The 144,179-nt window shown below is 35.6% G+C and overlaps 1 protein-coding gene across 4 annotated transcripts; it reads right to left on the minus strand.

The window, feature by feature from the left end:
• Positions 1–42,063: 42,063 nt before the first annotated feature.
• Positions 42,064–107,171, minus strand: LOC131154070 (protein CHLOROPLAST J-LIKE DOMAIN 1, chloroplastic). 4 transcript variants are annotated; one of them, XM_058106572.1, is made up of 10 exons: positions 106,974–107,171; positions 106,503–106,540; positions 106,286–106,390; positions 106,069–106,146; positions 91,562–91,617; positions 91,041–91,098; positions 71,573–71,698; positions 71,357–71,452; positions 44,526–44,597; positions 42,064–42,533 (listed from the first exon to the last, which is right to left on the minus strand). In XM_058106572.1, the coding sequence occupies exons 1-10, from the start codon at positions 107,035–107,037 to the stop codon at positions 42,471–42,473; spliced, it is 756 nt and encodes a 251-aa protein (XP_057962555.1). In that variant the 5' UTR covers positions 107,038–107,171; the 3' UTR covers positions 42,064–42,470. The 4 variants fall into 4 exon arrangements, with proteins under 4 accessions (XP_057962555.1, XP_057962553.1, XP_057962552.1 ...); XM_058106570.1 differs by having other exon boundaries at positions 106,503–106,599; XM_058106569.1 differs by having other exon boundaries at positions 42,064–44,597; positions 106,503–106,599; positions 106,974–107,168.
• Between the last annotated feature and the right edge of the window lie 37,008 nt (positions 107,172–144,179).

The following is a 144,179-nucleotide window of genomic DNA, read 5'->3' on the forward strand; positions in this document are numbered from 1 at the left end:
TGTACAATGTGTGCATTTCGGTCCTATTATGATTCACTCAAACCCTAATCAAGTGCCTAACATTCATAAGTGCAATGTGAGTGTCTTAGGGTCATTTCTGGGTCCTTTTGAAGACATCGAAAAAATCCAGTGTCGGTCGACCTAAACCCTAAGGTCATTTTCATTTTAAGCATTGTGAGCTTACGTATTAAAACATGCATGTGGGGTGTGTGATTATTACATACAGAAAAGCCCTAATTACTATTACAGACCAATTTTGCAAATGAGATATATATTACAGCACTGAATATAAATTGGTCTTCAATCTTCATTTGCTCCATGTGCATGTGCATTATGATCTCGACAATTTAGGTTCCTGCACATAACCTCAAATACCCATTAGATACAATGATTATTTGTCATAATCAAAATCGGGCGTGACCTATAAGGTCAACAAAGATCATTTTGAATCCATGCCTTAATATTCTTTAAGCTTCATTTGATCATCTTTCTTTGGAGTATAATCTTTTAGTGATCCTTGTGAGCTTTTGACCTTATATTCACGTACTTGAGTCCTAAAATATCATCACTTAACCAAATATGTTAAGTTCCTTTTGTTTGTTATCATTGAAACAAGATTTTAAGTCTTGTAAAGCCAACAATCTCTCCCGTTTTTATGATGACAAACAAGGAGTAAAAATTGAGTAAGTCTTAAAAAACTCCCCCTTACAATAAGCATCAACTTAACAATATAGGCAATATCAAGATCAAGTTCAGTATTAATTTCAACATCATGCTTATATATTAAGATCACGTAATTCAGGATCAAGATCACATATCAACTTAGGTATGTAGTATCATACTCAATTTTTGCCCAAAATTTCTCCCCCTTTTGACATCAATCAAAAGGAGTAAGATATCAAGAAAAAGCGCATAAATACTAAGCGAATAAATTGTATATCATAATTTTCAATGATTTCCATAATTCATGATATCATTATTTATCAAGTCTAACTCCCCCTAAATGAAATGTATTTTATATTCAATAGGTTAAGACTATGAAGATACCAATAGTGCTTTTAAATTTATCATGCCATGCATCAAATATTAATTTATTTCATGTAAGTGCTCATGGACACTAATATCAAGAATAATACCAATATCATATCAATATCATCAATATCATAACAAGCTCATGGATATAAATATGTTGTTATGCTCAAGTATCAATTAACATACTCATGGATACCAATAATAATATCATATCATGAGCAGCTTATGGATATCAATTTATGTTCATAGATACCAATTTTTTTAATTCAACTCTCCCCACCCCACCCCCTTTTGACATTAATAAAGAAGGTTATCAATAAGCATATGTATTCTAATGCAAGGTACAGCCCAAGACAAATAAGCTTTATGGACAATTCATCCATTGATTGTGGCCAACAATATTATTTTGTTTCAATATGATAAGTATCAATAAGCTCGGAAACTCATCCTTATCCCCTATTTCAACATGTCTAATATCCTTGTATTATGAAATGATTTTCCATAGATTTGATCAAGCAGAATTTTATTTTTGAGGCAGCCATATGCTATGAGCATAAAACAAGTTCATTGCACCTACAATACTTTAATCAGTTGTATTTCATATTTTTCACTTATGAGCTTCGTTAGTGATTGATCTTTTAAATCTCAAGTATGTGCAAATAATATCATATGTTGTGCTCTTAAAAAGTTTTAACCTTAAGTAATTATAACAATTCATTTAAGGTTATGCTTTTTCATCCCTTTAGCTATAGCTGAAATATTTACCATGATATGCATAGTTAATATATACTTTCATATCATGCATCAAATCTTTAACGTAGACATATCTATTTATATTTTATGAGTTAAGCATGTCTATTATCATAGCACATTTATAATTATTGTTTTATTTCTTTTACGATTGGCCAACTTAAATTCTATAGGTTGTTGAGTCATTACTAATCTATTTCACTTCAGCATAATTTTAGCTTTCGTGACTCCTAACAAGAGAATACTTGTAACTAAAATTTATGGTTTATGAACTACTCTTTCATCTTGGTACCCATACTTTCTTGGGTCTGGATGATTTAACAAGAGATGTTTCTTTTACTTTCCAAACTTGTTTAATTTTTACATATTTCCTCTTTAATGGACATTCGAACTTAATATGCCCCTTCTTCTTACATAGAAAACATATAGTGTGAGCTTAAACATTAGAGGAGGTGCTAGCATAGTCTTTGGAGGCTTTCGTAAAGTACCCCATATAGAGGTTTTCTTGTATTTCAACTCCATTATACCCTATGCCTTCTTTATTTAAAGACATTATTTGTGCACCAATCATTTTGTCAAAGTTCTCTTTTCCTCTAGTGAAATTGTAAATTATTTTAGCTTGATCCTCATTTTTCCTCTTAAGATCACTAATTTATAAGTCTTGATTATCTTTACCCTTTTCTTGAAGCTTTTCTTGGTTTTGAGACATTTTGGTAATTTTATTTTCTAGTTCAACAATATATAAGTCTTTCTTATGATTTTGAGATCTTAGGTCTTCTAGTTTTTTTTATCACCTTCTCATTCTTGCTTTCTAGTCTATTGATTTTTAAATTTTTTTCTCTTTCAGAAAGTCTTAAAAATTCTACCTCTTTCATTACACCTTCACTCTTGTTTTTCAATGATGTGTATCATTTTGTCACATTAACTAGAATTTTATGCACCTTGAATAGATCATTTTGAAGTTATTCATAAGAGGGCATACTCTCATCATTGGATTTCTGTTGAATCATCACAAGAACTATTAAAAGATTTGAATGAGGAACTTTGTTCTTTATCATCATCCCATGCCATAAAGCAAGCAACCTCTTGGTCACTTGATTCATTATCTGAACTACTTGTACTCATATTATTCCAAGTAGTGGCTTTCATTGCTTTTTTCCTTTCCTTTTTGAAATCTTTCTTAAGTTGTGGACAATCAGTTTTTATATGTCCAACTTTCTTACAATTATAGCATGTTGGAGGTTCAACTTTTGTTTTCTTTTTACTGATTTCCTTTTCTTCTTCTTCATCTGATTTTGAGTTCCATATTTTTCTTATAAATTTGTTCTTCCTTCTAAGGATTTTTGCAAGTTTCTTGGATATGAAGGCTATTTCATTTTCATCCATCTCTTCTTTATCATCATCATCATCACTAGAGTTTTCTTTTGATGCTTTAAAAGCAAATTATTCTTGGGCTTTAGATTTTCCACTTCTTTCATTCATAGACATCTCATACGTGAGAAGGGATCCTATAAGTTCATCTAGGGATGTATTTTTGAGATTTCTTCCTTCCGTAATTGTTGTAGCTTTAGGTTCCCATATTGGAGAAAGTCCTCTAAGGATTTTCCGGATCATTTCATAAGTTGAATAATTTTTCCCTACGGAATTAAGGGAGTTTATTATGTGAGTGAACCTAGTGTACATATTAGTGATGGTTTCATCCAGCTTCATCTTGAAAGCCTCATACTCGCTAGTGACCATGTCGATTCTACTATCTCTAAAATCAATGTTGCCTTCATAAGTTACTTCTAGTTTGTCCCATATTTGTTTGGCTAACTTACATGCCATGACCCTATTAAACTCATTAACCTCTAAGGCACAATATAGTGCATTCATGGTACTAGAGTTTACTTGCATCACTTTGTAATCAATGTCGGTCAAGTATTTTTCTTCTTTAGGAACTTCTTTGCCATCTATGGTTTTAGTAGGAATGTAGTCACCATGTGTGACAACCTTCCATACTTTCTAATCCATGGTTTGAATATATATCCTCATTCTATTTTCCCAAAATGTATAATTTAAACCACAAAAGATGGGAAGCCTAGTTGAGGATTGATCCTCTCCAAAGGGAGCTACTCCTAGATGTGCCATATAGATCTTTATATAGCTACTAGTTAGGATTTGCTACAACCCCGCTCTGATACCAATTGAAAGTTGAGGTGTAATCCCAAGAGGGGGGATGAAATGGGTTATAAAATTTTTCTTTCAATTCTTTTCAAGAATTCTTAACCCTTTTGTTAATTTAACAATCACACAGCATACTTATTCAATCCACAAACCAAAACATAACACAAGTAATCAAAACTTAAACAATCAACCAACAACCAATCAATAACTTTAAAGTAAACGACCAAAGATACCAAATTAAGATAAAGTATGCAAGTTTTCAACACTTTCAGCTTTTGCAACCCTGTGAAAGTATGAGTTTGTTTGAAGCCCTGTATTAAATGAAATTGTTTGCACTTCTCTTAATAAAGATTTCCACAAATGATTAAACAACGTACTTGTTGACCCTATGGGTCATTTCCGATTTTGATAATGACAAATACTCTAGCATTTGATGACTTTCAAGTTTGTGTGCAGGATCATACTAAGCTCACATTGATAGCATGTGGTAACTTAAAGAAAAGGAAGACCCTAGCATATTTATTTGTTGTAATTTCTATTTGGGTCTGTAATTTTTAATTAAGAAAAGGTTTGTAATAATGTATATCATGCATGTGGGAACTACAAGCTCAAAGGCCTTAGAATGACTCTAGATCCATACACATCACTTGAAAATCAAATAACCTTAGACAAGACTTCTCGATTGATGCCGGATTTTTTCGGTGTCCTTAAAAGACATAGACTGACCTTAGGACTCCCCATACTTCATAAAAATATGCTCTATAATCTTAACATTAATCATCATATGAATAGGGAAAACATTTAAAACAAGTGACCAAAAATGTCAAAATTGTCATGTTCGGTTGACCAAACTCAGTTACACTGAGTTCCTCGGTCGACCGAACCCCCACCGGGTCAATAAGTTGACTTCTCAGTCGACCGACCAGAAGTATATAGGCTAGCCCTGATCGACCGAACCTCCCCAAGTCAACAAGTTGATCACTCGGTTGATTGACCAGAAATATATAGGCAACGCCCTAGTCGACCAAACCTCCACGTGGGAATTTCCAACCACCCAGTCAACCAAACCTCGTAGTTCAAATTGACTCGATCAATCGAACCAAGTAGATTTAGAAAATCACCTTTGAACCCCTTAAGTACGATCGACCATCTTCCTAGTTCAAAATTCTCCCAGTCAACTGAACCCAGCCACTCGGTCAACCAAACCTTAAGTTCGGTCGACCGGTGCTCTCGGGTTAGGGAGAATTACCGAGGTTAAAAACACCATTATTTTTATTAACCTCACTTAAACTTTTGCAAAAATGACATATATGTCCCCAACGGTTATAATTCTCACATCTTGTATAAATAGGGGCTCATTTGTGAAAATTAAGTGGGGATTAGAAAAATAATTAGTGAGAAATCCTTTGAAAATTTCCAAATCCTATATTTCTCAAATACTCTTAAATACTTTCCTACTTCATTTTCTTTGATCATCCAAGCTTAGAGAGAGTGTTTAGATTATTAGTGCTTCATTCTAAATAGCCATATACCCTCATTGAAATTTGTATTGTTTGATTTTTGTTGAGAGTTTGGCTAGGGTTCTTCCCTCATATTTAACTTGATAAATCTTGTTCTAGGAAAACTCATTAGCTTGAGGATCTTTGCATTGTCATTGCAAGATTTCTTAAGCAATAATTGTTGTGTACAAAATATTTTACAAAGCTTGATTTCAAACAACTCTTGTGCTTGATACAATTTTAGAAAATATTTTTGAATTCATTTGAATATTATTTATTGACTCTATGAGTCTGATCCCAGTTTGATTATGACAAAACCAATGTTTCTCACCTGTGCACTGAGCTTCTTGAATAGGTTTATCCTTAGCATGTACAGTTGGTAGGAACTCAAGCAAATCATACGGACTATGAAGATCAAGCTTCATTTATGGCGTCTGAAAAATCGAAAGATGAAGACCTATTCTCTATTGTATTTGCATTCTTTTTTAATTGGTATGTAATAATTTATATGGTTTATAATAATGCATCTACATGCATGATAGGATTTAATGGTTAACATGACCATGGATTGACCACAGGGATCGAATGGCCTTAGGGTCGACCGACACTAGGTTTTTAGGCATAATTGAAAAGCCTAGACCGTAGACTGACTCTAGGTCCCTACACAAATGCACTAAATAGTCCCCATAATAACTTGCTCAATCGGGGGATCAAATTGAAATAGATTGAACATAATAGGCATAAAATGAGAGAGGTTAGTTCAAAACACCTCAGGCACCTAAACAGCTGAAAAGTTAGCGGGTTGACTTAGTTTTAGGCGACCGAACCAAAAATGAATGTATCGCCAGAACGTCAATCCTAACTTTTCCCAACAACTCGGCAACACGAACTCTTACGTTCATTTTACCCTCGGGCGACCAAAAGTTCATGTTCGATTTACCGAACTTTACACCGGGCAACCAAATCACGGACCTTTTGGAAATCACTTCGGTTCAGCAAACTGAACCTTGATTCGGGCACCCGAAGTTCAAAATGAACTTTTTCCACTGTGTCTATTCGAGTGACCAAATCGTGGCTCGGGCACCTAAAACTCTCGGGTTGGTTTTATTTTTTAACCGAGATAAAAGGGGTTAAACAGGGTTAAAATATTAAACTTATTTAAAATCTTTTTAATAATGCCCATTGACTCCCCAACGGTCATAATTTTGCCCTTACCTATATATATCTTCTCATTTGCAAAATTAAGCATTGATTAGCAAGATCATTAAGGAAAAACTCTCTCAAATTTTCAAATCTCATTTATCTTATACTACTTCCATACACTCTCTATTTTGCTCTTCGCTTTGATGGATCAAGTTCCCAAGAGTGTTATTGAGTATTTTACATTTCTAAAACTCTCCTTGTTTGTTGATTGATTATTTTCACTAAGAGTTCTTAGTTAGGATTTTTCCCTGATTTAAACAATAAATCTTTGAGCGGGAATACCCTTATAGCTAGTGAGTCTTTGCATCTTGATTGCAAGACTCATCAAGCTTGTGGATTTTGATTTGCAAAAATATTATTTTACACAAACTTGCATATTAGCTTTGATATTGTTTTTTCCAGCTTCAATCCAAAATATCTATGGTGCTTTACATTTAGAATATCCTTGAGATATTTGACTTGGATTGTGTTAAACTTCCTTTGATCATTTGTATGTTGAATATCTTATCTTGAATCAAAGGTTGAACTCTCATATATACATACACTCACACATCTTAGAGAGTTTACATATTGGATCTCACCTGAGCATTAAAATCATATCATTTGTGAGTGCATATTGGTTTGTGCTGTATTTTGGTACATATCTTCTTGATTGAGAAGCATCATCACTGTACCCAATTATTATTCTGAAAAATACTGTTGTATTCCATGCGTGACCTGAGGGGTCGGTAATCCAGCCCAGAAGGATTGTTTGTTAAGGTTGAGGTCAGCCTTGTGCTAATTAACCTAGTTGTTTAGGTGCCGCTCCACCCATTAAGTGAGCTTATAATGTAATCCTTGTGCGGGTGTGCCAAGGCGGGGACGTAGGCAAGATTGGCCAAATCCTGATATCATATTCGGTGTCACTTTTACATTTCCTACATTATATTTTGTTGTGTGCTTGATTTAATTTCCTTACTAAATATACTGCATATCTAATAGACACAAAATTGCATTGAGTTGAGAAATACTGAAATTGCGTTGTTTGCTTTGAATATTGGTAAATATTTCATATCTACAATTTCATATATACTTAGACTGCCCCTAGGTTGTGTAATACTGCTACTAGACTGATTGACCTAAGAAGGAATTTTTAAATACCAATTCACTCCCCCCCTCTTGGAATTGCACCAAAGCTAACATTATTGTTAATATATTTGAAACACTAATATGATATTGAGATTTGATATACTTTACTTTCAAATATTAGCTTCTTTGAACACTCTTGTACATACTTGAGATTATTATTGTATTGAGTGTAGATTGCACATATACACCACTGAACTTATCGTTCTTACATGTTTGGTGTGCATTGATTTGTGATATTGAGTTTATTGGTACATATCTGCTTAGTGTTAGAAGCAATTTACGTGTACACAAATTATCAGTTAAATTTGTTGTATTCCAGGCACAGGCCTGAAGAGGGAGACTAGCCCTGGTAAATAGTCCCGGATTGGCTTAGACTCGCTTAGGAAAGCTAGGTGCACCATCCTAGTAAGGTGTAGGTTGAGATCAGCCCCTCTAAATGACTTGGTTGTAAGGGTTGAGGTCAGCCCTATGCTAATTAATCTAATTGTAACCAATGTCGCGCCACCGGTTAAGTGAGCTTTAGTGGAATCCTCGGGCTTGTGAGTTAAAGGCGGGAATGTAGGCACAGTTGGCCGAACCCCAATAATATATCGTGTTTCTGTTTATATTTCATCAATTTATATTCCTCTGCACGTGTATGTTATTATGTGAATGATGCGCATGATTTAAATTTTAGGATATTATACTTATCTGCGCATTTGGGATTACATAGACAGACTCTAGGTTGTGTAATACTGCAAATGTCTGGTCAAACCTAGGAAGAAATTTTAAATATCCAATTCACCCCCCTCTTGGGAATACACCAAAGCTAATAGTATTCCCTTTTTGGGTTTCTACAAACATTTAATCAAAGCGTACTTTCTTTTATTAAGAGTCTTCTTGTTATTCTCAGTTCTTAACTTCAGCAACCTACACTTTGCATACACCACACAACTTATATATGCTGAAAAGTAAAGAGAATAAGGAAGGAGAGTGATACCACATTTTTGCGAGGTTCGGCTTATCCCTAGCCTACGTCCTCGCCTTTGGTCAATACCACCAAAGGATTCCACTATACCATTCCTTTCCGAGCGGAACAAACTGTTACAAGCGATACCCCATGCTTCGACACTCCTTCAATAGGCTAAAGCAACACATCTACAAGCGATACCCCATGCTCGATCACTCCTTCAATAGGCTAGAGCAATACCTCTCACAGCAATACCTCACGCTCGGTCCAACAATCCAACAACCTGGAATCATCAAAGAAACAAAAGATTATCTCTGCGTATAATAACACTCTCATATAGAGCAGATTAGTACAATTTCAAACACTAGATACTTCAATATTTAAATATCAAATTGAAATAAGATTGAAGTTCAAGAGAATTTATCACCAAGTTCCTTCTAGATGAGAATTAGCAACTTTGAATTCAGTATTATAAAGATCAGCACTCCAAAAATTCAGCAATTCAGATTTTCCAATAAGTGAGTAAGAGAGAGCTTTGATAGCGAGATAGCTTTCAGTAGATTTTTCAATTCTTGGTTTTATTTGATTTGCAAAATCATGTATTTATAGGCTTAGAAAAGTAATTTCATGTTGCCCAAGATTACTTGGAGTATCTTCCAAGTTTTTAGAAAATCTGGGGCCCAAGAAACCATTATTTGAAATTTAAAACATTTAAAATTTCTAACCGTTAACAGTGTTCAGATGACTCAAGTATTGGGTTCAGTCTTCTGATGTTCCTTAACACACTGAAAAATTTGAACTGCACACAAGGTCAGATGACTAAACTAAGGGTCCAGACTTCTGAAGTCCCAGATCAAACGACTGAACTAAAGGTTCAGTCTTTTGAGGGTGTACTTCCTCTTCTATATTCCTTCAGAAAAATCTTCAGTCTTCTGAGGTACATCTTCTATAACGACCTGCTTATCTTATCATATAATAAAACATATTTAATAATAAAGTCAACCCGAATCTATAGGTAATGGGGACACATCTGACATTTACAGCGGAAAACTAAGCAGCAGTAAATATAAATCACATTCTCATAACCATAAAATGCGTAATACCAGAGTCAACTACATTTCCAAAATATTGTGTTTATATACAATCTCCAAAATTACAAAAAATAGTTACATATCTAGAAACCCACAACATAAATTCTTGTCCCTAGATCAAAACTTACCCTCCTAGCGGGGTAGTATTAACCTATCTCAACGGCGGCCTCGATCCGACGGTCTTTATGGGTTTCCTAAAAATTATTTAAGTTAGGGGCAGGGGGGTGAGACACTTCTCAGTAGGGAAAAATAAACTAAATACAGTTGTGTGACAATATGAATATTTAGTGCTATAATACATATACAATACATTTCATATGCTAGAAAACATTCATCATAACTTACTGAATAATCATATACTTTCATAATTTCTAATAAGCCATACTAATCATGAAACGTCTAATATAACTTTAATACTGTAATTTACCCAGAATGTATAGCTAGCTGATGTCATGTATTACCCCCCCATGATGAGTTGTGCAGCCCGAAAGCGAGACCCGACAATGGCTGGCCGGCCACTGTCGAGTTAAAAATGTATGTAAGTATGATGGGCCCGCCCGCCACACCCTGGTCTGGACTGTCAGGTGAATGTCTACAACTCTACACTGAAAGCCACATCAACTATCCATCTCCCACCCCCTCTACTAGCAGGGACGGTCAACATAAGTCTGAACATAATAATCTTATCTGTATAGCTACGGTACCGTGCTCATGTAATTGAACTGAACTATCATCCGGATTTTGATAACATATAATACATGATAATATACTTGTCTAACATAAGTAGATTGATAGCATTTTCTGAAATAACATACATACAAACATACATACGGCCTTGCGCCGATCATTCATAAATACGGCCTTGCGTCAAAATCATACATAATACACAGCCTTGCACTGGCTATCAATTACAGCCTTGCACCGAACATTTCATACTTATCATTTTGAATAAATAATTCATTTATCATGTATTTTGAAATCATAATGTACTGCATTATTTCATAATCTCTGAAAACATACCTTATTCGTAGAATTGCCATAACATAATACTTTCTATGTAAAATAATATTCATGCCACACAATGCTAAATAAAACCATACATTCTATTCTAAAATCATATTTTATAGCATTTCATAATATATATATATATATATATATATATATATATATATATATATATACATTTCAACATAATAGCAGTATTTTTCCAAATATGCATTTTTACCAATCTACACATATACCTATAATACATGCTTCCTGAAAATTAATTTTCTGATAAATAATAATAATTTGCATGGAGAATGACTGCTTTAATTTATTCCCTTACCTTATTACTGAAAAGAAACCCCCCTTAAAATTCACTGGTCTTGTCCCCGCAGGGTTCCCCCGATCAATACCTTGAAAACGACAACTCCCAGAACTAAACTTCAGTATTTCTTCGTGTACAACATTTTCTATAACTATGGAAAGACCAAATTTCGAATAAAAAACCTTACCTTAAACCAGGGATGAATTCCAAAGTAGCTCCACCGACGATCCACTCCGGTAGGTTTGTAGAGAACTTTCCCAGGAGCGTCGTGGTGGTTTCAGATCGTCGAACTGGCAAAAATCCGGCCCGAGATCTTAAAGAGAATGAGGGAGGGACCAAAACCTAGAGAGAAAAAGAGTTTCTTGTGTAATTTCGGTTGAAAAATCTAGGTTCAACATACTTATACACTAGCCTTCGTCGATGAGGTCAAGAAGGCAATTCGTCGATGAACACTCACCCCTCGTCGACAAAATGCAGAATCTCCAAAACACCCTTTTTGTATCTTCTCGTCGACGAAGCGCACCCTCGTCGACGAGTCCAAAATGCCACGTCATCGACAAATGCGAAGTGTTGGTCGACAAAGTCTGTTGCTGCCCTCTTTTACTATTTCCATTTTTCTCTCTCTTTATTATTTAATTACCATTATTTTTCGGGTCATTATATCTTTAGTCTTCTAAGTATGCACCTCAGTCATCTGGGCAGACCAAATTCAGATTTTTCATTTTAGATTTCAAAAATCCTTTTTGCTCTCTCTCTTTGATTTCTTATAAAACATTTTTCAGGGTTTTAAATAAGGTCTCTAAGTCCATAAATACCCCTAAAAGATCTTTCAACATATTTCCATAAGATATTCAAATACGAAGTACTTACATAAAGACTTCTTAGGACTTTTGACATTCTAAGCACTTAAGTCTTCATGCTTGTTCTTTCTTTGGCTCCATCATGTCTTCAAGCTTTTAGCAAGTTCTCTTTCATGCTCTCATAATCTTCAAGCTTTATAAGATCATCTTGAATCCATGCCTTAATACTCTTTAAGCTTCATTTGATCATCTTTCTTTGGAGTATAAGCTTTCAATGATCCTTGTGAGCTTTTGACCTTGTATTCACATAATTGAGTCCTAAAATATCATCACTTAACCAAATATGTTAAGTTCCTCTTGTTTTTTATCATCAAAACAAGATTTTAAGTCTTGTAAGGCCAACACATTCCATAAAATTTTCAAGCGGCCAAAGTAAAGACTAACAAAATCCTAATCTTTAAGAGAGGCTAGCAAGATCCCGTTTAAGTTGAAAAATACGAGGACCACTTCGTTGGGTAAAACAATCCTGAAGTTCTAGCCATAAGACCCTAGAATCATCAACCAAGGTGAGGCTGGTTTTGACAGAAGGACTTACTAAATTTTGAATTCAAGAAACAACTAGATCATTGCAACGTTCCCAGGCTTCAAAAAGTGGATTAGTAGCTTCACATGGTTTAGGAATAGTCCCGTTGATGAAGCTAATCTTATTCTTGGCTCGAAGGGCATGACTAACAGTGCGAGACCAACTGACATAGTTATTAGCAGTCAAGAAATCCAAAGCCAATGCAGCAACAAGATTGTCAACATTGTCAATGCGAAAAGGATTAAAAGGGTCGGAAAAATTGAGAAACCTTTCATTCGGGTTTTTATCATGAGGTGTTTTAGGAGAATCTGCCTCTTCAATAATGGTTGTCATGGCTTGGATTTAGGATCGAGGGGACCTCTGATACCAAGTAAGAAAATGAAGAAGAAAACAAATGTGCAGAGAAGAGAAACTCAGAAGAGGGAGAAAAGTTCTCTGTATATTAAATTGAAATCTCAGTATACAGGGGACCCATATATATACAATTTCTGAAAAAGAGTCTGCTAACAACCTAATGTAGTATAACTACATTTATACCATTTTGTACAACACAACAAAGAATAAAAGTACAAAAAAATATGCTAACAAAATACTCTAACAAATGGATGAAAATCATCCTTCTTTAGAGTTGTGGTTGTGTGTGGATTGCTGTAGTCCAGGCTCCAATACATTATACCTAATAAATTTTATTAATGCTTTTTTTATAAAAGAATTTTACTTTAAATTCGGGTAGATTTGAACAAATTATAGTATAAAATTATAAAAAAAATACTCAAATAATTCCAAACTAAAAATTTATGCTCCCAAATGCAACATAAGTATATACTATTACAAGTTATCTTCAAAATTTTAAGTACTTAAGAAAATAACATGCCTTTTTTAGTTTTTCAAAATTCATATATAAATAATAAAAATACTTTTCTAACATTTCAATAAAAGTTTAAAAAATTTAAAAAATAAAGTGATATTTTTATAATCGTTTTAAAAATTAAAAGCACAAAATAAAATTACCGAATTAGCCAAGTGCATAAAATGCCTTGTAACTTGTAAACAGTAGTTAAATAATTTGATAGTTGGTAGTATTGATTCTTTTCCACATCATAAGTGTGTATAAGTTATTTTCTTCTTTAAAGGTCAATATACCTTCAATTAATTATCATAATTCAATGTGAAATATTTTTTAATGATACATTTATTAATGAGATATATGATTTTGACTATTGTATCTCTACTTTTTCAAGTTCTAATATACTTTGATCCAACAATAGAGAGAGGTCTTGGATTTGAATGCATGTAATTTCAAATAAAATATAATCTGTAATTGTATATTATTTTTATTTTCAATTTGTGAAAAAATTTATTTTTACTTTTTATTTAATTATAAAAAGATCAAATTATTTTCTAATTTTCCAAATTTATATGGAAAAGTTGAAAAATATTTTTTATTATTTTTTTTAAAATTCTTAACTATTTATATTGTGAATGAGAGAATGAAATTCTTATCGTGGGCTTTAATTTGTTGAATTATATACAGAGTTTCTTCTATGTTTTTCTACAAATCCAAATTCAAACCTCAAAATTTAACTTTTATTTAAAAATTAAAAAAAACTCTCTCTCTCTCTCTCTGCCATATGGCATGGATATGCTTGAAAGGGTCGGAGGATTCTAGAACGTTCATGTGATCATGTGGATCCCACACTATCTTGATGATGCCATCACACCTCTAAAAAATTATTAATTCTATGTTTATAAAAGGTTTTGAATTTAAATTCTAGTACATTTAGAGAAAGTGTAGTACAAAATTATATTAAATTTTGTTTAAATTTATTCAAATCTAAATTCAAGACTAAAAAATTATGCTCCTAAATATAACATAAGTATATACTGTTACAAGTTATCTTCAAATTTTTTTAAATACTTAAAAAATAACATGTTATTTTTTACTTTTTTAAAATTTATATAGTAAATAACAAAAAGACACACACACACACACACACACACACACATATATATATATATATATATATATATATATATTTGTAATTTTTTAATATTAAAACTCTTTGATGGAAGGTAAGTGATGAAACAATCACTTAATCTAAGTTAAATGTAACACGATGTTAGGACCCTGTGAGCAACCAGAAAATTATTAACACCAGAAATTTACATGGTTCGGTCAATATCGACCTACGTGCATGGAGCACACCACAAATTCACTAAAATACCGGAAAAATACAACTCTCTTCTTCCTCTCACTCTCTTCCTCCTCTCTTTCTTCTCTCTGCTCTCTTTGCCTCTCTTGTACATTTCACTACTCTCCGTAGCTCTCTATTTCTAGGGCTTTGGAATCAAATACACTCAAATACAATTAATCAAAAAAATAAGTTTCATCCATTTAAATTAAATGGTGGATAAATGGTTCCAACTTGCAACGCGTCATTTATCTCCTCATGTGTGTCTCCAGCTCAGCGTCTCTTGGTTCCAGCACAACAATCTCTCACTTGGAGACAGAGACGCCTCCTCAACTAATATCATGAATAAATGATGTGCTCAAAATATGTCTTCAGGCATGAAGACCAACTGAAGTTGAATACAACTTCAGCTTCTTTATAGTCACCACCTTAGTTAACATATCTGCCGGATTTCTGCTACCTTGGATTTTTTCAAGTATTAACACGCCGTCCTCTATCAAAGATCTAACGAAGTGGTAACGTAATCCAATATGCTTAGTTCTAGAATGAAATGCTAATTTCTTTGCCAGATGTATTGCACTCAAACTATCACTGTACAAAACATTCCTCTCCCGCTTTAATTCAAGCTCCATTAACAAACCCTGAAGTCAAATCATCTCTTTACTGGCTTCTATCACTGCTACATATTCAGCTTCTGTAGTGGATATAACAACAATCTTATGTATCTGTGACATCCAACTAACAGATGTTGTGCCAATAATGAATATATACCCGGTGGTGCTTCTGTGATGATTAATTTCATCTGCAAAATCAACATCTACAAATCCTTGGATTTTCAAATCGCTTTTGCCAAAACATAGGCACCTATCAATAGGGCCACGTAGATATCTCAAAATCCACTTCACTGCTTCCCAGTGTGTCTTTCCTAGATTTGACATATACCTGCTGACAGCTCCCACTGCTTGGCCAATATCCAGTCTGGTACCAACCATAGCATACATTAGACTTCCAACGGCTGAGGCGTATGGAACCTTAGCCATGAAGTCTTTCTCTTCATCTGTCTGGGGAGACTGATCCTTTGAGAGATGGAAATGACTTGCCAATGGTGTATTTACAGCCTTGGCACTACTCATGTTGAACCTTTATAAAACACGGCTAATGTACTCTGATTGAGATAACTGCAACGTGCCTTGTTGTTTATCTCTAGAGATCCGCATCCCAAGAATCTGTTTTACAGGACTCAAGTCTTTCATATCAAATTTCTCTGACAATTGTTGCATCAATTTTCTGATCTCTTCTATATATGATCCTACGACTAGCATATCATCAACATATAACAATAGAATAATATAGCTAGCACGATACCTTTTGAAGTAGCAACAGTGGTCGGCATTGCACTTCTGAAAATTGTTCATCTGCATACAGCTATCGAATTTCTTGAACCACTGTCTAGGAGCTTGTTTGAGACCATACAAACTCATTTTCAATTTGCATACAAGATTCTCTTTACCTTTTACTGAAAACCTTTTGGCTATTGCATATAAATTTCCTCATCAAGATCACCATGAAGAAATGTCGTCTTCACATCCAATTGCTCAAGATGTAAACCCTTTGAGGCAACAATACTCAGAACAGATCTGATGGTTGTCAGTTTGACAACTGGTGCAAAATTATCAGTGTAGTCAATTCCTTCCTTCTGTTCGAAACCTTTGACTACCAACTGAGCTTTATACCTCTTGGATTCATCATGCTCTTCTTTGATCCCGTATGCCCATTTGTTGTTCTTAACATTGGGCAACTTAGCTAGTTCCCATGTTTTGTTGGTGTTAAAATACTTCATCTCGTCTTTCATTGCAAGCTCCCACTTGCTCACATCTCCTACCTAATATGCTTCAACATAGCATTCAAGTTATCCTCCATCTATAAGAAGTAAATGGTTCACATACCTCCTGTTTGGTACGTGCTACCGAAAAGATCTCCTAAGTTCTGGTGCTGGAGTAGGAGGTGGTGGTGCAACAATCTGCTCCACATGTTCCTTTGCCTGAGGAATCTCGGTATTCTGCTGACGTGTTCTTATACCTTCTAAAACATCATCCACATCTACAAAAGTCGTTTCAAAATATGTAGATTCTGTTGTGTGTCTATCTTTGTACATCACCTTTTCATCAAAAATCACATCTCTGCTTATGAAAGTGCATTTTCGGGATTTTGGATCCAGCTTATTCCTGACATGATCATTAATATGTACATATGCAACACAACCAAAAACTTTCAAATATGAAAGTCTTACCTCTTTGTTACTCCAAACTTCTTATGGTAGACTATAGTCTAATGGTACTGATGGACTCCTGTTAATCAAATAAGTTGCTGTGTTGATTGCTTCTGCACAAAACATCTTTGGCAAGCCTGACTGCATACGCATGCTTTTGGCTTTTTCTGTCAACGTTCTGTTCATTTGCTCGGCTACGCCATTGTGTTGAGGCATACCTGGCACAGTTCTTTCCATCCTGATACCATGCTCATAGCAGAATTTCTTAAACTCGGTGTCAACATAATCACCACCATTATCTGTTCTTAGCTTCTTGATTTTCAAACCAGTTTCATTTTCTACCATTGCTTTCCAAATTTTAAAAGCATAAAAAACATTAAATTTATACTTCAGGAAGTAAACCCATACCTTTAATGAATGATCATCGATAAATATGACGAAGTAATGCTTTCTACTTGTGGACGAAACGGTTGTTGGTCCCCATACATCTAAATGGACTAGCTCAAGTCTCTCCTTCTTAGGGGTACTGATGTTTGTCTAGAAACTGACTCTCTTTTGTTTCCCAAATATGCAATCCTCACATGTGTCAATTTTACCGACTGTAAATCACTAAACTTACCCTTTGAGTGCATCACCCTGAGTTCTTTCTCACTCAGGTGTTCGAGTCGTTGATGCTATATGGTGTCATCATCATTTCCTGTAGCAACTGTAATAGACATGCATATATCAGGAGTTGCATAAAGAGTACCACTTTTCTTACCTCAAGAAATTGTCAATGCACCCTTTGAAATCTTCCATTCAGCACCAATGAAAGATGTGTTATATCCTTCATCTGCCAATTAACCGACTGAGATCAAATTCTTCCTCAGGTATGGAATATACCTGACATCTCTCAGTTTCCATACTGACCCATTTATTTTGATCTTCACTGTCCCCTTACCGGCAATGTCGCAAGGTTGATCATTGCCCAGATATACTTTACCGAAATTACCTGATGTATACTCCTCTAGGCAATCTTTACTACAAGTGGCATTGGAATGAAGCTCCGGAGTCTAACAAGACTCATTTTTGCTCTCTAAAGAGTATATCAACAAATCATCATTTTTTGAAGCAACATTGACTTCTATCTTTGCCTTCGTCTCATATTCTTTCTTCCGACTTCTGCACTGGTTCTTGTAATGACCAGCTTTTCCATAGTTCCCGCACTCAATAATTTTTTTGCTCTGGGAACCTGTGTCTTGAGAACCTATGAGATTTCTGGATTTAGATCGTCTGGCCCTAGATCTTCCATGGTTGTTTGATCATCCATGCCTATTTCCTCTACCTTGACTTTCCATGTTCAAGGCTGAACTCGAAGTGGAGTCATGGTTTGACAGCATTCTAATTTCCTCCGTCAAAATCATGCTGACGACCTCATCGTATACAAGTTTTGATTTCCCTAGGGAGCTACTGATTGCAGTAACAACACCATTCCAACTTTAGGCCAACTAATTGAGAATCAGTAGGGCACAAATCTCATTATCAAATGTTATCCCGACTGAGGCAAGTTGATCTGACAACTCATTAAAATTGTTTAAATGCCTGCTAAAACTTTCACCTGCTGACATGCTCATAGTAAATAATCTTTTCATAAGGTGTACCTTGTTAGCGACTGACGACTGCTCGTACATATTAGAGAGCGCGTCCATCAGAGACTTGGTGGATGATATATGCTCGATATTGAATGCCATAGACTCTGACAACGTCATTCTGATGGCTCCGAGAGCTTTTCGATTAAGCAACTCCCACTCGTCCTCGTTCATCGATGTTGGCTTACCCATCAATGGTAAGTGCAATTCTTCCTAAACAAATAATCTTTTATCTGCATCTTCTAGAAACCGAAATTGTTGTCGTTGAACATTTTGATTTTTGAGCTCTTTTCGTTTGACATCTCGATTCATTGATCTAAAGATGGAATTAGTTCAAATAGATAGCATGGTTGGATCCAGAATGGTCGAAAACTTTAGAAATGGTTCAATTCGTTCGAAAAACGAATCCAAAATGACTCCAAAAAGTTCAGTCAAAGATCAGGTCAAACTAGTCAAACCTTGTCAACGCCGACGTGGCACACTGACGTGGCAGGTTCTGGCATGGCGAGTGCTGATGTGGCAGGATGCTGATGTGGCCTACTGATGTGGCACCATGGGGCCCACTACTTACGTGGCACTTTGGGCCCACCAACTGATATGGCAGTGCGAGGCCCACTTGCTGACGTGGCCGGATGACGTGGCACTGACGCAGCAGAGCTGGCATGGCACGTGGGTATGGATTGGTTTGGGTCAGATACAGATCCGCAGATTGGGTCTCGGGTTGATCCAATCTGAGTGAGTCTCCGGGTCGGGTTGAGAGTAGTCCAGGTCGGGTTGAGGCTGTCCGGGCGAGGAAGATGCGTGGGCGCGCATATGACACGTAAGTGGCAGGTCACCGGCGCATGATCGGCGCGTGGCGAGGCGTGCACGGTTAGCTTTGTTTCAGCGAGGTGATGGTGATGGTGGCCTCAAAAAATAATTTCGAGCCACTAAATAGAGCTCTGATTACGGGGAACACTTCGATCTGGCCTTTTTGCTCCAACTGGGCTCTGATACCACTTGTTAGGACCCTGTGAGTAACCAGAAAATTATTAACACCAGAAATTTACATGGTTCGGTCAATATTGATCTATGTCCACGGAGCACACCACAAATTCACTAAAACCGCTAAAAAAATACAACTCTCTTCTTCCGCTCACTCTCTTCCTCCTCTCTTTCTTCTCTCTGCTCTCTGTGCCTCTCTTGTACATTTCACAACTCTCCGTAGCTCTCTATTTATAGGGCTTTGGAATCAAATACACTTAAATACGATTAATAAAAAAAAAAGAAGTTTCATCCATTTAAATTAAATGATGGATAAATGGTTCCAGCTTGCAACGCGTCATTTATGTCCTCAGACTTGTCTCCAGCTCAGCGTCTCTCGGCTCTAGCACAACACACAATATATATATTCTCCACTATAATTTTAGTGGAGAAAAATTGCATTATATTGTATATATTATATTGAAAGTTTTAAAAATATTTCAACTCATTTATGCTAATTTTAATGTATATAATGTATGTAATCAGAAATGTAACACTATATATATATTAACGAAGACCTCAATTTTATTAATAGCCCTCACTTAGGGCGGAGGAATACCGTGATTATAATCAGGACATATGGGATTTACAAATTAATAAACTATCAAAACCATCCCAGACACCAAAACCAATACTAAAAAAACCAATACCATTATACAACTAAAAACAATCTAAACATGCATATATGTAATCAAAATCAAACAAAAACAAACAAAAGCAAATTACCTGCAAAATGATGTCAATTACCTGCAAACATAATCAGAGGAAAACAGAGAAAAACCAAATGATGACAATTAAAGACGAATGCTTGGAATACTCATCTTATCTATACGAATGAGGCCTCTCATTTTACTCGGCAGCATATCATTTACAAAATATCTCCTCGTGTTGCCACCCTTGCCTTGACGAGCCAAGAATGTATACTTTTTAAATATATACTTTGAAATTTTTTAACAATATAAATTAAAAATAATTCTATACTTTTAGTACATGTAAATATAAACATATAAATAAGAATGTAGAAACTAATAATTTGAATTAATTTCACAATATAAAATTATTAGAAAAAAAAAGTGACAGAAAGTTTTTGAGTCGGAATTATTTTTTTTTTAAAAATTATTTGGTGAAATTCATTAGTGTTGGAATGTTGAAATTTTGCCTAATAAATAGAGAAAATGTTTCCAAAAATATTTTTTAAAAAAATTAATTAAATTAATATATATATATATATATATATATAAAGAGAGAGAGAGAGAGAGAGAGAGAGAGAGAGAGAGAGAGAGAGAAAGGAATTTTGTGCCGTAAGGGTGAGTCTTTGATCGGTTTGGTGAATTCGATTAATTAACCAAATTAATCAAAAATTTTTGGTTAAAAAATCTCATTAACTAAACTGACCGAAATTTCATATTTAACTGAACTCAAAATGGACTGAATCGAATTTTCATTAACCGATTTAATGTTTTAACATATACATATACGCAACAACAACAACAACAAAATCAAGCTTTAAGTCCCATTAGGTGGGGTCGGCTATATGAATATTTTTCAGCCAATTTATGCGATCATGGACTATTTCTTTTGACAAATTCATGGATATTAAATCCTTACTCACTATCTCTATCCAAGTTATTTTAGATATACCCCTACTGTTGACTTTTTGAGTCTGATCCCTGTTTTAATTATGACAAACAACAAGTATCTCATTTGTACATTGAGTTTGAATAGGTTTACATCTCGGGAAGCACAAGTAACAGATGCCTAATGGAAGTCGTAAGAGCGCCTAAACGAGTAGACCCCAGTGTATTCCATGGTGTATTCGAGGAGCAAAAGCGTGAAGACTTGTTTAATTTTTGTGTTGTAATAGTAATTAAGGATTAATTGTGCATGCATTACATATGATTTAATTGAAGCTCAAATATGACCTTAGATTGACCACAGGACCTCCAAGTAACATGAAAAACCTTTTTCATAAAATGCTTAACTTATACAAATGTTTTAAAATGGTTTTGAAGTTAAAAGAAGGTAAAAAGTAATTTTTACAAAGGGGTCAATTGAACGGTCAGCCGACCGGATAGTATAAATGAGTATTTTTTTCAATCCATAACTTCTTATCTTAACAAGTGTTCAACATGAAAGTTGTGAGATTTTCTTTTAACTTTCTGTTGATACTAAGAACGTCTAATTTGGAAATATAGAAAAAGATATGGCCAAAACACTGAAAGGTGTACGTAGCATAAAAATTCCCTTCATGTTTCTTCCATCTCATTTATGGGTCTTTTTCTAAATCCATAACCTCTTATCTTAAAATGTGTTCAACACAAAAATTGTGTAATTTTCTCTTAGCTTTCTGTTGATACCAATAACCTCTAATTTGGAGTTCTATAGTAAAAGTTATGTCCAAAAAACTGAAAGGTGTTCGCGCAGAAAGTGCCCCAACAGGCAAAAATGGCTAGTTTTGGTTTTAGCCTATAAATATCAACTTAAACACTTGTAAAAGGTGAGAAAAACCCCTTGAGAGTATACTTGCTTATTATTTGTTTTTTTCTTATTTTTTATACCTCATTGTGCTTTAAATTTCACATAAACATATATTATCTTTCATATATATATATATATATATATATATATATATATATATATTGATTGTGCTTAATAGCCCTTTTATTTTCATGTTTTCCAAAGACCAAAGTTTCTCCTCTACTCTTCATTTGAAAATCTTTTTGGAAAAAAATATTTTGGGGGGTTTTGCTTTAAAAAGGGTTGAGCATATGTATTCATATATATATATATATATATATATATTGCTTGATAGCTTTTGTATAATTTTCAAAGTTTAAATTTTTCCTATACACCTTTTATTTGAAAATTTATTTTTGGGGGAAAACCTTTTAAGGGTTTATTGGAGGGCTTAACCTTATATTCACTTTCATAATATTTAGCTTGAAAGCCTCCTTGTTATTTTGAAAATCAATGTTTATATTTCTCCTACTCTTCTTGAATATCTTTTCGAAGAAAAAAATATTATTGGGGCTTTATTTGAAAAGGTTCAAGCTTATATCATCATTCATATATATATATATAGCTTGAAAGCCTTATTTTTGAAAGTCGAACTTTTGGGAAAGAAATCCCTTTGTTTCTCCTATTTTTTTTATTTGGAAAATATTTTTTTGGAGAAATTCTTTGGGGTATTCAAGTAAGCTTTGAACATGTATTAATTGATATACATTTCACTTGATATGTTTCTTGAGAAAAGGTTAAAGAACATATTCAATTCAATATATTTTGCTTGGAAGTCTTTTAGTTTTTGAAAGTGTTTAAAAAGGTCATTTTAAAAAAAATCATTTTCCATACTCTCACGTTTTATTGATAAATATTTTTGAGAGAAAAATCATAACTCTATTGAGCTTCATTTTTAAATCATTTGAGATTGTATATTAGAGCTTTCATTGTGTACATCTCTGCTTATCTGAGAAGCATTCTCTTTGTACACAAATATTTATTATTGTTGTATTCCCGGTATGTGGTTGAAAGAGGATTGCACTGGCCTGTAACGTGCACCGGATTAGTTCAGACCTAGTTAGGAGAACTAGGAGCACCGTCTTGTAAGATGTAGTTGTAGGTCAACCCCGAAAATTTGAGTTAGGGTTTACCTTGCCCTGTAAGGAGAGGTTGTAACGGTGTCGATTCACCCGGTAAGTGAGCAAAGGTAATGGAATCCTCCAAGCTGGTTTGGCTTGAGGCAGGGACGTAGGCAAGATTGGTTGAACCTCGATAAAAAATCTTGTCTCTCTCTCTCTCTCTCTCTCTCTCTCTCTCATTTAAATTCCGCACTTTAATTTTTGCATGTGTATGAATGTTTATTTATTGTCATTCTTATTTTTCATACATGTTTTAATTCTTAAATGAGATTTAATGTGGTGAATCGGTGAAATTTAAATTAGCAAAAAAAATTTAAATCCCAATTCACCCCCCTCTTAGAATCACACCAAATCTTTCAATTGGTATCAGAGCCTAGTTGCAATAAACTTAACCGTTTTTGCATAAAGATTGCAAGGGCTCGTTTTTTGTATATCCCTGTTTTGAGAGTTATTCCTTTGCATATCCTCCACTATTTTTATTATGTAGATTTTACTATTTGGATATTGAAAATGAGTTTTTTTTATAAATTAATTGATTGGGGGATTCGGAAAGTGATTGATAAAGAATTTTATATCTCAAGGAAAATGTTTTTGAAATGTAAAGTTTCCTATACTTGAAAATGATTTGAATGAGCGTGACATGAATTCAATGCATATCATTTTGAGTGTCATGCATTTCATATTATGCCTTAGTTAATGCTTTTGAAAAGAATTATATCTTGTAGTAGTACTAAGGAATTTTTGGGAATAATAAGAGGACCGAGAGAGAGGAGATTGTCATTTTCAAGGATTTCAAGCTTAAACGACTAAGAATGAGTAAAATGTAAAGGTATATCTATCCTCCTTCTACTTTATTGGATGTTTCATGAAATGATTCATATGATGTATATTATGTTAAATCTTTTTATAAGAATCATATTATGATTGCGTGTTATCTTATGAGAAGTCTTCAAGAGAAACTTTATTAATGCTCATAAGATGTTTGAATTTATTTTAAAAATGGATTATAATGTTTTAAATGCTTAAATAGTGTTTTGTGCTCAAAATTTTAAATTTTAGTATACACTATTGTTATACTAAGATTATTAGAAAAGCAAGCCAATATGAAAATTAAAGTAATATTTTCAATCCTATGTCTTAATACATATATGTTATTATAATTGGTTATAAAAATATTGGCTATAACATGCTTAGGTAAAATCTACTTCCAATGGACATATGCGTTTTTATGTCTTAAAGCTATATATATATATATATATATATATATATATATATATATATATATATATATATATATATATATATATGCTTAAAGTTTAAATATTTTAAATATAACATTTTTGTCCATCACATAATAATTGAGCTTTACGGAATTTATCATGGTACAACACACCATTTGACCCTAAACTCATTATGAAGCTTAAATATTTAAACATTTTCAAATGCAATTTGAAGCTCATCCCCTTAGTTGAAAATATTAGATTAAATCTAAGAATAAAATGCCAAATAATATTTATTGAAAAAATAAATTCTTTGGAAAATGAGTTGAATTTAAAAGGGGCTAAATTTGTCAAGCCCAAGAACTCAAAGCTAATGTTATGTTATTGAAAATCTAGAAACTTGGCTAAATTTTTCAAGTGAAAAATGAAAATTGAGAGCACAAAAATTTAATGCTTGGGCTGCATAATTGAGGGGGAGCAGCAAATTTAAAAATTCATCCAATATGCAATTAATTGTCATGTGCTTATTTTAAATACTTTATCATTTCATTTATATTGGATGCTTTGTATAAACTAAATGTCAATATCTATCTTCGCTAAATGTTTATATTATCTAATAGATGGATGATTTTTGACATGAATTCTTATTTGAGCTGCACTAAACTCTAAATATCCATTCTTTGCTTAAAAAAAAAAAAAAGTTTAATTATATTTGATGGATGATTTATTTGTGCATGATTTGTTATTTGAGTTTAATGCTACTATCCATCACTTGCTAGATGTTATATCTTTTTATGGATAGTTTATGTTGATTGGCTATACTGAAATGCATGCTTGTCTTGAATGCCATTTGCATGATACAGATTTTATGAAATGCATGCCGCTAGTTGACTAGGCATCTGCATGTTGAAATCAAATAATTATCTTCAGTCATACATGATGGCTAGTTAACCAAAATCATGACTCCATAAGACTTATGTAAAAAAAAAAAAATCTAAATTCTTATATAAGTCTTATGTAGTATTAGTATAGTGACCATGCATGTCTAACCTAGTATTTTAAATCTTAAGGGGTCACTTAGAATGTTGCATGCTGATTGAACTTCATGAATAATTTTAAAATGCATGCAAATTATTTGAATAAGTTTATACATGTTGAATCCTGTATGCTATGTGCTAAATTGAAAGACGTGTACACTTTTCATGAAATTCTCCTAGGATGCTCTAAATTATGCATATTTTATGTTCCTAGGATAGTCTAAGTTTATGGACACCATTTGGTCAAATCTTTGGATTATGTACTTCACTCAAGACCGAAATGGTTAAACATCATCCTTTTAATTAAACGTATCATGTTTTGATGATGGTCCATAAACTTGGAGAAAATGCATGACATTGGGGTAGCTTTCATTTCACACACTCATTGAGTTTTTGATTTGTGTTATTTTCATAATGAACTCCAATTGCATAGTTGTTGCATTATTTTTTAGTATAGTCATGATGGGCTATCGTGTGATATCCCATGGAAGAAAGGTTTAAAAAGATTAGATGTTATTACCCATATCAATAAGGTGCACCTTTCTTTTTGAGAGTCTTCTCATAAGAATTTCACAATTAAGCGTGCTTGTCTTGGAGTAATCTTAGGATGGGTGACCTTTTGAGAAGTTTTCTCAGGAAGTGTGTGAGTGAGGACAAAACACACTGAAAAAGGGCATGTGTTGGTTTGTGGGGCCAGTCATTAGTCCAATAAGGCCCGCCCCCTATTGTCTGATCTAGGTGGAGGAGAAGAGACGCAGTGCTCCCTGGCAGACTCAGGTTAGAGCGTTACAAAATGGTATCAGAGAAATTACTCAGCCAGAAGTGTGATGAGATTCACATCGCCTGAGTTTGGAAATATGGGTTCGCAACGAGGACGTTGCATTCTGTAAGTGGGAGAAAATGTGATATCCCGTGGAAAAAAAGGCTTAAAAGGATTAGATGTTACTACCAATATCAACAAGGTGCACCTTTCTTTTTGGGAGCCTTCCCATAAGAACTTCACGCTTAAGCGTGCTTGGCTTAGAGTAATCTTGGGATGGGTGACCTTCTAGGAAGTTTTCTCAAGAAGTGTGTGAGTGAGAACAAAATACACTGAAAAGGACATGTGTTGGTTTGTGGGGCCAGTCATTAGTCCGATAAGGCTCGTCCCTCTATTGTCTAGTCCATGTGGAGGAGGAGAGACACAGCGCTCTCTGACAGACCTAGGTTGGGGCGTTACATATCATGTATAAAATTGAAATGTAATATGTCATGCTTGTGTGCTGAATACCTATATTTGCTGCATGCTAAAAAATTTTGTAGGATGAATATATGAAAAATGAGCTTAAATGAACAACATCCTTAAACTGAACTTGCATTCATGTGTGCATGCAAATATATAAGGGAGCTGAGCCCCATCATTAGAGAAAATAAAATAGAGCTTTATTGTAGCATATGCATCATTATTTTTATTTTTGAGTCCTAAGTTTTTATGAAATCCATGAACATCATATCCTATTTGCTATTGAATTATACTATTATATGGATTGTTCTGGGATGTATGAACATTAATATTGTAGGACTTAATTTCAATTATCCAGTGCATGTGAATTCTATAGGGATTTTACGAATTGATTAAAATTGCTTGATTTATAATAAGTAAATTTTCTTTAATAACTAAAATTTGTTGCCTATACTGTTATAATGAATTTTTCCCAATTAAAATTAGCATAAGCACTCCAAAGTATCTAAGCATGTATTCAAATCGAAAGGAGGAGCATTCGAACTTAAAATTATATCCTTGCGCTCACCATATTTTTGCTTAGATCCATATTGTATGCTCTATGGCTTATGTGCATTAAAGTTTAATAATTTTTTTGAAAATCTTAAGTGATAGTATGTTGTTTTGCCACAATTTCTTTATTTATTTATTTTTTACTTTGTGAAATATTCTATGCTGAAATGTATACGAGAAAAACATTGCTTGCAAGATCATTAATTTTTTTAGCAAGCTTGGTCTCCAGTACTTATTAGTAATATCAAAAAAACGGGGGGAGGGGATTTTTGGCAAGATATAGGATAAATCTTTATGTCTTGTCTATGTGCTTAAATGTAAATTCATGACATGTACTACATAGTTTCTGAAATTCACTTTTGTCATGAAATTTTTTTTTCTAAGGACTTTGGCTTTCATATAATCTTCTTATTTAAGAAAAAATTCTATTAGCCCTTTTGCTAATAACAAAAGGGGGAGATGTTTTATGAGAAAAATTTCTTTTCCCCCTGTCCTTTGGTTATTTACAAAATGGAAAATGATACATGTGTTTAATTGAATATCTTTTTAAAGAAAGCTTCAAACATTAACTGCACATTGACCTGCATTAAAATGCTCAACTTGAAAATTCGTAAGTCTTTATGCTTGAATATGAATTGTATTGAATATTTTGTGAATTATGCATATTGTGAGGGGGAGTCTTGTCAGGCAAACTCAATTTTGCTCATGTGTTTGTCATCATCAAAAAGGGGGAGATTGTTGACTTTTTGAGTATGATCCATGTTTTAATTATAACAAACAACAAGCATCTCATTTGTGCATTGAGTGTGAATAGGTTTACATCTCAGGAAGCACAAGTAACAGATGCCTAATGGAAGTCGTAAGAGCGCCTAAACGAGCAGACCCCAGTGTATTCCATGGTGTATTCAATGAGCAAAACCGTGAAGACTTGTTTAATTTTTGTATTGTAATAGTAATTAGGGATTAATTGTGCATGCATTACATATGATTTAATTGAAGCTCAAATATGACCTTAGATTGACCACAGGACTTCCAAGTAAGATGAAAAACTTTTTTCATAAAGTTTCTAACTTACACAAATGTTTTAAAATGGTTTGGAAGTTAAAAGAAGGCAAAAACTAATTTTTACAAAGGGGTAAGTTGACCTGCTAGTCGACAGAACAGTATGAATGAGCATTTTTTTTCAATTCATAACTTCTTATCTTAATAAGTGTTCAACATGAAAGTTATGGATTTTTCTCTTAGATTTATGTTGATACTAAGAACGTCCAATTTGGAGTTGTATATAAAATGTTATGGCCAAAACACTGAAAGGTGTACGTAGTAGAAAAATTCCCTTCATGTTTCTTCCGTATCATTGATAGGCATTTTTCTCAATGAATAACTTCTTATCTTAAAAAGTGTTCAACATAAAGGTTGTGGAATTTTCTCTTAAATTTCTATTGATACTAAGAACGTCCAATTTGGAGTTCTATAGTAAAAGTTATATCTAAAAAACTAAAAAGTGTTTGCACAGAAAGCGTCCCAACAGGCAAAAATGGATAGTTTTTCAAAGTATAATACTATATCTTCTCCCAACGGCCATAAAACGGCTAGTTTGGTTTTAGCCTATAAATATCAACTCCAAACACTTGTAAAAGGTGAGAAACCCTTACGAGCATACTTGTTTATTATTTGTTTCTCTCTCAATTTTTATACCCCATTGTGCTTAAAATTTTATATTTCTCCTACTATTTCATTTTGAAAATTCTTCTTGGTAGAAAATATTGTGGGTTGTTGAAGAAAACTTGGAGCACATATCAACTCATATATTCTTGCTTCAAAAACTTCTTTTTTCTTGAGGTAATTTTGTTTTAAAAAGCTTAAGCATATATTATCTTTCATATATATATTGTGCTTAATAGCCCTTTTATTTTTATGTTTTCCAAAGACCAAAGTTTCTCCTCCACTCTTCATTTGAAAATATTTTTGGAAAAAAATATTTTGGGGGGTTTTGCTTTAAAAAAGGTTGAGCATATATATTCAAGTTTATATATATATATATATTGCTTGATAGCCTTTGTATAATTTTCAAAGTTTAAATTTCTCCCATACTCCTTTTATTTGAAAATTTATTTTTGGGGGAAAACCTTTTAAGGGTTTACTGGAAGGCTTAAACTTATATTCACTTTCATAATATTTAGCTTGAAAGCCTCCATATTATTTTGAAAATCAATGTTCATATTTCTCCTACTCTTCTTGAATATCTTTTCGAAGAAAAATATTATAAGAGCTTTATTTGAAAAGGCTAAAGCTTATATCATCATTCATATATATAGCTTGAAAGCCTTATTTTTGAAGGTCAATCATTTGGGAAAGAAATCTCTTGTTTCTCCTATTCTTTTATTTGAAAAATATTTTTTTGGAGAAATTCTTTGGGGTATTCAAGTCAGCTTTGAGCATGTATTAATTGATATACATTTCTCTTGATAAGCTTCTTAAGAAAAGGTTAGAGCACATATTCAATTCAATATATTTTGCTTGGAAGTCTTTTAGTTTTTGAAAATGTTTAAAAATGTCATTTTAAAAAGAAATCATTTTCCATCCTCTCACATTTTATTAAAAAAATTTTTCAGAGAAAAATCATGACTCTATTGTGCTTCATTTTTAAATCATTTGAGAATGCATCTTAGAACTTTCATTATGTACATCTCTGCTTATCTGAGAAGCATTCTCTTTGTATGCAAACTTTTATTATTGTTGTATTCCCGGCGTGTGGTTAGAAGAGGATTGCATGAGCCTGTAACATGCACCAAACTTCAGACCTGGTTAGGAGAACTAGGAGCACCGTCTTGTAAGGTTTAGTTGCAGGTTGTAGCTCAGCCCCAAAATTTGAGTTGGGGTTTACCTCGTCCTGTAAGGAGAGGTTGTAACAGTGTCGCTCCACCCAGTAAGTGAGCAAAAGTAGTGGAATCCTCTAATTTGGTTTGGCTTGAGGCGGCGACGCTAATAGGATTGGTCGAACCTTGATAACAAATCTTCTCTCTCTCTCTCTCTCTCATTTAAATTTTGCACTTTAATTTTCGCATATGTATGAATGTTTATTTATTTTCATTCTTATTTTACATACACGCTTTAATTTTTAAATGAGATTTAATGTCGTGAATCGACGAAGTTTAATTAGCAAAATATTTTTAAATCTCTATTCACCCTCTCTTGGGATCACACCATATCTCTCACCTATGCCTTCTATTGCCTCCCACAGTAACTAACTCTTCCTAACTGGCACACTATGTGACTTACGTTGCAAGTGTCCATATCATCTGAGTTGTCCCTCTCTTATCTTATCTTATATATGAGCTACACCCAACTTACCACGAATGTGTTCATTCCCTAATTTATCTTTCGGTGTTATACTACTCATTCATCTAAGCATTCTCATCTCGGCAAATTTTACTTTTCGGATATTCTATTTCTTTGTCGCCCAACATTCTGATCCATATAGCATAAATGATCTTATAGATGTCCTATAAAACTTCCCTTTTAATTCTATAGGTATTCTATGATCACAAAACACACTTAAAGTACTTTTCCATTTTACCCAATCTTCTTTAACTCTATGCATTACACCATCTTCAATTTCTCCTTTAACTTGCATAATAGATCCAAGGTATCCAAATCTAACACTACTATCTTTTTCTTTATTATCAAGTTTAACTTTGTCTCCAATATTCCCCCTACTATTACTGAAATTACATTTCATATATTCTGTCTTATTTCTACTTATCCTAAAGTCTCTAGATTCCAAAGCTTCTTTCCATAATTCTAACTCAACTTCTACTTCATCCCTAGTTTCATCAATTAATACAATATCATTTGCAAGCACACACCATGGAACCTCCTTTTGAATACTCTTAGTCAATTGGTCCATCACTAAAGCAAAAAGATAAGGGTTCAAAGTAGATCTCTAATGTACACTTATGTTGATTAGAAATTCTCTAGTTTCCCCATCTATAGTCCTTACACTAGTCATTACTCCATTGTACATATACTTAATGACATTAGTATACCTACCATATAAACCTTTTTTTTTCTAAAACCCACCATTGAACTTTCCTAGATATCCTATCATATGCTTTCTCTAAGTCAATAAATACCATATGTCAATAAATACCATATGCAAGTCCCTCTTCTTTTCCCTAAACTTTTCCATTAAACTTCTTAAAAGACATATAGCTTCTGTGGTAGATCTCTCAGGCATAAAACCAAATTAATTTTTGAGACCTTCGTTTCTAACATTAATTTTGTTCAACTACCTTTTCCCATAGTTTAATCACATGACTCATAAGTTTAATTCCATAATAGTTACTACAATTTTGAGTATCTCCTTTATTTTTATATATATACTAAATAATATAAATAATATATATAATTTATTAATAGATAAATAAAATTTTAGTATATATATATTATAAATATTTAATATGTAATATATAAATATTTATTATTAATTTATACTATTTGCCGAATTAATCGAACCCAAAAATCAAAAATCGAAATTCAATGAAAATGAAAACCAAACCGAACCAAATAAATTTTTAGCTGAGTCGAACCGAATCGACTGAATTTACTCGATTAATTCGTTTTTAATTGAACTATGCTCACTCCCATTTTGTGGGGCATGTGTGTGACCAAAGAAAAAATAAATAGTTTAAAAAATAAATTAAAAGCTATTGAAAATTAGTGAGGCCTGCGTGGGGCCATGTTGAGACAGAAATGAGGGAAAAAGACATAAGAAAGAAAGAAAAATAAATTTGAGGCTCGGATGGGCCTTGTATATGCCCTTTCTTTGAAAAGTAGTGGGACCCGCATGGGCCCTCTCTGATGTAAAATACTGTTGAAAAAAGAAAGAATAAAAATCTCAGCACCATGTATTAGTGTTAAGTTGAAACTTTGGATTTTTTTAAAAAAAAATAAAGGGTCCCCCATGGGCTCCTTCTTGTTGGAAATGTGTGATCCCAAGTGGGGGGTGAATTGGGTTTTAAAACTTTTTGGCTAATTTAAATATTTGCTGATTCGCCACAGTTCATATCTCATTTAATATTAAATGCGTGTATGTAAAATGATTAAGTTATTGGTTCATGCATACACGTTTATTTTATTCAAAGTAAATGTATACATGCAATTAAATATAACAGTGAATAAATAGGCAGACACATATTAAATTTAAAGTGCAGTAATTTAAATAAGATGGGGAGAGAGAGACACATAATATTTGTTATTGAGGTTCGGTCAAACCAGCCAACGTCCCCGTGTTGGGCATACCCCCCAAGGATTTCACTATCCCTGCTCACTTAAATGGGCGGAGCAGAAGCCCTTTACAACGTTTCCTTACAGGGCAAGGTAAACCCCAGCTCAATTACAAGGTTGAGCCCAACTTGTCTCCCTTATAGGGTGGAGGCTCCCCAGTTTAATTTACAGGCTGAACCGAACCGGTCTCACTTATGGAGCTGAGACTCTCCAGTTCATTTTTTGGGTCAGTTTCACTTACAATGCTGAGATTCCACAATTTAATAACCGATACATGAAAAAACATTTTTGTATATATAAAAATGCTTCTACAACTAAACTGAGATGTACATCATGAAAGTTCTATAATGCACTCTCTTATGATATAAAGTTTAAGCTCAGCAAAGTAAGGGTGTTTTTCTTAAAATGATATTTTCAATCTTTAAAGAGAAATGTATATAATAAATACTTCAAAGAATTGGACCCTAATAAAAATATTCTCCCTAAAATAGTTTTCAAAGAATAACCGGAGAGCCTAAAGTTTTTGCTTTCAAATAATTTTTTTTTTTTTACAAAATGAAGATTTAACAATGAAAGCACCAGTGCAACAAGTTCCAAGCACAAGCAAATATGAATGAAAAGAATGTGCTCAAGCCTTTCAAAGATAACCCATAAAAATTTTCTCCCAATAATATTTATCAACAAAAATATATGGGAAAATCAAAAAGCTTATTCTCAAAGAAAATGATTTTAAACCAATAAAGAATAAATGAGAGTAAGTACTTTGAATGTTAAATACCCAAAATGAAAATACTTTCTTTCAATAAAATATTTTTCAATAAACAATGAGTGAAAGAGATTTTGGAGAGAATATAAAATTTGCCCCAAAGAAAGAAATTTTTCAATAAAATATTATTTGGGGAAACTTTGATTAAGAAAAAATTTGAAAGAAAAAGAATGGTTAATCAAAGTTGCTAATCTAAGTTATGAAATGAGTATTTATAATTTTTCTGAAAATTATGACCGTTGGGGACACACTCACTATTTTAAAAAATATTTAATTAAAATTAAGACATAATTAGCGCTGAAAAAATAACTCAACCTGAGAGGTTCGGTCGCCCAACGCCTAGGGTCAATCTCCCGAACACTCAAAATGGCCCAAAGGCAACTTTCCAGTTTGGTAGACCATGGCTAATGGTCGGGCGGCTGAGCCAGATGATTTCCCAGGGCTTCATGGTTTTGGTTGCCCGGTCAGTGGCTCGGTTTGCCGAGATGATATTTCCGGTCGATCGAGAGTATTTTAAACTAATAGTTTGGTTGTCCAGGTCAGGTAGAAAAAGTCAGCTTTAAGGTTCGGTCGACCGTGAAAAATTAGTTCAAATATGGGTCGATCACCTGAGTCAAGTCAAAGATTTGACTTCTTTCTTAGTCGGTCGACCAAGGCATTTATAACGCCAAAGGTCGATCAACCAAGGCTTAGTCAAACATTTGACTTTCGGCCTACGATGTGTTCGGTCGACTGAGTTGATTATAACTAGAGGGGTTCGGCCGACCGGGCTTTTAAATTAAGCCTAAAAATCTAACGTCGGTCAATCGAAGTCTTTGTAAGCCCTAATTTGACCCTAAAATTATATTAAATCTTTGTAAGATTTTATCTTTTTATGAAAAGGTTTTGTATGAAGTGTAGGTGCCCTAAGGTCAGTCTATGGTCATCTGAGCATTCAATTCATATCATGCAAATGCATGCATTATTACAAACCAAAGATAAAAATTAAATGCAATATAATTCAAAACATGTCTTCTTCTTTTTACTCTTCTTTTCATGGAATACGCCAGTATGATGTGAGCTTTAAGTCCTTTATGGCTTCCATCTTCGTCTTTTGTGTGTGTATTCTGAATTGTAAACATGTTCAAAACACTAGGCACATACATAAGACACTTGTATTTGTCAACATCAAAAACAGAGATCGAACTTAAAAAATCAATACTTCTGATGTAAAAGATAGATGAAAAATAAAAAATCTTTAACTCTACGTGTCAATGTCGAGTTAAAACTATGGATTTAGACATTATATATATATTTAGAAGCAAAAATTTTGTCTCGCTAAAAATTTTTTAGCAATGCTCATACAATAGCCAATTGCCCATTTAAGTGTTGGGAGTAAAGATCCAACCCTACAACCCTATTCATACTTCTGGCCGAGTTATATTATTTCTTTTTTAGATGTTTAAAACATTCAATATATTGATATGTCGACCACACATATGGTTACAATAAATGAGAAGACTGTATCTCCATAATTAAGGATTTACAGTTTGCAAATGTTTGATTATGGAAATACAATCTTCTCATTTATTACAACCGCCTAATACTAAAAAATTGTGATATTAATGTATGGAAATTGCAATTTATGGGTAGCTTAAAAATAAACATGATACATTCTAGGATAGGATTGGTTTGTAAGAGTAGGATGACTATCTTTTATAAACTAATTTATTAAATATTTTAAAATGCTATGAAAAGTGTAATATCATTTACTAATACGTATACACCTAAACATATACACACACACACATGAAATATATATAATATTTCAAAAGCACTCTCTTACCATGAAAATTTTTTTTAAAAAAAAATTCTAAAATCTAGAATAATTAGACAATTATACTAAAAAATAGAAAAAAAAATGTGATATTTTAAATTTTTGAAAGTAAAAACCCTATCCCTATCTTATTAAAAGGGTAAAAGATTTTATAAAAATTATAAATTAAAAAAAAAGTAGTCCTATCCCTGATTTATTGAGATATTAATAAAGAAAAGAATATTTTTTATTTGAAAATTGTATAGAATCAATTTTGCAATCAAATGGGAAATGTTTGGACGAATGACCGATCGGTTATATATATTAAGAGAGAAATATTTGATAGTATTGAAAATGAGTTGATTATAATATGGTTTCAAAACATGAAAATTCATCGAGTACAATTGACGAGATGTTTTTAATTAGTTTGAACTTTTTTATTTTAAGAGTATTAATATATTATTTATTTGTTTTCATTACTTAAATATTATATTTAAATGGATATTATGGCAATGTGAAATTATAAGTATAAAATATTGCCGCCCACTAAAGAAAGGGTCCTAGTTTCGCCACTAAAAACAGGTACTAGAAGCTAGTACCCTTTTTCGTAAAAAAATTTTACAAAAAGCTTTTGTCATAGACCACCCGTGTATGTATGGGCTTTGATGAGGGAGACAGGAGAGCGGCACTGGAAAGTACTTAGTAATTGATTCTCCACGGGATGGAATCCAACAATTGAAACGAAGAAGTGACGCCTGTATCCCAGGGTGTGGTTCAGGTGATAGTGCGGGTTACGGGAGTATCTTTCACGAGATCAGGTGTTCAAATCCTCCTGGGTTCGTTTTCGTCCCTGAACTCCTGAATTTACTTTCCCTTTGGAGTTGTGGGGTCAACTTCAAGGGGCGCGGGATTAGTCACGTGGACCGTAAAACGGACATGTGGATACCCGGTGCGTAATCCAAAAAAAAAAAAAATGAAGTGACACCTGTGAATGACACCAAGATGACGAGGATCATCCAAAATTTTCTTTCAATTTATCCCCTTTTTTTTAAAATATATATATATATATATATATTAAGTAAAATAATTTTTAAAATAACTCTGATGTAATTTCGCTAGTTGAATTGCTTATCCCGGGAATTATTGTGGTTGTAGGTGATGATGTTTTTCTGGAGATATACGATCTTTCTTCGGAACTGTTCGATTGCTTATTGATGCGCTCGCCTCCTCTAGCCTTACAGACGTTACAAGAACAATTTAGACAAATTATTAGATAAAGAAATTATAACTCATATTAAACTTCATTAAGCAACGAATTTATGATTATTTGAATCAGATAATTTATTACAAATTATGGATAATCTTTCATTCTCATTTAAGTTCAAGCTTTTTTTTAACCATCATAATTCATTTCGTAATATAATAAATAAGTTATTTTTAAAATTATAATTTGATAAAATGTTAATTATTTAAAAAGCTATGGCAAAAGTTTTATATTATATATATATTCTAAGTCATTTAATGTATAAATTAATTATAATTTGATTCTGATTAACAAATTTGTATTTGTATAATTTGATCTAACTTTAAATAAAAGTTTGCTCTACATTACATATTCTAATGAGTAACTTTTTAATGTTGAAAACAAAAGCAAACGAATAAATTAAAAAAATTATGCAAAAAAATTTATTTCTTAATTTATCATTTTTTTAAAAAATATATTAAAAGAATTTATTTCCCGATTTATTACGCAGAAGAATTTATTACGTAGAAGAATTTACTACGCAAAAAAAGTTATTTCCTAATTTATTTATTTTTTTTAAATATATTAAATAATATATTTTTTGAAAAAATAATTCCCGAAATGATATGTGGCATATCTCGCTACTATAAAAGAACTTATTTCCCAATTTATTACGTATAAGAATTTATTTCTCAATTTATTATTTTTTTTAAAATGTATTTTCCGATTTATTACGCAAAATGATTTATTACGCAGAAAAAATTATTTCCTGATTTATCATTTTTAAAAAATATATATTAAATAATATCTTTTTTGGGAAAATAATTCCCGGAATGACACATGGCAAATCTCACTATTTCAAATAGCGAGATTACATCAGAGTCATTTTAGGAATTATTTTCCCAAAAAATGTATTATTTAATTTTTTTTTAAAAAAGATAAATTGGGAAAAAACTTCATCCATATCATCAGTTTCCATGCGACGTGTACTTACTATCTCCAATTATATTTAGGAAAATGATACTCATCCATATGAGATTTGATAATAATAATAATAATAATAATAATAATTTTTTCTAAGATTTTAAAATTTTTAAGAATTTCTCATAAATTTTTAAAAATTTCAAAAACTTTTGTCAAAAAAATACACAAACTTCTCCTTGTATTTTATAAAAATAAAATGAAATTTTTAAAGGAAAGTTTGTTTCTTTTTGACAAATCTGAGACAAGATTTGTGATATTTTTGAAATTTTAATAAAGATCTCTATCTTTTTACCAAAACTTAGAAAAAGTAAATGTGTTTTGCCCTTTATATGTATATATATAAATTTTTTTTTGTATAGTTTTTATGGTATTATAGGTGGTTGATAAGGTGTGTAAATATAACATATTATATTTAACGAAAAAGATTTAAAACAATAATTCAAATATGATAAAAATTATTTCTTAAATTATTAATATATAAGATTAAGCATTTAAATAACAAAAATGTCATTTAATTTGTAATCATTTAACGAAATCATTTTTTTTTTTTTAAAATAATCTCTTTACATAAAAAAAATAAGAATATATATATATATATCGTTATGACTCTTTTCCTATTCATATAAAATAAGAAGTTTTGTATTCCAAAAACGTTTTTGTTTTTTTATTTTTTTTTAGATTTAAGTATTGAACTTAAAACTATTATATATGAACGTTGTAGGTGGAAAGGGTGCTTCTTTTGAAATGCTGCAAAACACAGGCTAAAGATAAGCTTATCCAGCTTGGAAATTTGAACGGAGTCTCAGCTCCATCCAACGCCGGCACCACGTCAGACGGTGACTCACCCCACCAATATTCCTCCGCATGACATGTCACAAATCATTTTGCTTTTGCCCCTCCATAAATTAAGAAAAATACTTGATGACATGGCTCAGCATGGGTTCACATGTCAGTCCTTGAATAGGCCAAATAGAATAGCTTTGCCACTCATGATTTAAGTGGGGCCCACTCTTTCTCACCTACTCTTCTACTATTGTGCGAGTCTCTCATTTATAAGATAGCATCACTTCTTGCCAAATTAAAAATCATACTGATCTATAAAATGCTCAATTCATGAAAAGATAGCCCAGTCCACAAAGTTTTTACATATACATGGAATGAGAAAGAGATGAATCATAATGGGTCATACTACGTAAATTGTTTACCACACTTGGAATCCGTGACCTTGAAATCACACGGTTACAACTTTATCATTGGGTCTGAACTCCTCTTCAATCCAGATTTGGACATATTTGGGTCTTATGAGGGGTGCTCATCATATGGGTTAATTACTTTGCCAAGTAGTGTTCGTTTCATTTTGCCTAATGAGTGGGTATTCATAAGATAAACTAATTCTTTGCCAAACAATATTTGTCTATTATTATTTTATGAGAGGTACTAATCAAATAGGCATTTTTAGACCTCATGAGCGGTGCTCATTAGATGGACTAATTTTTTACCGAGCAGTGCCCATCTATGGTTGTCTCGTAAGAGGTGCTCATCAAATGGGCATTTTCGGGTCTCATAAGTGGTACTCATCATATATGCCAATTTTTTGCTAAGTATAGATCATTTATTGTTGTCTCATGAGTGTTACTCATCAAATGGGCCAATTTTTTGTCAATCAGTGTATGCCTTTTGTTGTCTCATGAGTAATGCTCATCATATGGACATTTTTTAACCTTATAAGTGGTGCTCGTTAAATGACCAATTTTTTCCAAGAAGCGCCCGTCCATTGTTACCTCATGGGCAGTGCTCATCAAATAGACATTTTTGGGTCTCATGAGTAATGCTCATCAGATGGGCCTATTTTTTTGTCGAGTAGTATCCATCTATTGTTGCCTCATAAGAGGTATTCAACAAATAGACATCTTAAGGCCTCATGAATGGTGCTCATCAAATGGATCAATTTTTTGTCGAATAGTGCTCATTTATTGTTGTCTCATGAGCGACGCTCATTAGATGGGCTAATTTTTTTGTCGAGCAATGCTCGTCTATTGTTGTCTCATCAGTAGTGTTCATCAAATGAACATTTTTGGATCTCATAAGCGATATTCATCAGATAGGCTACATTTTTTTTTCCCAAACAATTCCCATTTTCTGGCTAGATTTCCCCAACATAATTTGCATCTCATGAAACCTTGTGGTTCATGTCACCTCTTTTTCTCCTATAAATAGTCCCTCTTCCCTTCTCTTATTCTCCATACTTGGAAGGGAAGTCACTACTAGAGGCTTGTTTCTTTACTCCTCCCTCTATGATTTCATAAACATCTCTACTATGTTTTCTCTTCAAATATGATCTACTTCTTTTTGCTGTAATAACCTCATCCAAGTTGATATATTTTTGGACTCGTGCCATTAGATCTCCTATAACAAATGAGGGTTCCTTCCCTATGGAATTCCGGAAGTCACAAGGTACAAAGTCGTTGTCAAGGTGATTACTGCCACTCCATGGTCTAAGTTTCTAATCTCCAAATTTACATTGATAAAACAACTCAAAACTCTTTTCAATGACATCACTCTGATACAAAAGTTAGGAAATTTAGAAGGATTATGTGATCACAACAATATTGGAGTTAGTGGGAATAAGATAAGGTATCTTATCTTCCCTAAAGAGTCCCTTTTATAAGCATTCAAAATACCTACTTATTGATTTCCCTACTAATGGATTGCAAGGATTATATTTCGAATATGTTACTAAGGAATAAAAATTGGTGTGCTACCCCCTTACTCTAATTAACTGATGTTACCTTCTTCTTTTTTTCTATTAATCCTCGATGTCTTTTCATTTTTAAGTCTTACATAAGTTGATGTTGAATTTAATGTCAAGATCTTTTTTAGGTTATATCAATATTTTTAAAATTAAAGTAAGTTGAAAACTTTTGAATAAATGCTCACTTTTGTCCTTGAATCAAATGACAATTAAAATATGATTTAAAAAAATTATTATAGTTATTTTACTCTATTATTATATTTTAAAATTCATTTTACATGAATAATATAATTGTACATGATTAAAAAATGATAAAAACACTTTTTTAAATGGATTTTATTATTTTATTTATATATATATATATATATATTTCTATTTGAAGTACATTTTAATTCACATGGTAATTTTATTTTTATTTTAATTAAAATCAATAAAATTAAATTATTTAATTCACAAAAACTAGTTTTAAATATTAAAATAATTTGACAACAAGTTGTCAAAACAATTGAAAACCATAAATCTAATTTATAACCACAAAAATGTAAACAAAAAAATCTTCATTATTTGTTTCTTCACTCTACTAAAACTAAAATTAAAAAAAAAAAAAACAGAAAAGATACCAAACCCTAAAAAAGTACATTATTGAAATTTGTCCTTAAAATATAAAAGAAAAAATTCTTATATTTTCCTAATTTTTTTGAATTTCAACAAAGAAAAAAATTACTCACATAGTAAACCATTTCTACTTACCTTCATCCATCATGATGCATTTATGCAACAGATAATGCAAATCAATTTCCATAAATTCTTGCTCCCTCCAGTTTAGTTTGCCATTTGAAATTGAAGTAGGAAAGAAATCAAAGAGGGAATGGAATCAGAATTGAATTATTTTTACAATGCAATTATTGCATTTGATTAATAATGTGGGATGACCGTAGGAATGTTAGTTTCCATTTCTTTTCAATATTTGGTAATTTTGAACAATTTATATAATGGAAAGAAAAATAATCTATTTTTTAATTAAAAAAATCATAATACATAATTATTTAATATCGCAATTACTATTTTTTATTTTATAATTGTCATTTTTTTAGTGTTAATATTATTCTTATTTATTTATAATAAATATTATCTTAAAATAATAATTATTATTATTATTCCTTTTATTATTATTATTATTATTGTTGTTGTTGTTTTTATATTAATAAATATTGTTGTTATTGTAATTATCATTAGTTTTTCTTGTTTTTATAATAACAATAACAATTAGTATTATTATTATTACTTGGTATTTTTGTTGATTATTATTTAAATTATTATTTTTTATCATTGTTAATTTTTTTTGTATAATAATTATCATCCTTAAAATAATAACTATTATTTTTGGGTTTTTATTTTTATTTTTCTTCTTATTATTATTTTTATAGTAATAAATATTATTGCTGTTGTAATTATTATTAGTAGTTATTGTTTTTATAATAATAACAATTTGCTTTTGTTAGACTCATAACTATTTATTATTGTTAATGTAATTATTATTTTTTATTGCTATTATTATTTTTATAATAATAATTATCCTTAAAATTATTATTTTGAAACTTTTAATTGTTAGTCTTGCTCTTACTGCTATTATTATAATAATAAATATTATTATTATAATTATTGCTAGTTACTATTTTTTTTTTTACAATAGTAGAATAATTAGCATTGTTACTATTTGTTGTTATTTTTATAATTTTATTATGAAAAAGATTGAAATCGCGATTCGTCCATGTACAAAAATTGTTTTCTCGCATTCCACCCTTAATTCCGCAAACAAAAGTGCAGGAATGTGATTTCATGCTTAAATTTAACTTCATTCTAACCTAATTCCACAGATCACACAGTGGGTTAGCCAACATCCAAGAGCAACTTTTATGTCATCAGAACTTCAAATCCAAACCTAAGAATGAAGGAACGATCTCATTCAACGGTGGAATGTAAAATATCCTGTAAGCAAATTTGTATATAAATGTTACACTAGTAAAATGTATAGATAATGTTGCCAAAAATTGACAATAGCCAACAATGTTCCCTCCCTAAATTTATACAAAATGGTTCGCTGTTAAACTGACTCCTGAAATGAAGTGGCCATTCAGAAACAAAATCAACTGAATAACAGGCATAGGTCTTCAAAACAAGCTGTGCCGAGAACAATTAAATTTTTAGAACAGTTCTTCATTTTTTCCCCTTTCAAATAACTAAGATTTAGAGCATCGTTAGACAAAATTTTTGCCAGCCAAGTTAACAGGGTATGCAATCGTACACCAATGACAACTTGCTGCTTCTCTCAGCCTGTGAATAGGATTTGTCATCTGTAATATGATGTCATAATGTAAAGCATTACAGCCGATGAAGCAGTGATAAGCAGTTCCTGCATATGCATGAACTAGTCAGTAAGGTATCTAATATAGCAAGCAGAGAGAGCAGAGAGAGACGAACACATTCACAAGGCCAATTGTTTTGTACAAGGATGAAATGCCTTCTTTGCTGAATGATTTGCCCTCAAAGGGCAAAGCAATAGGAAATTCATCATACTGCATTTATTTAAATTATGATGCATCATGCATGGTGAGCATATTCTTAAAAATGGGTATTTGAGATCAAATTTGAAATTCACACGTATCAGAATTTATCTGACTCATTGTATGGCATATAAAAAAAATTACAAAGAAATTCATCAAACAGGCTGATAGTTTCCACGGATTTAAGGCATACAAGGAAAATTTTAACAATAAGCACAATCCAACTTCTGTTTTGTTGAGCATATCAAGTTAAAATAGTCTCAAACTCTTAGTATTCTCATTCTAAAGTTGCCCAATCCTAAATGAATTGCAGTGCTCCAACATATTAGGTTTAGTACAGTTCCGTATCAGATTATAATTACTAAATAATGGTTTAGGGGTAGAGAAAAGCCACTAGTTATCTAATAGGGTACCATTCAACGATATCCTGTTTCAGTTATCTTCAATATTTCCTTACCAGCTCATGAACTTCTTCAATATACACATAGGTCGACAAGGAAAAGAGTTTAGCAGGCGCATTGAAAATTGACAAGAGCAAGGAGTACAATGGAGTCGGGATCTCCTTGAATCTCTTTAATTTTAATTTGTCGATTTAAACAAGGCAATCCACAGTTCCCTTTGTGTGCTAGTCTCCTCTGCATGCGTGATCTTCACAAAAACACTTGTTCGTATAAAAATTTAAAATGATTTCTGATCCATCTCTTCATGATCATAAAGGCACTGTGAGAACATAAAGTAGTGGAGATTCAATCAGGTTGAGGGGAAGGAGGAGATTGAACTATTGAAGCAGCTATAAAATCTTTATGAACCTCGCCTCTCTTTACTGCCAAAGCCTCTTCTTGTTTTCAGGAATTAAGTGGTCATTGTCAAAGAATACCCTTAGTATCATCAAGACTACTGTTTGTGCAAATTGTTTTTGCAGATCAAAGGTGAAAAAGAGTTCCAAAGATTAATCCTTTGATGCCATTCAACATTGTATATGACCTCTTTTTTCCAGATTCAAGCTTGACTCCTGACGCTTCCAAAGAGTGGACATGGAGATAAAAGTCAGGGATGGATGGCCTTGAATTGCTGGCCTTCTTCTTTTCTTGTTTGCTTTGTATTAAAGTTAAGATATTAAACAAATGCATCCCAAACAAAAAAACCAAGAGAACATTCGCACAGAACCTCAACGGTCAATCACAACCAAACACATTACAATCCTCTGCATAATACTTGTGGATCTAGACACTAGTAAGAGAACACTTCATTTCAATCGTTTGAAGCAAAAAAAAAATTCTTTTAAGCAATATCAGAAGCAGTTATCATGAACCAGTGTATCAGCATATGTACACACCTGCCTGGGCTAGGTATGACATCCTGAGTAATTAAAATACCTTAGCACTAAGGGAGTGTAGAAAATGGGTGACATCCCCTAAAGATTTGGTGAAGAAGTCATGTAGACCTTCCTAAAGTTTCAAAAATTCCACGGACCTCCCTAAATGTTTGGCAAAAAGATGCGGACCTCCTTGAGGTTGACATCCCACAGACCTTGCCTGAGGTTTTGCAAAAAGATGCCGACTTCCCTTGATATTTGGCAAAAATACAAGCTCAGGGAAGGGTTATAAGTGTCCCAATTATCAAATGCCAAGCAGGCATGCTGAATTTTTGAAACAGATCTGTAGAAAATTTGAAACTTTAGAAAGGCCTCTATCTTTTCGCCAAAACCTCAAGTGAGGTCAGTGTCTTTTGTCCTTTTTCATAGCCTAAAAACACAAATGAGCACATACTGCTATCATAAGAGAAAGTCCATCTACCATGGAACAATGCCTTTGTCCATGAGAACATGTCAATGTCCATACCTGGTTATTGTAAAGAAAAGCGGGAATGTAACCACCCACGAACTCGATGAAATTCAAGATACCTGTATATGCCTGCAAGGAACAACAAAAGAAATTAAAAGAACAGCACAAAGAAAAACCAAGTGATATATATGGGAATTTGAGAGGCAAATGATAACTATCAAAAGGATAGAAAAACTCCCTTCAGCCAGCATGATAATTATCTGATTTGGGTTAAATATTCTTCCAACATCATAAACATACATTTAAACTGCTTAAAAAGCAGGCATGGAAATATAATCTATAAACAACAAAGCTCAATGAATTTTGCAAAGATCAATTTGACTGAGTAGGCTGAAGTATTCACGTGAATATGAGAACTCTCCATTCTAACCAAGAGCTGTGGAACAAGAACACATAAAAACAAGATATCCATGTGCTGTTGACGAAAAATGATGAATACTGTAAATCACATAAATAAATCTGATAATAATTAAAATGTAAATTTACCATCAGCTGCAGAAATAAACATGAAAATAATGCCATTGAGGTTACACTCCAAAAGTCAAAATTCTCCCACTCAATGTCAAGAAAAATTCACAGCATGCGCTCATGCTTATTGTTACCTTGAGTATTCTAACAATGACAAGAAGCCAAGCAAATCTTAATATGGGGCTATATCAATATGGGATTGATGGGAACAAAACTTATTTATATAAATGGAAAAGCAAGAAGAATGCGTACATCAACTATCAAATAAAAATTAAGGCAGGATGTCAAGGGAATGAATAATGTTTTTCAAACAATGGGCCGTAAATAAAGGGTCCCACATGAGAAAAGAAGTTTTGTTAGATTTGGGTGCAACAGGCATTTCAAAAGCTCTTCTATATAGCTTTGACTAAATGTGTGCAGCATATTTTAGCAGGATATCTTTTAACATTCTGTTCTTTTAACATAGATGAAGCAACAGAATTTCAACACAAAGTCAAATGAGAACACACAGAACATGAGAAATTTGCAACTTGCACCAGCATTAGCTTTTACTGTGCCCAATTCCTAATATATGGATATCTCTCGGCTGCTCTGCTCCCTCAAAGCATTTTTACTGAGAGTTATTCAGATGAGAACAATTTACTAGACAGCATTAATGTGCTTTCATGTCCTCATACTAATGGATAAATGGTTATGGCGGTTTCCCATAGAGGTAATTCTCAATGGCAGTAATTTAAAACTAAATTTGGCTTGCAGGTGAGAGGTTGGCATGCAAATTTTGGGTACTATACTAGGAAACGCCGACACTCCTAAGAGGAAAAAAAGTGTTGATATTGGAAACTGACACATACCAAAGACAACTTGTTACATTGCCCACACTCTCGAGTTCAAGGAGTCTTTGACACTTCAGAGCACTAGCCTGCTTGGCCCAAGACATCAACACTAGAGGAGTCTAGTACTCTGTAATTCATCTCAAAGCCTCAAATTCTAGCAGCTTCACTCGGTTGTTCATGTTCTTCGTTGAATCATTTGAGGCTTTAACTCTTCAAGCTGCTATGAGTCCATTGCCTCTTCTCCTTCTCTCCCCCCCCCCCCAAAAAAAAAAAAAAGGAGATCTACGTGCTGGTCTTCCAATTGCCACAGCCTTTTTTTGTCTATTTTTTAAAATCTATTTGATGGGTGAACTTAAAGAGGGATGACAACAATGGCTTGATGCCCGATGGTCACTATCTCACTGCTGCTCTCTTACTTTCCTTTTTTTTGTGATAAATTGTTAATATTCATATTAAAATATTATATTGTAATGTATACGAGTACAAAAATGAATTTGATGATTATGCAATTGATAATTGTGCATGATTGATGCCTATATCTTATTTTAAATTAAAATTACCTCAACATTTGTCATCTACAAAGAAAACATACCTAAATATACATGTTTTATATTAATTAATTCATGTATCCTGGCCATGTCGTATCCTCATCCTCATTTTTCAAAATCTCCATATCTCCATGTTAGTATCATCTTGTATCCATGTCTTGTGTCGGTATCGGTGCTTCTTAGGTACTAGATGCTCCTTGAGAGCCTTTGGAAGTTTATTTCATAAATATACCCTTTATTCATCCCTTTTACCAAATATAGATTAGGTGGTAAATCTCATGTTGGGTTTTGGGAGGATATCTAGTTGAGGGATCCTACATTATTTATAATTTTTCCTCGTCTTGTTCGCCTTCTAAGATCCATAATGCCACCATTTCTTCTTTTATAATCTCCAATGGTAATACTTTCACTTGGGTTTTCATGTTCATATTAATTTAAATGATAGGGAGGTAGAGGGACTTTATTCACTAGAATCACTACTTTCCCTACTAGAGGATTGTCACTCTTCTGATGGGAAAAAATGTTCGGGTTTGAGTTTTGTATTCCTCAGTTTATGCAAATCTTTCTTTGACCATTTGTTTGGAGCCAATATGTCTTTTCCACTTCATAGTATTTGGAAGGCCAAAGATCTCTAAGATTAAGGCAGCCAATATGTCTTTTCCACTTCATAGTATTCGGAAGGCCAAAGATCTCTCTAAGAATAAGGCATTCATTTGGTTGGTGATTCTTAATAGAGTAAACAACAACAATCTATTGCAGGGTAAGAGAACTTCTAAGTCATTGTTCAATGTTAGTGTTAGAAGAGAATATGTTATTCTAGCAATTAAGTTGTGTGAGTGGGGGTATTTTTGTCCTTAAATAGTTACTATCACTATTAGTACATAAGGCAGACCTGGTGTTGTACTCGGGCTATAGGAAACTATCGCCCAATGTTTCCTCTTCTTCTCCTCTTTTCTTCTTCTCTCCACCATCTCTAGCTTTGCAACATGATATCAAAGCATTGATCTCCTGTAAATATGATTTATCTGAATTGGTTTTGATACTCTATTTTTCGTTTTTTCCCTTAAAAAAGGGAAGTTCTATGGGGACATTTGTAGGGCCAACTATGCTATATGGATCAAAACGTTGGGCAACAAAAAAACAACATATCCAAACAGTAAAAGTTGTCAAGAAGAGAATGATAAGGTGGATGAGTGGTATAATATTAAAAGATAAATTAAGGAACGAACATATTCGCAATAAGTTATGCGTAACTCTTATAGAAGATAAGATAAGGGAGAGACGTTTCAGCTAGCTTGGGCATCTACAACATAGGCCAAATAGTGCAACAATCAGGAGGAGTGAGCTAACTATTGTGAGGGGAAGTAGAAGGGGTAGCGAGTAGAGGTAAACCTAAAATAACTTAGAATGGGATAATGAGTATTGATTTAAAAACCCTGAATTTGTCAGAGGTAATTGTCCATGATCGTGTAAAGTGGCAGAAAAAGATTCATATAGCCAATCCCACTGAGTGGGATTTAAGGCTTGGTTTGTTGTTGCTGTTGTAGTTCTCAAATCTGGTTTTCTGATTTGTTTGGAGTCATTTAGGAATACTCTTCCTTTTGGTTAGGCTGTGCAGCTTCCATTGGTGGGAATCAGTGTGTTTTAGTGGTATTTTGCTGATGTAAAGTCAGTTATACTATGTTTCTAGTATGCTGTTGCTTCTGTTCCTCTGTTCCACAGGCTGGTATTAGTTGTACTCTGTGGTTTGCTGATGATGCTGTTTTGATGCTGCATTTTTGTGATTTGGTTTCTATTGGTGCTCAATGAGTTATTTCCTCTTCTTGACTGCACTCACTTCCTGTTGCTGCCAGCTATAATGCTTGTAGCTGACGTCAAGATGTTTTTAAAGTGCCTGCAGTACTATGTTGTGGCCTGCCCTGTTCTCTATGGTTTACAATTCCTCATAGGATATTGCAGTCACAGTTCTGTGGTCATAGCTGCCCCTTGAGTTCTGGATCTTGGAAGCTTTGACATGCTGTACATCCTGGATCTTTGAAGTTCTGAAGTGTTGTTTTGTGTTAGCATGTGCTGTCTGACTTCTGAAGCTTCTTCCTGTGATAATTCAGCCATGGTTACTGCCTCAAGCCGTGGCAGGGGAAGTTTTGGAGGACAAGGACGAGGCATGGATCGCAGTTGTGGCAGCGGTAGTGTATTAGGATGAAGAGTTCATAATGGGAATTCTTGCATTTGGAGACATTGTGGCATGACAATCATACTGTTGATTGGAGTTGAGATCTCCTTGCAAATTTACTTGGGCCAATAAGCCTCTTGTTGAGGGCAAGCCTACTGTTGATACTTCAAATGCACCTAGCCACTCAACTAGCAAGTTGAGTATATCATCTACAATGGCCTGAGAAGAGTATAACAATCTTCTTTGCATGGTTTAACAACTCCAAACTCAAAATTCTACATCTAGTGCTATTCAGGTACAACCAGGCTTCTTGCCTCTCCATCCTCCTCACTATGGGTTATAGTTTATGGTGCCTACTCCCACATATGATAGGTAGTCATAATTTGTTTTAGTTCTTGAACCCCACCATTTTACAGTTTAAGATTACTCTTGTTAGTGGTTTGATTACACCGTCTCATTGTGGCAATATTCTTTCAATTTATATTCCTCTTTCCCCTCTGTTCTATGAACTTAAATTTCCCTTGTTATTAGTTAGCCAATTAATTAAACCTCATGAGTCTTCTGTGACCTTTCCTTCTCATTGTGTTATTCAGTAATTGTGGAGGGCTTGAAAATGATGGCCTGTACTATTTTGATAACAATCATAGTGGACCCAATTCTTGTTTCACGGCTTCCTCAATTTCTGCTCATGGTGTTTCTCTTAATTAATGGCACCCTTGTCTAGGTCATCCATCCTTCAAAAAACTACAAGAAGTTTTTCTTATGTTCAAGTTTGTTTCTCGCTTTAGTGTTCTGCATGTCTAAGACACCATATTAAGACATCATTTCCACCTAGACTCAAGTAGACTCAAGTCACACAGTAAATTACTATCATTTTTTTTACAACAAAAGAAGAACTCATTAATAGAATAAGAATATACATCTAGGATAATAAGACGTCTCCTTAACAAAGTATGGAAAATCCAAAAAAAAAAAAAAAGGAACAACCTACAGACTAAAGACCAAAAGGGGAAAAAAAAACATCGCGAACTAACCCTCCAACACATAACGCCAATCACGCTGAATATTAGAAAAGCTCACCCCCTTAAAATTCCCTTGTCTCACACACCATAGAGAAACCAAATAATGTACCTTTTTCCCAAACCAGCACCTGAGCCAACTTCTTCCCTAGAAAAATGCGCACATTACGCTCCATCCACAACCCCCAAAAAACTGCATAAAAAACACATTTCCAAAGCCCGACCCTTTCCTTTTTCCTACCAAATCCAGCAAAAGTCACTATCAAAAAAATCCTCCACTACCTTAGAACTCACCCAACATTCACCTAAAATACCAAAAACTTGCCCCGGGCATTGGAGCAGTGGTAAAGCAAGTGAGCAATAAGTAGGAGCATCGGAGGTTCAAATCCTGGCAGAAGCAAAGTCATGGTGCACTTTGCTGCCCCTCCGGGGGTCCCGTCCGCACCTATGAGGGGGGTCCACTAGGAGGAGAGCCGCATCCCGAAAGTCTAACCTGAGTGTGTATAAGCCGTATCCGCATCCGATTAACCCAAGTGAGGAACCAGGGGGGAAGGCCATTGCCCCGTGGGTTTGGTGCCGCAGCGGAGGGTCCATAGGGCTTGTCGGTGGCTAGAGTTCCCACGTGAATCAAAAAAAAAAATACCAATAACTTATTCCAAACACTCCTAGCATAGTCAAAATGAATGAACAAATGCAATGATGATTCTGAACAATTAAGGCAGAGAACACATATGTCTAGAGATATAGCCTTCAAAGGTCTCCTAACATGCAACAAGTTATTGGTATTAATTCTATCAGGCACAACTAACCAGATAAAAGCCTTAATTTTAAAGGGGAATTTGCCCTTACAAATGAAACTATAGAGCGGAAAAGAAAATTTTGACCTATTCAAAAAATCACAAAATGATTTGCACAAATAAACCCCCGAAGGTTCCAAAGACCAGGCCGCCTATCCTCCTATAAAGAAAAAAAACAGTTATTCAACAAGACTAGCAAAGAGGATAGCTCTCCTATCTCCCTATCATTTAACGATCTACGGTAGTGGGAATCCCAAGAAGGCAAAGGACCATTTGGATCAACATAAAAAGAAGAAACAAACTCATCCGACCCTGAGCTTAGGCGAAAAAAGTGTGGAAAAAAGGTGGAAAAACTACATTCCCTAACTAGGAATCTTTCCAAAACCAGATATTACTACCTATACCCACCAGGCATTTAGTATGGGGAACGAAAAGGGGATAACTCTAAGAGATAGCTTCCCACAGACTCTTCGAAGAATATCTAAATCTCAAATTAGTATCCGACCCATTCTCATCTAATCCATACTTTCTTTTAAAAACCAAATGCTACAAAGAGGAATTCTCTTGCAAAAACTGACAAAGCCATTTAGCCAAAAGGGTTGTGTTTTTAAACACCAGATTTTCAATACCCAAACCATCCTCCTGTTTAGACCTACCCACCACTCCCCCCAACTAACCAAATGATCCCTACTACCCCCTAGCCCAACCACAAAAAAATCCCTTATAATTTTCTCAATCTTATTAGCAATCCCCGCCTAAATCTTAAAAATTGAAAGAAAATATAAAGAGGTACTAGAAAGACAGGCTTGGACAATAGTAACCTTTCCACCCATCTCGTCTCTTAGAAACCCTTTCCACAATAGGAACCAAAAGCTAGCAGATCTAGGTTACACCCCAAAGGAACCCCAAGATAGGACAACGGCCAATCCAAAACACTAAACCTCACCTCCACAGAAAGCTCCCTAACATTCTCAATAGCCATATTGATAGTTGCAATACCGTTCTTACCCATATTAATCTTAAGCCCATAAACCTTCTAAAAAAGGGGAAGGAGACCCAAAAAATTCTAAAAGGACGGTTTATGATCCTCTAGAAAAAAGAAAGTATCGTCAACAAACTGAAGGTGCGAAACCCACTTCCAAACCTTTCACTATCCACCACCCTACTCAAAGAATCAGCCACTAGAACAAACAAAAATAGGGAAAGAGGGTCTCCTTGCCTAATCCCTCTCACAGCCTTAAACCAAGACTTAGACTCACTATTTACTAATACCGAGTAGCTCACATTAAGCAATCAACCTCTAATCCAATACCGCCATCCCTCACCAAACCCCTTCCTCACAAAGATCATATCCAAGAAGTCTTAGTTCCCTCTATCATAAGCTTTCTCAAAATCCAATTAAAAGATGATAACCTTCTTCTTCCTTCACCGAATATCCTCCACAACCTCATTAGCAACCAAAATGACATCCACAATTTGCCTACCCCTACAAAAGTACTATGAGCCTTAGAAATAATCCTATCAAGCAACATGCTCAGCCTATTAGCTAACACTTAAAAAGATTTTATAAACACTGGAAACTAAGCTAATAGGTCTATAGTCTGAAATCTTTATAGATTTATTCTTCTTCAACACAATAGTTATGAAAGAGGAATTGATACTCTTGCTTAAAATACCATTCCCGTAAAATTCATTAAAGACCTTAAGCAAATCATCCTTAACCACCTTCCTCTTCCCCAAAAGGTCTTTCAAACCAACCCACCACCTCGTTAGATAAAGGGTCCCACTCTAATCCTTCAATCATAAGTCTGCTAACATCCTCCTCACAATACAAATTAGAATAGAAATCAATGATTTCAACAACAATTTGACTTTGATCGGTTATAATGACCCCCCCTAATCCATTTCCAACTCCCTAACCAAGTTCTTCCTCATTTTCCCGGCCGCTATCCTATGAAAAAACCTAGAATTACAATCACCATCTCTTATCCAATTAAACTTCGTCTTTTGCCTCCAACTTCTCATTTCCTTGAAAATCACCTCTTCCAACTCATTCTTCAAATATACTCTTCTCATCTCTTCCTCCCCTAATAGATTATTATCTTCTTCATTCCTATCTAACTCAACCAACTCTCCTAAGATACTCGCCTTTCTAAACATCAAGTCTCCAAACACCTCCCTATTTCAATTTTCAACTTCTCTTTTGACCTTTTAATTTTTTTCATGGACCTAAAGACTTCCCAACCCCTCTCCACATCCTTATTCCAAGAATTCCTTATTAAGGGCTGAAAAGAATTGTGATCCAACCACATATTTTCAAACATAAAAGGCATAGGTTCCCAAGCAACCTTTCTCGATTCCAACAAGATGGGAAAGTGGTTAGAAGTGGGCCTAGGTAAAATAGATTGAGAGAGATTAGGGAACTCATCCTCCCACTTACATACATAAAAGGAATCCATTAAGCTTACTAGCCACCACTCTAGACCCACCCACTGACCACATAAAATTAGCATTATAAAGAGGAAGATCTCTCAAACCACTCTCCCTAACAAAGGAGTCAAAACTCATCATAGTAACAGTAACTCTATCACCTCCTTTCTTCTCTTGGGGAAACCTCACCGCATTAAGATCACCTCACACAATCCAATTAGGAGCACAAAAGCCATAAACATAACCAAGCTCATCCCAAAACTAGCTCCTAAGGGTTGGTCAAGAAGTACCATTCACCGATGAAACCTGCTAACGGCAGTAGCCTCTCACATCTACTAAAACAGGAAGAGAGAATAAACCTACTAGACTTTCCACTTTAACAATAGAGCAAGTATCCCACATTACCAAAATACCACCCACTAACCCTCAAGAAGGAACAAAGGCCTAGTCCTTATATCAACCTTCCCAAATCCCTCTAACAAACCCACCATCAACATGCTCAAGTTTGGTCTCCTGAATCAAAACCATATCAGGGGAGTATCTAAGTGGAACCTATTTTAGTAACCGCCTCTTTCTTTAATCTCCTAGCTCTCTAACATTCTAGCTAACAATTTTCATAATTTCACTCGTTTACCTCCCTTCTCAACTCCCTTCCCTCCCCCATAGTTAGAAGAAATCAAATTCTTAAGTTATTTATGCACCTTTTTTTTCCTTCTTATAAGTTCTAGGATTATTTGGCAATTTCACCCCGATCCCTACTAGACTAACTAATTTCAAAGCCAAGTCCTCAAGGAGTTTATTTGGATCTAGAATCTCTCTCACTCCCTCGAGGCCAATACAAGAAGCACTAACCCCATAAGAACCCTCCTTGTGCCACAAAGTGCCAGAAGCAATAACATATTGAACAAGAAAAGGAAGAATACCTTTTCCAGATTTGGATGAGTTCAGACCAGCCATTGAAAAAGCTGCCTCTTCGTCATTACCTCTCCCCCTTTTTTTTAACTTAAGGAATATGGACAAATTTCACCAAATCAAAATTAGGCTCAGGGATAGGGGACAAAGACCCCTTATATATCAATTCTTTCGTCTAGTTTAAATTGTGCTTAATATCATTAGTCCCCCTCTGTGTAGTTTCGAAGAACAATTGAATACATTCTTCCTCATACAGCTATGTGCTTAGTGTAAGTTCATCACCTTGTCCTAAAGTTCCCACTCCTTCTCCTTCGCAACTTTCCTCTGTTAATTGATCCAAAACTTCCTTCTCATACAAGGCTAAATCAACTCTCAATTGATCCACCAACAATCCCTTCTTAGATTCCCAAAAGCTACTCAAGTCATCTTTTGTACTAGATACCCACTCTTCCCCCCCCCCCCCCCCCCCCCCGCCCCCCGCGGATGCCAAAAACTCTCAAGGATCTCCAGCCCCCTTTCGAATGTCTCACTAGCTAAATTGAAATATAGTTGTGGCTTGATATCAAGCAATGCAATCCTCATATTCTCTTCCATCCCCTTCTAGTCTTCCAAGCACTATGTTTTTAGTACCTCTCCATTTAATTTTCCTTAAGAACTATGCCCACCTTCCCTTTCTAACTTTTCCCCTAAATCCAATCCACCTAACTTTCTCATTTGGCCACTAGGTTCTTATACCACTTTAATTTTACCCTTCTCAACCCATATGCAACCAACCCTTCTCAACTTATTATTGAAAAGCCCACATTTGTAGTCATCTCTACCATCATTAGGGGAGAAATTACTCCCGAATTGCCTAATTCTTCTCCCCTTTACCAAATCCCAATTCTTCTCCCCTTTACCAAATCCTAATTCTTCTTCCCCTTACCAAATCCCAATTCTTCTCCCCTTTATCAAATGCTCTTTGACAATTTTAGAGAAATATCTATTATCCAAGAGCCTTTGAAACACATTATGTTTCTTCGAGGTCTGCTCCCAAGGAACTATGTTCTTGGAGCCATAATCTGCACATCTCATAATGCGGTATCCCTCAATGTCAATAAACAGCTTCATCAAGGCTTCTAAAAATTTGTACCATCACTCGCCCTAATTTCCTTCTAGGACATGAAGTGTCTGTCTTCAACCTCCAGGATGCCACTTCTCAATACAAAAAAACTACCCCTCTCATTGCTTCCCATTTCTGTACAAATCCGGTCTCCCTCTCTCCAGAAAAAAAGCATCCCTGACTCACCCACTTGCTGCTTCTAACGGACCCAAACACATCACCCCCAGGGATCTAAAGATCCATAAGAACTCTTTTTTCAGTAAGATATAAGAGAAGAATCTCCATGCAAATTCAAAAAGCCTGAAATTTGAATTGTCCAAATGGTTAGCATTGAAAATTTTTCTCTCAATCTTCACAGTAGCACATATGACTATCTCCTTCCCTTCCCCCATAGCCACATGCGATTAGTCGGCCAGAAATATAGACACTGTTCCACTAGGCAAGAGAACACAAACAACTAGAAAATTACCAAAGCAGCGCGTAGGGCAAATAACCAAAAACACCCAATCAGCCCTAGGCAAGAAATCTGAAAGCCTCCCAAAGTGAATGTTGGAAGCTCATGAAGCCATGCTAATGTTTAGCTAGAAATTTGGTGGGGTTGCAATACCAACTCTAATGCTGAAGAAATCGAAGCATACACTGTCGAAGGCAGCACCATGTCTAACATTGAATGTCGAAGAGAAGGACCCTACTTGGAAACAACCAAAATCAGTCACTAAAGGGAACACCAACTAAAAGTTGTGACAAGAAATTCTAGTTCACAATAGTCTCAATCAGGCAAGAGTTGCTGAGAAAAAATCACCGAATCGCTTAGAATTCACTGCTTTTGTATGATTCTAACAATCAAAGAGGACTTGCTGCAGTGATACACTATGGTTCAAATGAGAAATATATCTGAAGAGGGTTAAGGAAAGAAGACGAAGCAAGGTTGCAAAGAGCGTCCCTTTCAATTGATGAGAATGAAGCTTCGGGTCATTGGCTTTTGAACAATCATGTTAAATGAGAGTCACAACCTTAAAGAAATTTAGGGATAAGGTTACGACGTAATCACCACGATGTCCTCTTCAATCAGTTCTAGGTGCATCGATCTACTCTTGGCAACAAAGGAAGACGATTGCAAAGGGCTAACAATGACAGAGGAGAAAGAATGCAGAGGGTTGGATGCCAGATGTGACTATGGTTTCAGCAATAGAAACGAAGAGGATGGAAGAACGATCATAGTGAATGAATATCGTCTTTGCTATGTAGAGGAGGGCTAGGAGTTGATTAAAGGAACGAGGAGCCATCCATGAGAACTCAAAGGCTAGACATGGGGGCACCAAGAGGAGAACATTGAATCGGTTGCTTTGTTCTTCATCAAGTCACATAGTAAATTATTGTTTCCTCTTATTCATTTAGATATTTGGAATCTCTATAGAGTCAAGAATTCCCTGATCATCATTCAACTTGTTCAATCCGATAATGCACTTGAATTTGCTCAAAAATGAGCTTCAATCTTTTTTCTTGGCCAACGAGATCATTCATCAAACATCATGCAATACATACCCCTTATAATGGAGCAACTGAACAGAAAAATAGACATTTACTTGACATAACAAGATCTCAACTCTTTCATATGCATGTTTCTAGAACCTTTTAGATGCTCTTCTTACAACCTATTTATTGCTCAACATGATGCCCTCTAGTGTTCTTGGGGGACAAATTCCCTTCTCCATTGTGTACCCAGAAACATCCATGTCCTTTGATGTGCCTCATGTCTTTGGGGGCAAACATTTTGTTTATGTTCCACGTTGGAAAAAATTCTCTCCTCACATTGTTAAATGCATCTTTGTCAGGCACTCAAGAACTAAAAAAAAAGGTGCAGATGTCATGATCCTCACACAAACACAAATTATATTGGTGACAATATCATTATTTTTAAATGGCACCTTAATTCTCTAGTGTCGGGCCACCTTGGATGAATCTATTGAGTGCATCAATAATTTATTGTTTTTTGATCCTTCTATTACTACCCTTATCCCTCTCAAGAAATCTTCTGCTCCTTTTCAAAATACATTAGTTACTAAGTACTAACCCAAAAAACATACATAAGGACAAAGATGTCTTGCTTTCTCTCTCTTCCCCTCTTGCGAAACAATTTGCGTACACTACTAAGAAGCCTACTACTGTAGGGTATGTTGAATCAACTATTACAAATTGAAGGAAAATACTCGATCTACATTTGGACCAGGGCACAAGGGTTTCATCTTTGCTTGTGGTCAAGAATAATGTTGCTCAAAACAAGTGGACTAGGTTTTCGTGAGAGGTTGCATCCTAGTTCATTGATGGATCGTCAGTTTTCGGTCAGATGGAAAGGGAATTTTGATGCATGCGCAAGGGTATCATGCAGTATTGGCTGTCGATTAGGTGGACAAAAGTGGGAAAATTTTTGGAGTTATGAGTTGTGGTGGAAAGGTAAGAAATTTTTTCAATATTTATTCTTGGCAGCAAAAGGCCAATGGGTGGCAACACTTTGCGAATGATTTTTACGAGTTGCTAAGGAATTACGTAAGGATTTTGAAGGTGTAGCAATAGCTGGTTCTTCCCGTCCCAGATCGTGTAGTTAGGCGGTGCTAGAAGGTAAAAAAGGTGAAGCGGATGTCCCAGTAGTCAAGATATATCCGGAAATCAGAATATGGAGTTTGGAAGAGAAGAGAAGTGTTGCAGGTGCGGAGGTAGGTACAAAAGAAGGATTACGAGATTTCGAAGACAGTTTCTAGTGCTAACCAACAAGACTCAACCGACCAGAATGTGAAGGGAGCTTGGATTCCAACGGGAGTTGTGCTTCTCTCTAAGATAACTAGGGTTGCTTCCAGGGAGGAGATCATGAAGAGGAGTGGGCCAAGTGGTTTTTTTCTTGTGTTGGCCCAAATAATTGAAAAAGGAGGTATGTCTCTTTTGTCTAAACTAAGCCAATTATTTGAGCAAGCCCAATGTTTTGATAAGCCTAATGTCGGCAATAATATGGATTTTAAGGGAGGACCACATGTTTTAGGCTCCATGCTTAAGGAACAAGGTGATTCAAGTACTTCCTTACTGAAACCCAATAATGAGCAAGCCCAAAATACTATTCCCAATACTCAAGAGATGACTAGTGGAAGGAGTACTCTCAACTGTTTGATAATCGACTTCTTTCACAGGATCCAGGTCTCCAAGATACAAATCGAACTGATCAAGCTTCAGAACAAGTCTAGAATATTAGAAGATTAGTTTCGAAACAAGAGTGTGATGTTAAAGATGAGACAAGTGTCGAAGAGGGATTAAGAGATGGGTGGAAAGGAGTAAAAAAATTAGAAGCTGCCTTAGGGGGGTTGTGAAGTTTTTTGTTCAAATTCTAATAAATTTGAGGGCAACCAGGTTTATGCTCATCGAAAGGCAATTCGAATGGGTGCATAGATGAGGAAGGTATTTGATGATAGAGAGAAAAACTTAGTGAGTCAATGCCAAAGATATTAAGGGGAGATTCTAAAGGAGAATTTGGCATAGTGGAAGACTCTCATGCAAAGAAGGAGATTGGGGGTAGCAATGGGGCAAGTCAAGGAAAGAAGATCAAAAATAAAAGGGGGAGGGGTCAGATTCAAAGAGTGGTGATATTAGTGAGTTTGACTGTGGTGAGGGATTGTTGGATAAGATTCAAGAACAATATCGTCATGCTTCCAATTCTTGTGACAAACTAGGGAATTTATTCCTTCCCTTCTGGAAGGTTTGTAGGAAGTGTCTATTTTATAAAATGATATGCTGGTTAATAATTTATAGTGCAAGGAAGGAATTTTTCCAACACTCGTGGAGGAGATTTCTAAGGAGGTAGGAGGTCAAGATTTTTTGGATAAATAGATTTGAGGTTGACTGATTTTAGAGGAAATGAAGTGCGATTGGATGGTGGAAAGTCAAAAGATGAAGGGTCAAAGAGAATTAGCGAATTTGAAGAGCTAGGTAAATTATGATGGAGACGGTATCCTTGGTTAATTTTTCTAGTTTTATTTTGTGATCTTGATTTTTTTTTTTTTTTCTTTTTCCTTTTTCCTTTATTCTTTGATGGTCCTTTGCTATTACTTAGTGGACTCCTTGCCCACACACGTTGTACCTTCTCTTCTATCTATCTAATGTAGCTTCTTTAACCATCCAAAAGAAAAAAATTGAGGGTTTATATAACAATAAGAAAGCAAAGCAAAGACATCACTACCACCATACAGCCACCTCTTCTGCCTATCACAGTTTTGACTTATAGTTTTGAAGATCCATCCAAGTGTGAGTCGAAATGCCCATTGCTCATCAAAAAGGTAGTCGAACATGTACTTAACAATCCTTAGCTTTTTATCCTATTGCTCGTTATGTTTCAGCTCTTCACCTTCCTAGTCCTATGTGTTATTTTGCCTTGTCTATTTCCTTTATTTCTATCCCTTCCTCACATGTTGAAGCACTTGCTAACCCTAGGTGGAAGAATGCAATGGATGTAGAAATGGATGCCTTGATCACTCAAGGGACATAGGACTCAATTGATCTTCCTCCTGTTAAGGAGTTGGTTAGCCATCGATGGGTCTACACCATCAAATATTTTCTTGGTGCGCTATCAAACGACTTAAGGCTCGATGGGTTGCCAAATGGTACACCCAAACATATGGTATTAATTATCTTTAGACCTTCTCTCCTGTTGCTCAACTAAATTAAGTTCATGTAAGGATCTCTTGGATAGTTACATTTGATTGCCCTTTATACCAATTGGATGTGACGAATGCTTGTTGTATGGATATTTGCAACATATGAAGCAACATTGCGGTATGTTGTTTAGGAGGAGGATGGTAAAGAATTAGGTTGCATAAGGCCATTTATGGTCTTAAGCAGTCTCCTTGGGCTTGGTTTAACAAATCTAGGGTGGTGGAGACAAGTGTGCTACTTCTAGTAGTTTACATTGATGATATCATCATCACTAGCAGTTGCTAGAGAGAGATTGCAAATGTTAAGCAATGGCTTCAAGAAAATTTTCAAATCAAGGACTTGGATACTCTGTATTACTTTCTTGGTATTGAGATTGTACACTGTTGGAAACTATAGTTAGTACTCCTAAAGATCCCACATGAAGTTGTCTGAGGATGTTGAACCAAACTCTAAAGACAAATGTCGATATAGGTAATGGGCAAGTTGATCTAGTTGGCTGTCACTAGACCTAACATATCTTTTGCACTTAGGGGTGGTTCAGTTGATGAAAAATCTAAAACAATCATATTGTGATGTTATTTGCAGGATTTTCCAGTATCTCAAAGGGTCTCCCAACAGAGCTTTGGTATATAAATGTAGTAGAAAATATGAATAGTGGGATACTCTGATGCAGATTGGGCTAGCTCTGTTAATGATAAAAGACCTACAATACTATACATTAGTGGAAGGTAATCTTGTTATCTAGTGTTTATGACAAAATGGGTGTCCAAACACCTTCAAATGATGAGGTGGATGATTGGTGATTGTTTTTGAATTGGTTGGATTCATTATGCCAGCCCTCACATCAAAGGTTTTGGGAATGTACCCTAATTCACAAGGCATACTTGGTGAAACAAGGAATGGGAGTCGTAGAAATCATAAAAAAAGTATAAAAGAAGAGAAGGTTAGGGAGGTAAAAGAAGAGAAGGTTAGGGAGGTGAATAGACTTAGATTAGAAGGGAGAGAGGAAGATAGAGAAGTTGGTTGAGGACAAAGAGAGAGAGAGAAGGATAAAAGGCACTGGACCTATTTAACACTAGACTATTGTATTATGTGTGTAAAAATAAGTTGAAGATTCCTCTCACAATAGAAATTACAAATATCTATAACCCCATACATGGCAAGCTGGGAATTATAATTGATCCTCAAATTATGCCCATAATACAACTTATCTTCATTTGCCTAACACTAGACAATCATATTTAACATAAATAGAATCTCTTTTAATGCTAGCACTTTCTTGTAGTTGACTTTTTCTTCCTTTCCTTCCAACAACCAATTCTAGTTGGAATGCATCCACCATCTCCTCTTTTGACTAGTTCCAGTCATGGGCGAGACCTTCTATACACGCTTGAGTGAGACTCAAAAGATTCATAACTTAACACTTCTTCTCATCCTGATGTATCTTTGTTGGCAAGTCCAGGGCCCGATGTTCAGGCCCTTTGGGTGATAACTATCTTATCTTATCTGATTGATTAAGGAACCAGCTAGTTGTTAGGGTGAAACTTGCCTAGGTGAATTCATGCTGGCCCTAGCCTCCTCACCCCAAATATCTCTTGGCCAATCATGCTTCTGGGGTGGCAAGAAAAGATTGTGCAACATATATTGACTTCACTTACCTTCCTTTCTAGTACTCCTTTTTTCTTCCTTTGGAGTGGATGGTATCTGCAGTTGTTATTGCTCGCCCCAAATGCTTTCAAGTTGAGGCAAGTGAAAATTTTGCCTAAGCTTATGGCTTAAGTGACTCTCCTCAGGTCAAAGATTTCTCGCTATGATTGCTTGTTAATTAGCCAATAACGAGCCTTCCATTTAGTCTATAAGGCAGCTGGGCATTAAGTGGTTCACCTCACGTGGGCAACTGCCTTAAGCCCAGATGACGTTCATCATGTGCCTCACTTGGGCGACTTCCCTTGTAATTCCTCGGATGGTTGTTTTGGTTGTGCGATTATCACCATATTCCAAGGAGGTGCACAAAGATTGCACACACAATGCCCCCTCCAACTGCATTGTTTTTGAAAACATCGAATAACTAAAGCCCTCAACCTACATCCAAGAACAACATTTTGAGTAAAACCAAAAGGGTAGAGGCAAGAAATGTCAAAGCAAAAGAGACGCTTACTGCACTCTTTTAGCTGACAACCTCAGTTGTTTGTTCCACGAAAGAGTCACCCACCATTACTTGGCAAAGGATGAATTGCTCACCTACAAGGGAGAAAGTTAGATCTTCCACAACCTTCGTGGCTTCGCCCACTTTCTAAGTAGGCAAGGTCAGATCCTCCACAACCTTAGTCACCTTTTGGGGAGGTGACTTGGCATCATCCACAACCTAAAATGATGAGACATGAAAACCTAGAAAGGCTAGAGTAAAGAAAAAGAGTAAGAAAAAAGGTTTAAATATCACAGTGAAGGAAAAGTGGAGAACACCAAAAGCCCTAATGATTTAAACCCTCAAAAATCACAAAGGACACAACTTGGAAGCACACCAAACACGACAAGTGGCATGTCACTTCAATCCAAGGGATTAGAGAGACCCAACAGGGACACATGGTAGAATCACATGGACAAGAGTTAAGTAATAAATACAAGCGAGGCCACTCATTTATGAACATTCAATGCTCAAAATGGGTGGCATAGAGGGCATTATTTGTGCAATTTTTGTGCAACCCCTTAAAATATGGTGATAATCGCCCTAAGAAACTACAAGGGAAGTTGCCAAACAAGGCACATGATGAACATCACCTGGGCAAAAGGCAGTCATCCACGTGAGGCAAACCACTTATTGCCTAGTCACCCTATGGACTAAAAAAGAAGGCTCGTTATTGACTAGATAAAAAGAAATTGCAAGGGAGAAATATTTGACCCAAGAAGTCTCTATTAACCCATGAGAATAAAATTTTCACGACTCAAATTGAAAGAATTTGGCATGAGTGATAATAAGCACAAATATCATTCGCTCCTAGATCCACATCACTCAAAAAGGCTCCAAGAAGCATAGATGATTTACCTAGTCCAAATTGTAACTTGACCTTAGATCCACTCCAAAAGAGTAATGGGTGTTAGAAAGGACTGTAAATGAAGTCAATGATTGTTTGTATAATCCTTACCAACAAAAAAAGCATGACCAGCCAAGCGATATTTGGGGCGAGGAAGCCAAAGCCACCTTGAATTCACCTACACAAGTGTCACCCTAACAATTAGCTGGTTCCCAATCAATCAAATAAGGTAAGATAGTTATTGCCCAAAGGGCCTGAACTTCATAATGGGCACCCACCCTCGAATTGCCAAGGAACATACACCACAGCGAGGAGAACTAGTAGGGCATGAATCGCCCAAGTCTCACTTAAGCGAATAAAAGATCTTGCCCATGACCAGAATCAGTCAAGAGGTGATAGTGGATGCATTCCAAATGGAATCGATTGTTGGAAAGGAAAGGAAGTAAAAGCCAACTACAATAAAGATTTGGCATTAAAAGATATTCTATGTTAAATATGATTGTCTAGGGTTAGGCAAATGAAGATCAATCATACTTCAGGCATAATTTGGGGATCAATTATAATTCCAAGCTTGATTTGGAATTTCTATTGTGAAAGGATATTCAACTCATTTTTATACACATAACACAATAGTCAGTGCTAAACAAGCCTTATGCCTCCACCCACCCCCCCCCTTAACCTACTTATTCCTATCTCTCTCTCTCTCTCTCTCTTCTCATCTAAGTCTGTTTACCTCCCTCTCCTTCTCCATCCTTTCTATGATTTTTATGACTCTTACCATTTACCAAGTATGCCTTGTGACATAAGGTACATTTCTAAAGATCTCTTACATAAGGGCTAGCATAACGAGTCCACCCCATTCACAATCACACTGATCATCCACCTCATCATGAACAAGTGTTTGGACACTCGTTTAGTCATAAACACAATCCAATGTTTCGAAGACAAAGCACATTGAAGTTGACTATCATTTTGTGAGAATGTTGTACTGATGAAGGTCATGAGGACTCCTATTGTGAAATCTAGATTAGTTAGATAACGTTTACACAAAACCATCTTAAAGCTTGTCTTGTCTATGGTTGTAAGTTGTAACAGGATGGGGATACGTGATATTTATACGCTTCCATCTTCAGGGGGTGTTAAAAAATGAATATGTTATTTTAGTAATTAAGTCGTGAGTGGAGGTATTTTTGTCGACAAACCTAGAGCTATATGTAGGCTCCAAGAAACTGCCACCCAATTTTTTTCTCTTCTTCTCTTCTTTTCTTCTTCTCTTTCTCTCTAACTTTACAACAGTCAATATTTTGAGTTTTAACAATTCAGAAACAGGTTCTCTTCTTTTTCTACACTGTTTGTTTGCTTGGGGTACATAGAAGATGTTGTTTGGAGTTTTTGGAGAGAACTGGGTTTGCCCAGAGAAGGTGAAAGATCTTTCTCTTTTATGGAGGATTTAGTGTTGGAACAGAAGAATAGAAAAACAGAAAAAACAGAGAAGAAAAATACTGAAAAATGCCTCTTTAATTTACTGACTTGTTGAAGAAATTACATATATAAAAAAGCTACAGTGCTGCAGCACTTTTGCTGGATTTTTTAGATTCTTTTCTATTTTTTCACTACTTAAAATGACTGGGATAAGGTCACTATTTATAGGGAAGAGTACATGGGGAATAGATGGGAAATTTTAATATTCTAGGGACTTAACAACTCATTAAATAAACCTAGAAACAAGGCAAAGAATATGACAAGTTCCTAGACTAAATAACTCACTCTTGTGCTATTAATGGATGACAGTTGTATTCCACTTTGAAAAACTGAATAGAACTTTGAATAAGAATCACATTGGCTGCAACTTGCTGACATTTTATTGCTGAATATTCTGCTGACTGTAAGCTGAGTTGTTTGCTGACTTTTCAACTAAATAACTAAATTAACTAACTTCAATAGGTTCACGGCCTTCTCACAAATTCCCCTCTAAAACCGTGAGTCCTAACATGTCTCTGAACATCAAAAACTTCTCAGTAGTAATAGGTTTTGTGAGCATGTCTGCTGGTTGTTCATTAGTGCTGATGAATTCTAGATGAATTTCTTCCTTTTGCACAAGGTCACGAATAAAGTGATGTCTGACCTCAATATGCTTTGTCCTAGCATGAAAAACTGGGTTTTTAGTTAGAGCTATTACTGACATATTATCACATAAAATGGTTGCAGGACCCTCTTGCTTCAGTCCTAAATCACTAAGTAATTTCCTTAGCCAAACTCCATCACAAGTAGCATCTGTTGTTGAAATATATTCTGCTTCTGCAGATGACAAGGCAACAGTGTTTTGCTTTCTTGAACACCATGAAATGGTGCCATTTCCAAGGCAGAAAACATATGCCAATGTGCTTTTTCGATCAACTAATCCGGCCCATTCACTATCAATGAAACTGGTCAAAACAAACTCAGAATCTTTGTTGTACTTCAGTCCAAGTTTTAGTGTGCCTTTAAGGTATCTTAATACCCTTTTTGCTGCTGCATAATGAAATACACTTGAGCTGTGCATGAACCTGGACAACATACTAACAGCTTGTGTAACATCAGGCCTAGTATGAGTCAAGTAAATAAGGGATCCAACTAAACTCCTATACTGATTTTCGTCGAATTTCTTAGCTCCATCATCAGAATTTAATTTTTCATTTAGAGTCGTAGGAGTACTTACAGCCTTACAGTCCTTCATATGAAATTTCTTCAAGATATCAGTTGCATACTTTTCTTGGGAAAAGAAAATTTCCCTTCTTCCTTGCTTAACTTGCATCCCAAAGAAGTACTTCATGATCCCTAAGTTTGTCATCTCAAAATTTTTCATCATTGAGTGCTTGAAATCAGGAAGTAAATGAAGATTGCTTCCAAAGTAAATCAAATCATCAACGCACAAGCAAACAATGATGAAATCAGTTTCTTTTTTAAAAAAATAGAGAGAATCAGTCTTACTGTTCCAAGCTCGTGGAGCTTGTTTAAGGCCATAAAAAACCTTGTTCAGTTTGTACACTTTTTCTTCTTTGCCCTTCACTTCATATCCACGTGGCTGCCCAACATAAACTTCCTCATTCAGTTCTCCATTGAGAGACGCAAATTTAACATCCATTTGATACACATTTAACTCCAATTTGGCAGCTATTGCAAGTACAAGCCGAATTGTCTCAATTCTTGCAACCGGTGCAAAGGTCTCGTTGAAATCAACTCCGGGTTGTTGAGAATAACCTTTGGCAACCAATCTAGCCTTGTACTTTTGAATGGAACCATCCTCATTGTACTTGGTTTTGTAAACCCACTTGAGACCAATAATGTCTTTGCCTTCAAGAGGATCCACAAGCTTCCATGTGTTGTTCTTTTCAACCACGTTCAGCTCTTCTTCCATGGCCTTTTTCTATTTTTTATCCTTCACTAAATCTTTAAAATTCTATGGCTCACAAGAGAAAAGAGCAAATTCTAAATTTTCATTAGAAAAATAGCTTCTAAAATCACCATACCTCTCCGGAGGTCTTTTAACTCTTTCAGATCTTCTTAGGACAGGTGAAAAGGATGAAGTTCCTTCATTTCTTGAATTTTCAGATTTTGAACTAAGGTTCTCAGGTGCAATTTCAGCTTCTGAAATTGCTTGATTCTGAGATTCAGTAGCTGATTTAGGTCTTGTTGCTTCAGCTAGTACAAAATCTGGAATATTTGTTGAGTTCTAGTCACTATAAGTCCACTACCATACTCCCCTTTCGTCAAAGATGGCATCTCTTGCCACTATCATCTTGTGATTAACAGGATTCAGCAGCCAATAGCCCTTTGATTCATCGTTGTACCCAATAAACAAAAGCTTTTCTCCCTTCTAATTAAACTTGTCCTTATTAGGAGCTTTGTTGAGTGAGTAGGCTAGACAAACAAACACTTTCAGATGGCTAACATCTGGTTTTCTCCCACTCCAAGCCTCATAGGGAGTTCTATTCTTCACTAATTTTGTTGGTGACCTGTTTAAGATATAAACAGTGGTATGTACAACTTCAGCCCAAAGAGAATTAGGAAGTCCTTTACCTTTTAACATGCTCCGAGCAATTTCAACAATGGTCCGGTTCTTTCTTTCAGCAACTCTATTCTGCTGAGGGCTTCTACCTACTGTTAGTTGCCTTTGATTGCCTTCCTTCTTGCAATAATTCATGAACAGGTGATATATGAATTCACCTCCACGATCAGTTCTTAAGGTCTTCATTTTCAGCCCACTTTGCCTTTCAACGATGGCTTTGAACTCCATAAATATTGAGAAGGCCTCTGATTTTTGCTGAACAAAATACAACCATATCATTCTAGTAAAATTGTCAACAAAAAGGAAGAAATACCTTTTGTTTCCAAGAGATGATGTTCTTGTGGAACCAAATATATCCGCATGAACAAGCTCCAAAGGAGCTTTGGCCCTCCAAGAAGTTTTGGAGAAAGGAAGGTGGTGCATCTTCCCGTAAATACAGCCTTCACAAACTCCTTTAATTTGATTTATTTGGGGAAGACCATGAACCATATCCTTTTGCTTGAGAAGCTGCAGTCCCTTATGATTTAAATGCCCATATCTGAGATGCCATACTTGAGATTCGTTTGAAATTTCACTCTTCAAAGCCACTGGACTTGTGTAGTTGATGGAGAGTGGAAAAACCTTGTTTCGAGTCATCTCAACTTTAGCCATCAGTGAGTACTTCTTCTTGTCTATGATTCTACATTCATTTCCTTCGAAATGGACTTGATATCCTTTTTGAATTAATTGCCCCACACTTAAGAGATTGTGAGCAAGACTTTGGGACATAAAGAACATCATGGATGAATTTTTGCTCACCTAATCTGGACTGCATTGCTATTACACCTTTTCTTTCAACTTTTACAAATTTCCCATCACCAAGAATAACGGAATTTGAAGCATTTTCATCAATTTTAACAAATAACTCACGGTTACCTGTCATATGACTGTTGCAGCCACTATCAAGGTACCAAACCTTGTCGTCGTTGCTTTCAACATTGCGACAAGTGAGAAACACTTACTCTTCATCATTTTCCTTACTGAAATTTGCTTCTGAACTTTCATTCTTCTTGTGCCAACAATCCTGATCTGAATGGTTTGGAACGCGCACCTTTTACACCTTAAATAGCATTCAGCTGAGGTGTGATTTGACTTTTTGCATATGATGCAATTCTGTCCTTGATTGCTGGACCTTTGAGGCTGAAAATTCCTACTTCTGCCATGGCCTCTTCCACGACCACGGGACTGATTATTTTGGCCTCTTTGAGACTGGTCTTGTTACTGAAAATTTCCCTTCCTCTCTTGATTTTTCCAGTTCAAATTGAGCTTTGATTGAAAAGCCTACTCCAAGGGCTGACTTGAAGATCTTTTAATTCTTTCCTCATGTGATTCTAAAGAACCACAGAGGTCAAACATGGTCATAATTGAGAGGTCTTTTGATTCTTCAATTGCTAAAGCTGCATGATCAAATTTTGGTGGAAAACTTCTGAGAATTTTTTCAACGATCTTTTTTTCTTCTATTCGACCACCATAAGCTCTGATTTGGTTGACTATTTCAGCAACCTTGGAGAAAAAATCTTTGATGCTTTCAGAATCTTTCATTGCCAAGAAATCAAAGTTCTTCCAAAGAGATTGTAGTTGGATCGAGACTACTTTATTATTTCCTTGAAATTCCTTCCGCAGTGTTTCCCATGCGTCTTTAGCCTTTTGAATGCCAAAGATGCAGGGATAGATGGTCTTTCTAATCCCTTGATGAAGATAACTCAAAGCAAGAGCATTATTTTTTATTTTTTCTTTGTTCTGGGCAGATCTCTGAGATGAGGTTGTTGTGCTTGTGTTTGTAGAGGATGAATCATCATACCCTTCTTCAATAAAGAAAATTTTCATTTGATCAGCCCAGTACCCATAAATTTCTCCTTCGAAGATGGGTACTTGGTTTTGAGAATAATTGAATATAGTTCCACCAGAGGAAGAGGTGCTGGATGACATGGCTCTAATACCAAAATTTGTTGGAACAGAAGAATAGAAAAACAGAAAAAACAGAGAAGAAAAATACTGAAAATTCCTCTTTAATTTACTGACTTGATGAAGAAATTACATAAATAAAAAAAGCTACATTGCTGCGGCACTTTTGCTGGATTTTTGAGATTCTTTTCTATTTTTTTTCACTACTTAAAATGACTGGGATAAGGCCACTATTTCTAGGGCAGAGTAAATGGGGAATAGATGGGAAATTTTAATATTCTAGGGACTTAACAACTCATTAAATAAACCTAGAAACAAGGCAAAGAATATGACAAGTTCCTAGACTAAATAACTCACTACTGTGCTATTAATGGATAACAGCTGTATTCCACTATGAAAAACTGAACAGAACTTTGAATAAGAATCACACTGGCTGCAACTTGCTGACTGAATAATTTTACTGCTGAATGTTCTGCTGACTGTAAGCTGAATTGTCTTTCAACTAAATAACTGAATTAACTAACTTCAATAGGTTCACGGCTTTCTCACATTTAGGAGTAAGGACCCCGCTGTTTGTAGAAATGTGCAGTTTTCACTGTTTTGTAGGGGATTTAGTTTGAACTGAATGCGCATATTTTCAGTGAAGATTTTGATTTTATCTTTGATTTGACAAGTAACCTACACTTTGATTATTGTATTTATATACAATATTTAAGTTATAGATCATGTATTATTATGTATATTAAAATTTTCTAAACTTTAAAAAAAAATCCATGTATTACTACTGATTTCCATCATTTTTTACTGAAATTGAAACTGAAATCAACATTAAAATTCCCACAATAATTTCAATATTTGTTTAACCCTCGAAATTTCATCTGAAACTGAAGCTTAAAATCTTGGTTGAGGGTTTGGGTTGAAACCTGAAATGGGTTACATTTGCAAAGATTTTAGCTGTGTGTTTAGGTCAAAGGACCTTTGTAGTCTGTACATGGGAGAGATGGCATGGGATGGGAGACGCAAACTGGACAACTATAGATAGGAGTTGGATGGTAACAATGGTGATTGCTGCAGGAGGAGGAAAATCAAGGGTTTACCAATTTGATGCAGGCAGAAAGAGGAAGATATGAAAGAGAGAAGAAATTGAAGAGCATTGGAAGAGAGAGAGAGAGAGTCATGGACACACCCCCTCTCATTTGACATCTAATTAGCAAATTTTGGGAGGAATATAACAATAGCTGGAACAATGTTAAAAGTAGTTTTCTTAATTAAAGTATTTTTCTGCTGCACATTCGTGTCTCTTCAAATACAATTTTTCATCAAAAAAATATCTTAATTAACGTAAAAGATCAACACTAATAAAAAAACGAAGCACTTTATACAATTTGATCTAGAAGACGAAAAATTGACGTTGAAGGGTTTATGTAAATTTTGTGTTGTGTGCGCATGCAAAGCACAAAAATTTCCCATTCTTAGAAGAAAATTTTCATGTGCCATATTATTCCTAATTCTCTAATATTCAATTTAAAATATGGACGCAAAAGTCCTTGTCCTTGAGGATCTAAGGTCATAAACTGATAGGAGTTTGAATGTTAAAAATGTTCAGGTAAGTTAATTCCCAGGCAAGACTACAATAGAGTGATCTCACTGAAGGGGTTTGTACTTTTTTCTGCATGAAATATATATATATACACAAAATACAGAGGAAAATTTGAAAAAGATTTCCAGGTCCAGCACAGAGAATTCACATGCCATAGAATCATACTATTCCCAAATCTTTAACATAACTTTAAGAACTTGATGGAGAAATCTTTCTCCTTGAGGTTTAGGTCAAGAACTCGCTGCAAGTCTGAATGATAAAAGGTCAAAATAGCATAATTCCTTGACAACACTACTCAAAGCATGATTTCACTAAATTATTTTGGCTGATATTTCATAATGAATACCTGGATGCAAGGGATAAGTTACTTCAGTTCCTAACAAAGCGATGTGCATCTCAACCATCCTTGGACTAGACCTGGTCCTGTTACGGGTCTGGAGAATGACCGAAACTAGAAATGACATGAACCCAGCCAGAATCAGGTGGCTCGGCCTAACCCAGACTGAGCAAGTGAGCCAGCCAGATTGATCCAGCCTCTCAGACAAAATTATTCAAATTCTGGAACACAAACCCCCAGGTGGGCAAGCTGAATCCTTACCAAGGCAACTGGTTACTTTTGTGATTATTAATTGAACAATTTATGTACATAAGCACCCCATCTATATAGATCATACACTTGCATACATGCGTAAAAGTATACAAAATTAATCAAATTATGAATTCCTTAACCTTAAATAAATTTTTAAATGAATCAAACTCTTCTTCCACTCTTCTTACTTTCACTATTTTCTTTTTGGATAAGAAAAAATGTATTAGCAGCTATCCAAAAGCATACAATAGGGGGAAGAACAAAATGTCCTCCAAAGAACAAAAATATAATACTATTATTTAATATTCATGAATTAATCAAACTCTTATATCCTTATGTAAATTTTTATTTAATCAAATCCTCTCACTATTATTTAATTTTTGTCAAACTTCTGATGCCAATAATAATAATCATCATCACAACATCATCATATTGTAATACATATATGTGTTTGTGTGTATTACCCTGCTATCACTGGTTCAACCAACCTGATGCCTTTACTAGGTTGGTCACCAATCCAGGTTTTAAAACAATGACTTCAACAGTATATATATATATATATATATATATATAGTTGAAGACAACAAACATGGTCAACCTATATTTGCATATTTGCATCCATAAATAAAATTGCATACCAATGAAGACATGGCAATACAACCAAAAACTAGTGCAAGAGAACGAAGCAGCCTTTTTCCCATTCGCAATGTGCGGCCTTCATCCTCACCATCTTCCTACAGAGAATATCAAGTCAAATATTTAACAAAGTAAAACAGTTAGTTAACTAAATTCTAAGATAAATATAATCTATAAACAAGCCCCCATCCCCAGAAAAACTAGAAGGGTGCACTCACAGTAAGAGTTGGAGATACTGATGGCTCAAAAGCTTTCAACTTCTCAAAAATCCTATAAACAAATACAAAGCCCAAAAACTGCAAAGGTTTCCATTCAGCATTGCGTTTGATAACAACCCAAGTTGTCTGCAAAAAAGATAGTAAGAAGGTAAAAATCAAATTAAGCAATATAAAATTTCTAAAACATAAAATATAATTTACAGTAGCACATAATAGCATCCATGCTAAAATTATTCACCTCTGCTGCACTAGATTCACACAGAGGAGTCATGCATATAATAGTGTTGACAAAGTCGAAAGCAAAACAGTAACAGGAGTCGCAAAAGATATGATGGTGAATATCAACATAATTTTCTTTTCGTTTAGAGTGCGAACATGTTTATGAGGAATACAAAAACTCCCTACACAAGAGTTTAAATTCTATTGCAAGGGGGCATTAACACAATCATAAAGTCTCAGGTTAGCAAGGACAAGCACAGGGGTTCAAGTCCTAAAAGCAGCACTTCATGTAAAATGCTGAAGTCTAGAAGTGTATCCATACATCCCCTCCCAGAATCTTGATCCCAAGGACCATGGCTAGGGCAATGGCCTTCTTGTTTACCATTAATTTTCAGAAAAGTTTAAACTCTCATAAATATCAGCAAATAAATATCTTTTCAGTACAGTTGGACCCGATCTAATTTAGATCATTATATATGTATTTATGCCCTGTAGATTGTAAAGAGGCTATAAACCAAACGGTTGAATTATATAATCATAAGGATTTATAAACAAAATGAATCATATGAAGGCAGCCATTGAATTCAATTATCACATACAATCCAAATGACAGGTGTAGACATCCCATTTTGTCCAAGCCAAATATAACAGAATAAAATACATTAAAATGTATTATTATTATTATTACTATTATTATTATTATTACATTGTGTACACAGCAGAGGAAAAAATACAAAAAAAATTTAAGTACAACAAAAAATTAAATAATAATAATAATAATAATAAATGCATCTTAAAATCCTACTGCATAACTGCACACCAGCACTAAAAATAAAAAATAAAAAATAGAGAAAAATAGAGAGAAATACATCAAAAAAATATTAATACAAATATATACATATATATATATATATATATATATATATAAGGGAGGAGTCATCCTCACATCTGCACGCACGCACATCAACCATGAATTATTTTTGGGAGACAGGACACACTTAAAGAAAGTGGGTGGGAAATTAGCTATCTACAGCGGGCTGCCTTGGATTGAATTTGAAATGCCACTGCTGTGCCACTGCCTGGGTTGAAATTATAATGCCACTGCCGCACTCAATGCCGCATTCAGCGCTCCTCAAGCCTATAAATAGAGAGTTCAGAGAAAGCGGAAAGGGGGGACAATATAGTGTGAGAAATTCATAGAGATAGTGTTTGCAGTGTGAGAATTACAGTGAAAAATTCACAAGTGCAAGGATTGTAGTGAGAATTGCAGAGGAGTCAAGCACTCGAACAATTGAGAGAGTTCTGGAGATTAAAGGTTGAAATTGCTGAGGTTCAAAGGCAGCTGAAGATTTCTGCCAGTTGAAGATTTGCGGAACTAGAGAAATTGAAAGACTGACATTGAAGCTGAAGACCGGAGGAGAGTGAAGACTCAGGTTGGTTTTTATTTTTATTTTTATTTTTTTGTACGAATTTTGAAATTAAAATTCCAGTACCTTGAGAATAAAAATTTGTGTTTAAATTGAAAATTTCGGGCCCAAAATTTCAATTTCCAGGTTGTTTGGTTAACAAGAAATTTTTTCCAAGAAAATGCAAACCAACCAGGAGATGAAAAAAATAATAATAATAAAAATAATGGAACGAGGAACTTATCGTTAGAGAAGTTCGGTCCATTCTTGAAATTCTCTTTTCAATTCAGATCTGCAAGAAATGAAGATAAAATGTGAAATCCATTGAGAACAGTGAAAGAAAAATAATAAAAATAGGAAAGGAAGAAATCAGATATCTGAGGGAGTATTCGCAGAATTTGTTATAAAAAATAAAAAAAAGAGCTGTAAGGGAAGAAGAAGAAGAAGAGAGAGAGCGAGCTGCAGAGAGAGAGAGAGAGTGCAGCAGGGGAAGATGGAGAGAACAAATGGAGAAAGGAAGGAAAAGACGAAGGGTGAGAAAAAGAAGGATAAGGACAAATGAAAAAAAAACCTCCAATTCTCTCATCTCCCAAAAGTCAAAATTTTTTATTATATGTTTTTTTATTGCATCTGCTCCTTCCTTCTCTTTCTTTCAAGCTGTCATCATTGCATATATATATATATATATTAGGAGTTTATAATATATTTGTTGTGAAATATGTATAGTAGCATGTGTATAGTAGTATGTGTGTGCATGTGTGATTCTCTTTTATAAAATATATATATATAAAGTAGGAAAAATATTTTTAAAACCAAAATTTAATTGAGTTATTTTGGTTCAACTAAAAAAAATAAAATATCAAAAATGAGGGAAAGCCTTTAAAAAGGGCAATGACCATTTCATACCTCACCTATATTAACTCTGAGGGGGGTTTTTCGAACAAGATTCCCTCTTTTGGGGATCTTATTAGACATTCCTAAATCATACCCCGTTTTGATTATTTTCTATTAATTGTGTGTATTTTGTTAACTTTAAGGAGTAAATTAAAAGGTTATTAAAATTCAATTTGGGGATAATTCTTAGTTAATTAGGTACCGTTCGTAGAACAGGTGCATAGGGGTGTGAATACCTTCCCCTAGCATAAATGAACTCCCGATCCCAATCCTGGTATATACAGACCGATACTATTCTTAATTGAGTAGTAATCAGGTGTTCTAACCGTACCATGAAAAATAGGTTAGTGGCGACTCCAAAACTCCAACTTTTTTCCCGAAAATAACCCTTATTATTAATTCCCTCACCCGCTGAGGCATCTCGCTCCCGGGATATCGCGATAGCTTGGCGACTCTGCTGGGGAAATTAGAGAGTCAAGCCATTAATTAACTAGGAATTATAATATGCTTGAATATATAATTGTGAATATTTGTGTGAATGATGTGAGGGGATGGTGGGAATAAGCTAGATATATGAACTCACACACGCTTTTACCAGCCTCCTACCCGGGCTTCACCCTTAAGGAAATAGAAAGGAGCACAGTACCATTAGCCCTCATGAGACAAGGTCTTTTGGGGGGTGGGGGGGGGAGGTGTGAACCACTCTGCTCAGTTTGAACTTTGTTCAAACCCATCGGGTGAGGATAGAGGACATGTCAGGAGCCTGTTGTTATTAAGGATTAAAGCTTAACCTCACGTACTTGACCACAAGGTTCCCTCCTTTAGGATAAAGCTTTCAAATAAAAAAAAACATCTCTAGCCAAACACCCACCTAGGGTTGTAACAGAATCCACATCCTTCTCCATGACTAAATCAAATTTTGTGCTATGATTGGTTAGTTTGTCCTGCATCATTCATCTCATATTCATTTGCATACATGATAGGCCCATGACTACATTCCCAAAATTCTAAGATAGCCCGAAATTATTTCATGCTAGGTCCAATGGCAATACACAAAGAGGGAGAGGCCATGGTCTAGTCATATTCTGAAGCTCAGCAGGACCGCTACGTGGACAATCTGAATCACAATCTAGAGGTGGTTTTGCCAGCCCAAGTCAGGTTAGGTACTAGAACCAACGTTTTGAAAGAATTAAAGAAAATCTGGGTCAGTTGGACTGCTGAAAGACGTCTGCAATTTTCAAAGTTGTATGGTCACAAAGGCTTCTTGCTACATGTGGTGGTTAACTATGAGGTGATAAATGTCCTGACAGAATTCTGGAATCCGCTATCATTGCTTCACTATGGAAGGGGTAGACATGGCTCCTATTATGGAAGAATATATGTCTCTGTTGCACCTGACAAAAAGACCTATGAAACCTAACATAGCTACGTCTTTCAGGAAGGAACTATGCAAGTTAATTGGGGTCAAGGCTAAGGGAATAAATGAACAAGTGGGGAAGGAAGCTAAAACTATCTCGTGGGAAAGTCTGAAAACTATGGTAAAACAAGAGGAAGCAGAGGAAAGTCACATGAGCATGCTAGCCCTTGCCATCTATGGGCTGATAATTTTTTCGAAAGGAATAGGGGTCATCGATCAAGGAGTTGTTTCCTTTTTGGCCCAAATCCAAAAGGGTGTTAATCCGGTACCAGGCATTCTAGCAGAAACATTCTGATTCCTGAATCATTGCCGAGTTAAAGGAAAATGCCGATTAAAATGTTGTGTTCCATTACTTTATATATGGTTCATGAATCACATATCATGCAAAAAGAGCCATTTTCATCCCATATACTCAAGTCTCCAGGTTCCTCTAACTGATTTTGAAAAGGCTTCATGGGAAGAGTATTCAAGCAAAGAAGAATGGGCTGAAAGAATGCGTAATTGGGAAACCAAAGGATTTTCATGGTTGGCCCCATGGATGGGGAATTCATATACGGTCTACCGATGCAGAAACCTTCCATGGGACCCATTACTAGGCCTATGGGGAGGAACCGATGACGCTCCTCTTATGTTCATGAGACAAGTAGGCTCTTGTTAGTTCACACCAATGACTCACGGGTTAAGCAAATCGGAGTTTGCCTACGAACAAGAGGGGGTCCATAAGTAGGTTGGGGAATTTGAAGCTGCATGGAAGACGGTCTACATTATTGATTCAGGCAAGCGTTTGATAGAGGTCCACGGAAATTACTATAGTTGGGTCGCCAATCGGGTTAATTCTCGAGTTGCAAGAATTCCGAACCTACTAAGAGCACTAGCGGGTCAAGCTCGGGTAGAAGAAAAAATCATGGAAGCAGAGCTCATTACCAGGATGGTGAAGGATAGAGAACGCCAAATAATCCTCCGGCTGCAGAAAAAGGTGAAGCAAAAGAAGGACAAATGCATACAAGCTGGAAAGGAAATAATAGCATTAAGAAGGAAAATTCAAGTTGAGGCCCAAATCAACAGAACCTTGTAGAAAGCTGGCTCCCGGTACAAAGACAATCAAGAAATGTTGGGGACATGGTTTGTAACTGAAGGAAAGGATATTGAAATTATCTATGTACCCACTTTTGAAATAATAAAGGCTATCTTTATAATTCTGGCAATACAATCATTTGATGTTGCACCCCATAGCTATTCATACATTACACGATCATGCATCACTACATTCATGCATAAAACATTCATACATTACATGATCATGCATCCGTGTTCTATGAGGAGGATTTTCTTTGTAGTAGCAAAGAGGAAGCTTAGACAGCAAGAAATCAACATTGAGACCTCCACCCACCCATACAATACTAGGCGAAAGGCGAAAGCAATGTGTAAACAGTTGGAAAACCATGTCATGGGCCTAGAACAAGGCCAGGAAGAAATCAATAACAATATCAAGGACATGCAAGCCCAGATGGGCAAAGTGATAGAATTACTAATGAATAAGGGGAAAGCACCACAAGTACCAGATTCAGAAATGGATTCCGACACTACCCTTACCCAGGGATTCACTCTGGTCCATGGGCAAACTTCAGTTCCACCTCCTTGCCCAACAGACGGCTCAGGGCCAAGTGCATTCCTGTTTATACCCACAATGCAAGTCGTGCCCCTTGGGCAAGTAGCATTTTCTACAAACGAGGGCGCACTTGGCACTGAGCCGTCTGCTGAGCAAGGAGGTGGAACTGAAGTTTGCCTATGGACCAGAGTGAATCCCGGGGCATGGGTATGGTCGGAATCCATTTCTGAATCTGGTACTTGTGCTACTTTCCCCTTATTCATTAGTAGTTCTATCACTTTGCCCATTTGGGCCTGCATGTCGTTGACATTGTTATTGATTTCTTCCTGGTCCTGTTCTAGGCCCATGACACAGTTTTCCAACTATTTACTCATTGCTTTCGCCTTTCATCTGGTATTGTATGGGTGGGTGGAGGTCTCAGTGTTGATTTTTTTTCTATCTAAGCTTCCTCTTTGCTACTACAAAGAAAATCCTCCTCTTAGAACATGGATGCATGATCATGTAATGTATGAATGTTTCATGCATGAATGTAGTGATGCATGATTGTGTAATGTATGAATAGCTATAGGGTGCAACATCAAATTATCGTGTTGCCAAAATTATTAAGATTGCCTTTATTATTTCAAAAGTGGGTACATAGACAATTTCAATATCCTTTCCTTCAATTACAAACCATGTCCCCTATGTTTCTTGATTGTCTTTGTGCTGAGAGCCAACTTTCCGCAAGGTTCTGTTGATTTGGGCCTCAACTTGAAGTTTCCTTCTTAATGTTATTATTTCCTTTCCAGCTTGTATGCATTTGTCCTTCTTTTGCTTCATCTTTTTCTGCAACTAGAGGATTATTTGGAGTTCTCTATCCTTCACCATCCTGATAATGAGCTCTGCTTCCATGATTCTTTCTTCTACCCGAGCTTGACTCACTAGTGCTCTCAGTAGGTTCGGAATTCCTGCGACTCGAGGATTAACCCGATTGGCGACCTAACTGTAGTAATTTCTGTGGACCTCTATCAAACGCTTGCCTCAATCAATAATGTAGACCGACTTCCATGCAGCTGCAAATTTCCCAACCTGCTTATGGACCCCCTCTTGTTCGTAGGCAAACTCTAATTTGGTTAACCTGTGAGTCATTGGTGTGAACTAACAAGAGCCTACTTATCCCCTAAACATAAGAGGAGCGTAAATGGTTCCTCCCTATGGGCCTAGTAATGGGTCCCATGGGAGGTTTCCGCATCGGTAGACCATATCTGAATTCCCCATCCATGGGCCCAACCATGAAAATCCTTTGGTTTCCCAATTACGCATTCTTTCAGCCCATTCTTCTTTGCTTGAATACTCTTCCTATGAAGCCTTTTCAAAATCAGTTAGAGGAACCCGGAGACTTGAGTATATTGGATGAAAATGGCTCTCTTCGCATGATACGTGACTCATGAACCATACATAAAGTAATGGAACACAACATTTTAATCGGCCTTTTCCTTTAACTTGGCAATGATTCAGGGATCGGAATGTTTTTGCCAGAATGCCTCGTACCGAATTAACACCCTTTTGGATTTGGGCCAAAAAGGAAACAGCGCCATGATTGATGACCACTGTTCCTTTCAGAAAATTATCAGCCCCTAGATGGCAAGGGCTAGCATGCTCATGTGACTTTCCTCTACTTCCTCTTGTTTTACCATAGTTTTCAGACTTTCCCAGGAGGTAATTTAGCTTCCTTCCCCACTTGTTCATTTATTCTTTGAGCCTTGACCCTAATTACCTTGCATAGTTCCTTCCTAAAAGACGTAGTATTGTTAGGCCTATAGGTTTCATAGGTTTTTGGCAGGTGCAGCAGAGACATATATTCTTCCATAATAGGAGTCATGTCTACCCCTTCCATAGTGAAGCAGTGATAGGAGGGATTCCAAAATTTTGTCAAAACATTTACCACCTCATAGTTAACCACCACATGTAGCAAGAAGCCTATGTGACCATACGACTTTGACAATTGCAGTCGTCTTTCAATTGTCCAACTAACCTAGATTTTCTTTAATTCTTTCAAAACGATGGTTCTAGTATCGAACCTGACCCGGGCTGGCAACACCACCTCTAGATTGTGATTCGGATTATCCATGTAACGATCATACTAGGCTTCAGAATATGACTGGACCATGGCCTCTCCCTCTTTGTGTACCGCCATTGGACCTACCATGAAATAATTTCGGGCTATCTTAAAATTTTAGGAATGTAGTCATGGGCCTATCATGTATGCAAATGAATATGAGATGAATGATGCAAAACAAACTAAACAATCATAACACAAAATTTGACTAAGTCATGGAGAAGGATGTGGATCCTGTCACAACCCCAGGTGGGTGTTTGGCTAGAGATTTTTTTCTTTGAAAGCTCTATCCTAAAGGAGGGAACCCTATGGTCAAGTACGTGAGGTTAAGCTCTGATCCTTTATAACAATAGGCTCCCAACATGTCCTCTATCCTCACTCAATGGGTTTGAACAACGTTCAAACTGAGTAGAGTGGTTCGCGCCCCCCAAAAAACCTTGTTTCATGAGGGCTAATGGTACTGTGCTCCTTTCTATTTCCCAAAGGGTGAAGCCTGGGTAGGAGGCTGGTAAAAGCGAGTGTGAGTTCATATATTTAGTTTATTCCCACCATCCCCTCACATCATTCACACAAATATTCACAATTATATATTCAAGCATATGTAATCAAATATTCGCAAAACAGATATTCAAACAAATATTCACAATTTCTAAACAATATTCACAAATACTACGGAGTAATTAAAATACTTATTGAATTCATATTTGAGATAATTCCTAGTTAATTAATGGCTCGACTCTCTAATTTTCCCAGCGGAGTCGCCAAACTATCGCGACGTCCCGAGAGCGAGATGCGCCGGCGGGCAAGGGAATTAACAATAAGTGTTATTTTCGGGAAAAATTTGGATTTTGGAGACGCCACTAACCTATTTTTCATGGTGCGGTTAAAACATCTGATTACTACTCAATTAAGAATAGCATCAATCTGTGTATATCAGAATCGGGATCGGAAGTTCGGTTATACTAGGGGAAGGTATTCGCACCCCCTACGCACCCATTCTACGAACAATACCTAATTAACTAAGAATTATCCCCAAATTGAATTTTAATAACCTTTTAATTTACTCCTTAAAGTTAACAAAATACACACAATTAATGGAAAATAATCAAAACGGGGTATGATTTAGGAATGTCTAATAAGATCCCCAAAAGAGGGAATCTCATTAAAAAACCCCCCTCAGAGCTAATACAGGTGAGGCCTGAAATGCCCATTGCCCTTTTTATAATCATAGGGGCACACCCACATCAAAAAACAAGTAAAATCATCAAAAGTATCTTTAAAAGCATTCCCTGATTTTTTAAATTTTGTGTGAAACCTTTTTTTTTTTTTTAGTTTTTTCAACATTTATGCTTTCAAAAAAAAAGAAACTTTCTGAGATTTTTAAAGGCTTTCCCTCATTTTTGATATTTTTTTTTTTTTAGTTGAACAAAAATAACTCAAATATTTTTTGGTTTTAAAAATATTTTTCCTATTTTTTTTAGTTTTTTATTTTTATAAAAGAGAATCACACATGCACACCCATACTACTATACATATTTCACAACAATTATATTATAAACACCTAATATATATATATATATATATTCATATATATATATATATATATATATGTATATATATAATGATAATGATGGATGGATGACAAATAAAAATTTATATATATATATATATATATATATATATATATATATATATGCAATGATGACAGCTTGAAAGAAAGAGAATGAAGGAGCAGATGCAATAAAAAAACATAATAAAAATTTTGACTTTTGGGAGAGGAGAGAATGGGAGGTTTTTTTTCCTTTGTCCTTAACCTTCTTTTTCTCACCCTCCATCTTTTCCTTCCTCTCTCCATTTGTTCTGTCCATCTTCCCCTGCTGCACTTTCTCTCTCTCTCTCCGCGGCTCTCTTTTTCCTCCTCTTCTTCTTCTTCTTTTCCTTCTTCTTCCCCTGCAGCTCCCTTTTTTTTTTTTTACAAATTCTCCGAATACTCCCTCAAATATCTGATTTCTTCCTTTTCTATTTTTATTATTTTTCTTTCTCTATTCTCAATGGATTTCACATTTTATCTTCATTTCTTGCAGATCTGGATCGAAAAGAGAATTTCAAGAACGGACTGAACTACTCTAACAATAAGTTCCTCATTCCATTATTTTTATTATTATTATTTTTTTCATCTCCTGGTTGGTTTACATTTTCTCGGAAAAATTTTCCCAAATTTTCTTGTTAACCAAACAACCCGGAAATTGAATTTTTGGGCTCGAAATTTTCAATTTAAACACAAATTTTATTTTCAAGCTAGTGGAATTTTAATTTCAAAATTTGTGCAAATACAAAAGAAAAGAATAGAAAATAAAAATAAAAACCAACCTGAGTCTTCGCTCTCCTTGAGTCTTCAACTTCAATGTCGGTCTTTCAATTTCTCTAGTTCCTCAAATCTTCAACTGACAGAAATCTTCAGCCGCCTCTGAACCTCAGCAATTTCAGCCTTCGATCTCCAGAACTCTCTCATTTGTTCATGTGCTTGACTCCTCTGCAATTCTCACTACAATCCTCGCACTTGTGAATTTCTCACTGTAATTCTCACACTGCATTTACTATCTCTATGAATTTCTCACACACTATATTGTCCCCCCTTTCCGCTGTCTCTGAACTCTCTATTAATAGGCTTGAGGAGCGCTGAATGCAGCATTGAGTGCGGCAGTGGCATTTTAATTTCAACCCAGGCAACGGCGCGACAATGGTATTTCAAATTCCATCCAAGGCAGCCCGCTGTAGATAGCCAATTTCCCACCCACTTTCTTTAAGTGGGTCCTGTCTCCCAAAAATAATTCATGGTTGATGTGCGTGTGTGCAGATGTGAGGATGACTCCTCCCTTATATATATACATGTATATATTTGTATTCATCTTTTTTTATAATTTTTTTATGTATTTCTATTTATTTTTTTCTTTTTTTTTTTTTTTTTTGCTGGTGTGCAGTTATGCAGTAGAATTCCAAGATGCATTTATTATTATTATTTTTTATTTAATTTTTTTCATTTTTTGTTGTACTTAAATTTTTTTTGTATTTTTTCCTCTGCTGTGTACACAGTGTAACAACAATAATAATAATAACAATAATACATTTTAATGCATTTTATTCTGTTATATTTGGCCCAGACAAAATGGGGTGTCTACAACAGGCTTTAAGTCTTTGACTGCTGATTACAAAACAATGGTATGCATGTCAGGTAGGATGCTCTGAAGTTATATACTCATTTATTTCTTCATTGCCCAAAGAAACAGTAATATGAGCAGTCAGGGTGCAATGCTCTCCTCTTGGTGATACTGTCCTTTAAGTCCTCAAGCATGGTGAAGATCTTCCTAACGCTATTTCCCCTCCTCTTCCTAGATGCCTTCGACATTAATAAGTTCATAGAAGCGAAGCTCCTATTCTCAAAGTAGAACCCTAGCCGAATATTCTCTTATCGAAGCTTCCTCACCGTCCATCCTTCTTCCAGCTCTCCATTACTAAAGCCAAGCCCTAGTCAACTGATTTGATGTCGACTCTTCTCCAACAATATTATTATTTCTTACTTCGAGTTCTCTTGCTTGACCATCGGGTTTCCTGAAAATCATTCACAGAGGCTTCAGCTACAGTAGTCATTCATGAGAACCCAACTGACCCTCAGTTTCTTCAGCACTGCAACCCTTCCTCAAACTTGATTCCCATCTCTTTTAACCAGAGAGGCTGTGAGCTCTTCTACTGCTTCGCTGTCTGCCTCAATCTCTTACCAAGTACTCTTTCAACTTTCTGGCCTGTCTTCTCCATCTTGCTCGTACTTGACACAGGGATGAGAGAGTATGCTACATTCAAAACAGAGAGAAAAGTGATCTCAGTCATACATTTGGACTCAGCAACTTACCATATCATGGAATCGACGTCAACTATAACCCCTATCCTTCCAAGCTAACAATGCAGGTTCTATTCTCACTACCTGTTGTATGATATATATTATAATATTCTATAATACTATGAAGGAAGACGCGTCTCATACATCATGTTGGACAAGGAGGAACTCGTGTAGGTCCTAAAGATTTTGGGTGTGCTCTGTGAGGCCAAGAGTGGGACTGCTGCCCGTTGTCATGGCGCCAGATTCACTAAGGATGGAAACAGGGCGAATTTGAAGGTTTTTTAAAATGGCAGAATCAGGTTTGTTTGCATGGAGAAGGGCAGTAGAAAGTGCTTCCTTGATGTTTGTATTCCTGAGGGTGATTAGAAAAATGGCTGGAGGGCCTTACTGCGCTGTTGGAATTCTCATTGCCCATGGACAAGGCATCCAAAGCCTACAAGGGCAAATAGAGATGCTCAGACCATGGCTCTTCGAACACCAGGCCAGAGGAGAAGATTAAGAGTGTTCCAGAGACTTTCCTTCGCCGATGTTACCAGAGGAGTCTCAGCGACTAGGTCTGATCCAGATATGGCTTTCATTACCAGCCAAAGGGATTTTTTTCCCCCCCCCAGTGTTTGGAGAAGGGAAGGGGTGCTCTGTCCTAGTAAGTATTCCAGCACAATATGAGAAACCGGTCAGGTCACAGCAGAAGCTTCTAAATTTATTGGGATGTCCTTTAGGAGGAAGAAAGGATGTGATAAGGTTGGACCAGACACTATAAGGCCCAAAACATAGGGGAATAAGATATCAGTCAGTGTGGGTCATCCAAGACAAAACTGCTGAACTAACTGCAGATGGTGGGAAGAGTTCAGTACAAAAGATGCAGCAACCTAGAGTAGATTGCGCAGGTCTGTCAGGCCTGCAGAGTGCAGCAATTTCTAGGGAAGGTGAAGGTCCAGAGACTATTTGCTGTGAAGCAGTGACCCCCATGACAGCAGGGAGCAAGTGGAAACCAGCAATCAGGTTTCTCCTTTGTTATGTGATGCAAGGGAGGATAATGAAGAAGAAGAGCTGTACTATGACTTAGAAGAAGAGATGGGCAGCATAGCTGAGTCCGAAAAGGAACTATTGGTCGAGCAGATAAGAGCAGATCTCGAAGCCACAGAAGAGGAGGGGTTAAAGCAGATTTTTCTGGGAAAAAATGGAGATTTTGAGGGGGGGCAAGATCCTTAACAGCAAAAGTGTAGTTAAGACCTCACAGAAATCAGAGAGAGATTGTCTTCAGCTAGATCCTAAGAACGCAGAAGCAGGTATAAATTTTATTAATCATTATTCTGATCATTTGTTAGCTTTAAATAATGAGGGGCCTTCGTCTTCCAATCCCAGCCTTGGGCCCAAATATTTCTCCTGTGGTTAAGTTGGTTATTCAGTTATTCCTTTTTGTGGTGTTTGGGGGGATGAGTCAGGAGGATACTGGTCTATCTAGAACTAGTAAAGGTGTCCTCCCTCTTCCTTCTCAAATCTCTCTTTTCTTCGGATATTTTATGCCAAAGGGAGGTTTCTAATAGAAGGATGTGCTGTGGGGTTTGCTTTGAGAGCAGTGAGAGAGACAACCCAGATCCACAAAAACTCCTCAGGGACTTAGCTTTGGAACTTTTAGACCATGCTGGAAATTTGGTGAGGATGTGTTTAAGCCCTAGGACTTGCAAGAAATGGAAAAAGAAAGTCCAGAAAGAGCTGCAAAACCTTGTTTCTTCAATTAACTATGAGAGAGGTAAAGGGTTGGGGAAGGGGGTAAGCACGTTAAGTTATGACGATTGTTCGTTGGAATATTAAAGGGCTAGGGGAAACTAGGAAAAGGATTTTTCTTAACAAAGTGTTGGTCAAGTACTCCCTGGACATTGTCCTCATACAGGAAACCAAATTGGAAATGATAGAAGGGGGTAATCAAGAGTATCCAGGGGGTCACTGTAGGGATTCGGAATATCTACCCTCATGTGGTACCTCTGGTGGTATCCTTGTCATGTGGGATTCTCAAAATGTATCCAGAGTGGACACATTCGATGGGTTTTATTCCCTTTTGGTGCTATTTGAAGTGAGAGGGAGGGGTCAGTGGTGGGTTTCATCAGCGTATGGGCCTTCTAGACCAACTCTTAGGAGTGTTTTTTGGGATGAAATATACTCTATTTTTGGATTTTGTGCTCCTGGGTGGATAGAGGGAGGGGATTTCAATGTGGTAAGATTTCCCATAGAGAAGAAAGGTGCCCGGAGGGGGAATGGGTAGATTCTTATTTTGTAGGGAATGGGAAGATGAGTTTCAGAATCTCACCCAGTGTACACTCCATACGACCACATTTGATCATTTTCCTATCTTATTGGAATCTTGTAAGGTGACATGGGGCCCCACTCCCTTTAATTTTGAGAACATGTGATTGGACCAGATGACTTTCAAGCCTTTGGTCAGGGAGTCTTGGGGGCAGGACATGTAAAGAGGTTAGGAAGATTTTAGATTCATGAAAAAATTGAAACATTTGAAGGAGAAGCCAAAAGTTTGGAATAATGTCTTTTGGCAACTTTAGAATTAAAAAATCTAGATTCTTGAAAAGAGTTGGCTTTTCCAAATAGGAAGTAGGAGGAGTCTATTCTCTTTCTTTGAAGAATGAATTGGAAGAGGTGATTTTTCAACAATTAAGGAGTTGGAGGTAGAAGACTAAATTCAAGTGGGTTAAAGAAGGTGATTGTAATTCTTCTTTCTTTCAATTCTTCTTTCTTTCATAGATTAGATAATGGCAAAAGGAGTAAAAATTTGATTAGAGAGTTAGATGTGGAGGGAAGGGTAGTCAATAGTGATCAAGGCCAAATTGCCTCAACTATTACCCACTTCTTTCAGAACTTGTATTCGGAGGAGGAATATTGTAGACCGATGTCAAAAGGGTTTGATTGAAATCCTATTTCCATTGATCATGAGAGTTGGTTAGAGAAACCCTTTGATGAGAAGGAAGTGAAAGGGGTGGTTTTTGGTGTGCACAGAGATCAGGCCAAATGCTTGGATGGGTTTAACATAGCCTTTTTCCAAGATTGTTGGGATGTTGTTAAGGGCAATTTGTTGAAAAATTTGTACTAAATTCTTTATGAATGGGATTTTGAGCAAAAGCATCAAATCCTTTTTAACTGTCTTGCTGCCTAAAAAATTCAGGCCTATTAAGATTGAGGATTTTAGACCTATTGGCCTTGTTTCTAGTGTATATAAAATTATCACTAAAGTCTTAACTAATAAGATGAGTAAGGTGCTTGTTGTGATACATTTCTACTGCCCAGAGTGCATTCATGGGGAGGAGGCAAATAGTGGATGTTAAACTTGTGGCGATGAGGTAGCGGAGGCTGTCCATAGGAATAAGAAGAGGGGTTTTGTCTTTAAATTAGATTTTGAGAAAGCTTATGATAGAGTAAGTTGGAGCTTCTTGGATAAAGTCCTTGAGAGAAAGGGTTTTGGCAAGCGTTGGCATTGGTGGATTAGGGGTTTGTTGTCTAATGTGTGGTTCTTGGTAATAGTTAATGGCGAGCCGAAATCTTGGTTTAGGGATTGTTGGAACCACTTATGCAGAAGTGTCTTTTAGAAAAAGTGCTCAATTTTTAATAGGTGCTAATAATAAGTGTTGAACTGGAAAAGTACTAAAAATTATAAGTGGTGTTTGGTTGTAATTAAAATAAGTGGTACTTTGGATACTTATATTTATTATGAGGTACTATGTGATTATTTTTAAACATATTTTAGATTACAAATATTAATATTTCTAATTAACAATTTCATCATTTTAATTATTTATAATTGAAATTTAAATATTTTATATTAAAAAATAATATAAGATTGTCATTTTTAATTAATAATAATCTTATTATTAATGTATATTTATAGCACATTACTATCATATTAAATTATGATAAAAATAATATTATTAATTAAATCCAAAACTTTTATTTATTTAATGTTAATTTAGACTATTAAATTGTTCTCGTTCAATCCAAAATTGAATTATAATAACTAATATGTATTTTAAAATATATTTTTAATAAAATATTATCATTTTTTTAATTAAAAATTTAAATGATAATTATATTAATTGTCCAATTAAAATTTAATTATTTTCTCATTTTTACAAAACAAAATCATATAATATTACTTTTTTATTAATTAACAATAATCTTGTTATTAATGTATATTTATAACATATGATTATCACATTAACTTATGTTAAAAATAGTATTAATAACTAAATTAAATTTTTTTAGTTTATTTAATACTAATTAAAATATATAGATGGTTCTTTTTATTCATTCTAAAATTTAACTATATTTTATTAATAATTAATCAATTATAATGCATAATAAAATAATATATGATTTATTTTAAATTAATAATTTAATTAATAATTATGTTAATTATTATTTTTAATTAAAATATTTGTATTAATTAAAAATAATATAATATTATTTTTTATTAACAATAATCTTGTTCTTAATTTTTATTTATGATTATTATATTAATTTAAGTTAAAATAATATTATTAATTAAATTAGTATTTTTAATTTTTAAAATTAATTTAAATTAATAAATGGTTCTTCTTCTTCATTCCAGAATTAAACTATGTTTCATTAATACTTAATATATTATAAGACATAATAAATAATATATGTTTATCTTCTAATGTGTTTTTAAAATTATAAAATAGCTGCTAAATTTTCTAATATTTACATTGACCCTGCCTACGAACTGTGCCACTTATAAGTGGCCAAAAAGCTATCTTAGATTGCTTTTCAAAATTCCGTTAAATAGTTTTCAAAAAAATGGCCCTGGAAATGTACTTTTTTGCAATAAATGTTTGTTCTAGTACAAGTCAAATGCTACTTTTTTGTAAAAGTGCTTATTTTAAGTGATAAGTGCTATAAGCACTTTTTTTTTAAGAGCTCCCAAATGAGGGCTTCGAGCTTCTAAGGGCATTAGACAAGGTTTTATCTCCCTTTTTATTTGTCCTTGCAGCCGATGTGTTGGACAGGATGGTGGATAGGGGTTGGTTAAAGGTCTAGAAATAGAGAGAGGAAGAGGTGGTTTCTCATTTCTAGTTTGCTAAAGACGCCATTTTCTTCCCTAACAATCGTAGCCCTTCCTTTAGGAGAATTTTGGGTATTCTTAAATTTTTGAGAGGGTGTCAAGCCTTCAAAATTAATATGGGGAAGAGTGTCCTAGCAGCTTTGAATGTGCTCGTGAAGCGAGGAAAAGGGCCACTGAAGTGGGGTGTGGCATTCTGGATTGGCCTATGACCCACTTAGGGGTCCCTTTGGGAGGTAATCCTAGAACAGTGGATTTTTAGAATCTAGTAGTATAAAGGGTGACCAAAAGAGGTTGGGCAGCTGGAAGAGGGCTCTTTTCTCTTTAGGGGGTAGAATAACCTTGATCCAGGCTTGTCTTTCTAGCATCCCATTATATTTCCTATCTGTTTTTAGGATTCCGATCGGGATTGCTAGCAAACTTGAGAGAATCATAAGAGATTTTCTGTGGTCAAGTAGGGGGGAATCACAGGGACCACTTTGTTAGAGGGGGTGAGGTTTGTAGGTCAAAGGAGGGAAGATTGGGTCTAGAGAAGTTGGTGTCTACCACTCTTTTAGCTAAATGGCTATGGCATTTCTCTCTAGAAGAATCATCCCTTTGGCAGAGAATAATAAGAAGTTCGGGTTGGATGAGAATGGGTGGGATATTAATGTTAGTTTAAAATGTTTTTGGTAGTCCATGGAGGTCCATTTCTCAAATTTATCCTTCTTTCATCTCTTACACTAAGTTTGAAGTAGATGGGGGCTCTTGGATCCACTTTTGGAAAGATCCTTGGCTGAGTAATACATCCTTATCTGCTTCATTCCCTAATTTTTTTCAACTAAGCTCTAAGCAAAAAAGAGCTATATCTTTCGTTCTTGGGGATTTGGGTAGCCCATTGGTTTCCTGGAATCTCCATTCTAGGAGACCCCTTAATGATAGGGAGTTGGTGGAGTTGTCTTTTTTGTTATCTCTATTGAATGGGAATAATCTTTCTTCATGGAGGGATGTTAGGTCTTAGTCTTTGGATCAATCGAGGGTGTTTTCTTGTAAAAAAATTTTTGAATTCTTGACTCACTCAATTCTTCTTTCCCACTCTATTGTTTCATCCAGAAGGCTAAGGCTCCTCCAAAAATTCAGACTTTCACTTGCTTGGTCATGCTCAATAAAATTAATACTAATAACTTCCTGCAAACTAGGAGACCTTTGTAGGCTCTCTCTCCTGATGTACATGTGCTTTGTTACAAAAATTGAGGCGGCTTCTCATCTTCTTTTGCACTGTGAATTTTCTTGGAGGATTTGGAATATGAAAAGAGCTGCGTTTGCCCTTCTTCAGTTGGAGAATTGTTAGGTATTTCTTTCGCAGGCTTTGGTAGGAGAAAGGATAAAGCAGTCCTATGGAAGTGTAGAATACTTGCAGTTTTATAGGGGTTATGGTTGGAGCGCAATGCAAGGATATTCAATGGGAAGAAATTAAATTGGGTGCTGGTATGGGATAAAATTCAATATTTGGCCTCACTGCGTTGCGCTGGATTGGGTTTTCTCAGAGGAATTAGTTTCCACAAGTTATATAGAGATTGGAGGAACATTTAGCATGTTGATTTTAATTTTTTGGTATTTATTAGTTTTTTTTTTCTGGATTGTTCCAAGCCTTTTCTGGGAGACGTCACTTTCTCCCTCGTGTAAATTCTCTTCCTATTAATGAAATATTCTTTTGCTGTGAAAAAAAAAAGGTAGGATGTTCTTCATAAAAGTAATTCTCACACCCTTTTCCCAGTATTGAGTATTGCAACCCAGAAATGTCAAATCTTTAAAATTGGAAAAAATTACTTAACTTGAAAGTAAAGCTCAATGGCGGCCCAAATATGCAGTGGGCAACCTAGCTACACCAAATCCTCAACCCAAAAGTCCTTCCACAGTCACCGACTAAAATGATCTTACTACTACAGATGCTCAGAATCAGCAAATATAAGAGAAATGAGCGCACAAGGGATAGAACAAGTGCAATATCAGTAAATACACTCCAGAGAATCAACAGAGAGTAAAGTAAAACTATGACAAAGTCAAGCGGACACATTTTTTCCCTAATAGACCATTTACTTTAATGCAAACACCGTTTTGAAACCAACTTTACTAACAGTCATGGCCAGAAATCTAATAACCACTCTAAACGACTGGAAAAAGCCCTTCTATGACCATATTCTAGCCCCTTAGAAATTTGTATCCTAACTATAATGTACCAATAATCTTTCAATTAAAACACAAATCCAAGCAAATCGAAAAAACAAAAAACTCTAAAATTAGCATAGAATTTAGTCCAATTCCAAAAACTCTCTAATATTATTATATCACTTGCTTGTCATCAAATAACGATTATATGGTGCATTTGCATCAAAAGATTCAAAATTGCTAAAAACAACCTACAGCAGAGATCCCAAATCTCATACCTCATTTTAAGCTTGTCACTTCTAAAATAATCACGAAAATTCTAGGACAGAAATGTCATATGGAAATAGCTTAATCTGAGTGCCCAGGCAAAGCACAACTGGGGGCCACAAAAACAAATGAAAGAAAATGTTGAGCCTAAAACACTGCAAAATCTAACATGTATTTGTGTGTCTACAAACAACATAAAACTAATGATCTTCTGATACAGAATGTGTGCCCCCACTCTTCAAAGCAGTTTTATCATTTCAATTCAATTTTCCTGTTGATGTGTGGTATGCAATGCATGGGAAAGTAGGGGCAGAGAAAAGAGGTAGGGAACCCAAATCTTTGTAGTTGCTTCAATATTCAAAGTGATCCAGTTAACAAATTTCTTAAAACTATCAGAGGCACAAAATTCAGCATACTTCCGCTACTTACAAATACAGCAGATATTGCCAAATTGATGCGCATATCTTTCTCAGTAGACTTGGTGAACCTGAATGAAAGTTGGGGTCCAATAATAAGGCCAAGTAATGGAATACTGGAACTAAGAAAGTCCTTTTTGCTGGAAGAATACATAAGGAAGGACAGGAAGTGAATCTAAATATAAATTTAAAGGAATAATAAAAATATACTGTATGTCCACAAACAATGCAATTCATGCATGATGATAGTGTTTTTAATTATGTGATATGGAGTAGTGCTGGCTTTGCCAATAAGGCAATAGAACCAACCTCTCCTGTAAGCAGGCATGCATGAGTCAGTAACCCTGATTGCCAACGAATCATTTCCATCTGAAAATTCACTCTTACTATCAAAATATTTGGAAAATGGCATAAGAAAATAAATTAACATTAGCTTTATTTTGTTAATGAACTCTTTATTTCTCTTCGTTTCTGTCTTCTTGGCCTAGTGATTAATTATGACCTCATAAGCAATTATCTGATGCAACTTCAAACCTTGGGCCCCATGGTACAATTGGCTGCTTGTCAGCAAATTTGATATCCTTTGAAACCTGCAATTTATCAAAAATAAGAATAATAAGCATTTTATGAAGCCAAAACAATAATCATTGACTTATCATTGACTTTCAAAATTGAAAAAAGAAGATTGTAACAAATAAAGATGAAAAAGAAACCTGCACCAAAACAGAATATCCATATTACAATGTTTGGAGGATCACATACCAATTCTTTCTACTCAGTCTAGGTATAAGGTCCATAAATACAATACTCAAGTCTGCTACCAAAGAAAATAGCCATCATTTAGTGCAGAACATGTTGTTTTGAAAACCAGACTTGACCAGCTCACGGACCAGTTAAACCCTTAAAATCAGGAACTCAAAAAATTGGACAAACCCGATCAAAACCCGGCTAAACCACGAAACCAAACTTGTTCGATCAGTACATAAATAAATAATTTCATCAAAAGTTTTAGGAAAATAAAAAATCAACCTTTTTTCTACAAATTATACGTAATCAACATATATTTTTCTTTTTTAAGTTATTAAAAAGCATAAACATATATTTATTATGTAATGCGTAACATAATAATGCATACGCATGCACGGCAGATGCACATCTATGCTTATACAACTAGGAGAATGAAAACAACAATATCCCTCTTAAGTATGAAAATACACCAAAAAATACAAATTTAAGAGACATGGAGTCAAGTTTTTCAATTCTTGAAGTTTGATTATGAACAAAACAAATACATCCAAATCTAAGCAAGCCAAGAGAAAAGGGAACTTGACATGGAAATCATAGAGAAAAAGGAATCTGATTATAAATAAATGAAGCTGGTTAACAAATAATAACACAAAAGGACAAGGAAATGCTCAAGAAATTAGGCCTCAAGAAAATTATGGGAACAAATTATAAGAATATCCTCAATCTACAATCCACTTTGTTTCCAGGAATGGGAAGTTCCTTCTTCCATCCCTCATTGTCGTCTGAACACATGAACCTATCACCAAACCAATAGTACCCATTTATAGCTCAGAGGGAGAAAAAAAGGTGCAGACGGCCCCCATTGGAAACTATACCTTGAAGGTATGAGGAGAGGTAGAATCATCATATATCAATACAGAAGCCAATAAAACAAATCCAGCTGCAGATGATTTAATTGGATTCCTTGTTTAAAGCAGTAAGATGGCGTCATCCCAGTAAACTTTTGAAGCAAACATCTAAAAAAAGGGAGATTGCAACTTCTAGCCAGTTTTCATTCTTGTTTTCTATTACAGCATTTTGTTGTGGAGTGAAGACACCACTTTGATAACAATACATGCCACATGAGGCCATAAACTCATTAAAAGGGTGGCAAAAAATATAAAGCAACTCAGAACAATCTTTCATTAACAACATGCATGTCTTCCTTGAATAATCAACAATAAAAATTGGCAAAATATCATCATGAGAAGTAACTCAAGGTGGACCATATTCCCTATACATCAAAATGAACTAAATGAAAAAAACAACTAACTTCATTGACAACTCTAGATGGATAAGACACCCTACGGTGCGTAACCAGTTGACAAAATTCACCCTCAATGATAGATACAGAATTCACGACAAAGCTAATAACTTAAGATTCTCCAGGGATTAACAAAGTGAAGTACATTGCATGGATGCTCGACTAGTTGTACCATCAGGATTACCAATGAAGTAAAATATAAACCACCACACTCATGCTCCCCACCAATAAGCTTCTTCCTCCAAAGTAAGCATAATTTTTTTTATATAAACAAAGAAGTTTATTAGAAGAGATAAGAATTTACAACAAAAGGAAAAAAGTGGAAAAGAAAGAAAAAAATGGGAGCATAAGAAATCCTCCCTTTCACACAAAAACAAAAAATTACACCAGGAGATCATCATAATCTGAAAGACAAGTCAATGAAGCAGAGCCAACCAGTCCCGCTGCAGGTCTCCCAGGGAAACATGACAAAAACAGCCATTAGCCGACCCCCACAAAGTTGAAAGATAAACCATTCTACTCCAAACTATATTATCAGCGGTGGCCAACCCTCTGAAAATTCTGGTGTTCCTCTCCAACCAAACACACCAAATAACAGCCATAATAGTGCATCGCCACAAGGATTTCCAATCCTGTCCCTTTTCCAAAACCTCTAAAATATAACCACGCATTGTAAGCTGGCCATAATTAACTAACAGGAAATAGGTTTAAAATATTCTTTAAACAACAGTAGTTTAGGATAAGAAATGTTGGGACAAGAATAAGCGACAACAATACTTGAGAATACCCACAAGAGTTGCAAAAAGAGAACGATATCAGATGAAACTGAAATAGTAATGTAGAGAAGCCAGTCTTTAGAATTGAGGCTCCAGAACTAATAATCGATGGCATAGAAGAGGATAACATGAGATTGCACTTCACCTCCATAACGAACAAGTGCAATTCCAACAATAGCTACAAAAGTGACCCATGTAATCACAGTTAGTGCACGCATGATCTCTATGGCTACTTCATTGGTCCGACAAAGCCGCAATTGTTCCATCAAAGTTGCTCTATGTAAAGAAGAGAAAAGCCTAAGCCAGAGTAGGAACTTAGCAACTCCCAGTCCTCAGAATCTAGCTGTCAACATGTGCAATATTCAGTTCATAAACCCAACAAAAAGAAAATCACATTAAAATCAGGATGTTGTTTAATCATCTTCAAGACATCAAAAGAATGGCAGCTAATCAAAGATTCTACACATCTCAAAATAATACTCTTCTAAATTCCCGTACCCTAACTCAATCTTAAAATAGCATTAATATGCACACAGATGGGAGTAATTTCTTTTTTTCTGATAACCGAGAACCAACCCCAAGGTAGAGCACTACAGCCACTTTGGATCCAACCTTGGGAAGTAAACTTAGGGGTACTCGTACCCCCTGCACCCCCAGTGTCCAGGTAAAGAAGAAGTTCCCAGAGCAAAATCAAGCCCAAGACCTCCTATTACCATGAAACTCTTGCAGGCCACCCTTGTTCCCTCATCTACCTCCAGGGGGGGTAGATTTGAATAATATAGTTAACACCTGAACAAAAACTCTTAAAGATGTTCCCAAACCAATTTTGTAGGATTCATCAACATAACATGACAACTGATCTACAGTTCTATAATATTCCACAAAATAGTCCAAATTTGGGAATCCTCTTCAATCACTAAGCATATTAATCAAATTTACATTCAAGGTAACATCACTAAATTAACAATATAGTTGCTGCAAGAGATACTTCAAAAGCTGCAACCCACAAGATATAAGAAATCATATGAAATGTAACGTACTTGTTGGCCTAACAAGGCTTAAGAATCTTATTTTGATGATAACAAATCAAGGGAACTTAACATGTTTGGTTAAGTGATGATATTTCAGATAACTCAAGTATCAAGATCAAGTGACTCAAGTGATCAAGAACAAGTGCTTGACAAAGTCTTTTGAAAGCTTTAACTCAAAGATAGAAGATCTTATGAAGCAAAAAGACTATTAAAACATGAAGTCAAGACAAGCATAAAGAAAGGAAGCAATACATAAAGACTTAGTGAATAGAAGTGTCATAGTTGTTTAAAAGTCTCATGTAAGTACTTCGCATGTTTTAAATATAAGTGTTTGAAGCTCTTAGGATTAAATATCAACTTAGAGACCTAATTTTGAAAACCCCAGAAAATATATTTTCAAAATCTCAATTCAATATTCTAAGCTAACAAGTATTTGGAAACACATTTCCTAAATTCATGAAAATTACAAGTTCAGGAGACTGACCATGTCTGACCCTGACCTTGTGTGACCAATTGACTGACACTTTTGAAAATCAAAGATTTTGGAAAGTTGTAAGTTCAGGCGACTGACCATGTTTTATCAGGCGACTAACATTTTATGCTAATGAAAATTAAACAGACAGAATAGCATCAGGCGACTGACCTTTCAGAGTCAGGCGACTGACCTTTTAGAGTCAGGCGACTGACCCCATTCTGTGTTTGAATATTCACTGAGAGTTAAAGGCACGAGCGAATGACCCTTCGGGATCAGGCGACTGACCTTCGAGAATTCAAATTTAAAATAGCGAGGGAATGTTTCCAAAATAGATTGCTTGAACCCCAAACAATGAGAAAACTTGAGAAACACACCAAGTAACTTGGGGAATACGAAAATTACTTTTTGAACTCTATAAATACAATTTGATTTCAAGAATTACACACCCAACAATCAATAGCAATCAGCATACAAGCTTACACTCATACTCTCAAAGCTCTCTTAATGAATACATTTTGCTGAAAGTTCATTGCTGAGTTCTTGCTAATCAATTCTCACCGTATTCTGAGTTTTCTATTAAGATTTCAATCTAAGAATAAATCCACGGTGATATATATATCTGAGCTTCATCTCTTTATATTGATTAAATTGCTGAAGTGTATTCTGATTTTAAATTGTACTAATCTACTCTTTTGAGAGTGTTTCTTGTACACAAGATTGTTCTTGTATATCTTGTTGTTTTTTACGGTTCAGGATTGTTGAATCGTTAGACTACCGAGAGTGAGGTATCGCTTGGAGAGGAGGGCTCCATCCTACTTAAAGGAGTGTGTAAACGGTTTGCTCCGCCCGGTTAAGGGAGCGGTATAGTGAAATCCTTGGGTGGTTTGCCTAAGGCGAGGACGTAGGCGGGTATAGCCGAACCTCTTAAAATCTCGGTGTCTTTCTCTTCCCTAAATCTCTTTAATTTTCTGCATATATAAATTGTGTGGATGTTTACTTAATTGCTGGAAATTAAATGGTTATTGGGAATTGCGGAAACCTTGATTAAAGGGAGTACGTTGATAAATATCAAAGCTCATTAACATACTTAAACTCAAGTAACTTATTTGATATCAAAATCTGAATTTTGGAAGCTTACTGAAATTTCTATTTTGTTTCATATTGTGAAGTCAAGCTTACCTTGTTGATTGGATTGACATATTCAAAAGCTAAATTAAGTTCTGATTTTGAATTAAATTGCTGAAAGAAATATTATTCAAGTTGATCTTTTCATTCATAAAGATTTAATCTTAAATTGGTTCTTATACTTCTGTGATTTCTGAATATAAACGAGTTGGAAAAGACTTAATAAAAGATTTATAAAGAAATTTTTTAAAACCCAATTCACCCCCCTCTTGGGAGTACACATTACTTCTCAATTGGTATCAGAGCCTTAGGTTGTAGTAAATTTGAAACTAGAAGCTACATAAAGATCCCTACAGCACACCTAGGTGTATCTCCCTTTGCCGAGGGTCAATCCTCATCTAGACCACTTATTTTTTGCGATGTAAACTACACATTTTGGAAACAAAGAATGAGAATTTATTTACAAACTATGGATTGGTAAGCATGGAAAGTTGTCACACATGGTGACCTTATCCCCACTAAAATCGTGGATGGTAAAGAAATACCTAAAGAAGAAAAAGAGATGACCGACAATGACCATAAGATGTTGCAAGGAAATTCAAGTGCTATGAATGCATTATATTGTGCTCTTGATGTAAATGAATTCAATAGGATCATGGCATGTAAATCAGCTAAAGAAATTTGGGATAAACTTGAAGTAACCTGTGAAGGTACTATTGATGTAAGAGATAATAGAATCGATATGCTCACTAGCAAATATGAAGCTTTTAAGATGAATCCTAATGAGGCCATTACTAGTATGTACACTAGATTCACCCATATAATAAACTCTCTCAATGCCTTAGGAAAGAATTACTCAACTTATGAAATGATCTGGAAAATCCTTAGAGGACTTCCACCAATTTGGGAACCTAAGGCAACTGCAATAACAGAAGGAAGAAACTTGAAAAATACTTCCCTAGATGAATTGATAGGATCGCTCCTCACCTATGAGATAACGATAAATGAAAGAAATTCTGAAAATAAAAACAAGAAATCAATAGCCCTCAAGGCTGCTAAAGATAGCTCTAGTGAAGAAGAAGAAGAAGAAAACGAATTAGACGATGATGATATAGCCTTCATCACTAGAAGGCATGGAAATTTTTCAAAAAGAATAAGAAGTTCACTCGAAAGTTTAAAGGTTCAAAATCTAACAAAGGGGAAACAAGTAAAAAGGAAACAAAGAATGAACCCCCTACTTGTTATAATTGTAAGAAGGTTGGATATTAAACCTGATTGTCCACAGCTTAAAAAGGACACTAAGAAGAAGAAAAAGAAGGCTATGAAAGCTACATGAGATGACTCAAGCTCAAGTGAATCAGAGGATGAATCAAGCGATCAAGAAATAGCGAACATCTACTTCATGGCAAAAGATGATGACGTAAACTCCTATACTAGCTCATCTAAAGAAACTAGTGATGAATTATGCAGTGATTCATGTGATAGTATGCCTTCATATAGAGAAATGCAAGATGAACTATTTTCTCTACATAGAAGGTTCATAAGAGTATCTAAAAGAAATTTAGCCTTGAAAGAACAAAATGAAATACTTAAAAATCAACTAAAGACTTCAAAATCAGCTGAAAAAGAAAAGGACTCTCACATTATATGATCTTATGAATAAAATAAATGAGATGTCTCAAGACCTAGTAAAGTTACAAGTAAATGGTAAAAGAAGGATTTAGAAATAAGCAACCTTAAAAGTAAAATTGAGGATAAAGACAAAATCATCTACAATTTTACAAAAGGAAAGGAAAACTTTGAAAAGTTGATAGGTACTCAAAGAATGTCACTAGACAAAGAAGGAATTGGATTCAAAGGAGTTGAAACCAAAAGGAAAAAGAATCTTTACATGGGGTACTTTGTAAAGGAATCAAAATACTATGCAAGCACATCCTCCACTAATGCTTATGAACACACTACTTGCTTCTTGTGCAAGAAAAAGGGACACATAAAGTTTGAAAGTCCATTTAAAAGAAAAAATAAAGTCAAAAAAGTATGGAGAGTAAAAGCTAAAACTAAACCTGAAACCAAAAATCTTAAGAAGGTTTGGATATCAAAGAGTAACACCTTGAAACCTTCTTGTAGGTATGCTTTAGGACCACTCTATCCAAAGACAAATGGTACTAGGATAGTGGGTGTTCAAGACACATAACCGGAGACAAGTCCAAGTTCACCACATTAATGCTTAAGGATGGTGGATATATCACCTTCGAAGACAATGCCAAAGGTAAGATAATCGGTATCGGAAAAGTAGATAAAGATCCATACTTGACTATTGATGAAGTCTTACTAGTAGACGGATTAAAACATAATCTACTCAGCATTAGTCAACTAAGTGATAAAGGATTTGAAATAATCTTTAAACAAGACAAATGCATAGTTGAAAACAAAGATAAGAATAAATCTTGTTCATTGCAAAAAGAGTTGATAATGTGTACTGCATAAGCTTTGAAAACTTTATCTCTCAAGAAGTCACTTGCTTGACAACTATGAATGAAGCAAGTTGGTTGTGGCATAGAAGACTAGGACATGCAAGTATGGAATTACTTTCTAAATTAGCTAAAAAGAAGAAACATATTTCCACTAGTAGGCCCTTAGAGCTTATTCACTTAGATTTATTTGGCCCTACTAGAACACAAAGTCTAGGAGGAAAGCATTATGCTTTTGTCATTATTGATGACTACTCCAGGTTTACCTGGGTACTATTCTTAGCCTCCAAAGATGAAGTCTTTAATATGTTAATAAATCTATGTAAAAAGCTCCAAAACGAAAAAAGGATATGGAATTCTAAATATTAGAAGTGATCAAGGAAGGGAATTTAAAAATAAGGAAATTGACAAATTTTGTAATGAACATGGAATAAGTTAAAATTTTTCAGCACCATGAACTTCTCAACAAAATGGAGTTGTTGAAAGGAAAAACAGATTTCTTCAAGAAATTACTAGGACCATACTAAATGAACATAACTTACCAAAGTACTTTTGAGCTAAAGCAGTAAATACTGCATGCTATGTGATGAATAGTTTCCATAAGATCAAACCTAGACAAGACCCCCCTATGAACTATGGAAAGGAAGAAGGCCTAACATATCTTATTTTCATGTTTTTGGATGCAAGTATTTTGTGTTGAATGATAAAGATGACTTAGGAAAATTCGATGCAAAATCTGATGAAGGAATATTCTAAGGATATGCATTAAATAGTAAGGCATTCAGAATCTACAACAAAAGAACACTCAAAATTATAGAATCAATACATGTAACCTTTGATGAGGAAAATCCTTTCACTAAAGCATCTAATATTGAGGAAGCTGAAACAACACAAAACTAGAAGACTTAGAGAAAAAAATAAGTCAAAATTGAGAACAATGAATTAACGTCAAATGATGAATCTTTAGAAAATTCCGAACTACCTAAAGAATGGAAGTTTGTAAGGAATCACCCAAAAGACCAAATCATTGGTGAACCTTCACGTGGTGTCTCTACTAGATCCTCCCTGAAAAATCTATGTAAGCATTACGCATTTCTATCTCAAGAAGAACCCAAGAACATAGAAGAAGCTTTAAGTGATGATTCTTAGATAGTAGTTATGCAAGAAGAATTGAATCAGCTTGAGAGAAATAAAGTGTGGAATTTAGTTCCTAGACCCACTGATCATTCGGTAATTGGAACCAAATGGGTATTTAGGAATAAAAAGGATGAAAACGGTATAGTAGTACGTAATAAAGCTAGACTTGTAGCACAAGGATATAATCAAAAGAAGGAATAGACTACGATGAGACCTTATCTCCCGTAGCTAGAATGGAAGCCATAAGAATGCTATTAGTATATGCATCTCACAAAGAATTTAAACTATATCAAATGGATGTAAAGAGTGCTTTCTTAAATGGATTTATAAATGAAGAAGTCTATGTGGCACAACCTCTAGGTTTTGAGGATATTCATAAACCTAATTATGTGTTTACATTAACAAAAGCACCATATGGTTTAAAACAAGCCCCTAGGGCTTCGTATGAGAGGTTAAGTGGATTTCTATTAGACAAGGGCTTCTCTAGAGGAAAAATAGATAGCACATTGTTTATTAAAACTAAAAATAAAGATATGCTTATCATTCAAATCTATGTGGATGATATTATTTTTGGTACTACAAACGAAGATTTATGTAAAGACTTTGCATAGTGTATGCAAAATGAATTTGAAATGAGTATGATTGGAGAATTAAATAACTTCCTAGGACTTCAAATAAAGCAAGCTAAAAATGGAACCTTCACAAATCAATCAAAATATATAAAAGATATGCTTAAGAAGTTTGATATGAAAGGTAGTAAACCTATAGGAACTCCAATGAGTACGTCCATAAATCTTGATAAGGATGAAAAAGGAAAACCGGTAGATATGAAGTATTACCGTACCATGCCATGATAGGAAGTCTACTATATTTGACAGATAGTAGACCAGATATAATGTTTAGTGTATGTATGTGTGCCCGATTTCAGTCAGCCCCTAAGGAATCTCACCAAATAGCCATAAAAAGAATTTTAAGATACTTGATAGGTACTATTGACTGAGGTCTATAGTATCCTAAGGACACCGGCTTTAAGTTGATAAGCTATTCGGACGCTGATTATGCTAGATGTAAGATTGACAGAAAAAGCACAAGTGGTACTTGCCACTTTCTAGGAAGGTCTCTTGTGTCTTGGTTCTCCAAGAAACAAAATTACGTAGCCTTGTCTACTGCTAAAACTGAGTATGTAGCAACAGGGAGCTGTTGTGCACAAACTCTCTACATAAAGCAACAATTAAAAGATTTCAAATTGGAATACTCAACCATACCTATAAAGTGTGATAATACCAGCGCAAAAAACATCTCCAAAAATCCCAAATCACACTCAAGAACCAAGCATATAGACATAAGGCATCATTTTTTAAGAGATCATGTACAAAAAGAAGATATCATACTTGAATTTGTGAATACAAGTGACCAATGGGCAGATATTTTAACCAAACCTCTTTTAGAAGATAGATTTATATCAATAAGAAGAGAACTAGGATTGTTACATAGCAGAGAAGTTGCTTAGCAAAGTAAAATTTGAAAGACAAGAGAGGTCAGGTGACTAAACTACATGTATCAATCAACTAAACCCTTACTAACTTTGTTAATATTTCAGGATAAGCAAGGTCAAGCGACTAACCCTTTCAGCTTCAATCGACTGACATGCTACTGTCTAGGAATATTTAATTGCATTAAAATGTCAAGCAACTGACACTCGATATCATACGATTGACTAACAGCATTTTAAATACTTACAGTGCGCGAAACGCTAATTTTTCACACCCTCAGGCACCTAACCGCAATCTCTCTCTGTTCCTCACTCATTCCCTTTCAAATCCTAGTGCTTCTACACTCAAAACCCTCTGATTAAAGCTTGGAGAACATCATTCCAAACCTTTCCCTCACAAAATTCTAGGGATTTTCCGTTTGGTGTTCTTGAACTCACAATGTCGCAAACAAAAACGACTAGCAACAAGGCATCCCCTTCACGGCAAGATGATAATTCTTCAATCGAGAAATGGCTTGTCACTCCAAATGCAAAGCGGTTGTACAGAGATCATCTCCGAACAAGTGATTCGATTCTTGGTAAGATGTTGGACACTACTTTCTTTGAAGAAGATTTTCCCGATATCCTACCCATGTTTAGGAAACTAGGATGGAAAATTTTCGTTACCTACCAAGCCAAAGGCCTCTACCCAAATCTAGTAAAAATTTTCTACGCTAATATGGTTAAAGGAGAATTGGTAATCACTACCGAAGTTATAGGAAAAGAAATCACCCTAACTCCACAAACCTTGGCACCTATTTTCAATATTCGACAAGGTGAATTTGAATGCCCTGCCTTTGGGCAAACATGGATCATGGAATAAGGGTTCACTCTTGAAGAATTTTTACCTCTAATTATGGTTGAAGAGCCTGTTTACTTTGGACATCCTCCACTTTACAAACAGTTGAACCTTCAGGCACAAATCCTCCAAAAGATCATTAACATACAACATTCTGCCTCAGGTTGGTTCTTATGACTATATGACATATTTAGACTGTATTGTTATGTGGTGTTTGCTGAAAGAGAAGAAGCTTGATTTATCAAGCTTAATCCTTAAGTGGATGATTTCTCGAACTGAAGCTCGCCGAGTAGCTCTACCTTATGGAGGAATTCTGAACCTCCTCTTGCTCATCTTCATGTTTCATCTCCAAATGACTTGTTTGTTAAACGTACCCATTATGATCGTTTCTCTTCTACTACACTTAAACAAATGGGGTATGAGAAACATGAGCAAGGCTGGTTTCCTAAAGGCGGACGACGCCAAGGACAAGCTCTTGAGCCACAACCTCAAGACCAACAACCTGCTCGTCCGATTGATGTTGCACCATCATGGTTCTTGGCTTTTCACCAACAGTTCACTGATTTTAGTGGAGAAATGAGATCGAGACTTAGCTCAGTTCATGATAATTTCGCATCTCTTCAAGTCAATTATTCTTCACTAGATCAACGGCTTAGTCGGATTGAACATCACATGGCTGGTTCATCCTCTTCTCATGGCAAAGCTCCAATGGATATAAGCTCAGTTGATGCTGGTGATGATGAAGAAGAAGATGATGAAGATAATGATGAAGAAGGAGACAACGAAGAAGAAGAAGATGAAGATGAAGATGATGATGATGCAGATGCTAGAACTGCATAATTTCTTTTTATTCGAATACTTTATGGTTGTATAATCACAGATTTATGTGTGTTTTTGCCTTTTTTGCTTATTCAGTTACGCACGATTATATCATATGTTTATGGTTACTTATATCATACGCTTATTGATTATATCATTTTTTGTCTTGATATCTATCTCTTTTTGATTGATGTCAAAAGGGAGAGAATTTCTGGGCAAAAATTTTTAGTTTTTAAAAATATGGCTCACTACAAATTGAATATTTGAGCATGAATCAGAATTCCAATATAATATGCTACTACTTAAGATATTATTACATGAGAAAGACATTAACATTCATTTTTGAAAGTGAATTCATGATATATAATTGTTAAGTTGATGCTTATTGTAAAGGGGAGCCTTCTTAAGGCTTGCTCATTTTTGCTCCTAAATTGTCATCATCAAAAAGGCGGAGATTGTTAGCCTAACAAGACTTAAGAATCTTATTTTGATGATAACAAATCAAGGAAACTTAACATATTTGGTTAAGTGATGACATTTCAAATAACTCAAGTATCAAGATCAAGTGACTCAAGTGATCAAGAACAAGTGCTTGACAAAGTCTTTTGAAAGCTCGAACTCAAAGATAGAAGATCTTATGAAGCTAAAAGACTATTAAAACATGAAGTCAAGACAAGCATAAAGAAAGGAAGCAATACATGAAGACTTAGTGAATAGAAGTGTCAGTTGTTTAAAAGTCTCATGTAAGTACTTCGCATGTTTTCAATATACGGGTTTAAAGCTCTTAGGATTTAATATCGACTTAGAGACCTGATTTTGAAAACCCCAGAAAATATATTTTCAAAATCTCAATTCAATATTCTAAGCTAACAAGAATTTGGAAACATATTTCTTAAATTCATGAAAAATGCAAGTTCAGGCGACTCACCATGTCTGATCAGTTGACTGACACTTTTAAAAATCAAAGATTTTGAAAAGTTGTAAGTTCAAGCGACTGACCATGTTTTATCAGGCGACTAACATTTTATGCTAATGAAAATTAAACAGACAGAATAGCATCAAGCAATTGACCTTTCAGAGTCAGGCGACTGACCCCATTCTGTGTTTGAATATTTGCTGAGATTTAAAGGCACGGGCGACTGACCCTTCGGGATCACGCGACTGACCTTCGAGAATTCAAATTTAAAACAGCGAGAGAATGTTTCAAAATAGATTGCTTAAACCCCAAACAATGAGAAAACTTGAGAAACACACCAAGTAACTTGGGGAATACGAAAATTACTTTTTGAACTCTATAAATACAATTTGATTTCAAGAGTTACACACCCAACAATCAATAGCAACATACAAGCTTACACTCATACTCTCAAAGCTCTCTTAATGAATACACTTTGCTGAAAGTTCATTGCTGAAAGTTCATTGCTGAGTTCTTGCTGATCAATTCTCACCGTATTCTGAGTTTTCTATTAAGATTTCAATCTAAGAATAAATCCACGGTGATATATATCTGAGCTTCATCTCTTTATATTGATTAAATTCCTGAAGTGTATTCTGATTTTAAATTGTACTAATCTACTCTTTTGAGAGTGTTTCTTGTACACAAGATTGTTCTTGTATATCTTGTTGTTTTGTACGATTCAGGATTATTGAATCATTGGACTACTGAGTGTGGAGTATCGCTTGAAGATGAGGGCTCCATTCTACTTGAAAGAGTGTGTAAACGGTTTGCTCCGCCCAGTTAAGGGAGCGGTATAGTGAAATCCTTGGGTGGTTTGCCTAAGGCGAGGACGTAGGCGGGAATAGCCGAACCTCGTAAAATCTTAGTGTCTTTCTCTTCCCTAAATCTCTTTAATTTTCTACATATATAAATTGTGTGGATGTTTACTTAATTGCTGGAAATTAAATAGTTATTGGGAATTACGGAAACCTTGATTAAAGGGAATACGTTGATAAATATCGAAGCACATTAACATACTCAAACTCAAGTAACTTATTTGATATCAAAATCTGAATTTTGGACGCTTGCTGAAATTTCTATTTTGTTTCATATTATGAAGTCAAGCTTACCTTGTTGATTGGATTGACATATTCAAAAGCTAAATTAGGTTCTGATTTTGAATTAAATTGCTGAAAGAAATATTATTCAAGTTGATATTTTCATTCATAAAGATTTAATCTTAAATTGGTTCTTATACTTGTGTGATTGCTGAATATAAAAGAGTTGGAAAAGACTTAATAAAATATTTATAAAGAAATTTTTTAAAACCCATTTCACCCCCCCCCCTCTTGGGAGTACACCTTACTTCTCAATACTCCTTGAGAACATTATCACACCTTGAGTTGGCTGTCCGCGATCCACCGGATGAACTCATCGTAACACACAATTACAAGAGGCTAAACACCAAAACAAATCACCAATCAGCTATTGCACAACAAAAATAGGCAAACTGCACAGTGCCAGACCCACTACCAGCAACTCAACAGCTGGGAAAACAAGAAAATACTACAAGAACTCCAATTGAACACATAGAGCCATCTCTAACAGCATGTCCGCAAAAACTTCATGAATGGAAGAAGGAATCATATATTTAACATAGCAAACTATTTCAATTTGAAGCCAATAAATTATGAAACTACATTATCAAATTACATATATGTTCAAGCTATGCTCAAGACACTGCTATAAAGAGCATAGAATAGAATGCCATGCTAATCATTAGTCCAAGTTCAACAGACAAATGTTACATCCTGGATATGAATGCCTAGAGAAGTAAACAGTCCGTGGTTTCAGTTGAAGAAAATCACATCCAAAAAATGTAAACTGCACCTTAAATGAGCCAAATGTCACACCCTTCTTCCGATTGGTTAATTGTGCCATCATGACCTGGTCATATGCTTTCTCCAACTAAAATAATACAAACAATTTCAACCCAAAGTCAGCCACTATATCATTTTCAATAAGATACAAAAGGAACAGAAAAATTTAAGAGAGAATCAATTATAAGCAGGAGATCCCCAGTAAGAAAGACGACAGTGTTACCGACCTGGGCAGCAGCTGCTTCATCGCCTCTCCTCTCAGCATCCTTGCGTTTTCTTGTATATGCTGACTTGATTGCATCAAATCCCTCAATAGGACTCACACCAAGAACCTACAAATAGAAGAAAGGAAAACCCGTAGTACACCAGGAAGAACGAGCTTAATGATTCAGTTACTTTCAGCTTCAATTTTTCGAGTACAATTAGTATACTTGATGAACTCACCGAATATGGGTTTAAGTCACTGCCCGAACTAGAACTTCCTGCAGCAGAAGCAGCAGCCAAAACCAGCCTTTTACTCCGTGGAATTATTCTAGAAAACCTAATTAAATAAATACCCACAAACTATTATAATTGTTTTCCCAAACTATAAACAAAATCATGAACATTCTACTATGATTCGCTGAAATGCATGGACCTAAGTAAGTGCCCAGCTCGCGCTCAGAACGCGAATTCGCGCTCTGAGAGCGGATTCTGGCTCCATCCGCAAACTCCATTTTCAGAACACACCATTTGCAATTCAAAACTCGTAAATTCCCTTTTTCATTCCTACTAAAATGATTTTAGAGTGTTTAATGGTTACACAAATGTCATCTTTGAAATTTTTTGCTCGATACAACTTCTACTGACACTGGAACTTAAAGCAGAGGAGGAGGAGGCAAAGGAAACTATAAAAATATTTGACATTGTTGTAACCTTTGGAGATAGGGTGGTGGCAGAGGGAGTCGGCGGCGGGAATTGACGGCTGTGATGGGGGCATGGATGGGAATCGCCGGCGAGTACATCTTCTGGGCTGGTCTTCCCGACCCTGTCCCGTTTTGGAAGTCTAGAGAAATTAGACTCGCCGCAGTCGTGGTCCAATTTTATAGCGGACTCCCCCCCAGTCTTTCCAAATGCGATAATTGTTTTTACTACTAAATGATATTCACCCTCACCCAATCCAAATTTAAATTCAAATTTAAGATTCGAAATATATACTTTTTATTGCGGAATGGAAATGTCGATTGACCTTCAAGGAACCTTACGATCACAATCACCTAAAAAAGAAGAAAATGAAAATGACTTGAAGGACCCGGGGTGTACTCCAGGGAATCACTTTAATCCCTAAGTAAGGAATTTGTTAGAGAGGTTGTAAGTAATAGTAAAAATGGATTAGGATGAGATGTCTTACAAGCAATAATAAAAATGGGTATGGGTTAGGATGAGATGTCTTAACTCTTTGTGGTACTCCCCTTTTATATTGACGAGATTTGACCCTTAGGAGATTTGCCATTTATGAGCGCGTTTATGGTGTTTGGCGGGAATCCCTTCGGTTATTACAGCGCTGACGTAGATCGCTCTAGTCATCAAGGCGCCGGCGTCAATTACTCTGACCGAACAATTGACTTGAATGGTAACTACCATCATCAATGTTAGGCTCTAGTCTCCTTTTAACTTATGGTAGGTGATACATCTAGGGTATATCAATTGCCCCCCTTCAATTTCGAATTTTTGAAGTCTATTTCCAAAGTTTAAAAGTTGTCCTATCTGTCTTCCCCAATTTTAAAAAAAAAAATTTCTTCTTTTTTACAATTTGTGGGTGTTCTACTTATGCACGGCTTTCCGAGCCGAAGGGTTTACGCCTTGCCAAGCCGACGTTCATAGGTAGTCAGCTTATCCAAGCTGGTGTTGTTGTCATTCCGGCTCAACCGAGCCCATCACTTGCTTTGTACGCAGCTTGCCGAGTCGGAGGTTCATGAGTATGCGGCTTTCGAGCCGAGACTATTGCACTGTTGAGCTTATTCGAGTCGAGACTGCTACATGGTTAGCTTTTACGAGCCATTTTTGTTGTCATTCCATCTCAACTGAGCCCATCGCTTGCTTCGTACGCGGCTTCTAGGCCAGATATTGATGAGTATGTGGCTTCTGAGCCAAGACTTTTGCAACACCGGCTTATCGAGCATACTTTTTTGGGCATGCGGCTTCCCGAGCTGAGACTGAAGCAGTGTCAGCTTTTCCGAGCCGACTTTTTTGGGTACGCGGCTTCCTGAACTGAGATCGAAGCAGAGACGGCTTTTCCAAGCCGATTGTCGCTGGGTATTTTGTGTCAAGCAGCTCTTCAAGGGCATTTCGTGCTGAGCAGCTTTTTGTGAGGTTTTTTGCCCCGAGCATTTATTTGCGAGGCTTTTTTTTTTTTGTTCCAAGCGGCTCTTTGTGAGCCTTTTTGTACCGAGCAACTCTTCGAGGACATTTTTTGCCGAGTAGCTCTTGAAGTCATTTTATGCCAAGCAACTCTTCAAAGGGTAGTTTGTGCCGAGCAACTCTTCGAAGGTCATTTTATGTCGAGCAGCCCTTCAAAGCATTTTTTATGTCAAGCCACTCTTTAAGTGTTAGTTTAAGCCAAGCCGCTTTTCGAAACATTTTTTTTTATGTTGAACAGCTCTTTCGAGCTGTCTTCTGACCTCATGAGCGTTGCTCAACAATTGGGCCGATTTTTCTTCGCCTAATGAGTCATGCTCATCTTTTGGGCAGCCTTCAGGCCTCATGAGTGTTGCTCATCAGTTGGGTCGGTTTTTCTTTACCTAATGAGTCGTGCTCATCTTTTAAATAACCCTTTAGGCCTCATGAGTGTTGCTCATCAAGTGGGCCGATTTTTATTTGTCTAATGAGTTGTGCTCATCTTTCGGGCTATCTTCTGGCCTCATCAGCATTACTCATCAACTGGGTCGGTTTTACTTTGCCTAATGAGTCATGCTCATCTTTTGAGCAGTCTTCAGGCCTCATAAGCATTGCTCATCAATTAGGTCAGTTTTACTTTGCCTAATGAGATGTGTTCATCTTTTGGGCTATCTTCTGGCCTCATGAGCATTGCTCATCAATTGGGTTAGTTTTACTTTGTCTAATGAGTTGTGCTCATTTTTGGGCTATCTCTACGTGATTCGAGGCCTTTCTTGAGGCTTGTGATTTGTTTACAGTAGGTGCCTATTTTGGGAGTACATGTTTGTGGTGGATGCATGTTATATTGAGATACGTGCCCTTTTGGGGATGCGCCCCTACTTTAGGAATCGTATACGCACGTGTTTGCTAGGTCGTACTTGGTTAGATACACATCCTAATTGGTCTTCATGCTTGTGAGGGACGCATGCTAACTCAAGGTACGTATCCTTTTTTAGATGTGCAATTGCTTCGGGAATCATATACGCATGTATTTGTTCAATATCCATTCTTGGCAGGATCCGCATCCTTATTGGGCTTTGTGCTTGCGAGGGACTTTGCAATATCCTTTTTTGAGATTCGGACTCCCCTATAATTTGCGCTTTCTTGTGATGTGTGCTTTTTGGAGATTTGAGCCAACTTTGTTCTATAAAAGTCGTTCATTTGTTCACTCCTCATTGTCTCCACTGAAAGGTTTCCTTGTCTGCTAGATACGCTCTTTCATCCTCCTCTCTCTTGCCTGCTTTTACTACTTTTGTTTGCTTTTCCTTATTATTGTGTGGTGTTATTTTGGCTTCGTTCATGTTGTTTATCTCATGTTCTTCCCATGTTCTTCATATGTTCTTGAATCTTCTTAGTGTTCTTCAAGTTTTCCTTGAAAATTCTTTGTGTCCTCCACGGTTCCTTTGAATGCTCCCAATAAATTGTTGAAAGTAGGCACTGTTGATTCAAAGTTTTGAACAGCACAAGTTGTTTTTCTTTTTGACTTTTTAAATTTTGACCCCCATGAAGTCTTCTGAGGCTCAGTCTAGGCCTCCCACCAGTATAAGCAGTGCTCAATCAAACCTTTCCTCGGGAGATATGCGTACCTTGCGTCGTCTATTTGCCATTCCTAACAACATCCAAACTAGGCTGCCCACCAGCTCTAAGTCCGCTCAAGAGTCGAGTTCCAATGAGATTTGCCTTTACACAGATTTCCTTGACTTAGGGCTCAGGCTTCCCTTTTTCCCTTTCTTTTCTAATATATTTCGCTTTTACAACTTAGCTCCTTCGCAACTGGCCCCTAACTCATACTTAATGTTGGTGTGCTTTGTCATCCTCCTTATCAAAAGAGGTCATCAGTCCACAGTGGCTCTATTCCGAAGCTACTTTCAAATAAGAAAGCACTCTATAGAGAAAGATCTGTACAACTTCAATTGTCTTTCTAATTTTAAGCTATTTACCTCTAGCAACTTATCCATTGAAGAATAGAAGTTTCGGTTCTTTTTTTGCATCTAGGGAGCTTAACTACCATGGGCCCCACATCTGGTTCACTTCTCTTGATGGTGATGTTCTTTGCCTTATCCTTTACTTATTGTGCGAGTGCCTAGGCAATTTTTTTATCTAACTCTACCCTCCATTTCAACCCGGCTAAGCCACTTGGCTCCCACTTTGTCTCCCTTAGAGCAAGCTATCTTTCCAGAGCTCTGAACTAGTGCTCGGCAGGGGATTGTCTCCCAAAGCGACCTGCTCAGAGAGCGAGTGTTGATTTTATGAGTCCAATCCCGTTTTGAGGATGACAAATCCCAAGTATTTTATCTATGCGTTGAGTGCTTGAATAGGTCTATAATTCAAAATGCACATATGCTAAGGATGTTATGGAGGCTATGAGAAACTTGAAGTACATACGACTTGGCTTATTCAATGGATGTTGAAAAGCAAAAGGATGAAGATAATTTAATTTTTTTTAAACTGTGTTGACCTGATAGGTCACACCCAGTTTTGATCATGACAAATACTCTTGGTACTGATGGTTGTACTAAGGCTTGCTTGCCGGTTCACTGTGCACGTGTATTCGGATTGAAAGACATACCATGATGGCGTGCGGTGTTCATGCCAAAGAATAAAGAATTTTGTGTTGTATTTGTATTTTTCATTTCATTTCTTCATTCTGGAATGTAATATTTATTATGGATTGTACACCCTGCGGCTTGTAATAATTTGCATCATACATAGTAGGTAGGTATGCTCATACAGACCTTAGTTGGACCATAGTGTTGACCTTATAGGTCACACCCGGTTTTGATAATGACAAATACTTAGGTATTTGATGGTTTTCAAGTGTTTGTGCAAGCTTAGATGAGCATCTCAAGGAATGACACTTGAAGCAACATGAAGACCCAAAAGATTTTAATTTGTATTACCAATTCAATTAATATAATATGGGTCTGTAATAGTAACTAGGAATATGGTCTGTATTACTTACCTGCATATCATGCATATTGGATATATGGAAAGCTCAAAATGACCGTAGAATGACCATAGGGACCGAATGACCTTAGGTCGACTGATGCCGGATTTTTGTGACTATCTCAAAACTGCCTCAGTAAGACCCTAGTATGACTCTAAGTCCTAACACTCACACACATATCATACAAAATACAGGAGTGTTAAAATTGAATTAAATTGAACATTATACAACAATTTGAGAGAGCACAGGCGACCAACCCCAAGAGTTCAAAGCTCCTCGGGCGCCCGAACTGTTGAGAAGTCAACAATTGACTTAGGCTCTTGAGCAACCAAACTATTTTGTGCATACTGTCCACAGGCACCCGAACCCCTTGAAAGGGACATTCCACCAACTCGGGCGACCAAGCTATTTAGTTCAAATTGAGCCTCGGGCAACCGAACACACAAGTTCGAGCTACCGAACCTATGACCAGGCACCCGAATTTACGAACAGAGGCTACTGACTTTTATTTGGGTTTCCGAAGCATGACACGGGTGACTGAACTTATTTAAATAACTTTTAAAACGGTGTCTATTTGGGCGATCGAACCACAGTTTAGCCACCTGAAACTCGATGGGTTAAAATTATTTTAACTGCAGTAAAATTGGGTTAAGTTGGGTTAAGTGTGTTTAAACATTTTGAATCTTTTCTAATAATTCCCAACAAGTCCCAAACGGTTATATTTTTTACCTTACCTATAAATATAGGCTCATTTGCAAAGATTAGCAACAATTAGCAATTTGATTAGCCAAAAAATCCTCTTTTTCAAAATACACTCTTTGTCCAAATACTCTCAAATCTTCACTTTCTTTCTTTTTTTTTCTTTTTTTTTTTTTTTTTGAATATCGCCAGGTGTCCACAACAGTCAACGACATCTGTTTTACGGTCCGCCGCACCGGTCATGACTAATCCCACTCCCTGTAGCGGTAGCCCCACACACACTTTCTTGATACATTTTGAGATTGTGAGAGCATAGTTAGAGTGCTTGTGATTGCTAGACTTACTAGAAACTCTTATTTGTGTGATTGATTGTGATATTATTCTTGGGGAGTTTTAGCTTAAGTTTATCCCATAGATTTAGATATTATAAATCTTGTGTTGGGATAAACTAGTAAGCTTAAGATATTTGCATTGTCATTGCAAGTGTCCAATAGCTTTGATTTTTGTTGTACAAAGATATTTTCAACAAGTAAAATATTTTCAAACTAGTAGTGTGTTTATTTCATTGAAGCAAATCTTCTTGAACTAGTTTGAATATCTGATTGATATCTTTAGAAAATTGATTTACTACTGAACAATGCCTTGCTTAAATTCCAAGATATTGCTTGTATTGAATACTTTTGTGCATTTCACTGATTATACCATATTGAGTGTTGATAGCACAACTATTTGCATCATTGAGCTTACACTATATCTATACCATTGATGTGTATGTGACTGCGCGTATTGGGTACATATCTACTTTACATGAAAGCATAATCACTGTACCAATTGATTGAGAAAATACTATTGTATTTCTAGGCATGGCCTGAGGGGGCGGTAATCCAGCTTGGTAAGGATTGTGTAAAGGTTGAGGTCAGCCCTGTGCTAATTGACCTGGTTATTTAGGTGCCTCTCCACCCGTTTAAGTGAGCGTTATAATGGTAATCCTTGTGCTAGTGTAGCCAAGGCGGGGATGTAGGCAGTAATGGCTGAACCCCAATAACATATCTTGTGTGCACTATTTATCTTTTTGCAATTTACATTCCCGCACGTATATGTTAGAGTTAGTAAATGTTGCGCATGATTTTAATTTCCGCACGTTATATTTATCTGCGCATTTAGAACTGCATAGACAGACCCTAGGTTATGAATGTACTGCCACTATTTAGGTCAAACCTAGGAAAAGTTTTAAATTTCAATTCACCCCCCCCCCCTCTTGGGAATACACCAAAGTTAACACTTAGGTACCTACTTTTAGTACACAAAGTCCCCAACATCACTTTCATATCAGGGGAATTAAAATTGGGAAAAAAAATGAACTTATATGAAAAATGTTGAGAGGGTTCGGTGTCGTGTAAAATGGCTCGAGCAACCGAACAAGTCAATATGTTGACTTTGTGTTCGAGCACCCGAACCTGATTTGAGCGTATCTCCCTCGGGCACCCGAACCTATGTTAGGTTCCTTTTCAACTACTCGTCCGTCCGAACAATCTCATTCAAATTGGGCTCGGGCGACCGAATTGGTTAGTTCGGTCAATTAAACTTGGAACCGGGCACCCAAACTTACGAACAAAATGCTATTGACTTTTGTTCAGCCGACCAACCCTTTCTTCGGGCACCCAAACCATTAAAAATTGGATTTTTGACTGAATCTGTTCGGACACCTGAACCTCGCAGGTTAACATATATTTTACTGATTTTTAAATGGGGTAAACTAGGTTAATTTTCTTAATGGCTTTTAAAATAAATTTAATTATCCCTATTGAGTCCCCAATGGTCAAAAAATCCTCCTTTCCTATAAATACCTATTCATTTGTAATAATTAACAAGGATTTACATTTTGATTAAGGTTAAAATTCTCTCAATTTCAAAAATCTCTTTTTAGCTTATACTACTCCCAAACACTCATACACTCCACTTTTCTTGATCTTTTAAGTGTTGTGAGTATTTCTAAACTGATTGTGCTTAATCTTACTAGCTAGTACTCTCGTTTGGTATATTGTTTGATTGATTTTATTTAAGAGTATAGCCTTAAGTTCTTCCACCGATTTTACTTGATAAATCTTTTGTGGGAAGATTTAGAAGGTTGTGGTTCTTGCATTGTCATTGCAAGACACCTAAACCTATATTTTTTGTGTGCAAAAATCATTTTCAAAATTTGCATTCAAACACTCATTGTGTTTAGTACATTGAAAATATCTTGTTGAGTTTTTTTGAATCAACTAGCTAGAATATTTGAAACTTTGATATGATATTGTGATATTCAAATATAGTGTTTCAAATCTTGCTTAGATATACACTCTAGATCTAGACTGATAATCTATACTTGATTGAGTGTTTAACACACATTAGAGCACTGAGCATATTTACATATCATACGTGCTTGCATTATTGCTTGAGTTATACTAGTGTACATACCTGTTTGTGTAAGAAGCGTATTTCCGTATACAAATTTTATACACATTTTTTGTATTCCAAGCGCAGGCCTGAAGAGGGAGACTAATCCTGTGGAATAGTCCCGAACTGACTTAAACCCGGTTAGGAAAGTTAGGTGTGCCATCTTGGTAAGGTGTGTTGGTTGAGGTCAGTCTCGTGAATTGACCTGGTTGTAACTGGTGTCGTTCCACCCGTTTAAGTGAGCTGTAGTGGAATCCTTGTGTTGGTGTAGCCAAGGCGGGGACATAGGCATTTTGGCCAAACCTCGATAATATATCGCGTGTATCATTTACCTTTCTACACCTTACTATTACTGCACGTGTATGTTTATTTATTGATTGCATAGATTGACCTTTGGCTTATGTAATACTGTTGTTAGTTAATTTCCTTACTGAATATACTGCATATCTGGTTGGCACGTTATTGTATTTGGTTGAGAGATATTGGAAGTGTGTTGCATGTACTAAAAATTGATTGATATATCATCTCTGCAACTTCATACGTATCTAGACTGCCCCTAGGTTGCATAATACTATTGCTGGATTAGTTGAACTTAGGAAGAATATTTAAATCTCCAATTCACCCCCCTATTGGGATTGCACCAAAGTCAACACATAATATAAGATATAGATAGTATAGCATAAGAATATCAAGAAAGAAGACATAAAAAATGAATCATGCATTTATTTTTAGCATTAAAGCACAGTAAAGCTCAGATATTATTTACCCTAAAATGTCATTATCATTTTGCTCATAAAATTTTCCCCCTTTTGGCATCAGCAAAAAGGGCTAAGTTATGTAGAAAACACTTTGATCATTTAAAACAGACTTAGCTTAAGAGAACTCCCCCTTTTTAAAATAATTTTTATTTTTCTTACAAAACTCTCCCTCTTTTGGTATAGGATTTTGGGCATAGAAGATTAAGAACCGTTTTAAAAATATTTCAATTAAGCACACGAAAAATACTGGCCATTCAAAATTTAATTGACATGTTAAACCAGGTTAGATTAGAAATATTTACAAACCATTGCAGTCTAGGTAATACATAAGACCGGCAAAAAGAATGGAGTTTAGAACATGTGACATATGATCGCAAAGAGTAGGTTTGCGAATAAATTTAATCTAACTAGTTCACATACATTTCATGTAATATCAAGAACCAATTATGCAACACCCTTAAAAAATTTTGATATATATAAATTTCATGACATAAAATTTTAACACAGAGATGGCATAAGTCATGAAAGTATTTAAGTTCACAAGCAAGAAATAATATATGTCCCATATAAAATCATTTCTTGCCTTTAAAAATAGGTGTGTGTATATATATGTGTGTGTGTGTGTGTGTGTGTGTGTAAAAATATATATTCCCTTATGCCTTTCGATAAATACTGGGGGCTATGCTTGCTGAAAAAGAAACGTTTATATGAAAGATCAAGAAAGCAAACATCTTTCTATTACACAATCAAGCACATAACATGTTATAATCAGAAAGATGCAACCATATTGATCTACAGGTGTTATACAATTTAATTGCAAGATCATATGGTAAAATCAAAGACACCTGTGGCAAAGCAACAAGACTCAATCTTAGATTTTCAATAAAATCATCATACTTTAAGTACATGCCACATTACAACTTAATGCACATCTAAGCCTAAGAATGGGTGAGCGCAACAAGATGGAAATGCATGTTCAAAAGCTCCCCCGTTTGATTTTGAATATGTGCTTAGATGCTATGAGTTGAAGATTTACTGCGGGCAGAAGGAAATATTTTTATACTAATCATATGGGCCATAGAAACCTTTTGATCTAAGCCTAGAGTGGGGAGAACATATGTGATGGAATTTTACAAAATCTCCCCTTTTGAATTTAAAAGCTAACGTAAACAAAATTGATCACTTATACTGATGTCAATTGTGAAAATTCATTAAAACAATATAAGCATTATTTAAATAAATTTTACCAGATATTTGATGAACCATTTGTGTTTTACCAATAAAACTATTCATAGAACACACATGCACCACAAATCTAATATTCAGTCATGTGCAAGGTGTTCATGTGTACCATGAGCAATCCATATAAAAAATTATTCAGTGAAGACAAGATATAATGTTCAGGGTACCAAGAAAAAATTTTGAACTCAAAAAGTAGAAACAATAATAATGTGAGTCCATGGGGCTGGTGATTATAATCCTTTTCTTATAAGGATAGGGCTTAAACTCCCTTGTTTATTTGCACGCATACATACTTGCATTAAATTCAAGGATAATGCTCATTTAAGAGCAGCATCATATGTTCATCTTTTCAAAGGATTTCAGTATGTAGCAAATATTAGACATTTAGCACGCAAGCATGACATATTGAATTTCAATTTAATGCACGATAGCCAATCGAGGCTATACTTAATGGTTATGCAATAGGGGTTAGTTATGAAAACAACACCACTCAGAATACTTAACGAGTGTGTTTGAAATGAAACCTCCCCCTAAGTCACGCAATTTTCCCTAGTCTATGGACCATCATCAACACATGTGATGTTTGATTACAAGGATGATGTTTTACCATTTGGTTCTGAGTGAAAGTGCATAACCCAAAGAGTTGGACCAAATGGTGTCCATGAACTAGTCCTTCCTAAGATAATAAAATGTGTATATGATTTCAATTTACATAGCATTTTGTATTTAACATGTACTAACCTATTCAACTATTCAGCATCCTAGGAAAGAGAAATGAGTTGCTTACACTGATCAAGGATTAATTCCATTGAGAGCACAAAACAGTATAAGCACTCCCTTTTTAAAGCAACTACACAGGATATCTATCACAGCATTTTATCATTTGACTAGTATAGTCTTCCCTATATGTTCATGTGCATGTGTTTTCAACTAAGGATCAAAAATTAATATTCTTTTATGATTCACTCATCCTTTCAAAAATATTTTAGCATGCATTAAATTATTATCTTAATACATGGTTTTATTTTGGGAAATTCTAACGAAATTTCGGCAGCATGCCGTCTATAAATAGAACATTTTCCCAAAGAAAATATGTATGTAGACTTGATAGATTCAAGCAAGCAATCCATAATAATCTGCATCATGCAGATACCATTCAGTTTAAGCATGCGAGAACCTATAATATCTACCAGTATGCAATTCACATCACTGCATCAGCCATGCAGGTGACATTCAGTACAAGCATGCATTTCAGTAGATTCATCATCAATTAATTATAGACTATCCATTAAATAATATATTCATTTTACAAGCAATGGATAGTGACATTTAGCTCAAAGCAGTTCGGTTCAAAGATATAAACCATCCATCTAGTATGATCAAAATTTAGACAACGAATGGATGGTAGCATTCAATGCAGATAACAAAAAGGCATAAAATATAACCATAGTGAAATAGTGTTTTGAAAAATAATCACAATGCCATAAAAGGTTTATCAAGTGAATTTTACTTTTGGTGCTCCCTCTTAATTTCGCAGCCCATTAAGTTTTCAGCCAAAAGTTCTAAGTTTTCAATATACAATATTTGGCCTTTTATGTTCAGATTAAATTTGACCGAAAAAACTCCTAAAAAAAAAAGTCTATTTTGCCTAATTTTTGGTTATGTGTGTGCATTAATTTTTAAGCCAAAAAATGTAAATTTTCAGCTGATTTACATTTGGCATTTTATGCTAAGTGTAGGAAAATATGATATACAATATAAGTTTAATCTCCTAAACCTCACTTCAGTGTGATGGACAGAAACATGCCATATTTAAGATTTTGAAATCAAGCATATACATAGCTTTTGTTTATGGTGTGGCTCTTATACTTTATGGGTTTATAAACAAAGAGAAGAAAAACATATGTTGGCGCAGAGCAGCAGCAGGGACTCGTCGATGAGTGCCCTGTCCTCGTCAACGAGTAGATCTCAAAAGCAAGAAAAACTCATAGTTTTTGAGATGTCGAGAGAAGATTTAAAGAATAGTCGACGAGTGGCTAGACTAGTCAATGAGTGTCCTTCTTTGCCTCATCGACGAATCCTCTGTTCTCGTCAATGAGTGTTTCTGGGCTACGAGTAGTTTTTTGAATGTTGAATTTCAATGCTGGGGTGGTTGGGTAATTAGAGGGAATCCTTTGAGGGACTGTTATATATGTCATTCTGGGCGTGTATTAATAGAGAGAGAGAGTGATCATTTTATGAAGTGTATTGTGTACTTTGATATTTTCTTAGTGAAATTCTTGTGTCATTACTTCCATGGATGTAGGCTTTTCCAAACCACGTAAATCTTGTTATTGTGCTTTTTATTAATTGTTTACTGGTTGTGATTGATTTGCTTGTTACATTTTTATTCCACTGTGCATCCTATATCCGATCCTTATTTACAACAAATTGGTATCAGAGCGATTGTTGTTATGGCATCAGGATCATCTTCTGCAAGATTTGACATTGTCAAATTCGATGGAACCGAAAATTTTGGTTTGTGGCAGAGGAGAGTCAAGGATATTCTTGTGCAACAAGGAATGGCTAAGGCTTTACTTGACGTTCAACCGAAAGGAACGGATGAGGCAACATAGGGAGATTTGAAAGCAAAGGCCGCTTCTACAATACACTTGTGTTTGACCGACAAAGTTCTCTATCATGTGATGGAGAAGGATTCTCCAGTGGATATATGAGGAAAGTTAGAAAACTAGTACATGTCCAAATCACTGAATAATAAACTTTTTCTTAAGCAGCGTCTTTATTGACTTAAGATGGTTGAAGGATCAAACTTAAATCAACATATCAATGCCTTCAATCAAATCATAAGTGATTTGATGAGAGTTGATGTTAAGTTTGATGAAGATGACAAAGCTTTGATGTTGTTGAACTCCTTGTCGTCGACTTATACCTATGAAAATCTAGTTACCACTCTTACGTGGGGAAAATGGACTCTTAATCTAGAAGAGGTAACAAGTGCATTGCTGAATTTTCATCAAAGGTTGAAAATATGTGATGAAGGAGGACTTGTGGTAAAAGGTAACAATGAGCATGGCGAAGGAAAGTTCAAAAGTGGGTCAAGTCAGAAATCCCGCAATCAATCTAAGAAGAAAAATGAAATTCGGTGTTATAAATGCGGTAAAAAGGGGCATGTTAAACCGGAGTGTTCAGTAAGAAGGGAAATGTTGAAAAGCATGAGGGGATTTCGAAATCAGTGAGTTTTGTTCAAGAAGGAGGTTTAGTTTGCAGTGATGATGATGTTTTTTCAGTTTCATCGAGGTCGAATAACCTTACGGACTCTTGGATACTTGACTCAGCTTGTTCTTATCGTATAACTCCAAATAAGGAGTGGTTAAATACTTACAGGTTAGGGAATTCAGGTTCAGTTCTTATGGGTAATGATGTTTCTTGCAAGATCATTGACATAGGAAGTGTTAAGATAAAAATGTTTAATGGTGCTGTGAGAACCTTGAATAATGTAAGACATACATCGGAGTTGAGAAAGAGTTTGATATCACTTGACACTTTGGATTGTAATGGTTTAATTACAAGTTCAAAGGTGGAGTTATGAAATTTTGGAAAGGAAAACTGACGGTGATAAAAGTGCTAAAGTTAGATTGGAATATCTACACATTGCAAGGAACTACTGTTGTAGGTGGAGTTGCAGCCGTAGATACTGAATTTGATGAGACCGTCTTGTGGCATATGCATCTTAGGCGTATGGGGGAACATGGTGTGATGACCCAAATAATAATGGTATTTAAATAATAAAGAGGAAAGGAAATGAAAACAGTAACAGAAGGAGGCAGTAGACTTCATCAACGACATTGCACTTTGAGAATATTAACCGAGGGAATTCATCAGGTTCTCGTCAATGAACACAGGGGATTCGTCGACGAGGGTACAAGAGGGTCTCGTCGACGAAGACAAGTTTCGTCGAAGAGAAGATACCGAGAGAGGATTTTTGGGAAATTTGAAATTCGTTGACCATAGGGGTAGGTTCATCGACGAATCCGGCCCTATAAATAGCTGAAACTCAGATTTTTAACGTAGATATTTAGAAAAAAAATCACACACTCTCTCTCACTACGGTTTCTCTCTCCTCTCTCTTCGATTTCGACTCTGTTGTTCGCCGGATCGACGATTTGAGGCCACTACGACGCTCCTGGGGAAGTTCTCTCCAAATCTGCTAGAGCGGATCGTTGGTGGAAGCAAGTTGGAATTCATTCCTGAGTTGAGGTAAGAGTTTTTATTCGAAATTTGATCTTTCCACAGTTGAAGAAAATGATGTACTCGAATAAATACTAAAGTTTAGTTCTGGGAATTATCATTTTCAGGGTACTGCTTAGGGTTTCCTACGGGTGTAAGACCAGTATTATAGAGGGGCTTTTAGTTGCCAGATAAGGGGATAAATTAAAACAGTTACCTTTCGTTGAAATTATTATTATTTAATAGTAGAATAATTTTTAGAAAGCATGCGACTATATATGAGTATAATTGAGAAAATGTAAGTTTGGGAAAATACTGCAATTGTGCAGGAAATGTGTTTTCAGTACGGAATTTATGGTTTCATTTAATTCGTTTAGCATGAATATTATTTTATGTATATATTATACCATGCTAAGTTAGATTTATAATATAAAGCATGTTGATAGATATTTTCAGGAATAACATGATAAACATAGTAAATTGTGATTTCGGAATATATGATATATTCGGCGCAAGGCCGTAATTGATGATTGGCGCGAGGCCATATTTACTCATGTCATTCGGCGCGAGGCTGTATTTATTCATGTTTTTGGCGCGAGGCCATAATTATTATGTTGATGTAAGATTCAGAAAAATGCTATTAGTTGATTTGTGATAAACAATATATGTTTATGTACTATATGTTATCAGAACCCAGATGTTAGTTTAGTTCAATTTCAGGAGCACGGTACCGTAACTTATAAATCAGATATTTATGATCAGATTGGTGCTAACCACCCCACGAGGGGGTGGGAGATGGATAGTCGATGTGGCTTTCAATGTAGAGTGTAGACGTCCACCTGGTAGTCTGGACCAGGGTGTGGCGGGCCCATCGTACTTACAGACATTTTTGACTCGGTAGTGGTCGACCAGCCATTGTCGGGTCCCACCTTCGGGCTACATAACCCGTCATGGGGGGTAATACATGACATCAGCTAACTATACATCCTGGGCAGTTTTCAATATTATAGATTATATAAGATAACACATGATTAGTATGATTACTTGAAAGTATGAAATTATATGTTTATTTAATTATATTACGATTTATGTTTATGGTATGTGAAATCTATGGTATAAGTATTACAACATTAAATATTCATGTTGTCACATAGCTGATTTTAATTTATCTACCCTTACTGAGAGGTGTCTTACCCTGCATATTAAATGATTTTTCAGGAAACCAGGAGGGATCGACGGGTTAGGGCTGCTGCTGAGTGAGTTGAGCTTCCCTGCTAGAAGGGTAAGTTCTAATCTAGGATCAGGAGATTTTTGTTGTGAGATCCTAGGTTTATTTTGGTATTTTTGGGAGATTGTATATAAACACAGATATTTGGGAATGTAGTTAACTCTGGTGTTTGGATTTTATGCTTACGAAAATGTGATTTAAATTTACTCCTGCTTAGGTTTCCATTGTGTTTGATAGGTATCCCCGATACCCACGGGTTTGGGTTGACCATTTGATTTAGTATGTTTCATTTTATATTAAGATAAGTAGGTCATTACATATGGTATGAAAGAATTACACAGTAGGAAACTCTTGAAGGGTTTGAAATCATGTCAACTTGATTTTTGCAAAATTTGTGTACTTGGAAAACAAAACAGGGCAAAATTCAAGTTAGCTACACAAAAGACGAGAGGTATTCTTGATTATGTGCATTTTGATGTTTGGGGCCTAGTTAGAGTTGCATCAAAGGGTGGACGTGTGTATTTGTGAGTTTCTTTGATGATTACACATGGAAAGTCTGGGTATACTTCATGCGGCGTAAGTATGATACGTTTTCCAAGTTCAAGATTTGGAAGGCTGAAGTGGAAAATCAAATAGGGAGGAGAATCAAATACTTGAGGTCAGATAATGGGACTGAGTACGTTGATTCTCAGTTTATGGAGTGTTGTGCGCAGTAGGGCATTAAGAGACACTTTACCGTTCGTCAGACACCTTAACAAAATGGTGTGGCTGAAAGGATGAACTAGACTCTAGCTGAAAGAGCTCGGTGTCTCAGCTTAATACAAGGCTACCGAAGAACTTCTGGGCCAAGACAGTTAGTATGACTTGTTTTCTGATAAATCGATCACTAAGGACGTCACTAGAGGGTAAAGTGGCAGAAGAGGTATGGATGGGAAATGTAGTAGACTACTCCTGATTGAAATTGTTCGGGTGTCCAGCCTATGTTCAGGTGTCTAGTGATGAGAGGTCTAAGCTTGATTCAAAGTCTCTTCGTTGCATTTTTTTGGGATATCTAGAGGGTGTGAAGGGGTACAAGTTGTGGGACCCAGTGACAAACAAGGTGGTGATTAGTAGGGATGTAGTCTTTGATGAGAAGGCTATGGTGTAGCGTACTCAAGAATGTGATGAACTGAAATAGGAGCCAGAAAGCTGTGGTAGTGATGAACATGTTGTGCAAGTGACGTTATAAGCTCAGGGGCAACAGAAATGATCATGGTCCTATGGTTGCAAGGAGCTCTAGCTTGGGAAACCAGCAAGTTGACAATCTTCCTATACGAAGATCCATACTATTAGGCCTTCGCCAAGGTATGGGTTTGAAAAGTTAATGTCTTATGCTTTTCTTACTAGTTGCAACAATCCAACTACATTTCAAGAGGCAGTGCATGACCAAGAGAAAGGTAGGTGGATGGGATCAATGATTTAAGAGATGGAATCACTTCATAAAAATAAAACTTGGGATTTGGTGAAGCTTCTAGATGGGAAGAGATAGATAGGTTGCAAATGGGTATACAAGAAGAAGGAGGCAATTTCAGAAAAGGAATGAGAGAAATTCAAGGTACAGTTGGTGGCAAAAGGATACTCACAGAAGAAAGGGATAGACTATGATGAGATCTTTTCACCTGTGGTCTGACATACTTCTATCAGAATTGTGTTGGGGTTGGTATCCCATTATAATCTTCATTTGGAACAAATGTATGTAAAGACGACGTTTCTTCACGGTGACTTGGAGGAACATATCTATATGGTACAATCGGAGGGATTTAGTGAACTAGGGTAAGAAAACTTAGTTTGTAAGTTGAAGAAATCTTTTTATGGGCTAAAACAGTCTCCAAGGCAATGGTATAAAAGATATGACTCCAACATGATCAAGATTGGTTATAAAAGGTGTGAGTATGACTGCTGCGTATATGTGAACAAACTTGATGATGGTTCTTTTATTTTCTTGTTATTTTACATCGATGACATGTTGATAGCTGCAAAAGATTTAATTAAGGTGAATCAGTTAAGCGAATTGTTGCATAAGGAGTTTGACATGAAGGATCTTAGTTCAGCTAAGAAAATACTTAGAGAGGTTTAGCATGGCTGATGCAAAATCGGTGTGTACACCTCTAGCGAGTAATTTTAAGTTGTCTACTACATATTGCCAAAGTTTGGATGAGGAAATCCGGGATATGTCAAAGGTCCCCTACGCTAGTGCAGTGGGGAGTTTAATGTATGTCATGGTGTGTACGAGGCCAGATTTGGCATATACTATTAGCGTGGTGAGTAAGTTTCTCTCTAATCTAGGAAGCCGGCATTGCGAAGTCGTCAAATGGATTTTCAGATACTTACGGGGTACATCGGGATATGACATTATGTTCGGAAAGCAACAGGATTGTCCTTCAGTTATGAGGTTTCTTGATACTAACTATGCAAGAGATATGGATGACAGAAGGTTTATAATAATTACGTCTTTACCCTTGTAGGAGGACCTATATGTTGGAGATCCATGGTTCAATCTCTGGTAGCGATGTCCACGACTGAGGCTGTTGATTTAGGTGTAATCCCAAGAGGGGGGGGGGGTGAATTGAGTATTTTAAAAATTTTTAAAAACTTATTTACCACTTAGTTCCTATTTTATATGTAACCAATTACTTATCAAGATCGTGTGAAGTTATTCAACAAACACACATGAAATACAAGTAATGAAATGTAGTGCGAAAAGTAAAAAGAGTAAGGGAAAAGAGAATGCAAACGTGATTTTATGAGGTTCAACTAACCCAGCCTACGTCCTCGCCTTGAGCAACCCACTCAAGGATTCCACTATAATCCTTGCTCCTTAAATTGGGACGGAACTTCCCTTACATCCGTTGCTTACAAGAGGTACAACTTTCTCCTACTCTAGTGCTTACAAGAGATATAGCTCTCTCCTCAAACCCGGTTCACGACCCGAACCTTGATTACAATATAATAGCAAATCTGCAAAACACTCAATGTTGCTTCTAACAAAGCTAGTGAGTACAATGAAATTCCTAATACATAATCATACGATGAAACTTGAAGCTCAGAATGTATGTAACGATATAATCGTTATATGCAAGAGTATGATTCACTAACTATCCCTTTTATCAAATCTCCCCAAAAATATTTATATAAGTCAATGCTTTGGAGAACTTAGGTTAAATCTTTGAATACATAAAAAACTTTGAAGATTGCAAAGATTTGAAAACACACTTTGTCACAACAATATTTCTCTCAAGTGTATATAGATAACCTTTAGACTTTTCAATCAAGTAGAATTTGGAATAGTAAAAATATCAAGTCATTGAATGAAAAACTCACTTGAATCAAAAATATCTAATCAATAACAAAAGCTTTTCTCAAGTGGTAATCTTATAAAAATGATTTAATATATGCACACTCAAGATCAACCTCTTAACAAATATTCAAAAATGGATTTTGCAATGACAAGCTCTTTGAAAAATAGATATCAATCAGCAAATCAGATTAGATGAAGAAACTCTATGAGAATAACTCTTAACAAGTAGTGTGATTTACCAAACCTCATAAAAAAGACTTGTTCAATAATCACAAGAAAACCTTTTGAGGATCAAAGTAACTTTAGCTCAAATGTGTAGTATAAGATTTGAAGTCCCAATCACAACCTCAGTAGTGTGATCTCCCAAGCTGTGCTAATATGCTCAATCGTATTCCCAAGATTTGATGTTCTTCTTCTTGTCGTTATTTCTTATCGTTCTTCTTGTTCTTGTTGATCTTAGCTTTTGCACTAGGGTTCAGATGATGTATAAATAGGTATTTTGCCCTTAGGATAAATCTCAACTGTTGGATAAAAAAATATCTCGCGTGTTCTTTCATTAAAAAATAGATTTTTAAACTTTCCCGTAGGTTCAGACGACGAAGGTTAAAGGCCCAGACGAATGAAGTTCCTTTGAGTTTCAAAAAAATTAACCTGGACACAGGGTCAGACAACTGAAGTTTGGGGTTTAGTCTTCTGAAGTGTCAGGTTCAGACGACTGAAGTCTGAGTTCAGTCTTCTGAGGTGCTTCTACTAGGTTTTGTGTTTCACCATAAATTCTTCAGGTGACTAAACTTAATCTTCGGTCTTCTAAAGAAATTCTTTAGACGACTGAGTTTAAGTTCGATCTTCTGAAGTTACAACTTTAGGCGACTGAACGTTGAGTTCGGTCTACTGAAGTACCCATTTCCTGAATTTTTTCTTTCTAGTTCAAAAAATCTTCTTTGCTCTCTTTCTTGGCTCTTTTATAAAAATATTTTTCTGGGTTTTAAAAATATTTCTAAGTCCATAGATGTCCCCTAATGACTTTCATGAAATGCATGAGTCCTAAGCTCATTCTAGAGTATATGTTGAGCCTTAAATTAAATCATATGAAATGTAAATACATTCAGTTCTAAGTACCAATTTCCATGACATTCTTGAACTTGTTGCTTGCATCTTCATTCTCGTACTCTTTGAGTTCCATGGATTGTGCCAAGATATGTATGTTTTAATCTTCATGGTTTCCATGACTTGTTATCTTTCTGTGCATACTTAATATAGTTCATGTTCACAATCTCAATGCACATATCAAATACCAAATGATTTGTCATTATCAAAACCAGATTTGACTTATAGAGTCAACTGAGGCAAAAAATATGGCAATTTCCAAAGCTGCAAAGGAAGCCTTATGGCTTATCAGTTTGGCCAAAGAGCTGGGATTACAGCAAGATGGAGTGGTGCTGCATTGTGAGAATCAGAGTGTCATTTACTTGGTGATGAATCAGGTATACCATGCTAGAACTAAAGATATTGATGTGAGGTTCCACAGGGTTAGAGAGTTGATTACTTTAGGTGAACCTTTATTGGAGAAAGCTCATTCTTCTGAAAAGCAATGGGTATGTTGACGAAATTGGTTACTTTTGAGAAGTTCAAGCATTGCTTGGACATACTCCATGTCTGAAAGTGATAGAAGGGAGGCATACCCAACCAAGCGTTTTTCAAATTCAGGGTGAAGCAATTAAACGTCTTTTAGGATTCTCCTAAGAGGTGTATAATTGCCAAAGTGGAGATTGTGGTTTGTGGTGTGGCTTTTATACTTTATGGGTTTATAAACAAAGAGAAGAAAAACATATGTTGGTGCAGAGCAGCAGCAAGGACTCGTCGACGAGTGCCCTGTCCTCATCGACGAGTAGATCCCGAGGGCAAGAAAAACTCAGAGTTTTTGAGATACTAAGAGTAGATTTAAAGAATCATCAATGAGTGGCTAGACTAGTTGACGAGTGTCCTTCTTTGCCTCGTTGACGAATCCCCTGTTCTTGTCAACGAGTGTTTCTAGGCTGCAAGATGTTTTTTGAATTTTGAATTTGAACATTGGGGTGGTTGGGTAATTGAAAGGAAACCTCCAAGAGACTGTTATATGTGTCATTATGGGCGTGTATTAATAAAGAGAGAGAGAGTAATCATTTTGTGAAGTGTATTGTGTACTTTGATATTTCCTTAGTGAAATTCTTGCGCCATTGCTTCCGTGGATGGCTTTGCCGAACCATGTAAATTTTGTTGTTGTGCTTGTTATTTATTGTTTACTGGTTGTGATTGATTTGCTTGTTGCGTTTTTATTCCGCTATGCATCCTATATTCGATCCTTATTTACAACAATAGCATTAAGAGATATTTTACAATTAAAAACATTTTTGTCCATATGAAGGGGATTCATTTACTTAAGCATGCAATAGCCAATATATTCATATATATATATATATATATATATATATATATATATATATATATAAAGCAAATGGATTGGGTATTTATCATTTGAAATCACATATTGGCATTGATTTTCTAAGCAGTCTCAATTCCCCCAATTGATCAAGTGTGCAAATATTTTTTTTAAAAAAATATGACATTCTCTACAAATTAAATATTTGCAAACATTAAACACATTATATCACATTTAAGATTTAAAGCATGTATGTAAAATGAATAAGTTGTATGTACTGACATACACGTGTGCTGCATATCTTATTTAACTTAAGTGTGTGCATGCAAAATAGTTGTAACCATAAATGAACAAACACACACATACTGAATTGAAAGTGCAGAAATTAAATGAGATAAATAGAGAGACACACAAGATTTGTTATCGAGGTTTGTCAAATCCAGCTTACGTCCCTGGCTTGGGTATACCCCCAAGGATTTCACTAACCTGCTCACTTAACCAGGTGGAGCAGAAGCCGTTTATAACCTTTCCTTAAGGGGAAGGGTAAACCCTAGCTCAATTACAGGGCTAACCCACAACCATACAACCTCTCCTTATGGAGCGAGGAATACCCCAACTTAACCACCAAACTTAGTCGAACTAGTCTCCCTTATGGGGCAGAGACACTCTAGTTCAATTTTTCGGGCTGAACCAAATCGATCTCCCTTACGGGGCAGAGACTCCCCAAGTCAATTGATGGGTTGAACCCAACCGGTACATTAAAACAATTTTTTTTTACAGAAAACATGCTTCTAATACAAACAGAGATGTACACATTAAAAACTCAAAAATACACTCTCTAATGATATGAAATATGTGTTCAGTAGAGTATGAGTGTTTTTCAAAATAATATTTTTAATCTTTGAAAAAGATGTATATGATAAATACTCAAAGATATGAACCCTAATAAAAATATCTCCAAAAATATATTTCAATAGAAATGTAGGAGAACCTAGGGTTTGCTTTCAAAGGTATTTTGCACAAATATGATCTTTGATAAAAATGAAGTACCTCAAAGATCTTCAAGTCCTCAAAAGAAATATTCAAAAAAAAAAATTTCAAAACAAAGTATAGGAGCTTTTAAAGTTTTAGTCCAAAAAGGAATTTGTGCAATAAAGCAAGAAGAGCTTATGAATCTTACAATGAATGTGCAAAGATTCACAATCCTATAAAGAATTTCTCCATAAAATTATTTATCAAGGAAACACTATGTAGAGAACCTTTAATCTTACTCTCAAAGATAATTTTCAAAAATAAAGACTTGAGAGAGTAAGTGCTCAAAAAATAAATGCCTAGATAAAATGCTTTATTCTATAATTTTTGAAATGAATAAATAGAAAGAGAGTTGGAGAGAGTATTAAAAATTTTGCCCCAATGGTAGGTTTTTTGCAATAAAATGAGTTTTGGGGGAACTTTGATTAAGAAAAAAATTTGAGAGAAAAATTTGGTAAATCAAAGTTGCTAATCAAAGTTATGAAAGGGGTATATATAGATTTCTAAACAATTTGACTGTTGGGGATACGTTTGGTATTTTTAAAATTATTTAATTAAAAAATTAGACACGTTTAAGCGCTGAAAATTAGACCAACTCGAGAGGTTCAGTCGACCCAGGGCTTCACTGATTGACCGGGCCAAGTCAAAATTTGAATTTTGTAATATGCACGGTTGATTGAGGAAACCGCCAGTCGGCTGGCCGAAGGTGATAGTCAAACCTTCATAGGTTCGATCGACCTAGGCTTAAGACCGGTCGGCTGTCACTGAAGATCGGTGGGGCGTGGACAATTTGAACTAAATTGTTGGTTAGCCGAGGCATAATAAACAAGCCAAACTTGTATGGCCGGTCGACCGGACCTTTGACTTTGGTAAAATTCTAAGGCCGGACAACTGGGGTTTTTTCAAATTTATAACAGCTAGTCGGCCGAGGTCGATTAACCAAGGAGATTTGACCTTGTAATGGTCGGTCAACCCCGAGGCAAGTAAAAACCTATGGTTCAACCTGTTTTTGTCCTCGGATCCATTTTAAAACCTTGTTTGATTTTATCTTTGTGTGAAAGAGGTCTTTCTTGAAAAATTGTTGGTCCCCTAAGGTCCGTCTAAGATTCGTCTAGTCTGAGCATTCAATCATATCATGCAGATGCATGCATTATTATAGACCAAATGTAGAAACTAAAATGCATTACAAATTAAATCAATAAATGTCTTCTTCTTTTGCTCTTTGACCTTCCTATGGAATACGCCGGATGATATGATCTTTATGTTCCTCCTAGCTTCCATCTCTTCCTTATGTGTGCACTAAAATATTAAAATTGCTCAAGCACTGAATACACACATAAGTATCTTGCGGTTTGTCATTATCAAAATTAGGGATTGTACTCAAAAGTCAAACATGTGTTGTCATGGGGTCCCTATAGAGAGTGATGACAAACTATACTGCCGCTAGGCTACAAGTTACCTTACTTGCAGGCTGCTAATTGCGCGGAGTGGAGAGGAGGCGAGTCGACGACTGGTAGGGCTATGGGTTGTGTATGCAGTCAGGCAAAGACTGGAGATGGGGTAGTGGTGACGGCAAGTTGGTAGTTTAGACGATGAGATTGTGCTCGTCTGTAGATTGGGCTGGGTGATGGGTCGGGCAAGGATGCGTAGTGGCTTGGCCGCTTGGGACACGAGACGACAGCTGCTGCCTACTATGAATGGTATGTGAATTTGAGATCTGTGAGGATGGTGGTGAGTGGGCAGTGACAACAAGGATGGGTAATAGCGGTGGCGAGTGGGCAATGAAGACGATGAGTAGGCAGTAGTGACGGTGAGATGGTGTTCGTCTGCAAAAGGCGTTGGGTGGCGGCTCAACAGGAAAGAGATAATGTGAGAGTGATACAAAAGGGGACCATGAGGAGTGGTTAGTGCAGCAACTAGGCCGCGGTTGAACAAGAGAGAGAGAGAGAGAGAGAGAGAGAGAGAGAGCAAAAAGTGAATGGGGATGTGTTAGCTTTGGTGTATTCCCAAGAGGGGGTTAATTGGGTATTAAAAATTTATTCCTAGTGTCAGAATCAACAACAGTAATACTCAACCTAGGGTCTGTCTATATACTCATAAACCCAAATACGCAGATAAATGTAAGATGGGGAAATTAAATCATGCGCAACATTTATAATATAACATACATGTGCAGTAAATAAATTGCGAAAATGTAAAGTGTACACACGATGTGTTATCGGTGTTCGGCCAATACTGGCTACGTCCTCGCCTTGGCTCACAAGCACAAGGATTCCACTACGGCTCACTTAAAGGGTGGAGCAGCACCGACTATAATCAAGTCAATTAATGGGGCTGACCTCAACTTATAACCATACCTTACTAGGATGGTGCACCTAGCTTTCCTAACCAGGTTTAAGCCAATCCGAGACTATTCAATAGGGCTTGTCTCCCTCTTCAGGCCCACACCTAAAATACAACAATCAACTAAAATTTGGCGTACAAATAAAGTGCTTTTACATAAGTAGGTATGTACTACAATACAACACAGTATAATCAATGCACACTAATAATGTAAGTGTGATGACCCGAAACCCGCCAAGTGGGGCCCGAGTGTCACGTGTTCCAATCACCTATATCCAATATCATAATTAACATGCACGCAATGGAACGTTAATAAATAACCTCAAATAAATACCAGAGTTCTATATAACAACCCAAAAACCAATACTACAACATCCAAATATCCATATCCACATCTAGCTTTTAAAACATAACCCAGTACAAATACATCTGTATATATATACCAGTATCTCACAATACCCTAAAAAGAAACCACCAAATACAATCTCAACCTAGGCCTTCAAACCCGATCTCCAAAAGAACCTGAAAAATTGTTAATCCACTAGGGTGAGACACTTCTCAATAAGGGTGGAATAAATTATAACAGTGTGTGACAAATGAGTTTTAATATTTACATAGTAAAATAAACCACTTCTCACATAATATCAATAACAACTGAGAAAATGTATCATTAATAACATCCCCGACATCTAATATCATACACACATCCAATATGCACAAGTACATAATTTTTATGCAGGCGAAAATCTCCGAGGATAGGGAAGATTACCCACCTATACAAGTAACTTTCCTCTGCTCTAGTACTAAAAACTACCTACCAGAGCACTCACCTTACTTAGTAAGCCCTCAGGTAAAGTATTACCTCGCCGCCAGTACACACATCTTTATTATTTTAAAGGCAAAAGTTTTCGAGGATCGGGATGTCTACCCGCCCATACATGTAGCATCCCTTTGCACTGATACCAAGAAACTACCTAACAGAGCACTTGCCTTTCTCAGCAAGCTCCCGGTGGTATGTTTACCTCGCCGCATGCACACACATGCATTCACAATATGTTAATACCATTATTTTTATGCTATAATTAAATTCACATGCACACAACACATCCACACAGGAATCACGCAACTTATACTTCGTCTTCCAATGTCCTCAGTACGTGGCCCACACAGGCACCTACGTACTTTTTATCTACACATGGCTTACACAGGCACCACTACCCACACAGGGTACATAACATAGCCCATATAGGTACCATTATCCACATAGGATATAACGTGGTCCACACAAGCACCACTACACACACAGGATACATAACATGGCCCACACAGGCGCCACCATCCACACAGGATATAACGTGGCCCACACAGGCACCACTCCAGCTTTCGCGACACGTGGCCCACATAGGCACCACTCTTCACCAGTATCCAATCCCTATGACCTACCAGTCGTACATCAGTAGAACAAGCTCGACCTGCCAATGTCCTACCCCATATAAATGACAATATGACGAGCTCCTTGACCTGCCAACGTCATATCATGATTTATATTTAGGCAATATAACAACCTCCTTATGCTAACGTTATATTGAGATGCATACAAATAACTAAACCAGTTAGTTCACACAAACACATCAATGCATTACCACACAGGTATCCAACATATCAATACATTCTCACATAGGAGTCAAACATAAAAATTCATTCATCATGTCATAATCATTCTAAACAAACCCTCATGCAAGCCCAAATACCGCAGAAATTCATATTCAATTTATTAGAAAGAAATTGTTCTCATGTCATACGGTTTTAATATCATAAGCAATTATCCCAAATATAACCTTAAACCAAAATCATCATTTTTTCCAGTAATCAAGCTATTCTGAAAATCATATAGATAAATAATAAATTTCACATGCTCGTAAATAACTAGTTCACCTTAATAAAATACTGATATTATTTTATTCCCCCTTACCTGATTCCCTGAATCACGCCTGCAGGGCTCCCAAAATTATACCCACAGCGCTCACCTGAACCCTAATTCAATCAAATCAACCCCAATAAAATATTATTTTAAATTTTCCTAATTTACAATAATTAAATAACAATTAATTTCTAAATAACCCATTTATGCTAGTTTTTGGACTATTCCTACAACGATCCCATGAGAAATCTGCTCCGCTAGACTTGTAGAGAATCATCCCTAGATTCTCGTGGTGGTGTCCGATCACCCATTTGACTTAAAATTTAAGAAAAATTGAGACAAGAATGAGAAATTTCCTTACCCCATGAGATATGCCCACGTTACTCCTATGACAAATCCACTTTGGTAGATATGTCGGTGGCGGAAAATGGAGTCTAGTCGTATTTTTGGATTTTCAATTAGGCGAGAATCTGCCGCGAAACCGTAGAGAGAAGAGGAGTGGAGAGCGTGAGCTGAGAGAGTTTTTTTTTTTCTTTCTTTCTTCCCCTTTCTTTCTTGTTTTGCGTGAATCCCTTTTTTTTCTTTCTTCTCCTCTTCCTGCTTGCTCCAGAAAACTTAGCCACTAAGTTTTTTCTTCTTTCATTTATCCTTACTTATATTTTATTATATACTTATATATAAATGTATATATACTTATATATGCTTATATATATATATATATATATATATATATATATATACTAAAATATATATTTATATATATATATATCCAAAATCCTCAAATTTCTTAATTTAATTAATTTTCTTAATAATAATTAATTAATTAATAATAATAATTTTTTTTAATTACTTTTTTTTAATTATTATTATTATTATTATTTTTTGGGTCGTTACAGTAAGAACTATAAGCTCAATGGTGTATCTGTGCAATCAACACTCAAAATAGTGATTATCTCAAATCAAGTACAAGAGTATATCTACAAGCTAATATTTGAAATTATGTAAAGATAAATCTCAATCACAATTTTAGGATTTTAAAGATTTGCACCAAGAGAAATTTAGAATATCTCAAAAATTATTTTCTCAATATATAGGCACAACATATATTCAAATATAAGCTTGTAAAAAATATTTTTGCACAACCAAAAATACAAGCGCAATGAGTCTTGCAATAATAATGCAAAGACTCACTTAACTAAAAGATTTTTCCCAACCAAAGATTTACTATATAAAATCAGGAGAAAAATCATTTGCTTAACCCTCAATCAAAAAATCAAATATGTAAGAGCAAGTGAGGGTTTCTAGCACGCTAGAACAATAAATAAACACTCACAAGGCTTTGATTTCTTAAGAGAATGATAGTATATGAGTGTATATGATGTGTATGAAGAAATAGGGTTTAGGAAATTTCAAAGGAAATTTTGGCTAATCAAATCCCTAATCTCTCATTAATTTTTGAAAATGAAGGTATATATATAGCCTTCAACAAAAATATAACTGTTAGGACACAAAGGGTATTATTAAATTTGTTAAATGAATTTTAAAACCAATTTACCCTTAATTAACCCGAGTTACCGCGGTTAAAAATTAAGCAACCTGAGAGTTTCGGTCGTCCGGACTCATGGTTCGGTCGATCGACACAATAGAAAATTTTGATTTTTGAAGTTCGGGTGCTTGAGTGTTGGTTCAGTTTGCTGACTAAAGGTGATTTCTATTATGTCTGAGGTTCGGTCACCTGGTCCAAAGTTTGGTTTACCGAACTCATGTGTTCGGTAGCCCAAGGCATTTTTGAACGTGAAGTTCGGGCTACTGAGTTGGTGGGAAAAGTTAGAATTGTGGTTTAGTTGACTAGGGATAGTACGTTCCTTTTGGTTCGGTCGCTTGAAACCAAGTCAACACTCTGACTAGTCAATGGTTCGGTCGCCCGAAGTGTTTTGAACACAACTATTCGGTCGCCCGAAGCCTCACTGATTTTACTCTATAAGTTTAGTTTTATTTCAATTAATTCCTCTGATAATATATGTGTTTTTGGGGACAACTTATGTGTATGTGCAAGGACCTAAAATCTTTTCTAAGGTTTTAGGCATTTTAACTTAGCCTAAAAAACCTAGCACGTTTTGTCTAAGGTCTCTCGATTTCCAAGAGATGTGTAGGGACCTAGGGTCGTTCTAAGGCTTTTGAGTTTGTAGTTCCTACATGCATGATATGCAAATTATTACAGACCTTCGGAATTATAATTATGGACATGAATTAAACATAATATAGATTACAATGAATAACTTTTCTAGGTCTTTGTATTCTTCAAGTCTTCATATGCCATCAACTGATCTTGCTAATATGAACCTGTACACAAACTTGATAAACTTTAAATACCAAAGTATTTGTCATTGTAGACACCCCATTTTTACCCAGACCCCATATTATTATTATTATTTTTTATAATATTATTATTATTTTGCCATTATTATTATTATTATTATTATTATTATTATTATTATTATTATTAATAAAATTATTATTAAATATTGTTATTACTTTATTATCATTATTACCTTTACTATTATTATTATTATTAGTAGCATTATTATTATATTTACTATTATTATTATTATTACTATTATTATTTTGCTATCATTATTATCTTTAGTATTTTTATTATCATTATTATTATTATTATTATTATTATTTTTATTATTATATTTATTATTATTATTATTATTATTTCTATTATCCTTATTATTATTTTTATTATTATTATTATTATTATTATTATTATTATTATTATTATTTTTACCTTATTATTATTATTATTATTTTTACCTTATTATTATTATTATTATTTTCTTATTACCATAATAGTAGTATATATTATTTCCAAAAAGAAAAATACCATAAACCAAAAAGGAAAGAGGGAGTTAGGGTTTCAAAATAATTTTTATAAAAAGGCCCTTTGCTTCTCTTCTAAATGGGGGGCCGCACAAAAGACACAGCCGGCGCACAGCAGCAGCGGCAACTCCAGCCGCTGCTCTTCATCTTCTTCCTCTACCCATCTTCATTCTTCTCTCTGTCCCTCAATCTCGCCCTCCCTCTGTTCACGTCCTCTCCAGAACCGCCACCACCCAGCTAACCCGAGCCCTCCTCCAGCCACACCAGCACTGCTGTGAAGCGGAGCACGACCCCCTCCTCTCGTCTCCATCTCACCGGCGACCACCGAGCATCAGCGCTGCACTGCACACAGAGCCGGGAGGGGGGGGGCATCCACAATCCTAGCACGATTCCATCTCCGGCCACACGGGAACTCCCTGTTCCAGCTTCCGCGGCCATCCTCCACGCCCCTTTGCAACGCCATACCAGTCCGGCGACGCCTCATGCACAGCTCCGGCCACGCAGAGCACTCCGTCACCGCCCCAGATAACCCTCATATCACCCACTGTTCCGGCCTTGATAGCATTCGCCACTGCTCACTCGTCACTGCCAACTCCCTGCCGAACATACTAAACAGCAGCACCTCTCGTTCCTCCCATGGCAACAACCGGCAGCCACCACCAACCCTCGCCAGTTCTCGCTCACGCACGGTAACTCACAGCAGTGCACCCGGCCCTCTCTGTAAATCCTCTGTTTCAAGATGCACAACACAACACACATAAATATACATTTATTTTACTGTTAGTATGTACATACATATATATATATATATATATACATATATTTTTTTACATTGAACATGTTAGTATTATTGTTGTATTATTATTGCCATGATTATTGTGGTATTTTATTGTTAAAGCTTTTGTTATTGTCATATTGGTATGTATTATATAGAATTTTTATGTTTTTATTGTTGTTATTAATTTCAATGTATACATGTCCACATTTAGGATTTATATTGTTTATATTGTTACAAATAATTGTTGATTATGTTAAGAATTTATATATATATATATATATATTCATTTATTTTTCTCATGATTTAACATTGTTATTATAAGTTGCATTTCATCATTGTGATAGTTGTTTAAATTTCTTTTGTGATACACTAATCGGTTTGTTTTCGTTGTTGTAGGATTTCTTTTCTTTGTGGAGGTAAGATATTTATTGCTTAATATTTAAATGTAATATATATATATATATTTTTTTCTTTTCGTAATTTTAATACGCAATATTCAAGTTTTGTATATCTATGTAGGGTTCCCGTATATCATTGTGTTAGGGTCCTCATTATCAATATGATATTATATTACTATGGTATTTGTTTGTATCTTAGTATTTTAGTACATATATGATATTATTATGGTATTCTTGGTATTATGTATTACATTATATATTTGGTATACTTGCATGATAGTAGTTATTATGATGTTGTCTTTTTTATTATGTATATATTTTTATTGATGTTGTAGTATACGTAACTCATTATAGTATTTTAGGTATATATATGGTATTATTACTACGTTTACATTTAGTATCACTTATTAGGCTATATTTCTTAGAATTTTAACATATAAGGAAGTACTCAATATGGTATCTTTAGGACATCTAATATTACCTATTAGGGCATCTTTCGCCTTTTAATATATAAGGTATTACTGTTTATAGTATCTTTAGTATATTAACATATATAGTATTATGTGTCTAGTTACTTATTTTGACATTCCTAATATTTTAGTAAGTATGTATTGCTTATTACTCTATTATCATATATTAAAACCTCCCAACTAATATTTTAATACTTAGAAAAACCTTAGAAAATTTTCAAAATTTGGGAGTATATTTTGTAAATTATTTTCGGTTTTATCCCTATGATTTAATTGCGGGGGGAATTAGCCTTCGGGCTTCACGTACCCTAAGCTCTGAGGGAATATATATGTATATATTATCTTTATTCATTTATTATTTATTTATTTATTTATTTTTACATGTATTTGTAAATTCATAAAAAAGAGTAATTTAAAGAATTATTAGATTAACTTAGGGATAATTTCAAATTAATTAGGTACCGTTCGTACGAACGGGCGCGTAGGGGGTGCTCGTACCTTCCCCTCGCGTAACCGAACTCCCGACCCCAACTCTGGTAATGTAGACCGATTCTACCCCTAATGGGGTAGTAATCATGTGTTCTAACCGCACTAAAGGTTAGTGGTGACTCCAACATTCCATGTTTTTCCATGAAAATATTAAAATGATTTCTAATTTCGCCACCCGGGGCACACGCGCTCCCGGGACGTCGCGACAGTCATGATTAAAACGGGATATGACCCATTATATCAACAGGATGGCTGTCGTGGCCGAGAGTGACATTGTGAGTAAGGTTGTGCGTAACTTCCCTTCTTCTTATTTTTTTTTCTTAACTTCTCCTTTTTCTAGGGTTTCTCTGTCCCTATTTGTTTCTTTCTTTTTTTCTTCTTCTTTTTTTCATTTATTTTTTCTTCAAATCCTCTCTCTTAGGTAGCCATGCCTCCTCCTCTATTTGTGTGTGGATGCCCTCCTAATTGTAGGTTTACGGTTTCATTCATTACAGGAAACAAATTAACTCTCTGATCTTGTTGATTTTTCAATTAATGCAGATTCTTCCAACTAATTCTCCAATCTTGTAGATTTTTCAATTTTGAGAAATAAATCATCTAATTGAATATTCTTGCATATTCCCTTTTGTATTTTTCTTTTATTTTATGGTATTTTTTGTATGCATGATGTATTCCCTATAGGATGTATTTCCCTTATAAATACCCTCACCTTGATTTTCAATAATCGCTTTTGGGAACCCTTTTAAAAGGGATGATCTTAATTCTAGGAAACAAAAGGACTTAATGACAAGGACTAAATTTTAAAACAAAAAGAACTCATTTTTTTTTTTAAAAAAAGGACTTAATTTTAAAATAAGAAAGGCTTAATAAACAATAAAAATGGCTAAATTAATAGGGATTCAATTTTAAAATAACAGGGACTCAATCACAGGATTCAATTTTAAAACACGAGGACTCAATAAAGCGAATTTAATAACAGGGTTCAATAAAAAGGCTTTCAAAAGGACTCAATTAGAATTTTCAAAAAGGATCCTCAAATTTCCTGAATACCAAGTCGACCCATGTTATTACGAAGGGTCCCCTCACCGAGAGGAAAAAAAGGCCTGGGTAAAATTGGGATATCTACAAGAGACATTCAACATTGCATTGATTTCATTCATGGCTCTATGTTTTCCAACAAGGTTGACATAGAATGAGTCCAAAAGTGAATGAAGAATTGTAGTGATGGGGATCAGCATGCGTTACCTATGTCATTTTCAGATGTTATGACGCGTGAACGACCTCCAGATGTCCACGATTCCTTCCCCGGCATGCTAACATGTGGACAACCTCCGGATGCCCCCATTGTTCATAAATACTTCGTAGGAACACATGGAGTATCTAAAATATGTTTCAGTGTGAGAAAGACACGAGTTGACCAAATTTGAGATCAAGACCCCCTGTGAGCCCCACATGGCTTGGGCCACCCCTTGGACTTATATTTTTATTTTGTATTATTGAAAAACAACCAAGCTTGCAAGTGTGTGCTTATTATTTATTGTGTCTGGAAAATAGGAGTCTTCAAGTGTTAGAAAGTTGTGAGTCTTGTAAGTTGGAGTGTTGAGAGTTGTGTTGTATTTATTTTGTCTCCCATGCTTGTATGGGAATTGTTAGTGTGTTTAGTTTTTGTCCCCTCATGCTAGCTTAGCTAGTTATTGTTGTGTCTTTCCCCTTCCCCTTGTTAAGTCTATGTATGTCATGTGTTATTGTAAGAAGCAACCAAAGAGAATATATTGATATTGAATTAAAAGACTTTGTCTTTGTGAAGCTTGCCTAAGCTTTGTTCCGATCCTTGTGATTAAGTGGCGAGAGGCTACAATCGTTCTCCCCAGAGATCAGGTGTGTGAGACCACTAGTTATCCAGCGATTCCATTCCTATCCCACTTTCATGACCTCCATCCATCACCCACAAGGCCACCACCAAGTTACTCCCATACGACCAACAATCCACCATTTCATTTGTTGCATACATATCCATATTTGAAAGTGTGCTCGAAGGATTTCAGATGAGTTCTAACTTGAAGAATATCATCAAGACATCCTTCATCGTTATTGGTAGCTTCAACATTCATTTGGAATATTACGCACCTCCAGTAGTTTACTACTTTGTGTTACAGTTTGTTCCAAAGAATTCTATGGTGTGTTTTGCATTTGTGGTGAATAGAACTTAGTCATCCAACGATTTACTTCGGTAAGATTGTTCTTTTATTTAACCCTTGAATTGCTTGAGAACCCTTGTTTGAAGCCCCATAAGCCTCAGTTGAGAAATAGCCTCGAATCCTTGCATTTTTATTCAAACCCGTAGCAGGTTAGGTTACTATCCCTAACGATTAGTAGACTAACCTGGGTCAGGCAACTGATGCAGAGTCTTGAATAATTATAGTAATTAAAGAATAAAAGAAATGAGAGAAAAAGATTTCTCAAAAAGGAATTTCAGCAGGGTCTCGTCGATGAGCAGGGTTCTTGGGCTCGTCGATGTGGACATGCGTCTCGTCAACGAGAAATTACTGAGAGAACTTCTTCCAGATCCTGAAACTCGTTGACGAGAAGAAGGTGTTCATCGACAAGACTATCACTTGGACTCGTCGACGAGGAGACGTGACTCATCGACGAGGCCACGAGGACAACAACTTTATAAAAGGCCAAGAATACATTTTTCCTGAGAAAAAACTTTCAGAAACCCTCTCTCTCTCTCTCTCTCTCTCTCCTACGTCTCTCCCACCTTATCTCTTCGATTTCGGTCCCATTTTTTGCTGGTTCAATGATCCAAAGCCGCAACATTACTCCTGGAAATATTTTCTATAAATCTGCTGGAGTGATTTGTTGGTTTGGCCAACTTGGGCACTATCCCAAAATTTGGGTAAGTTAGTTATTTTAATATTTATTAAGGTATTTGGTATTTTTGGGTTGAGGAAAGGTATTAGATGGGTTTATACTGAAGTTTTGTTGGGGGAAAGGTAAATTTCAGGGTATTGAGTTGGGAACACCACGGGTGTAATTTTGGAGTAATTTGTGGGCTTTTCAATAAGTCGGGTAAGGGGATAAACTAAGTCAGAATTTTTCATGAAATTATTTATTATTCTTCAGCATTAAATTTTAGGAAAATATGTATATTATAGAATTATGTTTGGGAAATACTGCTGTGAACAGATATATGATTTAAACATGTTTTATTAGAAATTATGATTTTAGAATAGATTTTACATTCAGAATGTTACTCATTTCTTTGTGACATGAGTTTAAATTTCCATGTAATTATGTATATCAGAATAATATGTTTTTCTCAGATCAAGTATGATATGGTAGTTTTCAAGGAAATTATAAAATAATATAGGAACCATGTTTTTATAAATATAATGTTTAACAGTATAGAGAAATCATGTTCAGTATATTATAATATGTCGGCACAGATGCCGTGATTAAATGTTATGTTATGCCGGCGTAGATGCCGTGATTCATGTTGGCGCAGATGTCATAATAATGTATGATAAGAAAGAATTCATGAAATATTGCCATGTCAGCTATAATTATGAAATACGAAATAGTTATGTTCAGTATATGTAACATACTATATGTCATCAGAACCCGGATGGTATGGTTCAGTTCAATTTTTCAGGAGCACGGTATCATAGCTATATGTTCAGAATTATGATAATGCTACCACACGACCAGTAGTATGGGAGATGGCAGTCGATGTGTCTTCAGTGTAGAGTGGAGTTGTTCCCCTGGCAGTCTAGGACCAGGTGGGGCAGACCTATCGTACTTATAGACTTATGATTGATCTAGCATGGTTGGCCAACAATTGCTAGGTCTTGCTTTTGGGCTGCACAACCTAGTCATGTGGGGGTAAGACATGACATCAGCTAGCTATCCATCTTGGATGTTATTTTAGTATTTTACATTTATATAAGATGATTTTCATGTACAGAAATCTAGTATGCCTTATTATGATATGACAAATCATGTTTACTCAGTATAATACGAAAATACTCATGATGCCACACACTGATGTTAGTTTATTTCCCTTACTGAGAGGTGTATCACCCCAATAGTTCAAACATTTTAGGAAATCCAGGAATAGGAGTAGATAGAGCTCCGCGACGATAGAGTTCGACCGTGCTACCCTGTCAGAAGGGTGAGTTGTTGAGCTAGGGTTAGATTTATTTTTGGGAAGTGACCCTAGGTTACTTTTTGATCTTTTGGTGGATGATTGTATATATAACAGATTTAGTAAGACTTTAGTATTGTGGTTGGTTGGATGACATGTTTGTAAATTACGTTTCCTGCTGCTTAGGTATTAGAGTTAAATGACAGGTTTACCTATTGTACCCACAGGACTAGGTTTATCACGATTATATCAATTTAGTAGGTATTTGAGTTACTATGAGTATTTATTATGGAAAAAATATATATGGTAAATTAGGCAGGTCATTACAGTTTGATATCAGAGCCTAGGTTGTTAGGTTCTGTAGACTTTAGAATGCAGCGGAAACAATACCAGAGTATAGGAAAATGATTTGAGGTTTTGTTCTACAGTCTAGAGGCATGATTTCTGTGATGGTTTTTGTACCTTTCTTGGGGTGACGATTTCAGGAAAGTCATAGTAAACTATTGCTGGGTTGTGTTTCTAAAGTGTAGGACTAAATCTTGAATTAAGATAGGAATGTCAAGATAGAGGGATGACACGAGTTTTGAGTTAGATACGTAAATTATAAGGACAAGGTTACTAAGCCATGTTCCTGTCTTTTCAGGATGGACCCTAGAGGAAGTAGTGCTCATGCGAGTGGCAGTGATGGCGCTGGACCTTCAGGTGTAGGTGGGGGTGATCCAAACGCCATAGTATGCAGTGTAGCTCAGCAGGTCATGGCTGAGATTGCACGGAGCTCCAGAGAACAAGGAGGCTTGTCTGCAGTCCATGGGTGGACGATAGAGAAGTTCAAAAAGATGAATCCTCTGGAATTTTCAAGAGGAATTGATCTTGTAGTTTCCGAGAACTGAATGTAGGAAATAGAGAAGGTTTTGGCAGTGCTGTTGCACTAAAGAGTAGAGAGTCTTATACGCCACCTATAAACTGACAGGGGAGGCTGAAAGATGGTGGACTGTTGTAAAATTACTGGAGGATCAAAGGGCGGATAGAAATGACTTGGTGCCATTTTAAAGATTTGATCTTCAACATATACTTCCCAGCCACTATTAAGGAGGCCAAAGTGGAGGAGTTCTTGAATCTGAAGCAAGGGCAGCAGTCAGTCCAACAATACGCGGCGAACCACGTCACTTCGTCGATGAGTCCTTCAGTAAATTCGTCGACAAACCTTACCCTTTGTCGATGAAATTCAGAGTAGCCCAAATCCTGCGCTCGGTATTTTCTCGTCGACGAAATCTTGCCTTCGTCGACAAGGTCTTGAAGATTTTCATCGACGAAACCCTGTATTTGTCGAAGAATTTCCTTATGCACTCGTCGACGAACCCCTGTATTCGTTGACGAGTCCTGGAAATTCCTTGAAATTATTATTATTATTATTATCTGTAAAATGTGATGTCGTCAACGAAGTCTACTGCCTCCTTCTATTCCTATTTCCATTTTCCTCCCTCTTTATTATTAAAATAATATTATTCTTCGGGTCACTGCACCTTAGTTATAGAGAGCACCTTATAGATCAGCTTACAACTTGCATCAAGGTAGCATGACTATTTCAAAATACATGAGTCAATTCGATGAGTTGTCTATAAGATGTGGTGTCATAAGACTATTAGTCAGCAGATCTCCTGATTTCGCCTAGGATTAAAGCCTAAACTGAGGAGAAAATTGTTTCCCTATCACACTGAGTCCTTTGAATAGGCCTATAATTTAGCTCATGACTTTAAGCAAATGACTAAAGGGCCCATGGGAAAACAGTTTGACACCTCTTCAAATGATTCATACTCTCAAAATATACAGAGTTATGACAAGTCAGGCCAGCATAATTAGGTCTAGTCACCTCCCGAGGGAGCAATTCCCTAGTCTAACAATCTATGGACAAAGGAAAAGCACCCATGACTAGATCCTCTCACCAG

The sequence above is a fragment of the Malania oleifera genome, chromosome 4 (assembly GCF_029873635.1).
Source record: "Malania oleifera isolate guangnan ecotype guangnan chromosome 4, ASM2987363v1, whole genome shotgun sequence".
Lineage (NCBI taxonomy): Eukaryota > Viridiplantae > Streptophyta > Magnoliopsida > Santalales > Ximeniaceae > Malania > Malania oleifera.

Excerpts from the sequence above, each read along its gene's own strand:
- LOC131154070 (XM_058106569.1), bottom strand. The coding sequence starts at position 107,062 with ATGTACTCGCCGGCGATTCCCATCCATGCCCCCATCACAGCCGTCAAT. Across the intron at positions 106,147-106,285 it reads ATGAAGCAGCTGCTGCCCAG|TTGGAGAAAGCATATGACCA; the intron begins GTCGGTAACACT and ends GTATTATTTTAG. Across the intron at positions 91,099-91,561 it reads ATTGTACCATGGGGCCCAAG|GTTCACCAAGTCTACTGAGA; the intron begins GTTTGAAGTTGC and ends ACTTTCATTCAG.